The 110,401-nt window shown below is 39.9% G+C and overlaps 11 protein-coding genes and 30 non-coding genes across 48 annotated transcripts; 5 read left to right on the forward strand and 36 right to left on the reverse strand.

Moving 5' to 3' along the window:
* Nucleotides 1-1,833: 1,833 nt before the first annotated feature.
* On the reverse strand, nt 1,834-3,420 carry LOC130140212 (uncharacterized). Its single transcript, XM_056319012.1, has 2 exons — nt 2,503-3,420; nt 1,834-2,217 (listed from the first exon to the last, which is right to left on the reverse strand). Exons 1-2 carry the CDS (start codon nt 3,345-3,347, stop codon nt 2,022-2,024), a joined length of 1,041 nt encoding a protein of 346 aa, XP_056174987.1. The 5' UTR covers nt 3,348-3,420; the 3' UTR covers nt 1,834-2,021.
* Nucleotides 3,421-9,476: 6,056 nt separating this feature from the next.
* Nucleotides 9,477-9,579, reverse strand: LOC130140331 (U6 spliceosomal RNA). Its single transcript, XR_008818351.1, has one exon. It is a non-coding gene; the product is annotated as a U6 spliceosomal RNA (small nuclear RNA).
* Nucleotides 9,580-11,125: 1,546 nt separating this feature from the next.
* On the reverse strand, nt 11,126-11,228 carry LOC115669714 (U6 spliceosomal RNA). Its single transcript, XR_004004421.1, has one exon. It is a non-coding gene; the product is annotated as a U6 spliceosomal RNA (small nuclear RNA).
* Nucleotides 11,229-14,149: 2,921 nt separating this feature from the next.
* Nucleotides 14,150-14,252, reverse strand: LOC130140350 (U6 spliceosomal RNA). The gene has a single exon (XR_008818370.1). It is a non-coding gene; the product is annotated as a U6 spliceosomal RNA (small nuclear RNA).
* A 1,539-nt stretch (nt 14,253-15,791) lies between these two features.
* Nucleotides 15,792-15,894, reverse strand: LOC130140339 (U6 spliceosomal RNA). Its single transcript, XR_008818359.1, has one exon. It is a non-coding gene; the product is annotated as a U6 spliceosomal RNA (small nuclear RNA).
* Nucleotides 15,895-17,455: 1,561 nt separating this feature from the next.
* On the reverse strand, nt 17,456-17,560 carry LOC115669024 (U6 spliceosomal RNA). Its single transcript, XR_004004273.1, has one exon. It is a non-coding gene; the product is annotated as a U6 spliceosomal RNA (small nuclear RNA).
* A 1,600-nt stretch (nt 17,561-19,160) lies between these two features.
* LOC130140356 (U6 spliceosomal RNA) lies at nt 19,161-19,263 on the reverse strand. Its single transcript, XR_008818376.1, has one exon. It is a non-coding gene; the product is annotated as a U6 spliceosomal RNA (small nuclear RNA).
* Nucleotides 19,264-20,828: 1,565 nt separating this feature from the next.
* LOC130140352 (U6 spliceosomal RNA) lies at nt 20,829-20,931 on the reverse strand. The gene has a single exon (XR_008818372.1). It is a non-coding gene; the product is annotated as a U6 spliceosomal RNA (small nuclear RNA).
* A 605-nt stretch (nt 20,932-21,536) lies between these two features.
* Nucleotides 21,537-21,639, reverse strand: LOC130140340 (U6 spliceosomal RNA). The gene has a single exon (XR_008818360.1). It is a non-coding gene; the product is annotated as a U6 spliceosomal RNA (small nuclear RNA).
* Nucleotides 21,640-21,958: 319 nt separating this feature from the next.
* On the reverse strand, nt 21,959-22,059 carry LOC130140347 (U6 spliceosomal RNA). The gene has a single exon (XR_008818367.1). It is a non-coding gene; the product is annotated as a U6 spliceosomal RNA (small nuclear RNA).
* A 1,572-nt stretch (nt 22,060-23,631) lies between these two features.
* LOC130140343 (U6 spliceosomal RNA) lies at nt 23,632-23,734 on the reverse strand. The gene has a single exon (XR_008818363.1). It is a non-coding gene; the product is annotated as a U6 spliceosomal RNA (small nuclear RNA).
* Nucleotides 23,735-27,772: 4,038 nt separating this feature from the next.
* LOC130140353 (U6 spliceosomal RNA) lies at nt 27,773-27,877 on the reverse strand. Its single transcript, XR_008818373.1, has one exon. It is a non-coding gene; the product is annotated as a U6 spliceosomal RNA (small nuclear RNA).
* Nucleotides 27,878-28,267: 390 nt separating this feature from the next.
* On the reverse strand, nt 28,268-28,370 carry LOC130140358 (U6 spliceosomal RNA). The gene has a single exon (XR_008818378.1). It is a non-coding gene; the product is annotated as a U6 spliceosomal RNA (small nuclear RNA).
* A 1,197-nt stretch (nt 28,371-29,567) lies between these two features.
* LOC130140355 (U6 spliceosomal RNA) lies at nt 29,568-29,670 on the reverse strand. The gene has a single exon (XR_008818375.1). It is a non-coding gene; the product is annotated as a U6 spliceosomal RNA (small nuclear RNA).
* A 537-nt stretch (nt 29,671-30,207) lies between these two features.
* LOC130140345 (U6 spliceosomal RNA) lies at nt 30,208-30,310 on the reverse strand. Its single transcript, XR_008818365.1, has one exon. It is a non-coding gene; the product is annotated as a U6 spliceosomal RNA (small nuclear RNA).
* A 320-nt stretch (nt 30,311-30,630) lies between these two features.
* Nucleotides 30,631-30,733, reverse strand: LOC130140332 (U6 spliceosomal RNA). Its single transcript, XR_008818352.1, has one exon. It is a non-coding gene; the product is annotated as a U6 spliceosomal RNA (small nuclear RNA).
* A 1,525-nt stretch (nt 30,734-32,258) lies between these two features.
* On the reverse strand, nt 32,259-32,361 carry LOC130140333 (U6 spliceosomal RNA). The gene has a single exon (XR_008818353.1). It is a non-coding gene; the product is annotated as a U6 spliceosomal RNA (small nuclear RNA).
* Nucleotides 32,362-34,675: 2,314 nt separating this feature from the next.
* On the reverse strand, nt 34,676-34,778 carry LOC130140348 (U6 spliceosomal RNA). The gene has a single exon (XR_008818368.1). It is a non-coding gene; the product is annotated as a U6 spliceosomal RNA (small nuclear RNA).
* A 396-nt stretch (nt 34,779-35,174) lies between these two features.
* LOC130140334 (U6 spliceosomal RNA) lies at nt 35,175-35,277 on the reverse strand. Its single transcript, XR_008818354.1, has one exon. It is a non-coding gene; the product is annotated as a U6 spliceosomal RNA (small nuclear RNA).
* A 1,179-nt stretch (nt 35,278-36,456) lies between these two features.
* Nucleotides 36,457-36,560, reverse strand: LOC130140354 (U6 spliceosomal RNA). The gene has a single exon (XR_008818374.1). It is a non-coding gene; the product is annotated as a U6 spliceosomal RNA (small nuclear RNA).
* A 537-nt stretch (nt 36,561-37,097) lies between these two features.
* LOC130140335 (U6 spliceosomal RNA) lies at nt 37,098-37,200 on the reverse strand. The gene has a single exon (XR_008818355.1). It is a non-coding gene; the product is annotated as a U6 spliceosomal RNA (small nuclear RNA).
* Nucleotides 37,201-37,520: 320 nt separating this feature from the next.
* LOC130140341 (U6 spliceosomal RNA) lies at nt 37,521-37,623 on the reverse strand. The gene has a single exon (XR_008818361.1). It is a non-coding gene; the product is annotated as a U6 spliceosomal RNA (small nuclear RNA).
* Nucleotides 37,624-39,193: 1,570 nt separating this feature from the next.
* Nucleotides 39,194-39,296, reverse strand: LOC130140336 (U6 spliceosomal RNA). The gene has a single exon (XR_008818356.1). It is a non-coding gene; the product is annotated as a U6 spliceosomal RNA (small nuclear RNA).
* Nucleotides 39,297-40,438: 1,142 nt separating this feature from the next.
* LOC130140349 (U6 spliceosomal RNA) lies at nt 40,439-40,541 on the reverse strand. Its single transcript, XR_008818369.1, has one exon. It is a non-coding gene; the product is annotated as a U6 spliceosomal RNA (small nuclear RNA).
* A 391-nt stretch (nt 40,542-40,932) lies between these two features.
* On the reverse strand, nt 40,933-41,035 carry LOC130140337 (U6 spliceosomal RNA). Its single transcript, XR_008818357.1, has one exon. It is a non-coding gene; the product is annotated as a U6 spliceosomal RNA (small nuclear RNA).
* An 865-nt stretch (nt 41,036-41,900) lies between these two features.
* LOC130140351 (U6 spliceosomal RNA) lies at nt 41,901-42,003 on the reverse strand. The gene has a single exon (XR_008818371.1). It is a non-coding gene; the product is annotated as a U6 spliceosomal RNA (small nuclear RNA).
* A 537-nt stretch (nt 42,004-42,540) lies between these two features.
* LOC130140346 (U6 spliceosomal RNA) lies at nt 42,541-42,643 on the reverse strand. Its single transcript, XR_008818366.1, has one exon. It is a non-coding gene; the product is annotated as a U6 spliceosomal RNA (small nuclear RNA).
* A 319-nt stretch (nt 42,644-42,962) lies between these two features.
* On the reverse strand, nt 42,963-43,065 carry LOC130140342 (U6 spliceosomal RNA). The gene has a single exon (XR_008818362.1). It is a non-coding gene; the product is annotated as a U6 spliceosomal RNA (small nuclear RNA).
* A 307-nt stretch (nt 43,066-43,372) lies between these two features.
* LOC130140344 (U6 spliceosomal RNA) lies at nt 43,373-43,475 on the reverse strand. The gene has a single exon (XR_008818364.1). It is a non-coding gene; the product is annotated as a U6 spliceosomal RNA (small nuclear RNA).
* A 379-nt stretch (nt 43,476-43,854) lies between these two features.
* Nucleotides 43,855-43,957, reverse strand: LOC130140338 (U6 spliceosomal RNA). Its single transcript, XR_008818358.1, has one exon. It is a non-coding gene; the product is annotated as a U6 spliceosomal RNA (small nuclear RNA).
* Nucleotides 43,958-44,336: 379 nt separating this feature from the next.
* LOC115691664 (U6 spliceosomal RNA) lies at nt 44,337-44,439 on the reverse strand. The gene has a single exon (XR_004007020.1). It is a non-coding gene; the product is annotated as a U6 spliceosomal RNA (small nuclear RNA).
* A 1,548-nt stretch (nt 44,440-45,987) lies between these two features.
* Nucleotides 45,988-48,973, forward strand: LOC115691654 (exocyst complex component EXO70E2-like). Its single transcript, XM_030618363.2, has one exon. The coding sequence runs from the start codon at nt 46,823-46,825 to the stop codon at nt 48,782-48,784; it is 1,962 nt and encodes a 653-aa protein (XP_030474223.1). The 5' UTR covers nt 45,988-46,822; the 3' UTR covers nt 48,785-48,973.
* Nucleotides 48,974-55,725: 6,752 nt separating this feature from the next.
* Nucleotides 55,726-57,390, reverse strand: LOC115691662 (presenilin-like protein At2g29900). Its single transcript, XM_030618372.2, has one exon. The coding sequence runs from the start codon at nt 57,122-57,124 to the stop codon at nt 55,805-55,807; it is 1,320 nt and encodes a 439-aa protein (XP_030474232.1). The 5' UTR covers nt 57,125-57,390; the 3' UTR covers nt 55,726-55,804.
* A 1,731-nt stretch (nt 57,391-59,121) lies between these two features.
* On the forward strand, nt 59,122-62,359 carry LOC115691661 (glycine-rich RNA-binding protein 2, mitochondrial-like). The gene is made up of 5 exons (XM_030618370.2): nt 59,122-59,248; nt 60,130-60,274; nt 60,359-60,427; nt 60,813-60,919; nt 61,638-62,359. The coding sequence occupies exons 2-5, from the start codon at nt 60,139-60,141 to the stop codon at nt 62,181-62,183; spliced, it is 858 nt and encodes a 285-aa protein (XP_030474230.1). The 5' UTR covers nt 59,122-59,248; nt 60,130-60,138; the 3' UTR covers nt 62,184-62,359.
* A 2,111-nt stretch (nt 62,360-64,470) lies between these two features.
* Nucleotides 64,471-69,263, reverse strand: LOC115691655 (uncharacterized). Its single transcript, XM_030618364.2, has 3 exons — nt 67,571-69,263; nt 66,621-67,045; nt 64,471-65,364 (listed from the first exon to the last, which is right to left on the reverse strand). Exons 1-3 carry the CDS (start codon nt 68,451-68,453, stop codon nt 64,570-64,572), a joined length of 2,103 nt encoding a protein of 700 aa, XP_030474224.1. The 5' UTR covers nt 68,454-69,263; the 3' UTR covers nt 64,471-64,569.
* Nucleotides 69,264-73,607: 4,344 nt separating this feature from the next.
* On the forward strand, nt 73,608-79,743 carry LOC115691663 (respiratory burst oxidase homolog protein A-like). The gene is made up of 15 exons (XM_056319320.1): nt 73,608-73,636; nt 73,694-73,947; nt 75,233-75,389; nt 75,498-75,546; nt 75,620-75,736; nt 75,881-76,294; nt 76,494-76,880; nt 77,160-77,255; nt 77,452-77,567; nt 77,719-77,821; nt 77,896-78,060; nt 78,165-78,296; nt 78,431-78,559; nt 79,007-79,085; nt 79,359-79,743. The coding sequence occupies exons 1-15, from the start codon at nt 73,608-73,610 to the stop codon at nt 79,466-79,468; spliced, it is 2,337 nt and encodes a 778-aa protein (XP_056175295.1). The 3' UTR covers nt 79,469-79,743.
* A 487-nt stretch (nt 79,744-80,230) lies between these two features.
* LOC115691658 (ATP synthase subunit gamma, mitochondrial) lies at nt 80,231-85,440 on the reverse strand. Its single transcript, XM_030618368.2, has 9 exons — nt 85,190-85,440; nt 84,095-84,138; nt 83,807-83,959; nt 82,682-82,795; nt 82,459-82,586; nt 81,886-82,008; nt 81,678-81,800; nt 81,001-81,122; nt 80,231-80,695 (listed from the first exon to the last, which is right to left on the reverse strand). Exons 1-9 carry the CDS (start codon nt 85,303-85,305, stop codon nt 80,626-80,628), a joined length of 993 nt encoding a protein of 330 aa, XP_030474228.1. The 5' UTR covers nt 85,306-85,440; the 3' UTR covers nt 80,231-80,625.
* A 2,449-nt stretch (nt 85,441-87,889) lies between these two features.
* On the forward strand, nt 87,890-91,725 carry LOC115691623 (S-adenosylmethionine carrier 1, chloroplastic/mitochondrial). The gene is made up of 9 exons (XM_030618324.2): nt 87,890-88,104; nt 88,647-88,762; nt 88,961-89,018; nt 89,102-89,251; nt 89,481-89,691; nt 89,997-90,042; nt 90,209-90,329; nt 90,431-90,503; nt 91,113-91,725. Exons 1-9 carry the CDS (start codon nt 88,020-88,022, stop codon nt 91,342-91,344), a joined length of 1,092 nt encoding a protein of 363 aa, XP_030474184.1. The 5' UTR covers nt 87,890-88,019; the 3' UTR covers nt 91,345-91,725.
* Nucleotides 91,726-93,969: 2,244 nt separating this feature from the next.
* Nucleotides 93,970-96,720, forward strand: LOC115691659 (DNAJ protein JJJ1 homolog; the record flags this gene model as incomplete). Its single annotated transcript, XM_030618369.2, has 3 exons — nt 93,970-95,745; nt 96,126-96,184; nt 96,280-96,720. Coding segments are annotated over 3 exons (1,896 nt in total), but the record flags the coding sequence as incomplete, so codon positions are not given.
* Nucleotides 96,721-97,053: 333 nt separating this feature from the next.
* LOC115691625 (putative pentatricopeptide repeat-containing protein At1g17630) lies at nt 97,054-100,528 on the reverse strand. Of its 3 annotated transcripts, none has more exons than XR_008818208.1 (2): nt 98,221-100,528; nt 97,054-97,539 (listed from the first exon to the last, which is right to left on the reverse strand). XR_008818208.1 is itself a non-coding variant. In XM_056318942.1 (2 exons), the coding sequence occupies exons 1-2, from the start codon at nt 100,442-100,444 to the stop codon at nt 97,532-97,534; spliced, it is 2,157 nt and encodes a 718-aa protein (XP_056174917.1). In that variant the 5' UTR covers nt 100,445-100,528; the 3' UTR covers nt 97,054-97,531. The 3 variants fall into 3 exon arrangements, 2 of the variants coding, with proteins under 2 accessions (XP_056174917.1, XP_056174916.1); XM_056318942.1 differs by having other exon boundaries at nt 98,296-100,528; XM_056318941.1 differs by having other exon boundaries at nt 97,054-97,542; nt 98,296-100,528.
* A 523-nt stretch (nt 100,529-101,051) lies between these two features.
* Nucleotides 101,052-108,991, reverse strand: LOC115691638 (uncharacterized). 6 transcript variants are annotated; one of them, XM_056319291.1, is made up of 9 exons: nt 108,860-108,986; nt 107,761-107,843; nt 106,842-107,335; nt 105,884-106,054; nt 104,832-104,955; nt 103,773-104,006; nt 103,534-103,658; nt 102,179-102,471; nt 101,052-102,093 (listed from the first exon to the last, which is right to left on the reverse strand). In XM_056319291.1, exons 1-9 carry the CDS (start codon nt 108,887-108,889, stop codon nt 101,317-101,319), a joined length of 2,331 nt encoding a protein of 776 aa, XP_056175266.1. In that variant the 5' UTR covers nt 108,890-108,986; the 3' UTR covers nt 101,052-101,316. The 6 variants fall into 6 exon arrangements, with proteins under 6 accessions (XP_056175266.1, XP_030474199.1, XP_056175268.1 ...); XM_030618339.2 differs by having other exon boundaries at nt 105,884-106,195; XM_056319293.1 differs by having other exon boundaries at nt 106,842-107,340.
* Between the last annotated feature and the right edge of the window lie 1,410 nt (nt 108,992-110,401).

Genomic DNA, 110,401 nt, shown 5'->3' on the forward strand with positions numbered 1-110,401 from the left:
TCATTGTCTCAAATAAGGCCCTGAAATGGCCAAATTATCTCAAATAAGGACTTTTGACCGACCGGTGACGATTTCGACGTTAGAGAAGGGGTATTTAAAATTTTTTTACTTTCTTTTTCTTTTCTTTTCTTTTCTTTTCCTTTATTTTTTTCATTTTCCTTTTTCTTTTTTCTCTCTTCCCTCCTATGGCTATCGCCGACGGCCTCAAGAGAAGGTCGCCATCACCTGGGCAAGCGATGGCAACCCTTGGTCTCGCCAGCCCAGGCTTTAGGCGAGGGTTGCCCTTATCCTGCAAAGGTCACCAGCAACCGGCGAAGGAAATAGGAAAAAGAAAAAAAAAGAAAAAAAAACAGAAAAAGGAAAAAGGAAAAAAAAAATTTAAAAAAGGTAAATGACGAAAATGCCCTTCAGCTAGCAAGATCATGCCCTTATTTGAGGCTAATAAGCCACTTCAGGTCCTTATTTAAGACTATCCACTTCAGGCCCTCGTTTAAGACAATGTCCACTTCAGGTCCTTATTTGAGAAAACAAAGGCACTTCATACCCTTTGAAAAATGTTAAAATATTATAAAAAGTTGTCCAAGTCATTGCCGGCGGTGCCCGGCCGGCGTTCATGTCAACAATATCCTGTCAAAATTAGTCGGAATGACTGAATTGGCACAAAGACAAAAGGTTTAGGATTGAATAGGAGAATTTGCTCATGGCGCAAGGAAAACCCCAAACCGATACACAGGTATCGCATTCACCTTGGATGAATTTTCCAGTTACACAAAATCTCGAACCACTAAAAACCGTGCTGCATTTATCCCGAACTAATTTCTAGGTCACAAAAAATTATTTATTTTAGAAGATTTTGGAAACTTGAGGGAGCTCTTAAGGCACAATTAGTGGATTTAAGCAGATTTCTCGATCTAAGATTTTGGTGATTTGGGATTTTTTATGACCTAAAAATTAGTTTAAGATAAATGTGGTGTTGGTATACCAGTTTAGGATTTTTAGTAACACCGGAATTAATTTGGAATAAATGTGACATGGTTTACCGTTTTGAGATTTTTTACGACGATAAAATTAATGTGGGATAGACGTGACACAGATAGACCAAATTATTTTTTTTTTATGGTATTAGCCAAAAAAAATAGATGAAATAGATTAATCTCTTTGTATAACTCTTACATTGGAACGAAAGGATTATTAGACATTAACCTAAATGGAGAATATATGATGTTAATGTGAAACTTAAACTCAAGTAAAACTTAGGTGCAGGCGACGAAACCATAGTTCAAAGGAGATCATTCGAGATACGGAACTGGATCGTAAATTCGACAAGGTCCGAACCGGTAGAGTGATTATATACAACCTCCGCCGGATCAATCATCGGATTTGGATACACGACTGTCTCGAGGAGTCGATCCATCTCCAAGTATGGGTGTAAAAAGAAAACCCGAAGAACCGAAATTTCGAATCGAATCGATCCGAATCAATAGTTTCGGGTCTTCTCTAGCCGGGTTTCCTTTCGATTCGGGTAGTAAGTAAAAGGGACGGAATTATGACGGTTCGGTTCGGTTCTGAAGCAGAGAAATATATGTCTGTTAATAGCAGTGCAGGAGCCATGGTTGCTGGAGACGTACCATTTCACAGCAATGGTAAAAGACATTACAAGACATGTAGAAACTATAGCCGCAAATCCATTCTGATATACTGCAAAACAGGAGCATGAGAAAACTGATGCGTTTCGACGTCGAGCCGCATCCGCGGCTCGCAGATCAAGCAGCGGTTTTTGCTACTGAGTACCGGCAAAAAATTCCGTCAACCGACTAAAAGAAAATCGATCTATGAACATCTGAAACAAGGGCCCTATCATACCGATTCTACCGATGGACTGATATTGTGCAAATCACAGTCACAGGTGAATCTGAACTGATCCAAAACTGAAAAGACAAGAACAAAACTCCCGCAGGCCGCGAAGGAGTACCTGCGATCTAGCACCGAGCAGAGGCGCCCGAAAAGACCGCCCCGAGTCGTCAGCCCGAAGAACAGATCGAGCAACAGGGGAAGCAAGAGAACCATCTGGCCTGACCCATGCCGGACGCTGCCACCTTAGGGGGCTGCGGCTTCGGAGTCTGCGGTTCTGACCGCGCTTGCGCGAACGACGACAGTGGCTTCATGCCGTTCGGACCGACCCTCAGCGAGCCGCTCCTGGCCGCATCTCTGGACAATCTTCATGCAGCCAAAACACCGAGTTATCTTCGAGTTTCGCTAAACATGCCAATAGAATGCTTAAAGTTACGTGCTTTGTGGCATTTAGTCTAGATCTAAAGTTCTTGGCTAAGACCTTCATGCTTCGCTCTATGATGGAAGCTACTTCTCTCATTGATATTAGCTCATCCTATCTCATTCCCTGCCTCTATCAGATAGGCTTCTAGGGCGCGTAAATCATCGGGGCGCAAGCAGAATCGACGCATAATTCCACAGCAAAGATTGAGCAGAAGTGACATAGCTTACATTGGAAAGGCGAAGGATTTAATGCTGGCTCCGCTCGCATCGGAATGGTGCGACGGACTGGTAGAATGGAAGGAAGCTACCTCCGGCCAAGGAAAATTTTCTTTACTGTGATCCACGCTTTCCTTTGAATCCTTTTGTGGTTGAGCAGCTGGTGAAGGTGCACATTGATGCTGGCCCGTATTCGCGATTCTGAAGCCGATATTCGGCGATTTATTGACTGGAGTTGGGCTGGCATAATCCATCGTCACCGGAGGAATGGTTGGTGCGCCGGGCATACCGAGCTCCTGAGATTTACCAACCCAGTATATTTGGTCTCTAGTAAAACTCGTATTTCCCATCTGGATACTGAACAACGATTCGTTCGAAGCGACGCTCCATTCCATCGGGGCTGTCGATTTGGTTCTGCCGAACACGGAAGAAGGGATCCTGTACGGAGAAGGACTCCCCACGACGTCGCCCGTTCGTTCCATCACCTGAACCGGAGGAAGCTGCTTTGCCGACCCATCGTTCCACCTCAAGGCCTGCACACGGTCCGACGGACCATTTTCAGACGATTCGATCTTGGGCATCGAGCCGACCGGCACGTCTCCTTCTCCGCGTCTCGGAACCGATTCACGGTCGTCGTCGGCGTCGTGGGTAAGGTGGACATGTGAAAATGCATCAGAAGTGCTGGTCTCTTTCACCTCTAATTCATAGGAGTCTCCGGACGATGGCGACGACGACGAGGATGACAACGACGAATACAGCCTCTTGATTTGAAATGCGTGATCATCTCCACCTGGTACAGACGAAGGATGTTCCCTTAAATCAGCATCACCATGATCCCTCGCAGGCCCAGCTTCCATATCTAACAATTGTACAAGTTTCAGGTGATCAGGCTATGCAAAGCGACTGCAGCTCGAGGCCTGTAACCAGAAATCTTAAAACTCATCCGCAGACCTACCAAATACATACATGCATCCTTTAATTATAATCAACTCAAAATGTGGAGTGGCATTGTTCTTGTGTACATAAGAGCCAAATAGCAAAAGCCGGGCATGTACAACAGCTTCCAGATTATAACTCCAATCATCAATGCATGCGTAAATTATTCAAAAGTAGGGCATTGAAATGCCCTCCGAGCCTTAGGCAGACATCTTACCTCAATCGCTCGAAAAAACCGCCATCATCGATCAATCCCACAACCTATTCGAATCAATTCGTCTAAAACAGGGAATTTCTACAACGTACCAAACAAGAGCCCGCAGCTCTCGGGAAAACCAACCAATTCACATGACATTCGAGCGATGAATGCGGAAAAAACAACCAAACTCACATCAAAAACTCCGCGCGCCACCCTTAAGCCGTCGCGAAGCTGTGACGGAATGATCGGGGTTTCGCAGAAACGGGGGGCGATGGCGACACTTCTCGTTTTGGCGGATTCCGGCGAATCCGTGGACAGTGGAGAAGGAAACCGATGGAAGGCTAGAGAGAACGATGGAACGCGAAGGTCAGATAGAGAGAGAAAGTGACCGTTTGGACAGGAATGGAATATGAGAGAGAGAGAAGGGGGGGGGGGGGGGGCGATGCGTGTGGCTCGGCATGAGTTTCGAGCTTCGGAGCTTAAATTCGGAAGGAGCTCTCCTTCTTCTTGGGGAGTGGCTGCTGGGCGTGGGCGCCATTATCTAAAAACCATGCAACGGGGACGACGGCGTCGTGTCGTGTGGCTTCTTTGTCCAGTTGACTTTCCATCTCCACGTTGTCGCGCTGACTTTTGTTTCCTCTTTTCTGTTTTCTTTTTCCCAATTTTATCTTCTCTTTCTCTCTCTCTCTCTTTGATACTTGTTAGGTGGGATTAATGCGTAGATAGTCTCTGAATTTTGGCCCGACGCGCAATGCCGTCCCTGAACTTTTAATTTGTTTCGATGCGGTCCCTGAACTCTTGGCCCGCTGTACAACGTCGTTCCTGAACTTTTTAATCTGTACAATGTGGCCCCTGACTTTTTTTGTAAATATTTAATCCAGTCCCCGAACTATAGAAATATATCTAATGTTGTCCTTCCGTTAATTCAAGTTCAGAAACTAAGGACCACATTGAACAAATTAAAAGTTCATGAACGACATTGTACATTGGGCTACGATTCGGGGACAATACGTACCATTTTCCCTTGTTCAATTGATATTCATGCATGAGAAAAAGACGGGATGATTAGAGGTGGGCACGGTTCGGTAGTCCAATTTCCAAGAGTGTAACCAAGACCTCCTCGGTCCTACCCGGTTTTAGGAATGCGGAATCAAGAGGCGGCCGGATCGGCCGGTCCAAAGCAGATTTTTAGTTGTACATAGGAACCGATGTCTTTTTTAAAAAAAATTTGATTTATATAGTTTTGATGGATTAAATCATGGCGTAAAACTAATAAAACCGGAGTTAAATGATGAAACTTCTAATTTCTCATTATTGTCAAGTGATTTCAAATTATTCGAATCAAAGTATTATTATTATTAAATAAAGAGTTTTTAGAAAATTTCTAGGACTGATTCTATCCCGGAATCAATGATTTCAAGCTGTAACCAAGTGGTTCAACCTTTGAAGGCGACTCGACTGAGTGGGCCTTTCCTGAGTAGAACTTTTTTTATAATGCCAAAGTCACGAACCGAACCGGTTTTGACCGGTTCGAAATTTTTGAAATCGGAAATCGAATCGATTTTCTTCACGACTAGCCTCAGCCGGAACTGACTGTCCGACTAGGTTGGTTCCTAGTTCGGGAAAATTACTAAAACAGTCCTAAACCTATTGCAATTGTGCCAATTTAGTCTTAAACTTTTTTTGTGTCAATTCAGTTATAAACCTTTTGCATTTGTGCCAATTTAGTCTTAAACATTTGTGTTAATTCAATCCATCTGGCCAATTTTGGCCAGACCGGCAACCGGCTAGAGGTTGAAGATGAAGATGAAGGGGAAAAAAAAAAGAAAGGGAAAAAGAAAAGGAAAGGAAAAAAAATAAAAAAATTTGAAAATATAAAAATAATATTAAAAATTGTCACATCAGCGTTGGGGCCTAATACCCAAAAAAACCTTAAAGTTTAGCTTTTGTCCAATTTCTACCTTTTGTCTCATAAAAAACCTCTAACTTTAGGCCATGTCCCAATTCTACCCTAAACTTTTTTTTATCCCATAAAACACCCTTAACTTTAGGTCTTGTCCCAATTTTACCCTAAGCTTTTTTTTGCCCCATGAAAAGCCTCAAACTTTTGGTCATGTCCCAATTTTACCATCCAGTCTCAATTTTACTGTAAAATTTTTACAGTCTCATAAAAAACCATAAAATTTTACTTGAGTCACAAATTTGACTCCATTAACCCTCCGTCCAAAATTTCTCGTTGACAACCAAGAGATAGAAATCTCTCAAGCAAGAGCTGTTTGAGTGTCCCAAGCACTCTCCGACCGCGAGAGATGGAACATTCCCAAGCATGAGAGATCGATAAGCGCAAAATCCTGAGGGCGATTTTGACGAAGGGTTAATGGAGATCTTCATGAAACAAAAAAATTAGACTGAAATTGAAACTTGACCTAAAGTTGGAATTTTTTATGAGATAAAAAAAGTTTAGGGTAAAATTGGCACTGAACCTAAAGTTGAGGGCCTTTTATGAGACAAAAAAAAAGTTTAGGGTAGAATTGGGATTGGACCTAAAGTTGAGGGTTTTTTATGAGACAAAAAAAAGTTTGGGGTAGAATTGGGACATGACCTAAAGTTGGAGATTTTTTATAAGACAAAAGGTAGAAATAGGACAAAAGCTAAAGTTTGAGGTTTTTTTGGGTATTAGGCCCAGCGTTGGCCGGACGGCCGGCACCGACCGGTGTCCACATCAGCATCAGCCGGCCAAAATTGATCAGATGGACTGAATTGGCACAAATGCAAATGGTTTAAGACTGAATTGGCACAATTACAATAGATTTAGAACTGTTTTTTTCTAATTTTCCCACTTTGGTGTATAGAAAAGAACTGGCTTTACATAGTGGAACGCGAAATTTGTAAATTGAGATTACAACTTCAACCGTGAATGCATGAGTAAATTAATCATAAGTACGACATTGAAATGCCCTCTAAGCCTTGCGAATTCCGACAAGGCCGACATCTCACGGCAATCGCTTGAAACCGTCACCGATTGATCAATCCACAAACTATTTGGAACAGTCCCTCTAAAACAGGAGAATTTCTAGAAACTCCTTCCATTGAATTGACACAAACTTTAGGGTTAATACCACGAAAAACCCTAAACTGGTACACTTATGACACATTTATCCCAAACTATTTTTTTTATCATAAAAAATCCCAAACTGGTACACCTGTGATAATTTTACCCTGAACTATTTTTTTGACCATCAAAAACCCCAAACTGGTACACCCGTGACAATTTTACCCTGAACTTACCACAAAAAACCCCAAACTGGTACATATGTGACAATTTTACCCTGAATTAAAATTTTAATATTATTTTTTATTTTTTTCGAATTTTTATTTATTTTTTATTCTTTTCTTTTCTTTTTTTTTTCATCTTCAAACCCTGGCCGGTCGCCGGTCCGGCGACCGGCCAGAGGCGAAAGCCGGCGAGGGCCGCCCTCGCCGGCGTCGGGCGAGGGCCGCCCTCGCCCGCCCAGGGCAAGGGCGACCCGCCCGACTCAGCGAGGGCGGCCCTCCCCCGACGCAGCGAGGCCGCCCTCGCCGGATCTAGCGAGGGCCGACCTCGACCGACATAGGCGAGGGCCACTGACACCGGCGAGGGCGGCCCTCGCCGGATCCGGGAGGGCGGCCCTCGCCCGACGCTCGGCGAGGGCGGCCTCGCAGCCTCCGCCTCGGCGGTCGCCGGACCGACCGGCCGTAGGTTGAAGGTGAAGGAAAAAAAAGAAAAGAAAAGAAAAAAGAAAAAAGAAAAAATTCAAAAAAATAATATTAAAAATTAGTTCGGGGTAAAATTGTCACATGTGTACCAGTTTAGGGTTTTTTGTGGTATGTTTGGGGTAAAATTGTCACAGGTGTACCAGTTTGAGCTTTTTGGTGGTCAAAAAAATAGTTCGGGGTAAAATTGTCACAGGTATACCAGTTTGGGGTTTTTGGTGGTAAAAAAAATAGTTCAGGATAAAATTGTCACAGGTGTACCAGTTTGGGGTTTTTTATGGTCAAAAAAATAGTTTGGAGTAAATGTGTCACAAGTGTACCAGTTTAGGGTTTTTCGTGGTATTAACCCCAAACTTTAAATGCTAGTAGCGAAAATACCTAACAAAAGCCACAATTTTGGAGACAAATCAATCAATTCACATGCTATTTGATCGGTGAACAGAAAAATCAACAGCAGTACTCACATCAAAACTCTGCGCATTGACGCCTTGTGGAATTTCCGGAAGACATTCTCTACATCGTTCCAATTTTATCGAATGTCTCGGACGAGACAACCTCTTTTCTCTCGCTGAGAATAAATAAACTGAGATATATGTGCATTCCTTCTGAAGACTCGTCCTAGCTTCTACTTATTAAATGACTAGCCCTGAACCTTTCATTGCTAAACTTTGTATTCATACAAGGCCAACGTTAATACATTCAAAGTTAGGACATTTGGCCAAGCAATTTTGGCATTTATAAAAAGAAACTTTTGTAGTTGGTTGCTGAGTGCTTTACAGTAAGTTAAGAATAATGCTAAATAATGACATTGGATTGGGCTTAGCCCAACGAATAATCCACTTGAAAAAGGAGGATTTACTATTTTCCCCTCACAAAAGTGTTGGTGAGATATTTGTGCTCACAATTACAAGACATGGATTATATACAAGCCACGAAACAATTATCTTCATCGAAAGGCCGGAATTTATGCAAAATAATTTAAATAACTTAAGGTTTCTATCAATGATAAATAAAAGAAGAGTTATACAAGTTGTATTATTTGGAAAAATACAGAACCTCAAAATAAGGGTCCATTAACAAATTCATTTTTTTTTTCATAAATAACAGCGTAGAGAGAGATTAACAATCCCTCTGAATGTTATTATATAGTTCCCACGAACATTGGATACTTTTCACCACCTGCTATTCGAATATCCAAGATTTGTCACCATATGTTGACCAAGATGCTAGCAGCCATGAAGTAACACACGAGTTCTATCAAAGCTACGCAATGTAGTAAGAGCTGTTCAAAGATTTGCTCGTGGAAAGAACATTAAACATTAGCCAGAGACATTGGGGAAAAAGTTATTATGTTTGAAAATGAGGCACTGTTCAAGAAAGGGAAAACTAATGCCCATGGTTGGTATAGTTGATTGGGGGCTTCGGAGGATTTCCACTTTTGGAACTAGAGGTCAATTGTTCAAATCTCGTGAATTGTATGCAAACTCCTCTGGATCAAGGTCACCTCAATAGGAGGCCAAAGGTTCAAATTAATCAGTTTGTGGAGCTTGTAAAGTGTTCCATAAACCTCCAGGTATTGAAGTTAAAAAAGAAAGAGAGTAAATACTCATAAATAGTGATAAAATGTCCCACAATCTTTGTTTTGTTTATGGTTATTGGTGATTGCAAGCATATGTAAAATATCATAAAGATTTTAAAAATTTTGAGCCAACCATTATATGAATAGATATAAAATTATTTGAGATGAGTGGTAATATTTGTGAAAAATACCATGTAAATTGAAATGCAATGTAACCCTCCCCCAATCTTTGATTAATTTTATGGTGATTGCAAGCATACATCCAACATGGTAAAGCTTTAAATATTTTCAAGCCAACCATAATATCAGTAAATATTAAAGTACTTGAGATGAGGAGTGACATTCGTGGGAAATATAATAGATGGGCTTAATTTGTGAATCTCTTATGGAAAAATTAGATTATTTCGATTTTGTGAGATTAGGTATTATGTATTAATAAATATATAAATTGAAAAGGAAAGCTAACAAGGAGATATAAATATTTTATACTTTTTCAATACTTGGATAAAAAAAGTGCAAAAAAATTTGGACCATTTCTCGATTTGTGCGTGTCATCCTTGCGCAGGGGCCATGCTAATCTTCTCTGTATCGTTCCAATTTTATCGGATGTCTCCGAAGAGACAACATGTTCTTGCTCACTTGTGCAATATAAGGCGAGGTGGATGTAAACTTTTGTTCGATGTGGGACTCCTCTATCCTCAAAGAAAGGCAATAATGATATTTTATTTCCGGGATGGGCCCAACCACACCCTTCCAAAGTTATGTAGGTCCACGCAAGCAAGCTTTTTGTCTCTTTGCTTTACTTTATTTAGATTTAATAATCAACGGCATTCTTTTGACATTATATTATGTAAAAGGTAGGTGACTTTATTCTTGGCGAAGTGATTATATTTTCAATGAATTTTCAAGAGGAGAAACGTTAGATGATTGTAATAGGATTGTAAGTGGTGAAGAATATCATGTGACATGTACTTCAACCATTTATATATAGGGTTAATATCACAAAAAATGTCAATTTAGTACATCCGTATCATATTTACCCCAAATTAATTTTTGTGTCATAAAAATTTCCGAATCCGTACACTTGTACCACATTTATCCTAAACTAATTTTTCTATTACAAAAATCCCAAACCGTTACACTCTTGCCACATTTTCCCCAAATTGATGTAGCCGTGCCACATTTACCCCAAAAAATCCCAGATTTAACACGATTTGGCATAAATGTAGCACGAGTGTATCGGTTTGGGATTTTTAGTGAGTTTGAAGCGAAAGTGGCACGGGTATACCGGTTCGAGAGTTTTTATGATGTAAAAATTAATTTGGGGTAATTGTGTCATGAATGTACCTATTTTGGGTATTTTGGTGGTTTTAGCTCTAGATTATATTCGAATTTTGAGTGGGTGAATGAGACCTAAATATAGAATCAAAAGCATATATTAAGTCATCATTCATCGTTGGAGAAATAAATATATTGTTGAAATAAGAAAACCTATTTAAACTCTTGGTAAATATATAGAAAATTGTTAAATATATTTGTTTCTTTTTTTTTTCCTCAGCTCGCCTGTACCCCCACTTAATATTGTACTGTTCCTACCAATAATTTATTTGGAATTTTCTCTGAGGCCGGAAAATTTTTGGAAGTTAATTGGCACGAATTAACTCATCGAGAGTGAGAAGGCTAAATTCGGAATCGCAAAACTGTAGATATGTGAAGCTAACAGTGATAATACTTTATAGATACGAAATATAAAAAAATGAGGAGCAAATAAAATATATTTGGCGAACTAAATTAATGAAGCTAACATAGAGCCGTGACTGGAAAATGAAATTTTTGTGATATCGTGCAACGAGGTAAAATATATTATAGAGAAATTTCTCCTTACATATGCATAAGGTGAAAGGGATGGCAAAGGGGTAAACGTTGTAAAATTTGGAATATATAAAATTAAGAAGCAAATAAAATATATTTGGTGAACTTTATTTGTAAATCTGAAATAGAGCTGCGAATAGAAAATGAAAGTGTTGTGATATTGTATAACAAGGGAAAATATATAAGTTATGGAGAAAACATATAGATAAGGTAAAAGTGACGGCAAAGAGGTAAATGTTATAAAATTTATAAAAATTCCGAACACATGAAAATGAAATATACTAAAAAAAGTACAAAAAAATTTGGACCATTTCTCGATTTGTGCGTGTCATCCTTGCGCAGGGGCCATGCTAATCTTCTCTGTATCGTTCCAATTTTATCGGATGTCTCCGAAGAGACAATCTCTTCTGTCTCGCTTGGACAATATAAATTGATGTGCATTTGTGTTCATGATCGATGTGGGACTCCTCCTAACTTTGTGCTATTTAAAAGCTTCATGGGCCAATGGTTTATTCATGTAGGGCACGCATTAATACATCCAAAGTTAGGACATGTGGCCCAAGCAAATTTGGCAGTTTGGTCCTTGGGCTTTTATTATATGCCGAGTGCTTTACTATATAAGTCAAGAGTACTGCCAAAAAATGGCATTGGGTTGGGCTTAGCCCAACAAATAAACCACTTGAAAAGGGAGGATTTACTTTTTTTAAATGGATTATATACAAACCACGAAACAATTATTATTATCGAAAGGCTGAAATTTACATGTTTGAGTATTGCTTGAACTACGTTTTATCGCAAAATAATTTAAAAAATTTAACAAAGGGTTTCTATCAATGATAAAGAAAAGAAAAGTCATACAAGCCGTATTATATGGAAAAAACAAAACCTAAAAATAATGGTCGATTAACAAATCATTTTTTTCATAAATAAAAAGGTAGGGAGAGATGACCACTACCAGTGCTAACAAAACCATCTGAATGTTATTGTAAGGGTCCTACACTCTTTATGGAACATTTGATATTAGTTATAAATATTTCGCAACACCCATGATTCTAATATCCAAGATTTGCGAGCCAGTCACCATATGTTGACCAAGATGCTTGCCACCATGAAGTCACCAGAGTTATATCAAACCCAGGGAATGTAGTAAGAGCCGTTAACATTTAACTCTAGCGTAAGACATTGGGGAAGAAGTTATTAAACTTGAAAATGAGGCACCGTTCAAAAAAGGAAAAACTAATGCCCATGGTTGGTATAGTTGATTGGTTGCCTTGGAGGATTTTCAATTTTTCACTTCAGAACCCGAGGTCAATTGTTCAAATCTCATGGATTGTATACAAACTCCTCTAGGTCAAGATCACCTACACGGGAGGTCAAACGTCCGGAGTTAATCAATTGTTCGAGCTTGTAGAGTGTTTCGTAAACCTCAAAGTACTGGATTTAAAAGACAGAGAATAAAACTCATTAATTGAGATGCGGTTTAATTGTCCCGCAATCTTTGTTTTTGTTTACGGTGACTGCAAGCATGCCTCCAATATCGTAAAGTTTTAGAAATTTTCGATCGAATCATTATATCAATAGATATAAAAGGTACTTGAGATGAGGAGTAATATTCGTGAGAAATACCATCTAAACCGAAATGCAATTTAATTGTACTCTAATCTTTGATTTATATATGGTGATTGCAAGCATACGTCCCATATCGTAAAGCTTTGAATATTTTCCGGAAGACATTCTCTACATCGTTCCAATTTTATCGAATGTCTCGGACGAGACAACCTCTTTTATCTCGCTAAGAATATATAAACTGAGATATATGTGCATTCCTTCTGAAGACTCGTCCTAGCTTCTACTTATTAAATGACTAGCCCTGAAGCTTTCATTACTAAACTTTGTATTCATACAAGGCCAACGTTAATACATTCAAAGTTAGGACATTTGGCCAAGCAATTTTGGCATTTATAAAAAGAAACTTTCGTAGTTGGTTGCTGAGTGCTTTCCAGTAAGTTAAGAATAATGCTAAATAATGACATTGGATTGGGCTTAGCCCAACGAATAATCCACTTGAAAAAGGAGGATTTACTATTTTCCCCTCACAAAAGTGTTGGTGAGATATTTGTGCTCACAATTACAAGACATGGATTATATACAAGCCACGAAACAATTATCTTCATCGAAAGGCCGGAATTTATGCAAAATAATTTAAATAACTTAAGGTTTCTATCAATGATAAATAAAAGAAGAGTTATACAAGTTGTATTATTTGGAAAAATACAGAACCTCAAAATAAGGGTCCATTAACAAATTCATTTTTTTTTCATAAATAATAGGGTAGAGAGAGATTAACAATCCCTCTGAATGTTATTATATAGTTCCCACGAACATTTGGTACATTTCACCACCTGCGATTCGAATATCCAAGATTTGTCACCATATGTTGACCAAGATGCTAGCAGCCATGAAGTAACACACGAGTTCTATCAAAGCTACGCAATGTAGTAAGAGCTGTTCAAAGATTTGCTCGTGGAAAGAACATTAAACATTAGCCAGAGACATTGGGGAAAAAGTTATTATGTTTGAAAATGAGGCACTGTTCAAGAAAGGGAAAACTAATGCCCATGGTTGGTATAGTTGATTGGGGGCTTTGGAGGATTTCCACTTTTGGAACTAGAGGTCAATTGTTCGAATCTCGTGAATTGTATGCAAACTCCTCTGGATCAAGGTCACCTCAATAGGAGGCCAAAGGTTAAAATTAATCAGTTTGTGGAGCTTGTAAAGTGTTCCATAAACCTCCAGGTATTGAATTTAAAAAAGAAAGAGAGTAAATACTCATAAATAGTGATAAAATGTCCCACAATCTTTGTTTTGTTTATGGTTATTGGTGATTGCAAGCATATGTAAAATATCGTAAAGATTTAAAAAATTTTGAGCCAACCATTATATGAATAGATATAAAATTATTTGAGATGAGTGGTAATATTTGTGAAAAATACCATCTAAATTGAAATGCAATGTAACCCTCCCCCAATCTTTGATTATTTTATGGTGATTGCAAGCATACATCCAATATGGTAAAGCTTTAAATATTTTCAAGCCAACCATATTATCAGTAAATATTAAAGTACTTGAGATGAGGAGTGACATTCGTGGGAAATATAATAGATGAGCTTAATTTGCGAATCTCTTATGGAAAAAATAGATTATTTCGATTTTGGGAGATTAGGTATTATGTATTAATAAATATATAAATCGAAAAGGAAAGCTAATAAGGAGATATAAATATTTTATACTTTTTCAATACTTGGATAAAAAAAGTGCAAAAAAATTTGGACCATTTCTCGATTTGTGCGTGTCATCCTTGCGCAGGGGCCATGCTAATCTTCTCTGTATCGTTCCAATTTTATCGGATGTCTCCGAAGAGACAACATGTTCTTGCTCGCTTGTGCAATATAAGGCGAGGTCGATGTAAACTTTTGTTTGATGTGGGACTCCTCTATCCTCAAAGAAAGGCAATAATGATATTTTATTTCTGGGATGGGCCCAACCACACCCTTCCAAAGTTATGTAGGTCCGCGCAAACAAGCTTTTTGTCTCTTTGCTTTACTTTATTTAGATTTAATAATCAACGGCATTCTTTTGACATTATATTCTGTAAAAGGTAGGTGACTTTATTCTTGGCGAAGTGATTATATTTTCAATGAATTTTCAAGAGGAGAAACGTTAGATGATTGTAATAGGATTGTAAGTGGTGAAGAATATCATGCGATCTGTACTTCAATCATTTATATATAAGGTTAATATCACAAAAAATGCCAACTTAGTACATCCGTATCATATTTACCCCAAATTAATTTTTGTCATAAAAATTTCCGAATCCGTACACTTGTACCACATTTATCCTAAACTAATTTTTCTATTACAAAAATCCCAAACCGTTACACTCTTGCCACATTTTCCCTAAATTGATGTAGCCGTGCCACATTTACCCCCAAAAATCCCAGATTTAACACGATTTGGCATAAATGTGGCATGAGTGTATCGGTTTGGGATTTTTAGTGAGTTTGAAGCGAAAGTGGCACAGGTATACCAGTTCGAGAGTTTTTATGATGTAAAAATTAATTTGGGGTAATTGTGTCATGAATGTACCTATTTTGGGTATTTTGGTGGTTTTAGCTTTAGATTATATTTGAATTTTGAGTGGGTGAATGAGACCTAAATATAGAATCAAAAGCATATATTAAGTCATCATTCATCGTTAGAGAAATAAATATATTGTTGAAATAAGAAAACCTATTTAAACTCTTCGTAAATATATAGAACATTGTTAAATATATTTGTTTCTTTTTTTTTCCTCAGCTCGCCTGTACCCCCACTTAATATTGTACTGTTCCTACCAATAATTTATTTGGAATTTTCTTTGAGGCCGGAAAATTTTTGGAAGTTAATTGGCATGAATAAACTCATCGAGAGTGAGAAGGCTAAATTCGGAATCGCAAAACTGTAGATATGTGAAGCTAATAGTGATAATACTTTATAGATACGAAATATAAAAAAATGAGGAGCAAATAAAATATATTTGGCGAACTAAATTAATGAAGCTAACATAGAGCCGTGACTGGAAAATGAAATTTTTGTGATATCGTGCAACGAGGTAAAATATATTATAGAGAAATTTCTCCTTACATATGCATAAGGTGAAAGGGATGGCAAAGGGGTAAACGTTGTAAAATTTGGAATATATAAAATTAAGAAGTAAATAAAACATATTTGGTGAACTTTATTTGTAAAGCTGAAATAGAGCTGCGAATAGAAAATGAAATTGTTGTGATATTGTATAATAAGGGAAAATAGGTTACGGAGAAAACATATAGATAAGGTAAAAGTGACGGCAAAGAGGTAAATGTTATAAAATTTATAAAAATTCTGAACATATGAAAATGAAATATACTAAAAAAAGAACAAAAAAATTTGGACCATTTCTCGATTTGTGCGTGTCATCCTTGCGCAGGGGCCATGCTAATCTTCTCTGTATCGTTCCAATTTTATCGGATGTCTCCAAAGAGACAACCTCTTCTGTCTCGCTTGGACAATATAAACCGACGTGCATTTGTGTTCATGATCGATGTGGGACTCCTCCTAACTTGTGCTATTTAAAAGCTTCATGGGCCAATGGTTTATTCATGTAGGGCACGCATTAATATATCCAAAGTTAGGACATGTGGCCCAAGCAAATTTGGCAGTTTGGTCCTTGGGCTTTTATTATATGCCGAGTGCTTTACTATATAAGTCAAGAGTACTGCCAAAAAATGGCATTGGGTTGGGCTTAGCCCAACAAATAAACCACTTGAAAAGGGAGGATTTACTTTTTTTAAATGGATTATATACAAACCACGAAACAATTATTATTATCGAAAGACTGAAATTTACACGTTTGAGTATTGCTTGAACTACGTTTTATCGCAAAATAATTTAAAAAATTTAACAAGGGGTTTCTATCAATGATAAAGAAAAGAAAAGTCATACAAGCCGTATTATATGGAAAAAACAAAACCTAAAAATAAGGGTCGATTAACAAATCATTTTTTTTCATAAATAAAAAGGTAGGGAGAGATGACCACTACCAGTGCTAACAATCCCCTCTGAATGTCATTATAAGGGTCCTACACTCTCTACGGAACATTCGATTTTAGTTATAAATATTTCGCACCACCCATGATTCTAATATCCAAGATTTGCGAGCCAGTCACCATATGTTGACCAAGATGCTTGCCGTCATGAAGTCTCCACACGAGTATTATCAAACCCAGGCAATGTGGTAAGAGCCGTTAACATTTAACTCTAGCGCAAGACATTGGGGAAGAAGTTACTAAACTTGAAAATGAGGCACCGTTCGTAAAAGGGAAAACTAATGCTTATGGTTGGTATAGTTGATTGGGGGCTTGGAGGATTTTCACTTCAGAACTCAAGGTCAATTGTTCAAATCTCATGGATTGTATACGAACTCCTCTAGGTCAAGATCACCTACACGGGAGGTCAAACGTCTGGAATTAATCAATTCTTGGAGCTTGTAGAGTATTCCATAAACCTCAAGGTACTGTATTTAAAAGAAAGAGAACAAAACTCATTAATTGGGATGCAGTTTAATTGTCCCACAATCTTTGTTTTTGTTCACGGTGACTGCAAGCATGCCTCCAATATCGTAAAGTTTTAGAAATTTTCGATCCAATCATTATATCAATAGATATAAAAAGTACTTGAGATGAGGAGTAATATTCGTGAGAAATACCATCTAAACCGAAATGCAATTTAATTGTACTCCGATCTTTGATTTATATATGGTGATTGCAAGCATACGTCCCATATCGTAAAGCTTTGAATATTTTCAGCCAACCATAATATCAATATATATTAAAGTACTTGAGATGAGGATCGACATTCGTGAGAAATATAATAGATGAGCTTGATTTGCGACTCTCGGTTGAAAAAGTATATTGTTTCGATTTTGTCGGGTCAGGTAAATAGTGACATATAATATTTATCGGTTAATGAATATATAGATTGAAGACGAAAGCTAATGAGGATATAATATTTTTTACTTTTCAAAAATTTGGATAAAAAAATGAAAAAAAACTTTGGACCATTTCTCGATTTGTGAGTGTCATCCTTGCGCAGGGACCATGTTAATCTTCTCTGTATCGTTTTAATTTTATCAGATGTCTCCAAAGAGAGAACTCTTTCTACCTCGCTTGTGCAATATAAGGCGAGATGGATGGAAACTTTTGTTTGACGTGGGAGTCCTCTATTCTCCAACAACAGCCTAAACAATGATGTTTTATTTCCTCAAAATGCCCAACCGCATCCTTCCAAAGTTATGTGGGTCCACGCAACCAAGCTTTTTGTCTCTTTGCATTACATTATTTAGATTACATATTTAATAATCAACGGCATTCTTTTGACATTATATTGTGTAAAAGGTAAGTGACTTTATTCTTGGCGAAGTGATTTATTTTCAATAAATTTTCAAGAGGAGAAACGTTAGATGATTGTAATAGGATTGTAAGTGGTGAAAAATATAATGCGATATGTACTTCAACCATTTATTTATAGGGTTAATACCATAAAAAATCACAACTTAGTACATCCATATCATATTTACCCCAAATTAATTTTTGTATCATAAAAATTTCCGAATCCGTACACTTGTGCCACATTTATCCTAAACTAGTTTTTCTAAAAGAAAACCCAAATCGTCAGATTCGTGCCACATTTTCCCCAAATTGATGTAGTCGTGCCACATTTACCCCACAAAATCCTAGATTTACCATTTGGGATAATTGTGGCATGAGTGTATCAATTTCGAATTTTTTGTGAGTTTGAAGTAAAAGTGGCACAGGTACACCAATTCGGGAGTTTTTATGACACAAAAATTAACTTGGGGTAATTGTGACACGAATATACCTATTTGGCGTATTTTAGTGGTATTAGCTCTATATTATATTCGAATTTTGAGCGGATCAATGAGGCCTAAATATAGAATCAAAAGCATATTATAAGTCATCATTCATCATTAGAGAAATAAATATATTAAAGGTATATATCCGTTGCCACATATTACATGAACAATATCGTTGAAATAAGAAAACTTATTAAACTCTTGGTAAATACATAGAACATTGTTAAATATATTTGTTTCTTTTCTTTTCCTCAGCTCGCCTGTACCCCCACTTAATATTGTACTGTTCCTACCCATAATTTATTTGGAATTTTCTTTGAGGCCAGAAAATTTTTGGAAGTTAATTGGCATGAATTAACTTATCGAGAGTGGGAAGGCTAAATTCGGAATCGTAAAACTATAAATATGTGAAGCTAATAGTGATAATATTTGGTAGATATAAAATATAAATAATTGAGGAGCAAAGAAAATATATTTGGCAAACTTAATTAGTGAAGCTGACGTGGAGCCGCGAACTGGAAAATGAAATAGTTGTGATATTGTGAAACAAGGTAAAATATATTATAGAGAAATTTCTACTTACATATGCATAAGGTGAAAGGGATGGCAAAGGGGTAAACGTTATAAAATTTGGAATATATAAAATTAAGAAGTAAACAAAATATATTTGGTGAACTTTATTTGTAAAGCTGAAATAGAGCTGTGAATAGAAAATGAAATTGTTGTGATATTGTATAACAAGGGAAAATAAATTATGGAGAAATTTTTTCTTTAAAAATTACATATAGATAAGGTGAAAGTGATGGCAAAGAGGTAAATGCCGTAAAATTTATAAAAATTCCGAACATATGAAAATGAAGTATACTAAAAAAGTAGAAAAAAATTTGGACCATTTCTCGATTTGTGCGTGTCATCCTTGCGCAGGGGCCATGCTAATCTTCTCTGTATCGTTCCAATTTTATCGGATGTCTCCGAAGAGACAACCTCTTCTGTCTCGTTCGGACAATATAAATCGAGGTGCGTTTATGTTCATGATCGATGTGGGACTCCTCCTAGTTCCTACTATTTAAAAGCTTCATGGCCCATTGCTTTATACATGTAGGGCCCACATTAATAACTCCAAAGTTTTGGGACATGTGGCCCAAGCAACTTTGGCATTTAAAAAAAAATCCTTTGCTTTTATTATGTGCCGGGTGCTTTACCATAGGTTAATGGAAATGTTAGATAATGATATTGGGTTGGGCTTAGCCCAATGAACAAATCCACTTGAATTACGTTTTACCACGAAATAGTTTAAGGTACCTAAAAAGGGATTCGTGTAAAGTAACACGAGACGCACCGTTTGGAAAGAGTAAAAAGTAAAAATAAGGGTCGATTAACAATTATATATTCTTTCTTTTATAAATAAAATAAAGGGAAGATGCGATTAGCGCTAATGATATCCTTTAAACGTTATCATAAGAGTCTCACACTCGCTACGAAATAGTGCGATTGAGCCATAACTACTCCTTACCAACCGCAAAGATCCGAGGTGGTCGAGCCCGTAACCACAGGCTTACTAAGATGCTAGTAATTAGGAAGCCCCACACAATATGTGTGGCAGCTACGAAACACAGTAAGAGCCGTTCAAAGGTTTGCTCAGGCAAAAAAATCACAAAAAAAAAGCGTAAAGCATTGGGAAAAAGTCATTAAACCTAAAAATAAGGCACCGCTCTAGAAATCGTAAACTAATCCTCTGGATTGATACAGTTGATTGCGGCATTGGGGGATTTTCAGTTTTGAAACTAGAGGCCATTTGTCCGAATTTGATCTACCGAATGCAAACTCCTGCTGGTCAAGGCCAACTGCATGGGCCAAAAATCTAGACTTAATCGATTTATAAAAGGGAAAATGACACAAATAGTCCATGAACTTTGACCCAATGTACAATTCGGTCCCTGAAATTTTCATTTGTTCAATGTAGTTCCTGAACTTTAACCTAATATTCAATTTGGTCCCTGAACTTTTGATTTGTTCAATGTGGTCCACGAACTTTAAATATGTGTTCAATTTAGTCCTTGAACTATTTGAAAATGTTCAATATAGTCCTTCCATTAATTCAAGCGCAGGGACTATATTGAATATTTTCATATAGTTCAGGGACTAAATTGAACACATATTTAAAGTTCAGGGACCACATTGAACAAATTAAAAGTTCAGGGACCAAATTGAACATTATGTTAAAATTTAGGGACTACATTGAACAAATTAAAAGTTCAGGGATCAAATTGCACATTGGGTCAAAGTTCAGGGACTATTTGTGTCATTATCCCTTTATAAAACTAGTAGAGTGTTTCATCAGCCTCCATGTATAGGATTATAAATAAAAAATAAAAGCTCACAGGTACAGTTTAGGGTTCCCCCACTCCTTGTTTTGTTTATGGTGAATGTAAGCATATGTCAAATATTAAAAATTGCCGATCCAACAACCACAGCAGCAATAGATATAAAAGGACTTAAAATGAGGAGTAACATATATGAGGAATACAATAGATGAGGTTAATTAAAAAAAATCGGACTATTTTTTGATTTGCGCATGTCGTCCTTACGCATGGGTCATGCTAATTTTCTATGTATCGTTTCAATTTTATCGGATGTTCAATGCGAGACTCTTTGCTCTACTTTATCATTTAGATTACATATTTAATAATCAACGGGCTTATATTGACATTATACCGTGTTAAATGTAAGTGATCTTGTTCTAAAGTGATCATATTTTCAATGAATTTTCAAGAGGAGAATGTTAGATTACTGTAATGGGATTATAAGCAATGAAAATCGTCACGTGGTGTGTCCATGGACCTAACAATAAATTTAGATTTTTATTGGAATTTTGAGGGGTCGATGACATCCAAAAATAGATCAAAAGTATATATCAAGACACCATCTATCATTAGGACTTCTCTGAGGTAAAATAGATTAAAGAGAACCAAAGAGATAAATATTAAAATTTATAGAAACTCCAAATATATGAAAATGAAATATACTACCCACCCATCGGTGGCAACGTTGGTTTGCGCTCAGTTCCTTTCACGAGAGGTCCTGGGTTCAAAACTCGCCCATCGGTGATTTAAGTGGGGGGTCGTAGCGGTGGGATGCTGCGCTAGCCCCCCTCGAGGACTAGTCGGGCATCACCGCTGGTTTGAGCCCTAGCTCGCCGGCCACGCGGACACCTCGATTATCAAAAAAAAAAAAATTTAATAAAAAAAGTACAAAAAAATTTGGACCATTTCTCGATTTGTGCGTGTCATCCTTGCGCAGGGGCCATGCTAATCTTCTCTGTATCGTTCCAATTTTATCGGTTGTCTCCGAAGAGACAACCTCTTCTGTCTCGCTTGGACAATATAAATCGAGATGCATGTGTGTTAATGGTCGATGTGGGACTTTCCTAGCTTCTATTTAAAAGCTTCATGACCCAATGTTTTATTCATGCAGGACCCGTTAATAAGACACCATTTGTCATTAGAACAAAAAAGAAATATACAAGTAATACATTCATTGTCGCATATTACATGAACAATTTCATTAAACTAAGAAAATCTAATTAATCTTTCGGTAAATATTCATAATGTTGTTGACTATATTGAATTTGTTGTAAAACAGTCAAATGAACATGAAATATACTAAAAAAAGTAAAAAACATTTGGACCATTTCTCGATTTGTGCGTGTCATCCTTGCGCAGGGGCCATGCTAATCTTCTCTATCGTTCCAATTTTATCAAATGTCTCCGAAGAGACAACACCTCCTAGCTTGCTTGTGCAATATAAGGCGAGGTGGATGTAAACTTTTGTTCGATGTGGGACTCCTCTATCCTCGAGAAACGCCTAAACAATGATATTTTATTTCCTCAAAAAGCCCAACCGCATCCTCCCAAAGTTATGTGGGTCCACGCAACCAAGCTTTTTGTCGTCTCTTTCTTTGCTTTATTTAGATTACATATTTAATAATCAACGGCATTCTTTTGACATTATATTGTGTAAAAGGTAAGTGACTTTATTCTTGACGAAGTGATTATATTTTCAATGTATTTTTAAGAGGAGAAACGTTAGATGATTGTAATAGGATTGTAAGTGGTGAAAAGTATCATGCGATATGTACTTCAACCATTATATATAGGATCAATACCACAAAAAATCCCAATTTAGTACATCCGTATCATATTTACCCCAAATTGATTTTTGTGTCATAAAAATTTCTGAATCCGTACACTTGTGCCACATTTATCATAAACTAATTTTTCTAAAAAAAAATCCAAATCGTTACACTCGTGCCACATTTTTTCCAAATTGATGTAGCCGTGCCACATTTACCCCACAAAATCACAGATTTACCACGATTTGGGATAATTGTGGCACGACTGTATCAATTTGGAATTTTTTGTGAGTTTGAAGTAAAAGTGGTACGAGTACACTAGTTCGGAAGTTTTTATGACACAAAATTAATTTGGGGTAATTGTGGCACAAGTATACCTATTTGGGGTATTTTAGTGGTATTACCTCTATATTATATTCGAATTTTGAGCGGATCAATGACACCTAAATATAGAATCAAAAGCATATTATAAGTCATCATTCATCATTAGAGAAATAAATATATTAAAGGTATACATCCGTTGCCACATACTGCATGAACAATATTGTTGAAATAAGAAAACTTATTAAACTCTTGGTAAATACATAGAACATTGTTAAATATATTTGTTTCTTTTTTTTTTCCTCAGCTCGCCTGTACCCCCACTTAATATTGTACTGTTCCTAGGAGTTTTCTTTGAGGCCAGAAAATTTTGGAAGTTAATTGGCATGAATTTACTTATCGAGAGTGGGAAGGCTAAATTCGGAATCGTAAAACTATAAATATGTGAAGCTAATAGTGATAATATTTGGTAGATATAAAATATAAATAATTGAGGAGCAAAGAAAATATATTTGGCGAACTTAATTAGTGAAACTGGAAAATGAAATAGTTGTGATATTGTGAAACGAGGTAAAATATATTATAGAGAAATTTCTCCTTACGTATGCAAAAGGTGAAAGGGATGAAAAAGGGTTAAACGTTATAAAATTTGGAATATATAAAATTAGGAAGTAAATAAAATATATTTGGTGAATTTTATTTGTAAAGCTGAAATGGAGCTGCGAATAGAAAATGAAATTGTTGTCATATTATATAACAAAGGAAAATAGATTATAGAGAAACTTTTCCTTTCAAAATACATATAGATAAGGTGAAAGTGATGGTAAAGAGGTAAATGTTATAAAATTTATAAAAATTCCAAACATATGAAAATGAGATATACTAAAAAACTACAAAAAAATTTGGACCATTTCTCGATTTGTGCGTGTCATCCTTGCGCAGGGGCCATGCTAATCTTCTCTGTATCGTTCCAATTTTATCGGATGTCTTCGAAGAGACAACCTCTCCTGTCTCGCTCGGACAATATAAATCGAGGTGCATTTGTGTTCATGATCGATGTGGGACTCCTCCTAGCTCCTACTATTTAAAAGCTTCATGGCCCGTTGCTTTATACACGTAGGGCCCACATTAATAACTCCAAAGTTTGGGACACGTGGCCCAAGCAACTTTGGTATTTAAAAAAAAGAAAGAAATACTTTGCTTTTATTATTATATGCGGAGTGCTTTACCATAAGTTAAGAGTAATGTTAGATAATGATATTGGGTTGGGCTTAGCCCAATGAACAAATCCACTTGAATTACGTTTTACCACGAAATAATTTAAGGGACCTAACAAGGGATTCGTGTAGAGTAACACGTGACGTACCGTTTGGAAAAAGTAAAAAATAAAAATAAGGGTCGATTAGCAATTACATATTCTTTCTTTTACAAATAAAATAAAGGGAAGAGGCGATCAATGCTAATAATATCCTTTGGATATTATCATAAAGGTCTCATACTCGTTGCGAAATTGTGCGATGAGCCATAACTACTCCGTATCAGCCGTGATTTGAAGATTCGAGGTGGTCGAGCCCGTAAACATAAGCTCACTAAGATGCTAGTAATCGAGAAGTGCTGTGATATTATGAATTTCGACCTATTTTTCGGGATTTATGAAATGAATATTTCTTCAATGCGCTTTCAGTGAAATCTTGCTCGGAATTGATCATTCTCGAGTAGACTAACCGTTAAGGAATGGCTAGCTAGGAATCAAGTACGTGGACCTAAGAACTTGGCCATGGATTGACACTTCGACCATAAGGATTAGCGAGGGAATATTTTGGGCCGTTAAAGGCCGATCCAAGAATGGTTATGGAACGATTCGCAAATGTCGTGCAATTGGGTCGCTGGTGATTCCGCTTGGCCATTGTATGAATTTCGAATGATCCTAAACCTAATCCGAACGATCGCGTCATTCGGAACTAGTGATTGACCCTCGCAATTACATGACAACCGAGGTCGCCATAGCTCGAGTAAACTTAGATGTGGCTCGATATCGAATCAGCCACGAGTCGATACGCGTAATTCCTAAAAGCCGTCCGTTAGTTCGAGATACGCTAAAGTCGCATTCGATTGAATTTGGCCATTAATTAGAATCCGAATTGGGCGTCGAAGTTTCAAGAATTCCACGACTAATTTTTCGGACGTCGTCTCATTAAACATGGCCAATCGTGGGGTTGATCGGAAAAAGGAAAAAGGAAAATTGGGCAAAAATATTTTGTGGACAAATTATTTTTGTGGAGATAATGTTGAAGACCGCCCCCCCCCTCTCTTCTCTCTCTCTCCTCTCCTTCTTTCCCGCTGGCACCCACGTTGCTGCTGACTTCTGCCCTCTGTAGACCCACGTCCCTGCTGCTGCTGCTTCTGCTTCATTGCTGACATCCCCCATGCTGCTGCCGATGATGGACTTCCCTGCTGTTGACCCTCTTCTCTTCTTTTCTTTTCCTTTCCGCTGCTGCTTCTGCTTTGTTGCTTCTGTTTCTTGCTTCTGCTGCTTCTCGCTCTCCATTCCAGCCAACCAGCGGCTTCACCCGCCTCCCTCAGCCAACGTCCGGCCACCGTGAGTGCCGCCGCTCGCCCGTCCAGCCACTGTGAGCTCAGCTCACCGCCGGAGTTGCTGCTGCCTCTTCTTCTTGGTTTGCTTGCTTAGGATTCCTAGTAAGTACTCCCTAAGCCTTGGTTAGGATAATGAGTTACTAATGGATTAGAGGCCGTGGATAGTTGGTTTAGGGGTTGATTGAAGTTGGCTTGCTTAATGATTCTTGATTGGTTGATTTTCGAATTCGCTACTGCACTGCCTCTGTGTTTTGTTATTTTCGTAGAGACTTGTGTGGGCCGAATTTGAGGAAATGTTCTTCATGAAAGTTGCTCATAACATCTTGAAGTATAACATATATTAAATTTGAAATTTTTGGAGATCATTTGAGGTCATTCGGGAGTCCATTTTCGGACCGTGTTTAGTCTGCTGGATTTACTGTTCATCCGACCTTCTGGTCTTTCCGATTTTCTATAAATTTTTCCAGACCTCTTTTCAACAAACTTCCTTCACAAAAATTGTTAAGAACATCTGTGTCTATGACATATAAAAATTTCAGAGCTTTCCAAAGTGATTTGGATACTGAATGAGTTGTATTTTTATGGTCTGAGGGGCTGTCCGAGCGAACCGGGTTCTTTCTGGCTTTGAGTTACAAAACGAGGCTTTTACAATCAGAACTGGATTTCGTGTCCCCATGAAAAATGTTTATCAAGATGTTTTGTACAACATATCCAAATTTTAGAATTTTTGGAGTTGATTTACTATTTATTTCAAACGGATTTCGGTCACTGCGCAACTGCCCAGTTTGGACCCGGTTTTGTACATTCTCGATTTTTCTCTTTCTCGAGAATTATTCGGTGTTATCGTGGTGTTTTGACGGACTTAGTTGACATTGGGCTAATTTACAAAGATAAGAATTGGTAATGATTGCTGAGGTGTGTGCATGGTCACGACACGTTTCGTCTAGGCGGGAGTTTTAGACGATGCCCGGCGGGAGTTCGGATGCCGTCTGTTACCTGGGGTTGCCGGGGGGTGTTCGATTCCAGACGATGCCGATCGCAGTGGAGGCCGAATCGATGCTCCTAAGTGGAATGCCGTTGGGTACCCAGCTTGCCGGGGTTGTTCGATCCCCAACGTTGCTGTCGCCGACGTAGAGGGACGATGCCTGGTTACGCCAGAAGACCGGCGGGAGTTCGGTGGCCCGATGGGTCGTTAATAATCTGGACTTAATGAGTACGATTTGCATTGGGCAATGGTTTGCCTGAGTTAATTGATGAACACGTCTGGGTTATTAACCGTGTTATGCATGATTATGCTTTGAATTGCATTGTATAAGCTTGATGACCAATTGGCCATGTTATGGCAGGATTCTAACGTGTAGGGCTTGCGTATGTGCCGAGGCGAGATAAGGGCACTTGTGATTGTTATGACATGTTGGATATCGGTATTGCATGATTAGGATTGTTCGGAGGTACGCGTTAACCTAAGCGAGGCTTAGGTAGTTACTTATTGAGATTTATCTCATCCCCCGTTGTTAAACATTTTCGGGCTTGGAGTGACGAATAGTCGTCACGTGCGGCTTAGAGACCGGGGGTGATATTGGGCATTTGATGCTTCATCCCTTTTTGAATGCCCTGGTTGTAGAGGAGTTAAGCTTACCAAACACCCGATCTTTTTTGTTGTGCGTGGTTCATAGTTAGTGGCATCATAGAAGGCTTGCAAATGTATATGTTGCAATCGATGTTATGTTTATAAAAGTGTCTTGTTGATGTGTATTCTTTATCTCTCTACTATCCCGTTGTTTATATGTTGTATGGAGAGTTCGAGGTTGCTTCCGTATGCGTTGCTCGTTAGTGTTTCGATTGGGTCGACGACAAATCCTGGGATGTCACATACTTGACGATCTCGGAGGGACGTTGCGTACTCGTTGGGGTTCGGGACGTGACAAGTGTTGCAGCTACACAACACAATAAGAACTGTTCAAAGGATTGCTCACGAAAAAAATCATAAAAAAAAAGTGTAAAGCATTGGGAAAAAGTCATTAAACCTAAAAATAAGGCACCACTCCAGAAATCGTAAACTAATCCTCTGGATTGATACAGTTGATTGCGGCATTAGGGGATTTTCAGTTTTGAAACTAGAGGCCATTTGTCCGAATTTGATCTACCGAATGCAAACTCCTGCAGGTCAAGGCCAACTGCACAGGCCAAAAATCTAAACTTAATCGATTTATAAAACTCGTAGAGTGTTCCATCAGCCTCCATGTACGGGATTATAAATAAAAATTAAAAGCTCACAGGTGCAGTTTAGGGTTCCCCCACTCCTTGTTTTGTTTATGGTGAATGTAAGCATATGTCAAATATTAAAAATTGCCGATCCAACAACCACAGCAGCAATAGATATTAAAGGACTTAAAATGAGGAGTAACATATATGAGAAATACAATAGATGAGGTTAATTAAAAAAAATCGGATTATTTTTCGATTGGCGCGTGTCGTCCTTACGCATGGGCCATGCTAACTTTCTATGTATCGTTTCAATTTTATCGGATGTTCAATGCGAGACACTTTGCTCTACTTTATCATTTAGATTACATATTTAATAATCAACGGGCTTATATTCACATTATACCGTGTTAAATGTAAGTGATCTTGTTCTAAAGTGATCATTCTTTCAATGAATTTTCAAGAGGAGAATGTTAGATGACTGTAATGGGATTAGAAGCAATGAAAATCGTCACGTGGTGTGTCCATGGACCTAACAATAAATTTAGATTTTCATTCGAATTTTGAGGGGTCGATGACATCCAAAAATAGATCAAAAGTATATATCAAGACACCATCTATCATTAGGACTTGACTGAGGTAAAATAGATTAAAGAGAACCAAAGAGGTAAATGTTAAAATTTATAGAAACTCCAAATATATGAAAATGAAATATACTAAAAAAATTACAAAAAAAATTTGGACCATTTCTCGATTTGTGCGTGTCATCCTTGCGCAGGGGCCATGCTAATCTTCTCTGTATCGTTCCAATTTTATCGGATGTCTCCGAAGAGACAACCAATTTTGGCTCATTTGAACAATATAAACCGAGGTGCATGTGTGTTGAAGGTCGATGTGGGACTCCTCCTAGCTCCTCCTATTTAAAAGCTTCATGGCCCATTGTTTTATTCATGTAGGGCCCACATTAATAGCTCCAAAGTTTGGGACACGTGGCCCAAGCAACTTTGACAATTAAAAAAAAATCCTTTGCTTTTATTATATGTGGAGTGCTTTACCATAGGTTAAGGCCCACATTAACAACTCGAAAGTTTGAGACATGTGGCCCAACTAATGTCATTATGTTACATAATGATATTAGTTGGGCTTAGCCAATCCACTTGAATTACATTTTACTACGATATAATTTAAGGGACCTAACAAGGGATTCGTGTCGACGATAAAGAAAATAAGAGTAATACGAGAGCTATTGTTAGGAAAAAAGTATAAACTAAAAATAAAGGTCGATTAACAATTAAATATTCTTTCTTTCATAAATAAAATAAAGGAGAGAGGCGATTAGCGCTAATGATATCCTTTAAACGTTATCATAAGAGTCTCACACTCGCTACGAAATAGTGCGATTGAGCCATAATTACTCCGTACCAACCGCGATTCGAAGATCCGAGGTGGTCGAGCCCGTAACCACAGGCTTACTAAGATGCTAGTAATCAGGAAGCCCCACACAATATGTGTGGCAGCTACGAAACACCGTAAGAGCCGTTCAAAGGTTTGCTCGGGCAAAGAAAATCACAAAACATTAGCGTAAAGCATTGGGAAAAAGTCTTTAAACCTAAAAATAAGGCACCGCTCCAGAAATCGTAAACTAATCCCCGGATTGATGCGGTTGATTGAGGCATTGGAGGATTTTCAGATTTGAAACCAGAGGCCATTTGTCCGAATTTCACCAACCGAATGCAAACTCCCGGAGATCAAGGTCAACTGCATAGGCCAAAAATCTAGACTCAATCGGTTTACAAAACTCGTAGAGTGTTCCGTTAACCTCCATGTACGGGATTATAAAATGAAAAATAGAAGCTCACAAACGTGAGTTGCAGTTTAAGGGTCCCCCCACTCTTTGTTTTGTTTACGGTGAATGTAAGCATATGTCAAATATTAAAGATTGCCGATCCAACAACCATAGCAGCAATAGATATAAAGGGAATTGAAATGAGGAGTAACATATATGAGAAATACAATAGATGAGGTCAATTAAAAAAAATTGGACTATTTTTCGATTCGCGCATGTCGTCCTTTACGCATGGGCCATGCTAATTTTCTATTATCGTTTCACTTTTATCGGATGTTCAATGTGAGACTCCTTGCTCCTCAAAAAAAGGCCTAAAGAAAGATTTATTATTTGGACTACATATTCAATAATCAACAGGCTCATATTGACATTATACTGTCTAAAATGTAAGTGATCATATTTTCAATGAATTTTCGAGATGAGAATGTTAGATGACCGTAATGGGATTATAATCAATGAAAATCATCGCGTGGTGTGTACAAGGACCTAAGATTCAATTTAGATTTTATTCGAATTTTGAGGGGTCGATGATGCCCAAATATAGATCAAAAGTATATATTAAGACACCATCCATCAACGCTCATTACGACAAAAAAGAAATATACAAGTAATACATTCATCATCACATATTACATGAACAATTTCGTTGAAATAAGAAAACCTAATTAAACTTCTGGTAAATATTCAGAATATTGTTGACTATATTGAATTTGTTGCAATACGGTGAGATGAGGTAAAATAGATTAAAGAGAACCAAAGAGGTAAATGTTATAAAATCTATAAAAACTCCAATCATATGAAAATGAAATATACTAAATAAGTACAAAAAAATTTGGACCATTTCTCGATTTGTGCGTGTCATCCTTGCGCAAGGGCCATGCTAATCTTCTCTGTATCGTTCCAATTTTATCGGTTGTCTCCGAAGAGACAACCTCTTCTGTCTCGCTTGGACAATATAAATCGAGATGCATGTGTGTTAATGGTCGATGTGGGACTTTCCTAGCTTCTATTTAAAAGCTTCATGACCCAATGTTTTATTCATGCAGGACCCATTAATAAGACACCATTTGTCATTAGAACAAAAAAGAAATATACAAGTAATACATTCATTGTCGCATATTACATGAACAATTTCATTAAAATAAGAAAATCTAATTAATCTTTCGGTAAATATTCATAATGTTGTTGACTATATTGAATTTGTTGTAAAACAGTCAAATGAACATGAAATATACTAAAAAAAGTACAAAAAAATTTGGACCATTTCTCGATTTGTGCGTGTCATCCTTGCGCAGGGGCCATGCTAATCTTCTCTGTATCGTTCCAATTTTATCGGATGTCTCCGAAGAGACAACACTTCCTAGCTTGCTTGTGCAATATAAGGCGAGGTGGATGTAAACTTTTGTTCGATGTGGGACTCCTCCATCCTCGAGAAAGGCCTAAACAATGATATTTTATTTCCTCAAAAAGCCCAACCGCATCCTCCCAAAGTTATGTGGGTCCACGCAACCAAGCTTTTTGTCGTCTCTTTCTTTGCTTTATTTAGATTACATATTTAATAATCAACGGCATTCTTTTGACATTATATTGTGTAAAAGGTAAGTGACTTTATTCTTGACGAAGTGATTATATTTTCAATGTATTTTTAAGAGGAGAAACGTTAGATGATTGTAATAGGATTGTAAGTGGCGAAAAGTATCATGCGATATGTACTTCAACCATTTATATATAGGATCAATACCACAAAAAATCCCAATTTAGTACATCCGTATCATATTTACCCCAAATTGATTTTTGTGTCATAAAAATTTCTGAATCCGTACACTTGTGCCACATTTATCACAAACTAATTTTTCTAAAAAAAATCCAAATCGTTACACTCGTGCCACATTTTCCCCAAATTGATGTAGCCGTGCCACATTTACCCCACAAAATCACAGATTTACCACGATTTGGGATAATTGTGGCACGACTGTATCAATTTGAAATTTTTTGTGAGTTTAAAGCAAAAGTGGCACGAGTACACTAGTTCGGAAGTTTTTATGACACAAAAATTAATTTGGGGTAATTGTGGCACGAGTATACCTATTTGGGGTATTTTAGTGGTATTAGCTCTATATTATATTCGAATTTTGAGCGGATCAATGACACCTAAATATAGAATCAAAAGCATATTATAAGTCATCATTCATCATTAGAGAAATAAATATATTAAAAGTATACATCCGTTGCCACATATTGCATGAACAATATTGTTGAAATAAGAAAACTTATTAAACTCTTGGTAAATAGTAAATACATAGAACATTGTTAAATATATTTGTTTCTTTTTTTTTCCTCAGCTCGCCTGTACCCCCACTTAATATTGTACTGTTCCTAGGAGTTTTCTTTGAGGCCAGAAAATTTTGGAAGTTAATTGGCATGAATTTACTTATCGAGAGTGGGAAGGCTAAATTCGGAATCGTAAAACTATAAATATGTGAAGCTAATAGTGATAATATTTGGTAGATATAAAATATAAATAATTAGTGAAGCTGACGTGGAGCCACGAACTGGAAAATGAAATAGTTGTGATATTGTGAAACGAGGTAAAATATATTATAGAGATTTTTCTCCTTACGTATGCATAAGGTGAAAGGGATGAAAAAGGGTTAAACATTATAAAATTTGGTGAACTTTATTTGTAAAGCTGGAATGGAGCTGCGAATAGAAAATGAAATTGTTGTCATATTATATAGCAAAGGAAAATAGATTATAGAGAAACTTTTGCTTTCAAAATACATATAGATAAGGTGAAAGTGATGGTAAAGAGGTAAATGTTATAAAATTTATAAATTTTCCGAACATATGAAAATGAGATATACTAAAAAACTACAAAAAAATTTGGACCATTTCTCGATTTGTGCGTGTCATCCTTGCGCAGGGGCCATGCTAATCTTCTCTGTATCGTTCCAATTTTATCGGATGTCTCCGAAGAGACAATCTCTCCTGTCTCGCTCGGACAATATAAATCGAGGTGCATTTGTGTTCATGGTCGATGTGGGACTCCTCCTAGCTCCTACTATTTAAAAGCCTCATGGCCCATTGCTTTATACACGTAGGGCCCACATTAATAACTCCAAAGTTTGGGACATGTGGCCCAAGCAACTTTGGCATTTAAAAAAAAGAAAGAAATACTTTGCTTTTATTATTATATGCGGAGTGCTTTACCATAAGTTAAGAGTAATGTTAGATAATGATATTGGGTTGGGCTTAGCCCAATGAACAAATCCACTGGAATTACGTTTTACCACGAAATAATTTAAGGGACCTAACATGGGATTTGTGTAGAGTAACACGAGACGTACCGTTTGGAAAAAGTAAAAAATAAAAATAAGGGTTGATTAGCAATTACATATTCTTTCTTTTACAAATAAAATAAGGGTTAATATCACGAAAAACCCTAAACTGGTACACTTGTGACACATTTACCCCAAACTATTTTTTTGACCATAAAAAACCCCAAACTGATACACCTGTGACAATTTTACCCCGAACTATTTTTTTGACCACCAAAACCCCAAACTGGTATACTTGTGACAATTTTACCCTAAACTTACCACAAAAAATCCCAAACTGGTACATATGTGACAATTTTACCCTGAATTAAAATTTTAATATTATTTTTTTATTTTTTTCGAATTTTTATTTTTATTTTTATTCTTTTTTTTTTTTTTCATCTTCAAACTTTGGCCAGTCGCCGGTCCGGCGACCGGCCAGAGGTGGAAGCCGGCGAGGGCTGCCCTCGCCGGCGTCGGACGAGGGCCGCCCTCTGCTCGCGGCGTCGGGCGAGGGGCCGTCATCGCCCGCCAGGGCAAGGGCGACCCTCACCCGACTCGGGGCGAGGCGCCCCTCGCCGAGTGCGGGCGAGGCGGCGGCGGCCTCGCAGACGGGGCGCAGGCGGCCTCGCCGGCAGACGGCGAGGCTGCCTCGCCGGATCGGGTGAGGGCCGCCTTCGTCGGGCGTCGGGCGACCCTCGCCCGACACCGGATTCGGGCGAGGGTCGCCTTTGCCCAGGGCAAGCGAGACGGCCTCACCGGGACGCGGCGAGGTCGCCCTCGCCAGATCCGGCGAGGCGACCCTCGCCAAACGTCGGGCGAGGGGCGGCGGCCCGACGCCGGTGAGGGCGGCCCTCGCCCGACGCAGGCGAGGGTCGCCCTCGCCAGATCCGGCGTCGGGCGAGGGCGGCCCTCGCCAGGTCCGGCCAGGGCAGCTCTCTCTTTATACCGGCGAGGACAGCCCTCGCTCGATACCGGCGAGGGCGGCCCTTGCCGGCTTCTGCCTCTGGCCGGTCGCTGGACCGGCGACTGGCCAGAGGTTGAAGGTGAAGGAAAAAAAAAGAAAATAAAAGAAAAAATTCAAAAAAATTCAAAAAATAATAATATTAAAAATTAGTTCGGGGTAAAATTGTCACATGTGGACCAGTTTGGGATTTTTTGTGGTATGTTCGGGGTAAAATTGTCACAGGTGTACCAGTTTGGGGTTTTTATGGTCAAAAAAATAGTTTGGGGTAAATGTGTCACAAATGTACCAGTTTAGGATTTTTCGTGGTATTAACCCATAAAATAAAGGGAAGAGGCGATCAATGCTAATAATATCCTCTGGATGTTATCATAAAGGTCTCATACTCGCTGCGAAATTGTGCGATGAGCCATAACTACTCCGTATCAGCCGTGATTTGAAGATTCGAGGTGGTCGAGCCCGTAAACATAAGCTCACTAAGATGCTAGTAATCGAGAAGTGTTGCAGCTACGCAACACAGTAAGAGCTGTTCAAAGGATTGCTCATGAAAAAAAATCACAAAAAAAAAAGCGCAAAGCATTGGGAAAAAGTCATTAAACCTAAAAATAAGGCACCGCTCCTGAAATCGTAAACTAATCCTCTGGATTGATACAGTTGATCGAGGCATTGGGGGATTTTCAGTTTTAAAACTAGAGGCCATTTGTCCGAATTTGATCTACCGAATGCAAACTCCTGCAGGTCAAGGCCAACTGCATGGGCCAAAAATCTAGACTTAATCGATTTATAAAACTAGTAGAGTGTTTCATCAGCCCCATGTACAGGATTATAAATAAAAAATAAAAGCTCACAGGTGCAGTTTAGGGGTCACCCACTCTTTGTTTTGTTTACGGTGAATGTAAGCATATGTCAAATATTAAAGATTGCCGATCCAACAACCATAGCAGCAATAGATTTAAAAGGACTTAAAATGAGGAGTAACATATATGAGGAATACAATAGATGAGGTTAATTAAAAAAAATTGGACAATTTTTCGATTCGCGCGTGTCGTCCTTACGCATGGGCCATGCTAATTTTCTATGTATTGTTTCAATTTTATCGGATGTTCGATGCGGGACTCCTTGCTCCTCAAAAAAAGGCCTAAAGAAAAATTTATTATTTGGACTACATATTTAATAATCAACGGGTTTAAATTGACATTATACTGTCTAAAATGTAAGTGATCATATTTTCAATGAATTTTCAAGAGGAGAATGTTAGATGACTGTAATGGGATTATAAGCAATGAAAATCGTCACGTGATGTGTCCATGGACCTAACAATAAATTTAGATTTTTATTGGAATTTTGAGGGGTCGATGACATTCAAAAATAGATCAAAAGTAGATATCAAGACACCATCTATCATTAGGACTTGACTGAGGTAAAATAGATTAAAGAGAACCAAAGAGGTAAATGTTAAAATTTATAGAAACTCCAAATATATGAAAATGAAATATACTAAAAAAAGTACAAAAAAATTTGGACCATTTCTCGATTTGTGCGTGTCATCCTTGCGCAGGGGCCATGCTAATCTTCTCTGTATCGTTCCAATTTTATCGGATGTCTCCGAAGAGACAACCCTTTTTGGTTCGTTGGGACAATATAAACCGAGGTGCATGTGTGTTGAAGGTCGATGTGGGACTCCTCCTAGCTCCTCCTATTTAAAAGCTTCATGGCCCATTGTTTTATTCATGTCGGGCCAACATTAATAGCTCCAAAGTTTGGGACATGTGGCCCAAGCAACTTTGGCATTTAAAAAAAAATCCTTTGCTTTTATTATATGTGGAGTGCTTTACCATAGGTTAAGGCCCACATTAACAACTGCAAAGTTTGAGACATGTGGCCCAACTAGTTGGGCTTAGCCCAACGAACAGATCAACTTGAATTACATTTTACTACGATATAATTTAAGAGACCTAACAAGGGATTCGTGTCGACAATAAAGAAAATAAGAGTAATACGAGAGCTATTGTTAGGAAAAAAGTATAAACTAAAAATAAAGGTCGATTAACAATTACATATTCTTTCTTTTATAAATAAAATAACGGGAAGAGGCGATTAGCGCTAATGATATCCTTTAAACGTTATCATAAGAGTCTTACACTCGCTACGAAATAGTGTGATTGAGCCAAAACTACTGCGTACCAGCCGCGATTCAAAGATCCGAGGTGGTCGAGCCCGTAACCACGGGCTCACTAAGATGCTAGTAATCAGGAAGCCCCACACGATATGTGTGGCAGCTACGAAACACCGTAAGAGCCGTTCAAAGGTTTGCTCAGGCAAAAAAATCACAAAACATTAGCGTAAAGCATTGGGAAAAAGTCTTTAAACCTAAAAATAAGGCACCACTCCAGAAATCGTAAACTAATCCCCTGGATTAATGCGGTTGATTGAGGCATTGGAGGATTTTCAGATTTGAAACCAGAGGCCATTTGTCCGAATTTCACCAACCGAATGCAAACTCCCGGAGATCAAGGTCAACTGCATAGGCCAAAAATCTAGACTCAATCGGTTTACAAAACTCGTAGAGTGTTCCGTTAACCTCCATGTACGGGATTATAAAATGAAAAATAGAAGCTCACAAACGTGAGGTGCAGTTTAAGGGTCCCCCCACTCTTTGTTTTGTTTACGGTGAATGTAAGGATATGTCAAATATTAAAGATTGCCGATCCAACAACCATAGCAGCAATAGATATAAAGGGAATTGAAATGAGGAGTAACATATATGAGAAATACAATAGATGAGGTCAATTAAAAAAAATTGGACTATTTTTCGATTCGCGCGTGTCGTCCTTTACGCATGGGCCATGCTAATTTTCTATGTATCGTTTCACTTTTATCGGATGTTCAATGTGAGACTCCTTGCTCCTCAAAAAAAGGCCTGAAGAAAGATTTATTATTTGGACTACATATTCAATAATCAACAGGCTCATATTGACATTATACTGTCTAAAATGTAAGTGATCATATTTTCAATGAATTTTCCAGATGAGAATGTTAGATGACCGTAATGGGATTATAAGCAATGAAAATCATCGCGTGGTGTGTACAAGGACCTAAGATTCAATTTAGATTTTATTCGAATTTTGAGGGGTCGATGATGCCCAAATATAGATCAAAAGTATATATTAAGACACCATCCATCAACCCTCATTAGGACAAAAAAGAAATATACAAGTAATACATTCATCATCACATATTACATGAACAATTTCGTTGAAATAAGAAAACCTAATTAAACTTCTGGTAAATATTCAGAATATTGTTGACTATATTGAATTTGTTGCAATACGGTGAGATGAGGTAAAATAGATTAAAGAGAACCAAAGAGGTAAATGTTATAAAATCTATAAAAACTCCAATCATATGAAAATGAAATATACTAAATAAGTACAAAAAAATTTGGACCATTTCTCGATTTGTGCGTGTCATCCTTGCGCAGGGGCCATGCTAATCTTCTCTGTATCGTTCCAATTTTATCGGATGTCTCCGAAGAGACAACCTCTTCTGTCTCGCTTGGACAATATAAATCGAGATGCATGTGTGTTAATGGTCGATGTGGGACTTTCCTAGCTTCTATTTAAAAGCTTCATGACCCAATGTTTTATTCATGCAGGACCCGTTAATAAGACACCATTTGTCATTAGAACAAAAAAGAAATATACAAGTAATACATTCATTGTCGCATATTACATGAACAATTTCATTAAAATAAGAAAATCTAATTAATCTTTCGGTAAATATTCATAATGTTGTTGACTATATTGAATTTGTTGTAAAACAGTCAAATGAACATGAAATATACTAAAAAAAGTAAAAAAAAATTTGGACCATTTCTCGATTTGTGCGTGTCATCCTTGCGCAGGGGCCATGCTAATCTTCTCTGTATCGTTCCAATTTTATCGGACGTCTCCGAAGAGACAACACCTCCTAGCTTGCTTGTGCAATATAAGGCGAGGTGGATGTAAACTTTTGTTCGATGTGGGACTCCTCTATCCTCGAGAAAGGCCTAAACAATGATATTTTATTTCCTCAAAAAGCCCAACTGCATCCTCCCAAAGTTATGTGGGTCCACGCAACCAAGCTTTTTGTCGTCTCTTTCTTTGCTTTATTTAGATTACATATTTAATAATCAACGGCATTCTTTTGACATTATATTGTGTAAAAGGTAAGTGATTTTATTCTTGACGAAGTGATTATATTTTTCAATGTATTTTTAAGAGGAGAAACGTTAGATGAATGTAATAGGATTGTAAGTGTTGAAAAGTATCATGCGATATGTACTTCAACCATTTATATATAGGATCAATACCACAAAAAATCTCAATTTAGTACATCCGTATCATATTTACCCCAAATTGATTTTTGTGTCATAAAAATTTCTGAATCCGTACACTTGTGCCACATTTATCATAAACTAATTTTTCTAAAAAAAAATCCAAATCGTTACACTCGTGCCACATTTTTCCCAAATTGATGTAGCCGTGCCACATTTACCCCACAAAATCACAGATTTACCACGATTTGGGATAATTGTGGCACGACTGTATCAATTTGGAATTTTTTGTGAGTTTAAAGCAAAAGTGGCACGAGTACACTAGTTCGGAAGTTTTTATGACACAAAATTAATTTGGGGTAATTGTGGCACGAGTATACCTATTTGAGGTATTTTAGTGGTATTAGCTCTATATTATATTCGAATTTTGAGCGGATCAATGACACCTAAATATAGAATCAAAAGCATATTATAAGTCATCGTTCATCATTAGAAAAATTAATATATTAAAGGTATACATCCGTTGCCACATATTGCATGAACAATATTGTTGAAATAAGAAAACTTATTAAACTCTTGGTAAATACATAGAACATTGTTAAATATATTTGTTTCTTTTTTTTTTTCCTCAGCTCGCCTGTACCCCCACTTAATATTGTACTGTTCCTAGGAATTTTCTTTGAGGTCAGAAAATTTTGGAAGTTAATTGGCATGAATTTACTTATCGAGAGTGGGAAGGCTAAATTCGGAATCGTAAAACTATAAATATGTGAAGCTAACAGTGATAATATTTGGTAGATATAAAATATAAATAATTGAGGAGCAAAGAAAATATATTTGGCGAACTTAATTAGTGAAGCTGGAAAATGAAATAGTTGTGATATTGTGAAACGAGGTAAAATATATTATAGTTTCTCCTTACGTATGCATAAGGTGAAAGGGATGAAAAAGGGTTAAATGTTATAAAATTTGGAATATATAAAATTAGGAAGTAAATAAAATATATTTGGTGATCTTTATTTGTAAAGCTGAAATGGAGCTGCGAATAGAAAATGAAATTGTTGTCATATTATATAACAAAGGAAAATAGATTATAGAGAAACTTTTCCTTTCAAAATACATATAGATAAGGTGAAAGTGATGGTAAAGAGGTAAATGTTATAAAATTTATAAAAATTCCAAACATATGAAAATGAGATATACTCAAAAACTACAAAAAAATTTGGACCATTTCTCGATTTGTGCGTGTCATCCTTGCGCAGGGGCCATGCTAATCTTCTCTGTATCGTTCCAATTTTATCGGATGTCTCCGAAGAGACAACCTCTCCTGTCTTGCTCGAACAATATAAATCGAGGTGCATTTGTGTTCATGGTCGATGTGGGACTCCTCCTAGCTCCTACTATTTAAAAGCTTCATGACCCATTGCTTTATACACGTAGGGCCCACATTAATAACTCCAAAGTTTGGGACACGTGGCCCAAGCAACTTTGGTATTTAAAAAAAAGAAAGAAATACTTTGCTTTTATTATTATATGCGGAGTGCTTTACCATAAGTTAAGAGTAATGTTAGATAATGATATTGGGTTGGGCTTAGCCCAATGAACAAATCCACTTGAATTACGTTTTACCACGAAATAATTTAACGGACCTAACAAGGGATTCGTGTAGAGTAAAACGAGACGTACCGTTTGGAAAAAGTAAAAAATAAAAATAAGGGTCGATTAGCAATTACATATTCTTTCTTTTATAAATAAAATAAAGGGAAGAGGGGATCAATGCTAAGAATATCCTCTGGATGTTATCATAATGGTCTCATACTCGCTGCGAAATTGTGCGATGAGCCATAACTACTCCGTATCAACCGCGATTTGAATATTCGAGATGGTCGAGCCCGTAAACATAAGCTCACTAAGATGCTAGTAATCGAGAAGTCCCACACGATATTTGTTGCAGCTACGCAACACAATAAGAGCTGTTCAAAGGATTGCTCACGAAAAAAAATCACACAAAAAAAAGCGTAAAGCATTGGGAAAAAGTCATTAAACCTAAAAATAAGGCACCGCTCCAGAAATCGTAAACTAATCATCTGGATTGATACAGTTGATTGAGGCATTGGGGGATTTTCAGTTTTGAAACTAGAGGCCATTTGTCCGAATTTGATCTACCGAATGCAAACTCTTGCTGGTCATGGCCAACTGCTTGGGCCAAAAATCTAGACTTAATCGATTTATAAAACCAGTAGAGTGTTTCATCAGCCTCCATGTACGGGATTATAAATAAAAAATAAAAGCTCACAGGTGCAGTTTAGGGTACCCCCCACTCTTTGTTTTGTTTTTGGTGAATGTAAGCATATGTCAAATATTAAAAATTGCCGATCCAACAACCACAGCAGCAATAGATATAAAAGGACTTAAAATGAGGAGTAACATATATGAGGAATACAATAGATGAGGTTAATTAAAAAAATTGGACTATTTTTCGATTTGCGCGTGTCGTCCTTACGCATGGGCCTTGCTAATTTTCTATGTATCGTTTCAATTTTATCGGATGTTCAATGCGAGACTCTTTGCTCTACTTTATCATTTAGATTACATATTTAATAATCAACGGGCTTATATTGACATTATACCGTGTTAAATGTAAGTGATCTTGTTCTAAAGTGATCATTCTTTCAATGAATTTTCAAGAGGAGAATGTTAGATGACTGTAATGGGATTATAAGCAATGAAAATCGTCACGTGGTGTGTCCATGGACCTAACAATAAATTTAGATTTTTATTGGAATTTTGAGGGGTCGATGACATCCAAAAATAGATCAAAAGTATATATCAAGACACCATCTATCATTAGGACTTGACTGAGGTAAAATAGATTAAAGAGAACCAAAGAGGTAAATGTTAAAATTTATAGAAACTCCAAATATATGAAAATGAAATATACTAAAAAAAGTACAAAAAAATTTGGACCATTTCTCGATTTGTGCGTGTCATCCTTGCGCAGGGGCCATGCTAATCTTCTCTGTATCGTTCCAATTTTATCGGATGTCTCCGAAGAGACAACCCTTTCTGGCTCATTTGAACAATATAAACCGAGGTGCATGTGTGTTGAAGGTCGATGTGGGACTCCTCCTAGCTCCTCCTATTTAAAAGCTTCATGGCCCATTGTTTTTTTCATGTAGGGCCCACATTAATAGCTCCAAAGTTTGGGACACGTGGCCCAAGCAACTTTGACATTTAAAAAAAAATCCTTTGCTTTTATTATATGTGGAGTGCTTTACCATAGGTTAAGGCCCACATTAACAACTCGAAAGTTTGAGACATGTGGCCCAACTAATGTCATTATGTTACATAATGATATTAGTTGGGCTTAGCCAATCCACTTGAATTACATTTTACCACGATATAATTTAAGGGACCTAACAAGGGATTCGTGTCGACGATAAAGAAAATAAGAGTAATACGAGAGCTATTGTTAGGAAAAAAGTATAAACTAAAAATAAAGGTCGATTAACAATTACATATTCTTTCTTTCATAAATAAAATAAAGGGGAGAGGCGATTAGCGCTAATGATATCCTTTAAACGTTATCATAAGAGTCTCACACTCGCTACGAAATAGTGCGATTGAGTCATAACTACTCCGTATCAGCCGCAATTCGAAGATCCGAGGTGGTCGAGCCCGTAACCACAGGCTTACTAAGATGCTAGTAATCAGGAAGCCCCACATGATATGTGTGGCAGCTACGAAACATAGTAAGAGCCGTTCAAAGGTTTGCTCAGGCAAAAAAATCACAAAACGTTAGCGTAAAGTATTGGGAAAAAAATCACAAAATTGCCGATCCAACAACCATAGCAGCAATAGATTTAAAAGGACTTAAAATGAGGAGTAACATATATGAGAAATACAATAGATGAGGTTAATTAAAAAAATTGGACTATTTTTCGATTCGCGTGTGTCGTCCTTACGCATGGACCATGCTAATTTTCTATGTATCGTTTCAATTTTATCGGATGTTCAATGCGAGACTCCTTGCTCCTCAAAAAAAGGCCTGGAGAAAGATTTATTATTTGGACTACATATTCAATAATCAACAGGCTCATATTGACATTATACTGTCTAAAATGTAAGTGATCATATTTTCAATGAATTTTCCAGATGAGAATGTTAGATGACCGTAATGGGATTATAAGCAATGAAAATCATCTCGTGGTGTGTACAAGGACCTAAGATTCAATTTAGATTTTATTCGAATTTTGAGGGGTCGATGATGCCCAAATATAGATCAAAAGTATATATTAAGACACCATCCATCAACACTCATTAGGACAAAAAAGAAATATACAAGTAATACATTCATCATCACATATTACATGAACAATTTCGTTGAAATAAGAAAACCTAATTAAACTTCTGGTAAATATTCAGAATATTGTTGACTATATTGAATTTGTTGCAATACGGTGAGATGAGGTAAAATAGATTAAAGAGAACCAAAGAGGTAAATGTTATAAAATCTATAAAAACTCCAATCATATGAAAATGAAATATACTAAAAAAGTACAAGAAAATTTGGACCATTTCTCGATTTGTGCGTGTCATCCTTGCGCAAGGGCCATGCTAATCTTCTCTGTATTATTCCAATTTTATCGGATGTCTCCGAAGGGACAATCTCTTCTGTCTCACTTGGACAATATAAATCGAATGCATGTGTGTTAATGGTCGATGTGGGACTTTCCTAGCTTCTATTTAAAAGCTTCATGACCCAATGTTTTATTCATGCAGGGCCCATTAATAAGACACCATTTGTCATTAGAACAAAAAAGAAATATACAAGTAATACATTCATTGTCGCATATTACATGAACAATTTCATTAAAATAAGAAAATCTAATTAATCTTTCGGTAAATATTCATAATGTTGTTGACTATATTGAATTTGTTGTAAAACAGTCAAATGAACATGAAATATACTAAAAAAACTAAAAAAAAATTTGAACAATTTCTCGATTTGTGCGTGTCATCCTTGCGCAGGGGCCATGCTAATCTTCTCTGTATCGTTCCAAGTTTATCGGATGTCTCCGAAGAGACAACACCTCCTAGCTTGCTTGTGCAATATAAGGCGAGGTGGATGTAAACTTTTGTTCGACGTGGGACTCCTCTATCCTAATTAAACCTAATATTTTCGTTAAAATAAGAAAACCTAATTAAACTTCTGGTAAATATACAGAATATTGTTTTTTTTGGTCGAATATACATAATATTGTTGACTATGTTGAATTTGTTGTAAAACGGTGAGTTGAGGTAAAATAGATTAAAGAGAACCAAAGAGGTAAATGTTATAAAATTTATAAAAACTCCAATCATATGAAAATGAATTATACTAAAAAAAGTGCAAAAAAATTTGGACCATTTCTCGATTTGTGCGTGTCATCCTTACTCAGGGGCCATGCTAATCTTCTCTGTATCGTTCCAATTTTATCGGATGTCTCCGAAGAGACAATCTCTTCCGTCTCACTTGGACAATATAAACCGAGGTGCATGTGTGTTCATGGTCGACGTGGGACTTTCCTAGCTTCTATTTAAAAGTTTCATGGCCCAACGTTTTATTCATGTAGGGCCCATTAATAAGACACCATTTGTCATTAGAACAAAAAAGAAATATACAAGTAATGCATTCATTGTCGCATATTACATGAACAATTTCATTAAAATAAGAAAATCTAATTAAACTTTTGGTAAATATTCATGACCATATTGAACTTGTCGTAAAACGGTGAGATGAGTTAAAATAGATTAAAGAGAACCAAAGAGGTAAGTGTTATAAAATTTATAAAAACTCCAATCATATGAAAATGAATTATACTAAAAAAAGTGCAAAAAAATTTGGACCATTTCTCGATTTGTGCGTGTCATCCTTGCGCAGGGGCCATGCTAATCTTCTCTGTATCGTTCCAATTTTATCGGATGTCTCCGAAGAGACAATCTCTTCCGTCTCGCTTGGACAATATAAATCGAGGTGCATGTGTGTTCATGGTCGACGTGGGACTTTCCTAGCTTCTATTTAAAAGTTTCATGGCCCAACGTTTTATTCATGTAGGGCCCATTAATAAGACACCATTTGTCATTAGAACAAAAAAGAAATATACATATAATGCATTCATTGTCGCATATTACATGAACAATTTCATTAAAATAAGAAAATCTAATTAAAATTTTGGTAAATATTCATGACCATGTTGAACTTGTCGTAAAACGGTGAGATGAGGTAAAATAGATTAAAGAGAACCAAAGAGGTAAGTGTTATAAAATTTATAAAAACTCCAATCATATGAAAATGAAATAAACTAAAAAAAGTGCAAAAAAATTTGGACCATTTCTCGATTTGTGCGTGTCATCCTTACACAGGGGCCATGCTAATCTTCTCTATATCTTTCCAATTTTATCGGATGTCTCCGAAGAGACAACCTCTTCCGTCTCGCTTGGACAGTATAAATCGAGGTGCATGTGCGTTCATGGTCGACGTGGGACTCCTCCTACCTTGTGCTATTTGAAAGCTTGGTGGCCCAATGTTTTATTCATGTAGGGCCCGCATTGATACATCTAAAGTTAGGACATGTGGTCCAAGCAACTGTAGCATTTTGTCCCTTTACTTTTATGAGTACAAGTTTAAGAGTAATGCCAAATTATAGGCATTGGGTTGGATTTAACCCAACGAATATTCCCACTTGTTAAATGAAGATTCAAAATTTTTTTTCCTCCCCCCTCCCAAAAAGTGTTGGTGAGCTTTTTGTGCTCTCAATTAGGAGAGCGTTTATCTTTATCGAAAACCCGAAATTTTTACGCGTTTGAAAATCGCCTAAAATACGCTGTTACCACGAAACGGTTTAAAAAAAACCCATTCAAAACAGGACCGAAAACGCGTCTACCCGCCGCTTAGCTTAGTGATCGTCTCCCGATTATTATATGTAGTCTTTGTTTCTTAACTATTTTTGGTCATTCTCCTCACCGAATCCTAGCCCAGGACCCAAACGAGCCCCCACGAAGTCGTCGCCGCTTTTCTAACTTGAAAGTCATCCGTCCCCGAGGCATCGTGCGCCTACATAAAAAAAAAAAAAACAGCACAGTCATAAGTCGAGATACACGCCGATCAGAACGCGTGTAATCGGTTAAAATTCACGACTCCGAATCGCAATAAAAAATCTGTCCGGCCAAAATTTCCGGCCAAAATTTCCGACGTGCAGTCCAACCTAATCGTATCGAGATATCGCTCGAGTAAATGGCTTTCGCTCTCTCTCTTTTATCTTTTTTGTTACTTCGATAATCAATCGCTCGCTCCAAAAAAAAAATGAAATTTTTAATTAGTCCCAATACGTATCTCGTGTCCTTGATTCCGAGGGTCGATGTGTACGGACATCGACGGCTCCTCCCGCTCCCCCATCCCCCAACGCCGCATTCCAAACAAATATCGCGAAAAAAAAGAAGAAGAGGAAAAATAAAAAAAACGAAAAAAAAAAGAAAAAGAGGGGAAAAAGCTGACGGGCGCAATGATCACACGCGGCGGACTCACGGTAAGCGCGTGGACCGGGGACCGTTGGGATGAGCCCGCGGGGGATCCCGGGGGTCAACGCTCGACAGGCAGCGAGCCGAAGAAGATGAAGAGCATCATCATCATCGCCATCGGCGAGAAAACGACAAGAGCTGTGACCCGCGCGAAAGTGCCGAGAAGAAGTTCGCTCCTTTCTCCATCAAAACCGAAGCCGAGCTCCTACCCTTTGCTTCTTCTCTCGTCCTCCATTGAATCCCACCTTCTTTTCTCTCTCTCTCCCTTGATCCTCCGGAGATTCCTTCCTTCCTTCCTCCCCCTGCTTCCGTACGGTACGGCGGCGCCGTCCTCGGGGAGCGCGTGGGAGGGCTTCGCTGATCGGTCTCTCGTGGGTCGGTCGAGTCCCTGGCCCCCCGTCGGGTACCCTTTTGTTTCCTTTCTTACCCCTCCCCCGCTGCTTCGGCCCGGCGCTGGTTTTCGTCCGAGGCGGAGCTGTCCCCCGGTTCTTGAAAATTTTTACCCCGGGAGGTTCGTGGCTGATCGTGTTTTTTTTTTAATGTGTCGTTTCTTGTTCTGGGGGTAAGGGGAGTTTCGTTCGGTTGAATCCGTTGTTCTGTCTGATTTGGTGCGGTGATCAGATCGTTGGCACGGTAAAAGAGGCGGCGGTCCAAACTCCAAAGGCTAGCTCTTGTCGGGTCTGTTGTGAATCCGTGTGATTTTAGGCTACAGTTCCTGAATCCTCCCTGGATTGCCCATTTCCTCAATCTTGGTTGTCTGTTGAGAATTTGGTACTTCTGCTTTGTTGGGTCGTTTGGGATTTTGGATGTTGATTTGTAGTGCTTAGATTTTTCTTCATAGCCGCCTCTCTGTCCTTCTCAGTTTTGGAAACTTAGCCGAGAGTCCCAGGGAACTTCCCCTTCCTTTCTTGCTCGCCCGCCGGCGACCTTTTTGCTTCGGACTCTTGAACTTTTTTTGACTCCCCTCTCTTCGATTTCAACTCATTGATAGTTGAAGCCGAGCCGTGTGAAGTGCAGTTCTCTTGTCAAGGTGGGAGAAATTCTTAGCAAAGAAGTCTTCTTCTGAGACAAATCCATTTCTTTGCCGGAGTCGCCGTGTAGAAGTTGGTGCGAAATGAAATCAATGGAGATTTCGTGACGCCGGCTTCCGAGGGTAAACTTGGGTTTACCAAATGAGGTGGAAAGGTTCTTGAATTTATCCAGGATTTCTGTGTGAGCCATATCCAGAGTTTCCTAGTCTGTGTTTTCTTGGTACTTCTTGAGCGAATCCATCGTTTCTGTCGAAATGGGGGACTGCGAACCCGCCCTTGTAAACCATGAAATGGAGCATCATCTAGTTGCAGCAGCTCAGCACCTCATGCTGGCACTGAGAGCAAGTACAAACCTGAACATTGATGACATGAGCAGTTTCCTTTCCAATGTTGAAGCTCATCTCTCCACGAGGTCCACGCCTAGTGAGAGCAGGGGCAGGTTGGGCAGGGGCGGCTTGTTGAAGGAAATAGAAGAGCAACTCAGACAGAATGAGATAGTGGTCATGAGTTGGGAGGCTAACCAGTCACTGATATGGGACTCTAGCTCGGAGGAAACCTCAGAGTATCTGAAAGCTGCTGTCGAGATTCAAAAATTAGTGGAGACTTTAGGATGCGTTTCTCCCATAAGGAATGCGAAGCAGAAGGAACTTCTTCTTCGTGCTCAAGGCATCTTGGAGATAGCAATGTCGAGGCTCGCGGAAGAGCTGAGGCACATTCTTGTCCAGTATAAGGAGTTCTATGAGCCTGAATACATGTCGTTCCGCTCTGTTGTGGAGGATGTGGTGTATGATGAGTCGTTTGTTTCCATAGAGGATGAAGCAGCTGAGTTAACATCTCGTGCAGAGGATGGTGGCAGTGGCACCGGCAATGCATCGGCGGAATGTCTGGTAAGCCTGATCCACCCCGATATGGTCCCTGCTCTCAAGTCGATTGCACAGGTGATGTTTTCATCAAAATACGATCAGGAATTTTGCCAAGCTTATGTTAGCATCCGGAAAGAAGCGCTGCATGAGTACTTGCTCATACTCAAAATGGAGCACTTGACAATTGAAGATACTCTGAGAATGGATTGGGATAAGATGAGCTGTGAGATAAAGCAATGGGCTTGGGCTATGAGGATCATTATACGTGTCTATCTTGCTAGCGAAAAACGTCTTTGCAACGAGGTTCTAGGAGAGTTTGGTTCCGTTAACTCGATTACCTTTGTCGATATCACAAAGGCTTCGATGCTGCTTTTCTTGAACTTTGGTGAAGCCATAACAATGTCACCACATCAACCGGAGAAGTTATTTCGCGTGCTCGACATGTATGAGGTCCTCACTGAACTCCTTAACTACATAGATGCTTTATACTCGGAATATGCTGGTGCTTCCGTTAGAATCGAGTTTCATGATCTTTTGGCCAGCTTGGGTGATTATGCAAGAGCAACATTTGCTGAATTTAGGAATCGTATCGCTCTAGACAGGTCTCAGAAACCTTTTGGCGGAGGTGGGATTCATCCTCTCACAAAGTATGCCATGAACTACATCAAGGTCCTTTCTGCATATAGGGGCCCCCTTAATTTGCTTCTTTGTGATCAAGAAGTAAAACATCCGGAGCCTTGTCTTGGAATAGATAACGAGGAGGAATGCTCTTCTGACAGTTCATGTGCATTGGCAGCCCAGGCGAGGTCACTGGTGTCTGTTTTAGAGTCGAACCTTGTCGAGAAGTCCAAGCTATTCAAGGATGGTTCCCTCCAGCATATATTCTTGATGAACAACATCCATTACATGGTTCAAAAGATAAAAGACTCTGACCTCAGGCTTTACTTTGGGGACGAGTGGATCAGGAAGCATATCGGAAAATACCAGCAGCACGCAACAAGTTATCTAAGAGCCACATGGAGTTGTGCTCTTTCTTTGCTCAAGGGTGGTGGGAACCAGGCTTTGGGCTTCTGTAAGCCAACTCTTAGAGAAAGGTGCAAGGCATTCGGTCTTACTTTCGAGGAAGTCTACAAGTGTCAAACGGGGTGGATCATCCGAGATCCTCAGCTTCGGTTGGATGTGCAGATTGCGACTTCACAGAAGGTGATCCATGCTTATCGGACGTTTCTTGGAGTACATTCTGGTTCTATCGGTGAGAAGTACATCAAGTACACTGCTGATGACATGGAGAACTACATTCTGGATCTTTTTGAAGGATCCGCAAAGTCATTGCCCCATCCATGGAAGAAGTGAATTCATTTTACTATCAGCTCTTCCAATTCCTGTCCTTTTGTCTTTGTTTTACCTTATTGTAATCGATGTAGATGCGTTTTAATATTTAACGCGTCCAGGTATAGAGTGTCTAAGAAAACTTCTCATTTACATTGTATCTCGTGTGATGATACCAACTGGGAATTTATATGCATAATTTGGTTGGTGTAACTCTCTCTCTCTCTCTCTCTCTCTCTCTCTCTCTCTCTCTCTCTCTCTCTGTATATATGCAATCTGTATATATGCAATGATCCTCTCCGTGTAAGAGTAAACTACATCGGGCGAAGGCATTATTCGTACACCGGAAGGACTTTTCGCTTGTGTCGAAGACCACCAAACACGCCCTTTGCTTTCTTTAAGTGATTCCCATGTTCTGTATTGATTAACACTCTTCAATTCTTCTTCCCTTGAGCTGAGAGTCTTGAGCTTAGACTCAGAAAAGTTGGACTTCGACATAAAAGAACATGAACTTGAGAGGAACCATCTAAACCTTATCAAATTGTCGACATCCGGAAAAAACACAAGCTGTTAGATAGGGAAGATACAAGCGTGGAATTCAAGCTACAAATCCAAAATCAGTCAATTTTCAGCATCAAATCTTTCTGTAGATCCGGACCCTCAATAGTCCGAATAGTTAGTTACTCCCCTTATCTCTTGATGCTAACCAAGTGGGGCCTTTAACTTCTCTTTTTCCCTTTTTCTACTGAATTTTACCCAAAAAAAAGGGAGAAAAAGAACGAAGGAAGTTAGGAACTTGCGCGTTGAAAAAGAAAATGTCAAAACTTTGTTCAATGGAATTAGCTGGAAAACATAGATTAGAAGTGGACAGCAGCATGCACACAAAGTCGTCGAAAATTACCCGAAAATGACACATCCCACAAAACTGAAGCTCAAGTCAATAACTTGTACATCTCCAGATAGAATACAATAAGGTCGGGTAAAATCCCAGCCAAGCGCGTTGAACTCGAACCCCACATGATCAATGGACTATAGCCTTCGAATGAGCAAGTCTTGATTCATCAATGGACTGACCCCAGTTGTTTCCTACAGTCGTTCCGGTATAAAAGTGAAAAGGTGATGATACTGATGGGCCATTAATACTGTCGTGGTTTAGAACAGGGAAAGCTGTAGAAGTTCAATGGGAGAGTTTTCAAAGTGCACGGCACACAATGCACTGAACCACTTGCACATTGCGGACAGGGTGCAGTGTACCGGACCAGGTCGTGAGCTCTCAGGAAATTCACGTGAAATGAGACATGTCTCCCAACTTCTAGAAAGGGACCCTCGAAATCTTTAACAATAATAATCAGCTCTGCCGGCCATGGTTGGTTTCGTGTGTTCATCTGCATCTGCATTTTTCTCACAGGTGGTGTTGGGGGGAAATCCACATCCTGCGCGTTCTTGCTTTGACGCTTGCGGGGAAAGGTTGGTTGTGATATGAAAAGTCAAGAGTCGCCGGTCAACTGTACCCTTAAGATGGTCACTTTTCTCCATTCACTCTTTTCATGGTTTGACTAATGGGGACAACCTATACAAGTTAAGAGCCGATGGAACTGGGGTCGGTCACTTTACAGAGTCTAACGTTTTATTCTTCTTCGAATTTGATATATGTTCCCGGGTCAAAGAGACTAAGATTGAGGCCATCTATTCTTGTCTTAACGACTTCCACCATTGTCATGGCCCCAACAGCATGAAACCCGCTCAAACTTTTTTTTTTGGGGGTAGAAAAGCCTTCTCAAACTTGATGCGGAAACTTGTAATAAGTAGGATATCATAGAATTGTTCGTATCGGGAAATTTCAAGGCTCTGCTCAAAGTAGGGTTGAGCAGCAACCGAGTCGTTTCAATTCAAGAACCGAACCGAATCGGCCTTACCCAATGGATTCTTGGCCGGTTCCAAAGAACCGGTTCGGTGCTGGGTTCCGGCTGAACCGGCCTTACCTGACCAAGCCTGCTTGGTTGACTCCTGGGTTGAACCGATGGTTTCGGGATTCAAACTGTTAAAAGGCAGGTTCCAGGGTTCGAATTAGGAATTAGACCGATTCTTTAGATTCGGCTTGGAATCGGTCCACTAAAATTAATTCGGCCAGAATTGAGAACCAGACCGGTGTTTCAATATTGGCTTGAAATCGGTTAGGTAAAATAAGTTCGGTCCCGTTTTCTAGTTGAACTGGCTTAGTTGCTCAACTTCTTCTTTTTTTTGGGTCAACTTTACATAGAGCAGAACTTTGAAATTTCCCAATATGGACAATTTTATAATATCCTAGTTAGGATAAGTTTCCGCGTCAAGTTTGAAGAAGGATTTTCTACTGGAAACAAAAAAGGTTTAAGCGAATTTCATGCGGTTATGGACATGAAAATGGTGGAAGTCGTTAAGACAAGAATAGATGCTCTCAATCTTGTCACTTTGGCCGTGCATATGGGGTCGAAAATGGGAAAAACGGTCGATCCCTTCTTCTTGCGCTATAGATCTTCCCATTTTCGAAGGAAAACTTACCAATCGAAGTGATTTTGCCTTTTCCTTGGGGTTCGTTCTTGTCTTTATCATCCCATAGAATTTACAGGCGAAAGATTTACCCGAAGAAAACATTAGATTCTGCAAAGTGACCGACCAATGTTGCACAGTTGTTTATGTCCCCTGGACTTCTAAGTTGTCCCACTAGTCAAATGATAAATGATAAAAAGCACAATTGGAGAAGAAGGACCATACTAAGGGTACAGCGGACCGGTGACTCTTTGATAGTACTTTGTCCAATAATCATCTTCAGCAACAATTTCATTGTTCACATGAAATGATTAATGATTAGACCGGTCTCCCACCGAGGATACACTTGTGACCATATTCAGGCTGGCTGTCCCAGAGAACTCTCCGGTCGTCTTCCTTACTTCTACAAGTTCATCATCATCATCACTCAAGAATCTTGCACCGACTAGTAAGTCAGCGTTTTCGGTTCCTTACTCTAACTTTTACGTTAGATGCCCCTAAAAAATCCAATTTTTCTACTATAATTAACCTGAGCACCCTCTAAGCCAACCTCATCCACTGTCTCCTCATGCTCATCAGCTACATCATCATTATTTAGACTAACCTCATGCTGAACTAATCCCTCATTAGTTGAACCAATATCATCCACCGTCACTCGTCATCAACTAATCCCTCTAGTCTCATCCACAGTCCCCTGGTGCTCAAACTATTCCTTCATCATCAGTCTCAACATCCTCAGCTTGCTCATCCACAGCATCTTCCTTAGCTAAAACACCTTTATGTTCCTCATCCACTAGAAAGTTTTCTCCATGCACCTCAATCAACCCATGGTGCAAATAATGAAAAACAAGATTAATAATACCGCTATTATCAAATATGAATCTCAACCTCCATTTAGAGACATTCTAGGCATCTCAAAATATAGCTTTTGAATTTACGTTTTATCCCATCCTTAATATCTCTCATGAAGCCCCGACACAGAACTGTATTGATATCTAACTTTACTAAATTTATCTTCCCCCCACTTGGTCAAGTGTTGGGTGAAGGACAAAATTTCTACCGTTGGAAATGCAGATCGATGTTGATTTATCGTTCATCTCAAACCTGTACCAAAAGGAAATATAGAATCTTTTCAGTGAGGGACCACCAATGCATTATGCGAAGAAATCAACACAAATAGATTATAAAAATATAACACAATTTTAGAGGGACCACCTTGTGTCGTCGCCTTACATTAGGAAGGTCAGGGATGACCGGATTGTCATGTCAAATAAATCATGCTGAACTTGGTTGAGAGGACTTGATTGCACTTGAGATTTATGATTATACTGGTTTAATTAAAAGGATTAGGATTCGATTGCATTCTACACAATAGATTGAGAACTGATCGTGCAATTTTCCTTTGGGGTGAGTGAGCACTCGAGCCGGTTCTACTCGGGAATTGGACTAAATTGGCCTTGCCTGATATGTTTCAGTCCGATTTCAAGAAGAGCTGCCCCAATTCTCAATTTTATGTCAGAATCGCTGGTTTGACCATAGAACCAACTAAGCAGAATGGTTGATTACACTTGAGGTTCATGACTAAACCGATTCAATTAAAAGGTTTAGAATTCGATTGAATTCTACGTAATAAATTTAGGACTGATTCAATTCGAAAACTAGACTGAACTAGGCATACTTGATCTGTTCCAAGCCAGTTACGGGAAAGTCGGTCCAGTTCTCAGTTCTTATATCAAAACCACCGGTTCGATTATAGAATCAATTTAGCAGGACTGTTTGGGCCATACTTGATCTGTTCCGAGCCGATTATGGTTCTTAGTTCTTATGCTAGAATGCCGATTCGATTACGGAACCAATTAAGCAGGACTGTTCCAAGGTCAAACCGGTCTTATATTCTTATTTCAAATAAAAATGTAGTGAGATTCAACTGGGGACAACGGAACGAACAGCTTCCAGCTTAAAGTAGGCATACAAGACCACCCAACTAACAAGACTTTACTAATAATAAGCTCAAAATAATAGTATCTTATATCAATTTATGTGATTCTTACAAAACAAACCTGATTCCCAAATAGAATCAAGAACCAACCTAGAAACAATCGGTTCCAAGTATAACCCGTTCGGTTCCCAATGCCAATTTTTCGAAACCAAGACCCATGGAGTAGGTTCCGAATTCCAGTTTTAAAACCGACCAACCTTGGAACCAATCGGTCCTAATTTTTCCCAATATGAAGCCAACTAGGCCTGCCCACTGCCGACCATTTGAATATTGTTCTTATATTTGTACCTTCTTATGCTAATATGGTTGGCTCGATTAAAATGTTGGGCCACACAAAAATGCTGAGCTGAGGGCCCGAGGCAGAACATCACCTTCCAGTGAAGCCTTCAATAGTTTTCCAGGTCAGGATTGAACTCGGTGAGCTCCACAAGATGTTTTATTTCATACCGTCCTCCAGCATAGCAGTGCAGTTAACGCAAGATTGTAGATGTAACAAGGAAGTCACTTCAGGCAACACGCCATGCAGCGGCATGATGTTCCACCCAATGACATTCGAAGTTTGGCACGCGTCTCTCATTCATGGAACGTGATAAGTAATCCTAGTATCTGTGTAGGAAACGAAAAGCAATCTCCTTCTGATGCAGAAGGAAAGGGAAAACAAAACAGAATGACCAGAGTGTGCAGAGAATATATTTCTTTTCTGTGGGCTTCAGCCATTCTCTTCCAGTACACAGACTAGTTTCACACTCCAAAGATCCTCAGTACCTGCTAAATCCTATAATGCCTCAATGTTCCGCAAAAATCAGTTATCTGAGAATACTGTGAAGATATGAGCAATATATTACATGGAACAGGGCAGGGGGGTCGATATGCTGCGAGGCAGAGGTCTAGATATTCTTTATCAAAAAAGAGCCATGTGGAAACTCATGCTTTGCTATCTCTGTGAATCATAAACTGCTCTCTTAAGATGCAGATGAAGCCAAAGACAACTCAATGTAAATGCAAAAGTGGCATGCTACGGTACATCAGATGCCACCCACTAGCAACAAAAAAGAGGGCCTCACTACACTCGATTTTTACATGCAACACTTGGTGACTTTGTCGAAGACAAAGCCAATGCTAACAAACATCTCGTCATGCGAAACGACCGACAAAACTTTATTGTCCCTGTGCAATATTATGAATCAATCCAGGTACTTGTCAAAATTCTGAGGTGCTCAACCAAAAGTTTTCCTCCTTTAGGTATAAGCCAACTTCTATGTGCCTTCTGAGTATTTGACAACATTGGTAGAAACATTAACAGTGTCGCTCAAAAGTTCAATTAACTGTCTGTGTCTATCTATCCACATGCATCCACATTAAACGATGTCGCTCAAAAGTTCAAACAACTGTCCGTGTCTATCTATCCACATGCATCCACTGTGTTACCTACACTGCAAATTCTTTTTCTGTGTGAAGACTCTCCTCCAATTGCTAAATCACCTTGGATCCGAAAAGCAGAAGGTCTCTTTTTTCAGTTGTCTCCCTTTTCCTTTTCTACAAGATTTTTTCTGGTCTGCCTAAATTCCTTCTCTGGCCCAATTTATAACTAACCATAACTAGAGTTACAACAACTTATTGACTGAAAAGTGAACATGCCAATTAAACTACTAGCTTTTTCACAAAAAATAAAATAAAATAAACTACTAGCAAGACAGATAACCGCAGTGCCGTACAACCTTCTGGATTCTTAGCATTCTATGAATCTCTTAACTATGTTTTCATGCAAGGAGGTGGTCAGATCACATCAGATTATCACAGTATATAACCTCAACAGTCCACTTACCAGCCTTGCAGGTGATTAGAAGTATAGAATCTATCATAATAAACCCAAGTATATTCCGACCCAAAAAAAAAACCCAAGTATATTAGAGAGTCTCAGAGAAAGGAAAAAAAACAAAAGGTATGTGCCAACGAAGGTTGTAATCATGCCTATATGTACTAATAAACTGATTCAGGAAGGTCCCCACTGTCCACAAGCAAGAGCTGCGGAGCCAACTTATGAGGGAATTTGCTGAGTGTCACTAGACAAGTATGAAAAACAAGATATTTAAGGGAGCTAACCTGCAATCAGGCTGGCTGGATCTTTTGTTCATTCTCATACGCAACAGTTTCTTACTCTTCCCATTTGCTTGAAACTCATCCTTAGTTTCTATTTGTGCATTGCTTATTAGTCACAATGCACGGGCCTTGTCCACTTGAAGGCCCTCTTATCATACAAATAAATTGCTACAGCCTAAAAGTATATGCGCACCTGTACACAGCAACATTAAAAAAAGGTGGAAAAGCCAAGGCCGGTAGAAAAGATCATTTTGTAACTTCAATGTAACATATGTGTTCTCATGTTTCGTTGCAAACTAGACCAGACAAATATAGACAGACAAGTTTGAGAAAATGCATCTAGCACGTAATCACCACAAAGTACATATTATTGCTGAACAAATTGGTACCAATGATAGAAAAATGGGGAAATTTGAATTCTAGAACATCAAGAGGTTTGAGGATAATTGTACAACAAATATTTCAAGTAAGAACCTAGTCAATACATAAAACAACACCCCTAGCAGTATTGACACCGGAAGAGCCGGCAGGGCCTTCTGATAAAATGCCAGCAGCATCAATGTAATACCTAGTCCAGCTATAATGGCAAGGTAACAGGCATACACCGTCATGAAATCATACATGGCTGCTCTACCCACTAAAACACTGTAGAAGATGAAGTCGCCTAGACCAAGCTTTATAGCACCGGAAGAACCGAGGCCAATACCCTCTAGCACCAAATTCTCACTCGGTATAGCATCTTCATTGCCCCGAGGACTGACGTTTATTCTGTGGTCGATCAATGGTGCAGAAAGTTCACTTTCTCCTTCACGGTCTGGTGACGGTCTCTCTGGGGCTGCAACTGAATTTGTGACATTATGGACACTATTAACAGACAAACTACCAGGGCTGGTGTTTTGGTTTGCAATGGGCACGGCATTGGCATTGGAGGAATTTAAATTAGGAGGCTCAACTGGATCATGAGCAGAACTTTGCCTCTCTCTCCACACTCTTCTTTGAACTACACCGCTCTCATGACCTGAATCGCTATGAGTCACCGGCCTCGCCTCGTAAACCAGTGCAGGAATATCTTCATCCCTGGAAATCGCGAGCTCCACCAAGAGCCTCAATGGCCCCACGGGCAACAGAACAGCAGCAAGATCATACAGTGCCATAGCAACCAATAGAACCCAAGTAGTCCATTCGGGCAGCATAGTAAACCAATAAGCAACCAACATGCCAATAACCACCAAATACCCTTGCGTCACGAGAATGGCCATCTTCGACACGAACACGGCCAAGACACCCACAACAGCGAAATTAAACAAAACCAGGAAAAACGTGATACAATCAACTGGGATACTGAAATCTTGGATGAGGAACAAAGCGATTTCACCTCCCAGGAAGCCTAAGACGATAAAAGCCGAGAAACCCATGTAGAACTTCAAGAACCGAGTGCATCTCAGGTAAAACAAGAGCACCAACACGAAAGTGACCACGGTGACGACGGCCACAAATGCGAGGGAGTTCCAAAGCGCACCTATGAACTTGTCCCAGGACGAGTCCGAGTCCGAGTCGGACTCGGAGTACGCGATCGTGGCCATGGAGGAGCCCGACATGGACGACGAGGAAGACGAGGAGCCCAGCACGGAGACCAAGATCACCACCAAGAACATGCAAATCGAGACGGGCGTGACGATCCGGACGATTTCCTCGCCCAGGGAATCGAGGACGCTTCTGGGTCTGGAGTTCTGGGCCATTGGGTGCCCGAAACCGGGATCAATTTCGCTCCTTGACGCCGCTTTGATCGGCAATTTTGGGAAGAACGAGGAAATGGGTGGGGGGTCTCTCGGGTTCTTTGACTATCGGGCGAGGACGAAGGAGGGCCTCGGAGCCATCGCTCGTCGCTCTTGCTGTGTGATAGGGAAGCCGCGGGGGTCGTCGCAGTCGTCGCTAAGCTCCAATCAACCGAAGTTGCGGGGCCTCAGCGGCCATTTGTAGGTCCTTGGTTCATCCTCGTCGGTTTCAAAGCCGTCGTCTTCATGTGCTCCGACGAGGCCACCTTTAGTTAATATCCTGAAAGTTCAAATTAATACGCCCGTGATAAATTTAACTTCTATTTCTGTTAAATTATACCGTCAAATTACTGAATTGAATGACACGTGACAATTAACGGATGTACCGATTTAGGATTTTAACCCTCCGTTTATCACTGGTGTACCAATTCGTGATTTTTCGTGGTATTAATCCAATTTAATAAATGATAAATTTGCCACAAATGTACCGGTTTAAGGCTTTTTGTGATCAAAAAATTAATTTGGGATAAATTTGTCATAAGTGTACCAGTTTGGAGTTTTTCGTGATCAAAAATTAGTTTTGGGTAAATTTACTACAGATATATCATTTTGGGATTTTTTTGCGATATTAGCCCATTAGCTTTTAGGTGCTCAATTTGAAAGTTAACCAAGTAACCAAATAATTCGGGACATCTCATTATTAACGAATACAAAATAAAAGTAGTTCTTAATTTCCGATGATAAGGGGTGAGTCATTCAACATTTATATCGCGGAAATTTGGATCATTATGTAATACGAGAGAGTATCGATCGATGAGATCCGATCTAAGGTTTTGGTCGAGGTAATCGAACATGAATCACACGCCACCAACCTAATGAGTTCGTATGATAGTATTTGGCAAAGCTTCGATTCTCCTTTTAAAAAAAAAACCCCTTGGGTTGCCCAAAATTTGCGCCAGATGAACCAAATTCTCATTTGGAAAAAAAAACGACCACGCTATTTGCTAAATTTTCAACCCAAATTGCGAAAGAAACGATATTGTTTTCTATTCATGCAACAAGGGCGTTTGGGAAAAAGAAAAATTCTTGACTTTGCTGACAATTCATGTTGGATTACACATAGGATTACTTTTCCACGTCGGATAACACATAGGATTTTTAATGGCCAATTTGGACAGAAGTGTGAATGTGTCCAGGTCGTGCCCTCTTAGGGATTTTTATGGGTCGAGAGATAATTCGGTGTGTATCTATTTACGTGGAATCAGTTTGAAGTTTTTAGTGGTATTTGCTCTCTTCAAAAGCTTCTAAGCATATACACAATGATCATTTGACGAACGATCTAAAACTTTTTTGTTTATGTGAAAACATTTAAATAGGCTTTTGGGAGATGGCCTCTTTGAACTCTTAACCGAGGGCTTTCTATAGATTTTTGGTGTTCGATTAAGAATTAACCTCACCAAAGAAAAGGAGCTGAAGTTCTTACGAGAGTCTCCACGGCTTGTCCTAATCTTGCCGGGTGGGTTTCATGGAAGCATTCCTTATTTTCACATGCAGGTACTCGCTCGCTCTGCACCTCCAATTTCTCTTATATCTTTGTCTTCCTCAAAGAGAAATAATATTCTTTAAAAATTTGACATCGTGATGATTCGGGAAGTCCGGATAATAACTAAGACGAAACCTTTTAAGGACATGCCTAAGACCGAAGCATTTCGAAACGAGAGGTGTGAAAAAAATTCTTGAAAGGTCAACCGAAGATACAAAGGGGCAAGAGAGTCATTTCGAGTCGACAGATATTTGGCCAGTCTACACCGCCGGTCACGGAAGCGAAAGGAACAGTCCAACCAGAACCCAACACGTAAGCCTAGCACCCACGCAGCACATCACCGCCCTTCCCTCAGCGCCAATCCCTCATCCGACGCCTCTCGCGAGTCCGCGCGCCCATCCAACGGCGAGGAATCCGCCTGCCTCCCCAATATAAAGCACCCCCGGAGAAATCAGCCGGGGCTTAAACCCTTCCCCCAAAAAATCGAAGCCTGAAATTAGGGTTTTAGGCTCTTCGCGAGAAGCAGTGAGAAGCTGTTTCGCAAGGTTCGTCGTCTCCTTCGTCGCCGTCGATCGCTTCCGATCGTTAGGGTTTTCAGCTTGTTCGTCGACGCCTGCGCTTGATCTGATACGTCGGTGGCTGTTTTTTTTCGCTTGTTTGCTTCTGGCGTGCTGCCGTTGGCGTGATGGTTTTGCGTTCTGGCTCTGTGAATGTCGGCGGCCGTCGTTTTCTGAGCTCGATCTGTCGTTGCGGGCGTTCTTTTGGTTGTGATTTGAGTGTTTTGTCGATTGATTCCCTTGGAAATGATCGGTGCGCGAACGGCTTGGAAGGACCGCCGGTTTCTTTTTAGTGGGAGAAACGGTAGGACGGACGGGGTTTTGAATGTCGGAACATTTTTACTGTCGGGCAGTGCTTGCCTTCGTGTATTGCGTCTCTTGAGCTGCTGTGCGGAACATGGTCGATTACGGGTTCGGAGTCTCCGGATTGCGACAAGTAGCCTTTTGATTTCTGCTGTCTGTGGTTTGATGGGTTTTTTTCTTTTCTTTTTTCGCATTGGATGGTGGGATTTCCTGATGGGTTTGAATTGTTGAAATGAGTCCTTTTCTTGGATATGTTAGTCTTTGTCGGTTTACCTCGTTTCCTTTCCTTTACCTTCTTGTTCTTCGTCTTTCCTTGTTATGAGAGTTCTCGAAGCGAATATTCTGCGGAACCGAGCTGTTTGTTATGTGTTGCTGCTTGCTGGTTTGCATTTGCATACGCGACATGTGCCAAGCTGATGTTGGAGTTGATTATTTGTGTGTTATCCCTCGGATAATCATGTTTGTTTTTTGTAGCTTGCAATAGATTCTCAATTATCTTGATGCTTGGATCTGCATGTAAACCCTTTTACATATGACAGTAACTTTCCTTTTTGTCTTACCCGCAGGTCATCATCATGGCCTTCTTGAGTAAAGTCGGCAATATCCTTAGGCAGTCTGCAAGCAAGCAAGCAAACACAGAATTTTCTGCAACAAAATCATTTATATACCAGACGATAAGATGCATGTCGTCTTCTAAGATTTTTATTGGAGGTGGATCCTGTCTTCTTTCCCGTGTTAACAATATCAGAATTGATTTTGCCCTTCAATATTGAGTTTTTGGATGTTCATGTGCAGGACTCTCATATGGAACTGATCAGCAAGGTTTGACAGAAGCTTTTGCCAAGTATGGGGAAGTTATTGAAGGTAGTTCATTTCAATAATTTCGTTAAGTTACATAGAACCACAGGTTTGGAAATTGTGTTTCTAAACTCACTATCTGTGCTTTCTGGTGCGAGTATGCTGAGCTTGGTTAAACTCTCTGTATGCTTCATGAAGTAAACACTGCATTAGAAGCCATATGAAATGGAACTGTCTCAGGTGCCTAGGATGTAATATCGATAGTGGCATTAATACAGAGTGAAACCAGATCATCTTCTCTGGCCCGGAAAAAAAAAGGGCAGATCATCTTCCTGATAACGGAATTGCAGTAGAAGTTGGTATATCATGCATAAGCTTTGGGTACATATGAATATTTGTGCCTAAGGATGGAAAATATAGTTTGTACTGATTAAGACGGTCATCATTGCAGCAAGAGTGATTATGGATCGTGAAACTGGTAGATCAAGAGGATTTGGCTTTGTCACTTTCACCTCATCTGAAGAGGCCTCTAGTGCCATCCAGGCCTTGGATGGGCAGGTATCATAGCTGATTTGTTGCTCTTTATTATGTCTTCTTGTGTCACGAAAACTGGATCTTATAGGTTTCACATGCTTATAAAGGTCAATTTTGATGTTTGTGGAAGAGTTAGATTATTGCATCGCGCTGAGAGTACAATAATGCTATATAGAGATACTCTCTTCAGTGGATAATCTATGTTTTCTCTCTGGCTTCATGATAAGAAAACATCATCTTTGGTCCCGCTTTGTCAAAAGTCCTGCTGCCCCTCAATTTCTCATCTGCATGATTGTGCCATGTTCGAGGGATATCGTTAGGGTATCAAGATGAAATACTCTTGAAATTCGGAAGTCACAACTGGAAGTAGTTTTGTATATGATCATTTTCGCATGCTTGAAAGTAGCAATATTTTAACTGAATTGAATCAAGTGATTTTAGCTGTTATTTTCAGGTTGAAATTTGAGTATTGGAGATTAAGAATTATGCTGTAAACTAATTTATATGGTGGCTAGGCTATCTTTCCTTCTGACAATAGACATACCCTAACCTTTTGACTGCTATTGAGATCGTATTTACCTTTTCCCTGCCAAAGTTTAAATCGCATCTTCCCTTTTTAATCTGAAGTTTTGTATCGTACATAGTTGATTTATCCTCCCCAAAGCAAAAACCATATAGTTCATTTATCAAAATCCTTCTGTTGCAGACTTCCTTTGATATTTATCTTGTACCTTTTCCCCAGGATCTCCATGGTCGAAGGATAAGGGTGAATTATGCAGCTGATAGGCAGCCACCAAGGTATAGCTCTGGCTACGGAGGAGGTCCTGGCTATGGCGGTGGCAACTATGGCTATGGTGGTGGAGGAAATGAGGGTGGCGGCTACAGTGGGGGCGGTTATGGAGGAGGCAATTATGGTGGTGGTAGCTATGGGAGTGGAGGAAATTACCCAAGTGGAGGTGGCGGTGGCGGTGGCTATGGCAGTGGTACAGGCTATGCAAATGATGGTGCTGGCGGTGGAGCATATGGAAGTGGTGGTAATTACTCCGTCGCAGGCGGCGGCGGTGGCAGCAATGACAGCTTTTTTGGCGCAGGTGGTGAAAGCGGCTTTTCTAGCGCTGGATATGGGGCTGGCGCAGGAGGATTTGGTGGCAGTGGCGATCAAGTCGATAGTAGCCAAGGTGATGCAATGGGGAGCGCAACCGGAGGTTTTGGCGATAACGATCCTTTGGAAGGTAATTCCCGGGATGAAGACGATGAGCCGGACAACGACTACGCCAAAAGAGCCTGAGTATGCCCGTGTTGGAGTGACCTGACCGTGCTTTCTTTTATAATTTAGCTCTTTGTTGCTGTGTAGTTTCAAGAACCTCCATTCTACCCCTTTTTATCTCTGGATTTTTACATCATTGTTGTTGAGTAAAAACATATTGAACTCTGCCCTAACTTCCAATATTTTTCGAGTCCAAAGCCTATGCGCTCGTGAGATATCTCCATCGTAGAAAATGGGGTCGCTGGGGAGCTCTAGGTGAGCTGGTGGGGCTCTTCTCCCATCGACCGCAACAACCTTCAATTGTTTCACTTTCTGTATATATTATGATTTTTGAGCAATTTTTTCTTTAATCAAGAGGTAGCTTATCTCTGATAGATAAGTTTCTGGGTTCATGGAATACTTCTGTAAAATCATAGATAAGTTGTAAAGCATCGTACGAATCGGGGTAAGTGTTCCTTTGCATAAAGGAAAACTGTTTTCGAAAAATTATTTTTTGATTTTTTAGTATTTGGATAATGGAAAATTAATTATACTACGAAGAACATTTCTCATGGACCTAAGACATTAAGCTTATATTGAGGAAAACAATTTTCCTTTCTAGTAAGAAGGAGATCATTTTTCATATATATTTTTGTTAAAAATGATTTTTACGAAAAATGTTTTTCTATAGGGTTAATACCACGAAAAATTCTGAACTGGTACACTTGTGACAGATTTACCCCAAACTATTTTTTTGACCATAAAAAACTCCAAACTGGTACATCTGTGACAATTTTACCTCGAACTATTTTTTTGACCACTAAAAACCCCAAACTGGTACATCTGTGATAATTTTACCCCGAACTATTTTTTTGACCACCAAAAACCCCAAACTGGTACACCTGTGACAATTTTACCCCGAACTAATTTTTTAATATTATTTTTTTTATTTTTCGAATTTTTTTAGTTTTTCTTTTCTTTTCTTTTTCCTTTCCTTTTCTTTTTTTCTTTCCTTCATCTTCATTGGACCAACAATGGATTGTTATATTGTAATTGATGCCACAATAACGTGACACGTGACATAAATGCTACATTTTGACCCAAAAAAAAAACATAAACGCTAAATGAAAGACTTTCTTTTATATGCATGAATTTTCATGACAACCACTTTTTTCTACATTTAAATGTCTCACGTTTTATTTATTATATATTTCAAGTGATCATATTGATTTATGAATCGCCATGCACATATAATATCTCTCATCTTATATATAAAATATACTAATTTTGTAAATTAATCTGTTAAATTAAATTGGCAAGCAAGACGTATAGAAATTGTTGATTAGCTGTACTCCAAGCTTAGGTAACAAGCCTACGTTGGACCCCATCAGTTTGCCTATCCACTTGCACCCAAAAATAAGAAAGACACGACAACAATATAATACCTTTTTCGCGAGACATTTAAATGTAGAAAAAAGTGGTTGGCATGAAAATTCATGCATATAAAAGAAAGTCTTTCATTTAGCGTTTATGTTTTTTTTTTGGGTCAAAATGTAGCATTTATGTTACGTGTCATGTTATTGTGGTATCAATTACAATATAACAATCCATTGTTGGTCCAATGAAGATGAAGGAAAAAAAAAGAGAAAAGGAAAGGAAAAAGAAAAGAAAAGAAAAACTAAAAAAAATTCGAAAAATAAAAAAAAAAAAATATTAAAAAATTAGTTCGGGGTAAAATTGTCACATGTGTACCAGTTTGGGGTTTTTGGTGGTCAAAAAAATAATTCGGGATAAAATTGTCACAGATGTACCAGTTTGGGGTTTTTTATGGTCAAAAAAATAGTTTGGGGTAAATCTGTCAACAAGTGTACCAGTTTAGGGTTTTTCGTGGTATTAACCCTTTTCTATATCGTAAAGTTCTTAGTAAAACAAAAGCTGCTTAGATATCAATAGAAATTTGGCCGTGACAAATAAGATGTCTCGAGTCCAAGAAAATCGGCGTCTGCTTAGACTTGCACCTTCTGTTTGTATACGTATCATTTTACGTTCAGATTGCTGCGGCCCTTCACCATCACATTCGAAATTTCTAGGTCTCTGATCCTTTAACAATGCAACTATCGGAATCCATGGATTGAATGGGAAATTTTTTATGGGAGTTCCAACATTGCCTAGGCGCCACGCTGCCGAATTCATTATTGTAGCACATCGAGGCATCCAAGTAACGTCGCGAAGCTGCATTTGCTTTAGCTTTCGAATCACAGCAGCTCGCATTTCTGCCGGAGAAAAGTCACCGGTCGAGAGGTGGGGCGGTCGTAAGAAAGACTCAAAATGGCAGGATGAATTAAACTTAAAAAGAGCTACCGCATGAAAATGTGCTATCCCTACATATGATCGATTGCTATGCACTGAAGAAATGAACTCTGCTTCATTAGTCATCGTTGTCATCCGAAAACAACAGCGTTTGCGCCTTCAATACGACGGGGGAGCCTTTCTTCGTCCTTTCCACTATCTGTCTTATTAATAGCTTCTCTTTCTCGTCATCGGCATCGCTGCTCTCATCTCCCACCATCCCAAAACTGTCGATTTCCTGGTACCTTGAAAAATGTCCATTCGTTGCCTTCACTTCGCGAGAGAAAAGTTCCCCAGATTCGTCCTGTCCATTTAGCATAAGCTTATGAATGAATCCATTCTCCTCAGTGTCCTGACCCAGGAGCTCGTCCTGGTTTATAATCTTAGAGAGCTCTCGATGCTTGATCTCATAGAGGACCGTCGGCGAATCCTCTTCAGATGAATCAAACTTCATTAATTCTTCATAAGCCTCGTCATAAGCACTGAGAGCTTCCCCCGCTAGGTTCATGATAAGAGGCTGGGGCAGCGCCACGGCATTGCACTCTCCATGTACAGGAGTACCATGGAAAGAGCAAGCTAGTTTGTCATTGATGAACTTCTGGCTTCTGTAACTTTTGTGCGCCGATTCCATGACTCGTACCTTCCTCTGGCTGTTCTCTAGGGCTAACTCAAGCTCCTGAATGCGCTTTTCAAGTCTCGACTGGATAACTTCATGCAAGCGAAGCGTCAGCTCTGTTGGTGAAACTGCATAGTTTGCAGTGTGAGTTGTAGAGGTGCCGCTTGATTTATTTGCGTCCTCTTTTGCAACAAGTTGTCCACAATCAACACCGGTTCTCAACTCACCTTGGGCAAAATTCGCCCCCAAGTCCTCAATCTGCATTAGTTACAAACATCCATAAAAAAATAAGTATCTGATCAAAAGTTTCGATAAGATCAATTGAACGCCATTCTATCACCAGACAAGGGATTTGCAAACAGGACTAAAAAGGTGCCTTGGCAGTGATAATATGGGAGCCAAAATGCTGAAATTTTTCAATAGTGCAATGGACACCCTGAAGTTGCAAACAATCAAAAGACTCATAGAACTGATACAAAATTGCACTTACCGGCCTATCTAACACACAAACAAAGACATTGCCGCATGACAGTATCAAAAGGGGTCTCCAAATTAAACCAACCCAAGCCACAACCAAGTACCAGAAGATTTTCTTATCAGCTCCGCAAAACACATTTAGAAGTAAGATGAGGGCATCTATGTTCACCAGACCTCCCCGTAAGCTACGTGACAGAAACAAATGAAATGAATTCCAATTGTGTTATACCTTGGGCATCCTTTAATTTGCTTGTGCTCTCGAAAGCTAGAGGAGTAATAAATAGGAAACCAACATGGGTCAAAAACGAATGCCCTTTCTCGACATGTTGTTGAGATTGTTATATATGAAAAGTTATGAGGAAGTAATAGGACTTTATGAACACTATGATCATATGAATTGCATCCCAAAGGTTGCACATGCAGATTTATGTGACAACAGTGAAGCTTAAGTCCTGCAAATCTGTTGCCTCAGTCAGTAAAAGGTCATGAACTAAAGATCTCTGCCACGATTGAACATGAAATTTCGATATCTCACTTACTGGTTTGTCTACAAGGTTGACGTTCACTTCAATCAGGATCGGGAAGCATTTTCATCCTAGATAAAGGTTCAAATGATTTTCAAAGATAGGCTTTTTTATAGTAAAATTAGCAAGGTACCTTCTCCAAAAGAGAAAGAGTAGAATATGCGCCCTCTCTCTCTCTAATGAATTTCCCTACTTACAAGGAGAAGAAATGATCCAAACATTAGTAAAGAAAAGTTGTACCAATTAATTCATGCTAATAAAAAAAACTTAGATCTTGCCCAAGATCAATTAACTAAATTGTTCTTCCGACACAGAAAATTCCATATTTATTGAGAACTCAGTCAGGATCCAATACAGGTGTTTGTACATAGCTGTTAGACTGTGAGATAACAGCAAAACTATCAGAAAAACAGAGAAGAAAGTGTTTAGCATTGCTACATTAAACATCAGGTCAAGTAGGAAAAATCAAAAGAAATACAAATGTACAGGAGTATGCTAGTAAAATATCATTACCTCAGCAGACGGCAATCTCCTTTCCAATCTAGATGCGCTCATGTTCAGCCCCAGCCTCTCAAGTTCAGCTTCAAGCTCAGCTTCAATCTTACTCATACTATCTGGAGTCTCTCCTACCTTAGGACTATATGATTCTTTAGTAAAAACTCTTCGATCGATCACAGAGTGTTCAAGGGAAAATGGGGTTGGAGCAGTGTCCCGTAAGGAGTCATTATGTGTATCCTGAGATTCACAATTCTCACTAGCTAGTTCCTTCACAGTAAGCGAATCTTTCATCTCGAGTTCCTCGTGTAGGTCTTGAACCAAGTTCTCTGTTTGCTTCAACAACTCCTTCAATTTGTCTACTTCCTTTCGATTTGCTATAATGGAAGACATCATTCCAATAGAAATTCCAAGACAGAAGAGAATGGTCCCATGCAATGACCCTAGAAATAGGAAAATAGTTTCAATCCATGTTGCAAGTTTGGACAAGAAATCATTATTTTAGCTCATAAATTGCAGAATACCATCTTTCTACAAGGTATGGATCACAGAACTTCCATGTCTGCTGGATATATCGCAAACTCGAAAAATGAACTCAGATAAAAAGGGAAAGGACTGGGGTCTTTAATGTATTAACAGTTAAGTTACAACAGATTCTCAATGGCAATTCGTTCATGCACCATTCTTAGCTAGACAAACTCAACATACCAAGTTGATATAGGTCATGAGTGAATCCAGAAACTTTATTAAGAGGTAACAAACATCAACTACTTCTCATTCTAGGTACCAATCCCGCACACTTAATTTATTCTATCCCTCTCAGACAAGAAAAGGAAGAAAACAATATCAACTAACATTACACAAAATGTAGTACAGACAATGCCCAAGAATATGTAACAAATCCAATCATCAGTATTATGAGAAAGAAGATGCACTTTCTAAGATTGTTTAGTGAATTAAACACGTACCATGTTCAGTAGAAAGTCTTTTCCTGGTAAACATTCTGATAGAGCCTCCCAACCTCTTGTCTTTCCCCGATTTACTTTGCATTTGCTTCCTGAAATGCAAAGAGGCGAGTGTTGGCAGCGGGGGGACACCAATCACGCTTCTGTTTTTTTCTGAGTTGGCTTTCTTCTGTAATTTATCTACCTCCGTTACAGACTGCACTCCAGAAAACCCATCACTGAGTTGGCTGATGATGTGGCTCCCATCAGTGACCAGCAATGGCCTTACAGTGGGACAGGTTGGTGACTGACGGGAACTATGCCAATAATCTTCCATTTCAGCGTGATGGTTGTATAACTGAGCCATGAGGCAACTTTCCAAGGAACTCAATGGCTTAACAAGCCGCCCGCACGTATAGCTACTTCTATGAAGGTTTTTATTCTTAGGAAAGCCACGATATGTAACGATATCTCCTTCAAATGGTCCAGCCAACATATCATTTGAGCCACTACAGGCACTACAACCAGCATCACTCTCATTCTCATTCCCTGTATAGGTCCTACTACTTGACATCTCAGTAGGCAAAGTTGATATAGAGAGCACATTGCACTCCTCCGAATTTCCCTCACCTTTTGGATCATATACCCTCGATCTGGAAGCCTCTTCTGCAGCAGAAGAAGTATCTAAACTTTCTCTGCCCACAAATTCTAACCTTTCCATAGAATTAGAAGCATCCCTAGTAAATTTCTTTCTCCGCGCCAATCTGGGAAAGGGAAACTTCTCAGATTCGGGGTCCTGGTAGCCGGAACAAAGGTCTGACGGCATTTCCCTATCATTCGTAGGGTTCTTCAAATACTTTGTCAAGCATCCGGCCCCAGCCGCGGCAACAAATACCCAGAAGTCCATTTCAGGGTTTCCCTTCCACGGAGGACGAAGCTACCCAAATTCAACCAGACTGATTTTCCTTTTCGCCTCAGTCCTCACCAATAAGTTACTAGACTCAAATATTTCCATGAACCTGAAGGAAAAAAAAAAAAAGAGAGAGCTTTTCCACCCTCAGGGCCAAAACCTTCTCTCTCTGGAGGCATAGATACGTAAATCACCCATTAAAGAGAGGGACTTGCTTCTCATTACCCTCACAACGAAATAACACAATGCAATACTTCACTATCGAGATACCCCCAACATGAAAAAAAGCCCTGGAGATTGAGGAGAAGCCTCCCTATATCAATGCCCACTATCAAATTAGGGATAACCAACCAGCCGCGGCGATGATCACGCAATCCTGAAGCAGCACGAAAAATTCAAACAAATGCACCGATCGAAACCACCAGCATAGAACATATATAGCTCCTCGAGATGATCCCCTTCACGTCCTCATCCGGTGAGAAACCAAACGCAAGCGCCAATCACTCGGCGGCAGCTCATCTTTTCAAGATACCCAGTAAGGAAAAATCGAAACTTTACCGATTGGACGTCCCAAATCGATCGAAAAAAGAGTAGGAGGCGACAAACCGACCCGGCGAAACCACCGCAGACAACCGCAATGGGAAGAGAAAAAGGTCGTCGCTTTCTACCGGAGTCGCCCTCGCGAGAGGCCCACTTCGGGGAAGCCGTGCACGGCGGAGCGAATCCGGCGAGAACGGAGGCGGCGCGATCGCAATGCTGGGCGGCGTTTCTTGCAGGAGGAAGAAGAAGAAGAAGAGTGAATGCTTCGTTATCTGCAGAGAGAGAGAGAGAGAGAGAGAGGCAGGTGGTCGTACGGAGAAGTCGAAGGCCCTCTCTTACACGACAGGACGAGGGGTAATAAATGAGAATTTCAAAAACAATAGGGGAGGAAAATTCAAATTTTTTGTTTCTTGGAAATTACCCTTTCGCTGTAATAATATCCAGATAACAATAAAATTAAAATTGATTCAGACATGTTGGAGTTGCATGCTCAATTGTAAGATCATACGGTGAAAATACGATGTTTTTCGTCCTTTTTCTTTAAGATAACGCACCTCCTAATGTAGCTGTACATTATCGTGCCGATCTTTTATTTTAAGAGTTACCATTTTAGGTTCGAAACCGATTATCTTGTCTACAAACATCTGAGTGAACTTGACATGTAGTCTTCCATTAACTTGCCGATCATGTCGTGGAAAACGAAATTCGTCGGTCGTTGATGAATGGCTCCGACATTATTTAGCCTAGATGGTGTCACCACCGGCTCGAACGTACTGACGGCTCCTAGACGTTTGGAAGCTATTTTGGGCACATCTTCTTTAGTTATGAAGATCTGATTTTACCTTGAATGCCCACCTACCTTATCTGAAAAATCTTCGCCATCCTTGGGCAATCTCTAGACAATGTAAAGCATACTTAATTAGGAAAAAAATCGGGGAATTAACCCACAAAAATCTGAGTACAGTACATGGGGAGGAGAAAATAGTAGCTCTTTTATATAATGGATAAGTGAATTGAAAGTCTTAAAACTTGTCACGAAAATGTAAGTGAGTCCTAAAACTTTCAAAAAGTGCAATCAAATCCTAAAAATTGTCATGAAAATGTAATCAAGTCCTAAAATTTTCAAAAAGTACAATCGAATGAAGGACTTAATCGGATCAATTCAACAAGTTTTAGGACTTGATTATATTTTTTTTAAAATTTTAAGATTCAATTGCATTTTCGCGATAAATTTTATAACTTCTAATGTACTTATCCCTTTAGATAATTATGGTGATTTTGTTGGCTCTCTTGCTGGTTCTTTCTGGACCTCTTTGGTCACGTAGGAAGATGGCATCAAATCAATCATACCCAAAAAGAAAAAAAAAATCACCCTTTGACACTGTAATTGAGCATGGATGTAATCGCCCATGACAAGAACAAGACAACAACATTGGGTGGTCTTCATGGGACCTAGGTGCTTCAACTGTCCATCCATCATCAACAACCAGTTTCATTTTAATTTTATTTCTTCACCCAAAAGAATTATTTTATGGGAAGAAAAAGGACAATTAGTTTTCCCTTTTTACACCCACCTTTTCTCATTGCATGTGCAGTTTGGTCTCAATTGTGACTTTTTTGGCTTGGGTGGGGGCCAAATTGAACTCCCTTGTTGTTGACTATTGAGTTTGGTGCTTAGGTAATTACTTTTTCTTGAAGGAAGTGCTAACATCATCACTAATGGTGAAAAAATTCAAAAAAGGAGGATACCTAATTTTAATGTGATTAAGGCCATTAGGTCATCAGTTGAAAAGGCAGGGCCAAGCAGACAAAACTGACCTTTTGATGTTAATTCCAATGGGTGGTCCATTGTAATTTTTGGCGGCAAGAATATGTTAATGCTTTTCAATCTCCATTGATGCTTCGTTTGTTTAGCGAAAATGAACGATTTGTAAAATATTTTCCTAAAAATGATCGGTTACAAAAATGAATGAACGAAAAATATTTTTATCGTCGCCGAAAATATTTAGATATAAATTGTCGTCAATAATGAAAATTATTTTCACTGATTAATTATTTCAAGTGGTATAAGTGATATTTTTTTAGGGAAAATATTGTCCAAATCATTCATTTTCGCAAAACAAATGGAGCCTTGAATTCTATGCAAATTTTAATTTTGCTTGATTCAAGTTAGGGTTCACTAAAATAAATTGTCGAAAGGTGAACCAGTCCTCTTCTTTTGGTTTTGGGACCTGTTTGTTTGGGAGTTAAATTTGTTTTTCAGTCGAAATTTAAATGATTATTCGACTTTCATACTATCACGAAAAAAATCACATGCTAATCTAAATGTCGACGCTAGAGCACCGTGCAAGTTTTGGGATTCTCGGATTTCAAAAAATCAAAGTATATTTAAGAACAATTTCCTAAAAAAGGCCGCTTGCATTGTTTACAAAAAGGAATAAACGAAAATTTTTTTTCATCGTCCATGAAAATGTTTAGACATAATTTGTTGTTGGCAATGAAAACATTTTTCATTGATTAATTATTTCAAGCAATACAAGCAATCACTTTCAGAAAAATATTTTCCGAATCATTTATTTTCCACAAAACAAACAGAGCCCTAAATTAAGTAAACAATGAAAAGTAAAAGTAAATCCAGATAGGCCAATTTTTCGCGAACCAAACTTTTTGGTAACCTTTCCGACCAAAAAATAAAATAAAATTTTTTGGTAATATCTTTTTACCTCTTCCTTGCTCACAAGACCTCTGCAGCATCCTAAAAAAGGCCGCTTGTATTGTTTACAAAAAGGGGTAAACGAAATTTTTTTTTCATCGTCCACGAAAACATTTAGACATAATTTGTTGTCGGTAATAAAAACATTTTTCATCGACTAATTATTTCAAGCAATCATTTTCAGAAAAATATTTTCCGAATCGTTTATTTTTCGCAAAACAAACAGAGCCCTAGATTAAGTAAACAATGAAAAGTAAAAGTAAATCCAGATAGGCCAATTTTTCGCGAACCAAACTTTTTGGTAACCTTTCCGACCAAAAAATAAAATAAAATTTTTTGGTAATATCTTTTTACCTCTTCCTTGCTCACAAGACCTCTGCAGCATCCTAAAAAACACCGGCTTCATTGGCCCATGAAGTGGGCTCAGGCCCAGAAGCAGAGCACGCCCTCCGCCGTGCACAGCCGTGAGTGGCAGCCCATGTTTGGATTCGGTGGGCTGAGTAAGAAGAAACAGGGATGAAGATGTTTCTTCTTGCAGCTTCCAATGGCTGTCTGGCTCCCACTACTACTTCTTTTGAGCAAGAAGAAACAGAGGTGTTAACAGTGATTGGAAGGAGTTAAGCTGTGCAGGAACAGAGGAGATGGGTTTAATGGCGGACAGCTAGAGGTTGCCCGAGCTGACAAGGCACGGTTTTTGTGCTTTGCTTGCGAAGAGGCAAGAGGAAGCAATAATGCACATGGTTTGGTTTGGTTGTTCACTCGTTTTGGACGAACTCTGTGACTCGCTAACAGCATAGATCCTTCTCCTTTAAGATGTAGCAGACCTGCTTTTCCCACGTAATCATTCATTCAATCTTCTCACACAGAGAGAAAGAGAGAGAGAAGAGAGAGGGAAGATTGGTTTGTGCAAAAGGGACGATGACACAAATGATTTATGAACTTTGATCCAATGTATAATGTGGTCTATAAACTTTTAATTTGTTCAGTGCGGTTCCTGAACTTTGGTTTAATGTGCAATATGACCCCTGAACTTTTTATTCGTTCAATGCGATCCTTAGACTTTCAATACATGTTCAACTTAATCCTTGAATTATATAAAAATGATCAATATTATCCTTCCATTAATTTAAGTTCATGGACAACATCGAACATTTTTATATAGTTTAGGGACTAAATTGAACATTTACCAAAAATCCAGAGACCGCGTTGAACAAATTGAAAGTTCAGAGACCACGTTGCACATTGGGCTATATAGTTCATGGATCACATTGAACGAATTAAAAGTTCAAGAGTCATATTGCACGTCGGAAAAAAGTTCAGGGACCATCCGTGTCATTTTCTCCGTGCAAAAACACCATTATGTTCCTTTCCTTGCGATGGTGAATTGATGAGCTGTTTTGGTTTAGCTGATAACCCAATTCCTAATTTATGCTTATTCTCTCTCTCTCTCTCTCTCTCTCTCTCTCTAACCCATCAAAATCATGCAGTTTCTCTCCACTCCCTACCTGCTCTCACACTTCACCACCTTCTCTCCTTTGAGCTAATGCATTACCCCCCCATCATTAATTATTAATGAACTCTCTCTCTCTCTCTCTCCATATCTTGTTTCTCCAACCAAATCTTTATCACAATTCCACCAATTTTCATATCACCCACCTTCTCAAAAAGCACATGATCTTCCCTCACTTTCTTGCTCATTGCACACTTTCAAAATCCCAGAAACCACAGGGAAAGAGAAAGAAAGAACTTCCTCACCACCCCCATCTTGTGTTGCAGAACTTTCTCTCACTAGAACAAAAGCTTCAGCGTTTAGTCAAATTCATCAAAGATTGAGCTAGCAGGGTGGGAGGAAGAGAGATAGATAGAGAGAGAGAGAGAGAGAGTTGAGCCCCAGCAACATGGATTCTCCTGAGGCTCATTATTCACTGTCCTCCTCCTCATCATCCTCATCCTCATCCTCATCCTCGTCCTCGTCTTCCTACAGTGCCAGCGTGGTCCCGGTCCAGTACTCTCCCGTCCCGGCCGGCTCGCTGAACCCCGCGAGCCGGGATCACCCGGTCGATGATTGGGACAACGGAGGCACGGCGGCAAGTCCGGTGATCCAGCGGCTGAGATTCCTGGACGCAAGCGCCAGGCGCTGGAAGCAGGTGGAGGAGCGGTTCGACCGGATCACCCTGAACCGCCCCCGGGACGGCATCGAACCGGCGGCGAAGTGGTCGGATTTCGGCTTCTGTCTCGGTGAGTGCCCGGGAACAAGGCAAAACGATTGACGATTTTCTTTTTTTTGGGCGAATTAATTAGAAAAAACTACATCAAAATATCTTCTTTCTATTTTTATTTTTTTAATTTTTCGAGAGAGAATTTTTCGATGCAATGTCAATTTGTCATTAAGCAATAGCAAGACGCCATTGAGCGCTCAAACGTGCGCGGTTTTACGCGTCCATGCAAGGCGTGCTCTCCGCTAACATGCGCTCCCGCCCGCTTCCCCGGCACGTATCGTACGGGACTCGATAGCCGCCACGTAAGCGTGCGCACGTTAGCACGGAAAAAATGCTTTTAAGAGCTTTTATATTTTTAGTGTTCATCAAATAAAAGAAAAGAGATTAGAGAAAAAAATGCAAGGAATAAATTACAGTTTCGAACTGTTGATACTTTTATTTTGAAGCCCCCCAAAGATAACAAATTATTTCGATAATTCTTTTCATAACTTTTTTATATGGATTTTCCAAATTATTGCGATGGTCTGTCATTTAGAACTTTTCGTTAAGAAAAATTATGCACGCGATTCATTTTTTTTTTTTCGAGTGCGATTCATTTCGATAATCATAACATCCAGCGAGTATGTAAATAACAAATTATCCCGGATTTTCAAAAGAGAAAAAATGACATTTCTGAAATATAGTCTCGTCCATATAAAAATAGAGTCTTTGAGAACATGTGATGTGATAAAAGCGTAAATAACGAATGTTAATTAGGATTTTCTTTTTAAAACAAAAGAGGCCTAGAAATGATATTAATGTTGTATTATACATATACATGGCTAAAAACCACCAAATATCCTAAACTATGCTTACTGTAACATATTTGTCATAATATTTTTTTCTGCGACACCCAAAATCCCAAATCTGTACCCGTGTGACACATTAACCCTCCGTTAAAATTCTGTTAATTAAAATCGTTAAAAGTCTGCCTACATGAACGCCATAAAAGAAAATAATGTCGACATGGAATGACGTTGTTTATCTAACTGAATCGCGACAGATACTAAATGTGTCACATATGTACAAGTTTAGGGGTTTTCTAGTGTCTCAAGAAAAAGTTTAGCGTAAATGTATCACGGTGAATATAATTTGGTGTTTTTCGATATCACAAAAAGAAAAGGTTCAGGGTAAATATGTCACAGTGAGTATAACTCGGGGATTTCTTTGTTTTTTTTTTTTCCTTTCTTTGATTCATATGTTGAGATTTATATTGAATTGGATGAATGAAAATGTGAAGAAAGCTTGGTTTGACAAATTGGTAGGGATTCAACGGTCAACGGAGTATGCCCACGAGCTGTTGAGGGCGTTGAGAGGAAGAGATGGTCTCAAGGCCAACATCACCAGGAGCGAACTTCACTACTACTGGCGTCGCATCACTGACCCTTGCCCCGATTCCAAAATCCAGATCTTCTTCGACTTGTAATTAATTTAATCAATTGTTCTACGTATTTCGATTATGGAAAATACCCGATTTTGCGGAGCGTCTTGAATTCCCCATTTTTTCTTTTCCTGAATTATATCGTGCAGGTGCGATAGAAATATGGACGGGGTGATTAGCCGGTGCGACATTAAGCAGGTGCGTTTGTTTCGCGGAAATTAAAGGATTGCGTGCTTGATCTTTCTCAGATTTCAAACTTTAACTTGGGCAGGTGATCTTGTTGAGCGCTTCCGCGAACAAGTTGTGCTTGACCGGCGAGGAAGCGGACGAGTACGCTGCTCTGATCATGGACGCCGTCGACTCTGGAAATCGAGGTCGTTTCATAGAGGTGAATACCCTTCTTCCCCATCTCATCCATCTCCATGTTTAAGCTTAGACATCAAGAAAGAGTGAAATAGTAACAAGCTCACCAGCAATGCTCTACCAGTTACTTTACATGCCTAACTACTGTCATGTCATATTCACTGTACAGATATCTCAAGTGGAAACGCTACTCAAGTTTGGCTTGTCGAAGGACTCCTTCGCCACCGCCCTGTCGCCGAGGCTGTGCCATCGCGGGGGCTGCGATTCGAATGGGGCGGTCCGACAGCCCATGTCGAGGCCCGAGGTCTTGTTCCGGACGTACTGGCGGCGGGCGTGGATCGTGGCCCTCTGGTTGGCGATTTGCATGGCATTGTTCACGTGGAAGTTCATTCAGTACAGGCATAGGATGGCGTTCGAGGTCATGGGTTACTGCCTCTGCACCGCGAAAGGGGCCGCCGAGACCCTCAAGTTCAACATGGCCGTGATTCTCCTCCCCGTCTGCCGGAACACCGTCACGTGGCTCCGCGCCAGCCATCGGGTCAGCTCGATTGTCCCCTTCAATGATAACATCAACTTTCACAAGGTAGATGAGAGTGCATGGTGATTCTTGAACTATTATTAACTTTCTAGCATCATATACTAGTGGCATGTATGATGCCTTCAAACGTAAACCAAATTTCGGCTGGGAATTTCGAAAATGGGTTAATTTTCATAGTGTCAAGCAACGGACATTTCCTGCCTAATGCAACTGTAAACACCCTGGATTCATTTCTCCGTGACAGTTGATCGCAGCCGGGATCGTGATCGGGGTGATCCTCCATGGCGGCACCCACCTTGCATGCGACTTCCCTCGGATCAGCAGCTCGGATCACTCGATCTTCCGCCAGACAATTGCCGCGAGGTTCGGCTACCATCAGCCGTCATACATCCAGATCCTGGCCACGACGGAGGGGGCAACGGGAATTGCAATGGTGGTCCTTATGGCAATCGCCTTCTCCCTCGCAACGAGGTGGCCGCGGCGCCAGGCCCCGCCGCTGCCCCGGTCGGTCCGGCAGGTCACGGGGTACAATGCGTTTTGGTACTCGCACCACCTCTTCATCTTCGTGTATGCGTTGCTGATTGTGCACTCCATGTTCCTCTTCCTTACCAGCAACCTAATAGAAAAGACGGTAAGTCGCCAGAACTTTTGGTTTGTACGGAATAGCGCCGATCCGATATCATTGTCTCGACAAATGTATGGATTTTTCACAACTTCATTGGGGTTCTTGTTTGGAAATCAGAAGCAGTTCTTAACCATGCATCACAATTCCCATAATAACTACATGAAATTGGGAGAACTGCAATTTTCTCGCTATATAATTCGTAATGCTGAGATTCAATTCGATGAGAATGTATTCCTTCTCTAATATTGTCCCTGATTTGTGCATAACACCGTTCCGGTTGTGTAGACATGGATGTATATCGCCTTTCCCGTGCTGCTGTACATGGGAGAGAGGATCTTCCGGGCTGTTAGATCGGCATTTTACGAGGTGGAGATTCTGAAGGTATGCCGAGTCGTTTACTATGCTCCGAAAATGGTTTTCCAGACTTGTGTAAATCAGATGGAAATCATGTTCGGCCGGTCACCAGAAAGCTATGAATCTGGAATATCCGGTGGCCAGCCGACTCTCATCGAATATGTTTTCCCGTGAAATCTGTTCTGACCATGTAAACACTAACCTGCCGTATTTTCTCACGTAGGCAAATGTATATCCGGGAAAGGTTTTGTCCCTGACATTTCGCAAGCCTGAAGGTTTCGAGTACAGGAGCGGAATGTATATATACATTCAATGCCCGCGAATATCACCCTTTGAATGGTATACGGCAGCATATCCTGATCGATGTCTTCTTTCTTTTCAACCGGTCGTCATCCCTTTCGAACCGTGACTGCTATAAAATGGCCGCAAGCTCTCATTGTTCTTTTGCCTGTTTAGACCGACTGTGCTTTCGTTCTATGTTGATTTCCAGGCACCCGTTTTCATTAACTTCTGGACCAGATGATGCTCACTTGAGTGTGCATGTTAGGACACTTGGAGACTGGAGTTATCAATTGTACAGTCTCTTCCAAGAGGTAAGGTACAAAAGGGACATGAATCGATCTCCCTCTCAAAACGGGAATCTGAATCTCCGTCGTTTTTTATGCAGGCAATTGCGGCAAGATTAGATAGCTATCCCAAGATATACATCGATGGGCCTTACGGTGCAGCCTGTCAGGACTATGCCAAGTACGACGTCGTGGTCCTAATAGGCATTGGAATAGGAGCCACGCCGTTTATCAGCATTCTTAAGGATGTCATCGGTTGCGATCATGTAAGTTTCTCGGCTGCACTTCGCTTGCCATGTTGAGTAAGCTATACAATTTGCTATTTATTTTTCATCTCGTGCTGACACGAGGTAAATGATCAATTTACTAGGTCGATAGCGGAATAGTTAGCATTCCGAAGGGTCCGTCGAAAGCCTATCTCTACTGGGTTACGAGGGATCAGAGCTCCTTTACTTGGTTCAGGGACTTTATCAAGCAGATACCAAAGACCAACCGGAAAGAGGTACTGATTGATTCTTCTGTCAGAAAGCAAAACCTGTACCTGTATGTCTTCAAGAAAATGAAGTTGACACGAGTCTTTATAGGCATTGATTTGATCCTGCGTGTTGTTAAACCAAATTGGTTCTTCCTTCTCAGTCAATTATGGAGATGCACAACTTCCTGACCTCGATGTACAAGGAGGAAGACGCGCGGTCGGTGTTACTAAGCGCCATTCAAGCTCTGTCTCATGCCAAGAGTGGTGTCGACTTCATCTCTCAGACCCCGGTTAGTTGTTCGATCATACTCCACATCTCCGCATCGAATTTCTGCGTAGCAATAGCTTCCATTGCCGGTGACGCTAGCTTGTCCATAAAACTCTACGATAGTCTTTTTCATGATAAAAAAGATACGAAGTCCGGCAGCTAGAAGCCCGAGTGACGATTATTGTCATGAACTTTTTAGCTGTCTCCTCCGGTGCTTCGTCTTTGGTCTTCATCATGCTACATGATTGTGTTTGCATCTGTCTTAAAGTACAGTCTTCCCATTAAAAATGCACTCGGCACGCAGTCATGACGCAAATCTTCTTGCTGTCCCTGCAAATTTCTTCCCGTAGATGATTATGACGAAATCATTTAGATTCAGTCCAACGACTCGTGTGGATTCATGGAAAACCTGTCTTGCCACGGGATCGGCAGAGAGGGACTCGATCTAACTTACTAATGGCATTTGCAGGTGCATACCCATTTCGCCAGACCAAATTGGTCCAGCATTTTCTCGAAGTTGTCCCGAAGGCACGGCGGTTCACAGATTGGTGAGACTTCGGCAAAACCCATAACTTCAGTTCATCTTATCATTTACCTTTGGCATGCTGCTGTGATCTTTCTACTCGACCGCAATCAACAGCATACAATTTATGCGGTCCTAATCAAACTCTAGTGCCATTTGTTGATATAAACCATTCGCAATTAATTTGCGACGTGACCGGGGTGAAACGAATTAGTTAAATCTCAGAAAGCGCGCTCTTGCCGATATATTGGTTTCTCCTCGATCGCGTTATCTGAATCTCTTGGCTTGCGTTTGGCAGGGGTGTTCTACTGTGGTCCTTCAGGATTAGCAAGAGAGTTGGAGGAGCTGTGCACCAAATTCTCCACCAAAACCATCACAAGATTTGTGTTCCATAAGGAGCATTATTAACTAGGCTTACTCTCTCTCTCTTTTGTCACGAGTTAAGGAATCTTGGGGGTTTGGTTATTCCTACTTCACAAGAAGAAGAAGGGGGAATAGCTAAGAATAAGGTTTTGGTTTGTTGGCCAGAACTGATGAGAAGTGGGTTTACCTGTGCATTACAGGAGAGAAATTCAATTCCTGACAATACCTTATTGCTTTTGACTTAAAATAGTGCTGTTGAGAAAGCATGTACAGAAGACCACAGCTTGAATGGAAATACCTCTGTTTAATCTTTCTCCAAAGGTCAAGGCGGACCAACATATGGCCGGTGGACGTGCTCAAATTCGGTGCCGTGCCGATCCTGCCGCTATTGAGACCATGTATGCGAAGCTTTGTGCTAGGACATCACAAGCACGACAATTTCACGGCTTGATGACCGCAATCAAAATAAACATGAAGAGCTCCTCCAGTTATTGATCCAGTTCTTCATTTACTAGGCCGTCCGGGTGAAAACCCATCAATTTGCTAGTTTCAGCTGAAATGTGAGATTTGATCATTTGCCTGAGAAACTAAAGGCGAAAATGAAAACCATTCTGTTTCAGAAATCGATTTCTGACTAAAAATAGATATTTCTATTTCTATTCTAGGGATGAATTGCTTTACCAAACGAATTTTTATTTCAAACCTATTCCCAGGAATAGAAAAATAGAGATACTGAATGATTGCAGCCTAACATTTCAAGGAGCAAGAGGATTTAGTCGAGCACTCTCCGTTCAAGGGTCCGCAGTCTAAAGCAGAAATTTGGGAGACAATTTTATTCAAAAGAACCACACAATGGAGAAGCTCGCCTTAAATCGAGCACGGGTCGATGCTAAATTAAGCACCATTTACACTCTGACGAAGAACAAGCAATCGGTACCAAGCGGTTTCTGTTGCAAAACATCCACCAGTAAATTAACAGCCAACGGTCAACATCCAAACTAGGAATGAAGAAGAAATTCCAGGAGTAGGTAAAACCAGGGAAGAAAATTGCTTTGTGCTCCACAGAATTTAACTTCTGGCACTGGGAATTATTGCGGTCCTTCTCAGAAATCCTCAACAAGGAACAGTAACACAAGTTTAAACAAAGCCAGCCTTAATCTTATTTCGTCGCCGTCAAACAAGCTGGAAATACTTTTCCGCAATTAGCCCTCCAGTGCCGATGCTCCAGATATAATCTCAATCAACTCTGTGGTGATAGAAGCTTGACGGGTTCTGACAATCAAGGAAACATTACAAACAATCAGTCACCACAACGAAATAGTTGATGATTATTCAGTTTTACATCCTTCTCTTTCTATCTTCCTTTTTTGGATAGAAAATAGAGGGATATTTAAGTTATTTTCTAAATATTTTTCAGTCTTCCCACCCATTAGCTGCAAAGACAACAGGAAGATGACAAAAGGTTCTAACACTAATGGTCTCCCATATACAAGCATCCATGGAAGATCGCTTCTGATAAATGGCCTCATATTCACCATCATGTGCATACAGAGAGAGAGAGAGAGAGAGAGAGAGACCTGTTATAAGTGAGAGTGAGGCGGTCAAGCACATCACCAGCATTTCTGCTTGAGCTGTCCATGGCAGACATCCTAGCACCCATCTCACTGCAAGCGTTCTCCAATACGGCATTAAACAAGACCTGTGGGAAGAGTGCATCTTGTTAATAACAGAAATGGAAGGGAAGAAACTTATAATGCATAACCCTGGAATCGACCAGCAACAATCATCAGAACTCAAGTAGAAAATGCCAAAGGCAGGACTAGGGAGAAGGCCTGTAGTCACTCCATCAACTCCCACATCCTGCTTAGCTACATTATTCTTACAAAATAAACCTTGCCAATGATATATTCCCCTGTAGTCGTGATCGTACTTCTCGGCTTGTCGCTACTTTGATTCAAAAGTTTTTCTTGCAGGAAACTCAGGAAAGGATAAAATTACTTCAGAAAGTCTTTGTAAATACATAAAACTTATTGGTCCAATCACAAATAACTCACAAGCAAGTAATATGTTAAATCTGTTTCTACAAACAGATGAGAAAAAGTTATGAATAGTGCAAAGTGCAAACAGGTAGAATCAACATAACTTTAAAGGTTTATCTTTGCATTGCCTAATAACAACCATCCACCTAGTAGAGCCAAAAACAACAAGACCTAGTTGCAAATACTAACTATAATCTAAAAATTGTGGTACTTACACAAGAAAACTGGAATTCTGCCAGATTCTGAAGTGTTTCTCCCCTCGTTGAACTACCTTCAATCTCATAGGAGTCTAGTTCTCCAAGCTTACCCGAACCAGATTCCACCTCCCTTTCAACAACCTATGCAACCACTCATCAAGTATGATATCCAGGAGCAACAAAAGATAAAAACCAGACTTGAGCGAAGGTAAAGAATTGTTGTCACCTCAGGTGATAGCACAGTCGACACTGTTGGTAAAAATGAGACAACGGAATGAAACTTGTTGAAGACAATTTTTAAAGCATCGAACTCAACGTTCTTTATGATGTCATCAGCCAGCACAGAAACCTGACAGGGAAAACCAATGCGAAGCATGAGGAAGGGCCCCGAAGGGATCTGATAAATGACTTTTGGACAAAAATTTACTCCTTGAGTAGACTGTCGCAATCAAAAACAAAAAGAATTTACCATCTGATTTAATGGATCCTCTGATCAACCAGAATATCAATTGACTTTGCAAGACCTAAAATTAGATGGACATGCAATTTTTTTCCAATCAAAAAAGAGTATCCAGCAACTCAGTGGTGCGACAAAAAGAAAAAGTACCATCTGATGTTATACTTCTTTCAGTGTGTTTTTTTTCCTTTTGTTTGCCGGTGGGGTGGGGGGGGGGGGGGGGGTGAAGAGCAGAAATACAAAATCTAAAACTCAAAAGCCTGATATCATGAATGCATACAACTAAGTAAACTCAACTGGTACAAGCTATCTATAGAAATTCCTAAAAACACAGTAAACAACCTGAGTATAGTTCAGAGGAATTTTTGGTAGCTCCGATATGGTCAAGTGTATGTCCTTTCGCGAGTCACGAATCAATTGAACCTTTGCTTTTTCCCCCAGGACTACATACTTTGGTTCTTTTTCAGGCCCTGCAGCATTTTAAATTATGTAACTGGTAAAAAGCATTCTCGCTAATCTTTTAGACCAATATAAGACATCACCATCAACTACTTACAAACTGTACCTGAGTTCAACTTGTGTAAACCCTTGCTTACCCTTACTGAAGTGGAATTAATCCCACCGCACAGCCCTTTGTCTGAAGAAACAGTGACTATAACATTCTTCTTGACATCAATGCCTGTAATTCCATACCGAATAATTATACATCAGGGAGAGAGAGAGATGAATGAATTATCAAACATACTCCAGGCCCCAAAAAGGCTCCTCTTTTCAAGGTGATAGCCATATCCTGCTATTTTAACTTCATGAAAACATGAAATTCTTTCGTTTCATCTCTAAGCAATTCTAAATGTCACTACCAGTCTTTGCATTCAAATATATTCTTCTTTTTAGCTCAAATGTTTCATTGCTTTAGTTTTTGACTTTTCTGTGTTTGCACAAGCTCTATGTATTTTTATTTTTTTTTGTTCTTGATTTGATTGCTTTAGGAGGGTGGTTATTAATCTTTAGGCATATAAACGTAGTAAAACTCTCAGCTGCATCGAATTATTGTTTGTCCTGAAACAAAATCGCTTTTACCAACAACTGACTTCAGCGCAACAATTTCTTACTCTACAATCACTGGTTTATGAAGCTTCCTAGTTCCACCATCTTTCATATAACAGACAGGATGAGGAAGTTAAAGCAAAAGGAGACAGGCCAGCAGAAAAAAAATTACAAAAATACTTGGGATAAGAAAAACTTTGAACTTTATACACCAACATTCCTCCCTCTTACTTTTATTTTTGCGAAAATCTTGGTCCAAAATAATCTCAATAACCTACAGCTTTTCTTTCTATCATGCACTCTGAGTTTTGCCACTCTTCTCTTTTATGTAGAGTCATATTGCTCAACGTCAATTTAGAGAGATCCCTGTTCGAAGTAATAATATAAGCCAAGAACCAACAACATCAGAAAAAAATGACACGTTCCAAGGTACCTCAGCAAAAAAAAAATGATGAACTTTCCAATTTTCAGTTGAAAAGGTTGTCTAAACTCGCATTTCTCGAGCCACTCATTCAGGTTGATGTCATCGGCAAGCATCAATTTCAAACCATGCACTTCCAGCAGGGTATCACATTCAGTAGCCACCCCAATATACTTATACCAAAGGCAGATGTAAGAAGTAATTGTTTGTAAATGAACATACTGGGCGTGTCACCAAGAAGAGCAATGAATGGCTGCCACAGGCCACGGGAATTTTCAGCTCTAGTTTGAATTGCTCGTAGCTTTGAGGCTGCAACCATCTTCATAGCCTTGGTGATCTTCTGAATATTCTTCACACTCTTCATCCTGTTCCTTACTGCATAGAGAAAAAACACAGGATCAGGTATTTCGACATATAGAACTGATCGATTTTCAGCTCACTGAAATGAAACCTTAACAAGAAAGCATCAAAAGATGAATTCATGAGAAATCAAGAGAAGATGACTCTTACCCACTTGAGTTGAAATAGAACGAACCCCAAAAGGAACCTCTTCCCTGCCAACCCAATACAGTTCAATAAGCTACGCAACTTAAGAAAAAGCTCTATGTAATTATCGGCCACGCAAAAACCGTAATCAAGAGACCACATTATACAGTCTTTCCTTTGCAAAGACAGATGCAGGAAGAACCAATGTAGTTTCCAATTCAGGTATACTTAACATAGCTGCAAGTCAATAGGGAAAACTAGTCCTTTGGATTATGATGCGTGGTTTTGCCCTACATATCAGACACTATTTAACTGAAGTTGGATAATGCACTATGATCAAAGGAATTTTCCTAGCATGGTCATCTGCTACTACTAAACAAATCCAATAAAATGGGGGAGCATCAATCAGTAAACTTGGTTGAGCAGAAGAAAAATAGTGATGATGTAACTGCGCAAATAAATGCTCTGAGAGCGAAAAGAGCTAAAAAAAACAAATGAGAAAACAAACTTCATCGGACTGTACAGTTCACGCTCAATGTACGTGATGACGGCTCGTCCACGAAGCTCGTACTTTAACTGCTGATCGAAAATTTGCTTGCTTGGTTGCCACATTCTTCAGACAACAAACTAAATTCGCACAATCTTTCTCGAAATGGTCGATGCTCGGCATCATAAAGCAATCGACAAGAAACTCTGGGTAACAATAACAAACTCGACCATTTCATGTTTAACCAGGAAGAAACCGACACGCAGTATGCACCGCAAAACAAATGAAAATCAAAAGTTCCTCAAATCTTTCGGCACCCAAAATCTCCACCGTTTCTGGTAAAAGCAACTCGCTAAACGAGGACCAGGAGAGGAACATTCGGAGCTAACATCACGAATCAAGGCTCGGCAAAGGACTCGAGACAAGAACCCATTTTCTCACGCCGGTCGCATGTTGAAATCGGGGAATCCCGGCAGCTACCCTCTACCCTAACCTCATCGCAAAACGCAACCGCGAATCGAATCGCTATCGAACGCACGCCGGACAGAACTACGCACGCACACGGAAACACCGAACAGCTCGCTAATGCGGGGAATTAGAAATGGAGGAGGGAGGAAAGCGCGCTTCTTTACTCGGGCAAGAGGGAGGGCCGGCGGGGGGCGGCGGCGGCGGCGGCGGCGATGGGGCGGGGGGAGAGGAGAGGGGCGGCGAATCGCCTCCCTTCGCGGCGGAGAGCGGCCATCGCCATCGTCGATCTTTGGATTCAGGAAGTGGTGGGGGGGCGAGATTTCGAAAACCCTAGGAAGCTCGCGTCCTTCTGCAGCCTGCGGGTAAGATCCGAGTGACACAAGCCTGAAATGTTCTCTCCTCTTTCGTTGCTTCTCGTCTGTAGAGCGAGCTTCGGTTTGTGCTTCGTGCTCGGCTCGGCTCGGCTCGGCTCGGCTCGGCCGAGTCGAGGAGGGAATGCGACGCCGTTTCGGCTTCGCACGAGTGAGTCTGTGCGGATCAAGTGCGAGTCCGAGTCATGAAAAAGCACGGAATTGGTAATACTTAAGTATTAATTTTTAATTAAGGGAAAATTTCAAGTAATGACCCGAAGTGCCTCCATTTTCTCGAATAAGGGCATGAAGTAGATCTTGTCTCAAATTAGGGCCTGAAGTGTACTCATTTTCTCAAATAAAGGCCTGAAATAGATCTTGTTTTAAATAAGGACATGAAGTGGCTATATCAGTTTCAAATAAGGATTTAACTTCCACCGGCCATCACCAGAGCCGGCAAAGGCCACCCCTCGTCGACGTCGGGCGAGGGCCACCCTTGCCTGAGGCCGGTGGAGGTCGCCGGCCAAGCGCAATGATGGCTGGGGAGGGAAGAAGAAAAAAGGAAAAAGGAAAAAGAAAAAGAAAGTAACAAATAAAAATATATACACTTATAATTTTTTTACTAAAATACCCCTTCTCCGACGACGCAATAATCACCGATCGCCCAAAGGTCCTTATTTGAGATGATTTGGTTACTTCAAGTCATTATTTGAGACACTATTCACTTCATGCTCTTATTTGAAAAAATAATGGCACTTCAGACCTTTATTTGAAATTTTTCCTTTAATTAATTATAGTCTCCGAACTTTTTTATTTATTTATTTTGATTTGTCCCATATCTAACTCTCCTCACTATCTGACTTTTTATTTTATCTCTTGCAAAGCGCGGGAGTCGAACCTCACACTCGTGATATTAGTGTCCCCATTGGCGTCTCTGAACTTTGGCCTAATGTACGATGTGGTTCATAAACTTTTGATTTGTTTAATGTGGTTCTTGAACTTTACCCAAACGTATAATGTGATCCATAAATTTTTAATTTATTTAATATGGTCCCTGAACTTTTTGTAGCTCAGGGAGTACATTGCATATAAGGCCAAACTTCAGGGATCATTTATGTCAGTATTCCATTTTTAATTGGCGATAATCTTAAGTGCGAAAATAGAATTAAAAAGTTATTTGATAATTAAAAATCGATAGCTGATATATTATTAATCTATTTTGATGTATATTGTGTAATATTTTAATTATTATAAATCATACACGTGTTGAACGAATTAGAGGGCCTGTTCAATAACTCAATCAATTGCTTAAAAATTTAGTGTCAGTAAGATTAAACTTGTTTGATAATTTTAAATTGAACCGACTTAAATTATTCAATCAAGTCAATCCTTAATATGGTAAGTGAATGAGAGGTTACTTAATTTGTTCGATAGAAAATTAATTTATGTAATTAGAATTTTGCTAAATTGATAAAACCTACCAATATTGATCTTTATTCTCTTTATTGTAATAGATTAATATTAATCAGTATCAATTTTTATTATCGTCGAATAACTTTTTTAACTCTATTTTCAGCACTAAAGATTATCAACACTTAAAATTCTGTATTTGAATTTTCAACACTTAATTTTCAGTGTTGCCAGGCAGCCCTATGTAACCCCTCTCTCTGTTTACCAAATGAAATGGACTTTTGAATTAATTGAATAATTTAAGTAAATTCTATTTAGAATCATCAAATAAGTTCAATCTCACTAAGTGCTGAATTTTTTGTTCTCAGCACTCAATTAGGTTATCAAAAAGGCCTCGGTCATTTTAGATCGGTTCGAGATTTGATTGATAAATAGCCGATTCTTTTCTGGTTCTTCGAAAAAGAGCACTATTTTAGGTCTCGTTTGTTTCGCGAAAAACTTACCGTGAGTATATTATTTTCTTATTTTATGGCTATTGAATCGCTGTGCAGAAAATTTATTGCCGAGAATTTTTTTTTCTTGTTTTCTCATTGACGTACCTCTAATTCAATCTTATTAAAATAAAGCCACAGCAGTGTGCTCTTTGCAGTCCTCAAATCCCGAAGAGATTTTTGCAGCGTCGTTATGGACAGTGTAAAAGACAAAAAAAAAAGTATTTTCACATCGATTTCTTAATTAGTCGACACGCTTTAATTTGCCTCGATTAATTGCGTTATATTCTATTTCACTATCCGAATTCGACTCATGCCTTACGTAATCCCACAAGGTTAAATAAAGTAATTGCTAATTCCCTAGTCTATCTACTTAAGCCAAACTTCCATATTCGAGACTCTTTCAATTTTAAAAAAAAAAATTTGCACCAATCTATTTAAAATGGGCTTTAGCAATGGGCTTTGGAGAGGAGGCTTTATAGTCTAGCTATTCCAGCCCAGCCCACATCAGCCGTCGTTTTCGATCCCCGAAGACGCGAAAAAAAAAACGACGGTGCGCTCCTTGCGTTTTACCAACCCCGGGGGTCAACGGCACGTCGTTTTCGCCCGCAAACTGGGAAGACGGCCCTCAGCTCGCGCCGCAGCGTTAAAACCTTAAAACCCCCGAAGACCAAAAGTGGCGGAAAGCAAAGGCTTAAACCCTCAGGAACCCTAGGAGTTGCAGAGAAGCTCCCGCGACGTCAATGGCGGATCGCCGCTCGAGTCCCGACGGAATGCCGCGCGCGGCTCCGCGTTCGGCCGCCGCGAATCATCACCACCAGTTCTTCGGTGAGCCCGTTATTCCGATCGTCAACTCCCTGCGTGCTTGCTTGTTCATCACCGTTAGATGTTTCGTGCCTCGTGATTTGGTCTAGATGAACTGAGGCTTCGATGTCGTGGAATTCCTCCTCGCGGCGGCGGCGGCTCGCGAGTTCGATGGGAATGTTGTTCTGTTTGGAGTCGTTGATCGGCACGAGCTGGGCTGAAACTGTTCGTTATTGCTTTTTCTTACTGAGTGGAGCGAGACGGGGTTTAGGTTTGTTTAATTCGGGATGTAGCATATGTCGGTTTCCCGCTCCGTCTTAATCAGGTGTTGTCGCGACCGAGTTCATCCGTGTGTGTGGATCGTAGTTTATCTACACTTGGAAGCATGAAAATTTGATTAGTTTCATAGGTAAATTAATTTGGCAGGCCCCCGTATCTGGATAATTGATCATCAATTTTCGTTGTCTCTGTTGGGGAAAAGTTATTGAGGCCTCTGTTAGTTCTCCGCATGCTTCTTCTGTGAACTTATGAATTTTATGGAGGTTGATCTTCATTTTTGGGTGCAGTATGGAGGGAGTTCTTGTGGGGTGCTGTTGCTGGGGCTTTTGGCGAAGGAATGATGCACCCTGTTGATACGGTCAAGACACGGATTCAAAGTCAGGCGATTCTCAGTGGGAGTCAGGTACAAACACAAATTATCGTGTCGGCATTTTGTTGTGTGTATTACTTAATGCTGCGGCGTCGCCTAAACCCAGTGTGACATGGTTGAAAAAAGAAGCGTACCTGAGTTGTTCTTGAGTGTCTCACTTGGCTCTCCCTGCTTTGCTTGCCAATGAATTATTTGTACTACATGGATACATGTGGATGCAATTTTTATCAGAATCAAAAGAGTGTACTACAGATGGTCCGTACAGTGTGGTCTGCAGACGGATTAAGGGGTACAACTTTCTTGTTGTGTTTTTTAGTACCTTTCATCATTACTCTTGCTGCATTGCTCATGGTGTGTACTTATTCACTGTAGGGTTTTATAGAGGTATAGCACCTGGAGTTACTGGATCAATTGCAACTGGAGCAACGTATTTTGGTTTCATAGAATCCACCAAGAAGTGGATTGAAGAATCAAATCCTGATCTTGGGGGGCACTGGTCTCATTTTTTTGCTGGGGCATTTGGTATACTATGCTGGACTCCTATAACCTTTCTGCTTAACCAAGCAATGTGCATCTCTCATTTGATTTCTCCCCTTTGGATGTAAATGTCTTATACGTATGATTTCCAATTTATGCAACCAATGCATGATGCATGAAAAATAGGGGAAACCCTCTGGATTTCAATTGGTTTGATCAATGACTGTCATACCTCTGAGGGCTCAATACTCCAATCAAACTCTTTGAATTTCAGGAGATACCCTGGGTTCTTTTGTATACGTTCCTTGTGAAGTGATGAAGCAGCGTATGCAGGTCCAAGGCACCAAATCGTCATGGAGATCAGTGGTCCAGAAAGATAGAGTTACCTTGAAATCTAATGCCCCTATGTATGGCTATTATAATGGAATGTTTCAGGCTGCCTTTTCAATATGGAAGGAGCAGGGATTGAGGGGACTTTATGCGGGGTAACTATTACAGTCAAACTTCCTACGTTCTTATGGACTGTATACATTTGTTAGATTTCGTCTGTAGACAATTAAAGTAGAGAGAGAGAGAGAGAGAGAGAGAGAGAGAGAGAGAGAGAGAGAGAGAGAGAGAGAGAGAGAGAGAGAGAGCTCACCCCTCTTTTCTTGGTAGAAACATTTCAATGCCGAGAATCGCTTATAAGTGAAATGTTCACAATTATCAGGTCTTTTTTCTGTATATCCTTGTCATTTCTAGCCATTGCAATACTGAGAATCACTCCCTTTTCTTTTCTTTTCTTTCGCAGATACTGGTCCACACTTGCTAGGGATGTTCCACTTGCCGGTCTTCTGGTAAGTTAATAAAATAAATGATGTCTCTTTTCAATTGCCCTATCTACTTTGTCCATGCTATCTTGCCGTCGTATCTGCTTTAGTGCTCCCTCTACTGCACATGAAGATAATTAAGCACCCTGAATTGTTTGGTGTGTCATCCAGTTACTAATTTACATCTTTGCAGGTCATGTTTTATGAAGCACTTAAAGAGATGACGGAGTATGGCAAGCAGATGTGGGTATCAGAATCAAATCTCCATCTTAGCAGTTCAGTGGAAGGATTTATATTAGGTGGATTAGCTGGTGGTATGTCCATGCTCATGCATTATTGTGTTTTATTAGATTTTTATTATTACTGTGATCTTTGTGCATCATAAGATCAATTTAAGGCTCTTTAATACATTCAGGTTTTAGTGCTTATCTTACTACTCCTTTGGATGTCGTCAAGACGAGGTTGCAAGTGCAAGGATCAGCGACGAGGTAACCTGATGCTATTTAGTTTAGAGAAGCATGGCTTCGTATTGGTGCAAAGACCGTACTGTAGATGTTTCATCACTCTTTCAAAGCTTTTAAGAGAATTTGCCTCTTCCCCATCCTGTCTCTCTTACCCACTGGCTAGCACTATTATTGGGGCCTCTGAATTAGTTGAATGTTCTTGCTTGAGTGCACAGATCAACGACTTCTGATCTGTGCCCCATAGCTAGTTGTGTTATATCTTTGGAGTTTCCATTACGTGACATCTGTTGATCTCCATAGTCTGAAGTGTTATTCAATGATGTTACTAGTTAATATTGTTCAGTGTCGATTGCCATGTGGTTACAAGAGGGGTGGCAATTTCATGCAATGTGCTGGGGAGAACGATGAGGCATATTGCCAGAAAAATAGAGCTTGCCAATGTTTCATTGTAATTGTGACAAAAAAAGTCGTTCCAGTAATTCCATTGCATGGTTAAGAGCTTCATCTTTTTCGTTCTGTACCCTAGGTCATACATATGTTCTGGAAGGATAAATCGTCCTCCATGGTTTTCCTTAAATCAAGTGAACTGAGAATCACAATGGAAAGAGAAGTTCTAATAGCTTCTTGTCTCAGGTACAATGGTTGGTTTGATGCAATTCATACCATATGGCGGGTAGAAGGTGCAAAGGGAATGTTCCGAGGGAGCGTGCCAAGGATTACATGGTACATTCCAGCCGCCGCACTCATGTTTATGGCTGTTGAATTTCTGAGAGACAATTTTAATGAAGAGCTGGACAACAATAACGCCCAAGAAGTTTCCACTCTGTCGATAGACAAAACTGGGTCTTTACCAGAAGTGGCTTAGTGACCATGAATCTTCAATCTCCCATACTGATTTTCATGGTGGAGATGGGGCATTGTGTTTTACCATATCCTTCCATTTTTAAAGATCCACGAAGTGTGGAGATAGAGCTAGAAAAACTGAAAGACCGACGCCCTCGCTGTCACCTTTGGTGGAAGGTCGAATTTCTCGAGTGTCGCGCGAGACCTCGTAGAGGCAAAGAACAGTGAGGGAGAAATTTTTTCGACCGAAGGGCTTGCCCGAGCTGAATACTCTCATAGGGATGTCGCAAAACCATTAGAATCTCTTTAGCGAAAGATTCATTTGTAAAAGTGTCTCCTCTGTAAGAAAATTATCCAGAGTTGATGAGCCGATTGGACCTATATACTAGAACTAGTATGATGTGCAGGGGTTCCATTGTGGATGGCTTGCTTTGGGCCAGAACTCTGCTTAATTTTGGCGCGCCGTCAAGTCAAGAAGGCGATCTACCATTTGGATAAAAAGATGCAAAGCAAAACGGAGGCAATGAAACATCCCTTTTTAGACAAGATCTTACTACATTTTGCCACAAATCTTGTACACTGAAATCCTTAAAGCCTCTCCTTTTGCTTTTGAAAAAACAGGATTTAGGAGAAAATTATAGCTCGGTTTGTTTTGCAAAAAATATTTTTCATCGTCCACAAATATGTTTAGACATTAAATGTTGTTGATAATGAAAATATTTTTCATTAACTAATTATTTCAAGCGATATAAGCTATTATTTTTAAAAAAATATTTTTCAAATTATTTATTTCCGCACAACAAATGGAGTCTAAGAATTGAAAATGACCCCTTCGGTGTCCGGTGGTTAGTGCATAGTTTTTCAATGAGAAGAAAGAAAAGAAAAAGAGAGAAAAGAAGCACCAAGTCATGATGAATCCTTGTAATTTGGGTAATGATATTAATAGACTCTAAATTTTCGCTATAACTTTTAATTTGTTTAATTTGGTTCTTGAACTGTTCTTAAATGTTCAATATTGATCCTAAACTTTCAATTTGTTCGATTTTGGTCCCTCAAATTTCCAACAAAGTCAAATAAGTCTTTCAACACTATTCAAAAGTTTTCATAATTATACCAATGCCATAACTAAGAATATTTTTTCTTTTCAATCATTTTCCTAAATTAACAAAACTACGCTATCTTTTTATTAACTTTTTTACCTTTTTGATCTTACGACGATAGTTTTATTTAAGTTTATTTTAGCTTATAACTTCCGTAATAGTAAAACTAGATCATTTAAAGTTGTGTCGCGTTGATATTCATGCTATTTTATGCCTAAAAATTTCATGAGTATATCTAGAAATGATATTGATTTATTTATACATATCCATATTTATATTAATCTAAATCTTGTTCCTCATTATTTATAAGACACAAAGCCGAAAAAGATTGAAAATTTTATCAATCTAAAATCCTAGGAACAAGAGCTAGGTTATTGAAAATTTTATCTATCTGAGATTTAGATTAAAATAGGTACGAGTATATAAAGATAAATTAATATCATTTGTAGATATATTTATGAAAATATTTAGACTAAAACTAATAGGAAAATCAATCCAATACAATTTTAAATGATTTATTGTTATACTATTATACTGATCATAAGTTAAAATTTACTTAAATATAACTAGTGTAATATATAGATAGACCACAATGCTAAAAATGTAATAAAAAGATGGCATATTTTTTTTTATTGATTTAGGAAAACGATCGAAATGAAAAAATATTGTAAAATTCGAAAAAATAGTGCGATCATAAAAACTCGTGAATAGTGCAAAATAGGGGTGAGCGGTTCCAAGTTTCGTATAGGTTTCACATAGAATTTGGAACCTACTAGTTGGTACGAGTTCTCCATTTTTTGGAACTTGAAACTTACCCTGCATACTTTGAAAATTAAAACCTACCCTGTCATGAGTTCCGAGATTGGTTCCAGGGTGTATCCAGGTTCCACTTTAATTATTTATTGAACGATTGTAGTGAATCATCACTTTTAATGATTAACATTTAATAATATAATCCACTGAACACAACATATATTTAAGCATAAAAAAATATGAAATATTAACAAAGTAAAAGTCTCAGTTATAAAATGAAAGTTCGGACTAGTGGTTTCAAATTATACACTCATTATTGGACGCCATTGAATACCGCAAGATCATGCAAATACATAGACCAAGAAAAACACAAAAACTTGTTCCCGATTCCAGATTCCACTTACCTAGAATCTGAAATGCTGGAACTTACCCGTTAAAATAAGTTTCCCAATTTTGGAACTTGGAACTTACCCTGTATATCTTAGAATTCGAAACCGGACAGGTTTCTATCGGTCCGGTTCTCAGGTTCCGCTCTATTCTGGAATCATGCTCACCCCTAGTACAAAAGGACTAATTTGACACTGTCATGGAAAGTCGAAGGACTAAATTGAATAAACCGAAAGTTAGGGGACTATATTGAAAAATTAAGGAGAAAAATTGGGACTTTTTCCTCCTGCAATTCGAAGCTGCAAAATATTAGATAGAAGCTTCTTCCTTCCGGTGAGCAAATTCCCGTTGAATCCTCTACAAAGCTTTGCTGAATCCCCATAAACCCTAGTCCAAGAAATCGATAAGCAAAGCACCGTCGCCGGAGAATTCCTCTCGCGAATTTCCGACGAGCGAGGCCACCGGCGGCGGCGGCGATGGCATCGGAGAAGCGGTGCCACTACGAGGTGCTCGGCCTGTCGCGCGACTGCACCGCCGACGAAATCCGCGCCGCCTACAGGAAGCTCGCCCTCCAGCGCCACCCGGACAAGCTCGTCCAGTCCGGCGGCCTGTCTCCGGAGGACGCCACCGCTCAGTTCCAGGAGCTCGCCCACGCCTACGAGGTCCTCTCCGATCCCAAGGAGCGCGCCTGGTACGACTCCCACCGCTCCCAAATCCTGTTCTCCGATCGCGGCGGCGGCTCGGCGGCGAGCTCGCCGGTGCCGGACCTGTTCGCGTATTTCTCGAACACCGTGTTCTCGGGATATTCCGATTCGGGGAAGGGGTTTTACAAGGTGTACGCGGATGTGCTCGATAGGATTTACGCGAACGAGATCGGTTTCGCGAGGAAGATGGGGTTGGGGCTCGATTCGGTGAGGGAGGCGCCGCTCATGGGCAATCTGGAGAGTCCCTACGCGCAGGTGACGGCGTTTTACAATTACTGGCTGGGTTTCTGCACGGTGATGGATTTCATGTGGGCGGACATGTACGATGCCGCGGCGGGCGTGAACCGGAAGTCGAGGAGGGTGATGGAGGAGGAGAACAAGAAGCTCAGGAAGAAGGCGAGGAGGGAGTTTAACGAGACGGTGAGGGGGTTGGCGGAGTTTGTGAAGAAGAGGGACAAGAGGGTGGTTGATATGATGGTGAAGAGGAATGTGGAGAATGAGAAGAGGAGGGAGGAGGAGAGGGCGAGGAAGAAGCGGCTGGAGAGGGAGAGGATGGAGAGGGCGAAGGCGTACGAGGAGCCGGAGTGGGCGAGGGCCGAGGAGGAGGAAGCGGACGAGGAAGGAGGGTCTTCGGGGGAAGAGGAAGATGAGGAGAGGAAGGAGGAGAAAGAGCTCTATTGCGTCGCATGCGGAAAGAAGTTTAAGAGCGAGAAGCAGTGGGAGAATCACGAGAAGTCGAAAAAGCATAAGGAGAAGGTCGCCGCATTGAAGGAGTCATTTGTCGAGGAGGAGGATGAGGAGGAGGAGGAGGAGGAGAACGAGGATGCTGAGGCGACGGGAGTTGAGGAAGACAGGGCAGAGGAGATAGGAGAGAGGATGAGGGATGATTTGGAAATCAAGGAGGACGAGAAGGAACAGATTGAGGACGGGGGCGAGATGAGCGAGGAAGAAAGGTTCTTCGATGTTGATGAAAGCAACAAGGAAGTAGGGACTAAGGAGATGGAAGGACCTTCTCACAATGACGATGAAGATGACAAACTCAATGAAATGAGTGTTCTTGAGGCAATGTTGTCCGGGCGCAAGAACAGAAGGAAAATGGCTGCAATGCAGGAGCTTAGAGCATCTTCCAAAGTCGATGCACAAAACGGCGAAGAAGAATTCATGGAGTATGATAGCAGGAAAAGCACCAGAAAGAATCGAGGGGCTAAGAAAGAGAGGTCCAGAAAGAACAACGGAGAAGATGCAGACACTGGCAATAGCAAAGCTAATGATCAGAGTGGTGATAGAACAAACGGAGACGATGATGCAGTCGTGGATGGCTCGGCTTGCAAGTTCCCTCAAAAAGACGAAAGCGAAGCTATAGGAGGCAATGAAGTGGCGAAAAATCAAGCTCTAAACCAGTCTTCCGACAGAAAGAGGACGGGAAAGAAAGATCCGATCACTAAATCAAATAATGCACCTAAAGGGAGGAAATCCAAGGTAAGCGAACATGTTGTCGTTTCGCTTGATGCTCTTTCATTGAAGTTACGTGCCATTTCATATCTGCATATCTTTTCCCACCCCAATGGCATTTGAATGTTACCATTGTTCATCGCTGTCGAGGTTACTCACTTTCAAAGAGTCATGGATATTTACTTTTGCTCTTTCCTACGTAAAGGACTGTGTGTCGCAAATTTTATTGGTCGAGAAGCAATTGGAATTTTTTCGAGTTATAGACCAGTGGTGTTCCGCTTCCTTGACCCTCAGTCTTGCCTTTCCTGTCTCTATATCGTTGCATTACTCCAGGAGTTAGATGTCCATTATCTTGTTTCGGATCTTGCTGTAATTTTGCCTAATGTTGGATACACATCTTGATGCAGGCATCAGCGAAGAATTCTGACAATCTTTGTGAGACCTGTGGACAGGAATTTGATTCCAGGTAATAAAATTGTATGGTCATTTGATCAGAGCACGGTTCCTAGTCCTTGCTGTTCTTCCTTTCATTGATTTTTTCCGTCGTGTTACGATAACCAGGAACAAATTGCATAAGCATTTGGGAGAGACGGGCCACGCTTCGCTGAAATACCGAAGATGAAATACCCGATTCAGTTTTGCTTCATCGAACCATCCCTAAGTTAGGGACAATGCATTTACAGGGCTGTATTTCGGTGCCCATTATTTTGTTCTTTTCATTGTTTCAATTGAAGAGGGCAATAAGCATTTGAAGGCAGCATGGGATCCTATTTTTATGCTGATTCAAGGCTGGACATCATCTCATATGCATGCGGGACTAGTTGATTGAAGTCCACGGCCTAAATGATCAAATGCTCCGAAGGAGCAAATGTATTTCATCTTGTTGGTGTCTGAAAACTTTTTTGGTCGGTGTCTTAGTCTTTTTGACTGTAACTGTGACAATACTATGAGCCTTTCTGTATGGTTAAAGGAGAGCTATATACATCACGTTAACTGTGACAATACTTTTTTGAGTTATCATAAATATAGTTCGCCCGTTGCTATGTTCTCGCCACCTCCATGCGTTGTAGCGCATTCAATCCAGGGTGGCAGAGGCTAAGTGTCTCGACCGGATGATTGACGAGGAAACATAGCAACTATAATTCAGTTGCCGACATGGCACAAGATCTGAACGATGTAGGATTGGTTTTGGACAACAATTTCATAACTTTCACTGCCGCACAATTTTTGAACAACTGAAACCAGCTATCCAATACCTGGAGTAATACAAAAGCTGAGAGATATTCGCATATTTCCAAAGGGTAGAGAAGTCAGGGAGGTGTCGGTTGTTAATACTTTCCTTTTGTGCTCTTCAACCGAAGTAACCTGGGGCCAAACAATCAACTTGGCGGGGAGATTACAATCGTCCTAGTTCTTCAAACTAGGAGCTAATTCCTGAGGTGAGTCGTCTAATTCAGTTAGCCCCCAAGAATTAACTTCTGGAAGGTTCGCCAACCAAGTGGCGACAGCTTTCTTTTCTTGGCTTATGTGACTCACCGCGCAATCTTAATCGCGTGACATGAGGTTTCAGCAACCTTCGATAAGATGGCCATTAGGATCCGCTCACCCGCGGAAGCCGTCTTCAGACCCTTCAATGCCGTGTAAGAATCCGACGCCACCAGAACCTGCCTGTGGCCTCTGTCCCAAACCAACTTTGAACCTCGAAGAATAGCCCACAAGTCTGCGGCCAAACTACTCCACTTAAAGGCACGTACTTGTTGAACTTCTGAGCTGCTCAATCCACAATTTTCCTCCTTCAGGTATAAACCAACTTCTATGTGCCTGCTGAGTATAAACAACATTGGTCGAAACATTAACAATATCGCTCATAACTCGAATAACTGTTTGTGTCGATCTATTCACATGCACCAAGAACGTCTCTTTTTTCTATTGTCTCCCTTTTCCTTTTCTAGTAGATTCCTTCTGGTGCATCCTAATTCCTTCTCTGACCCAATTTATAACTAACCATAACTAGTGTTCCCACAACTCATTCACTAAAAAGTGAACATGGCAATCAGACTAGTTGCAGACAGATGACCACATTACCCTCCAACTTTCTGGATTCTTGGCACTCTTGAATGTCTCAACTATTTTTCATGCAAGATGGTGATCTGATCACATTACATAAGCTCAACAGTCCTTTCATCAGCGTTGCAGGTGATTAGAAATATAGAATCTATCATGATAAACATAAGTATATTAAAGAGCCTCTGAGAAAGGAAAAAATGAAAAGTAAGAAGAAATAAGGCTGAAACTTTCAATTAGATTTGCAGGGTCAATGGCAGTGACATCGCACGTGACCAAAACAGCATGCACATTTAGCCTGGTACAGAGAAACCTATCCACAAACTAATCACCGCAACTCATGAGAAGCATCTAAACGATGAGTAGAATTTTGAGTTTAGTTATTGAAACCTTTTTTGTCATCTTCCAGCTAAATCTGTAAAGACTCCAGAGAATTACCAATAATCTATTGGCCATATGGGTGAAGAAATTAGCAATTCCACGAACAGAGACTAATTAATCATCCTCAGCTACCTGTCTTTAATAATATCGCAGGTATTACGTCTTCAGTTTCCATTTGAAGTGTCAATTCTTCAAGAACACCATGAACATCCTCCATACCCAACTGCAAGGCCCTCCCGGACGAAAACATATAGAACTTATTACTCAACTCAATCCAACTCTGGCCTGGGACTTTCTTCAAACCCTTCTCCTTGGCAGAAATCCGCAGTCTTGCAGAATCATCCCACTGGCCATTTGCAGCATAAATGTTAGAGAGAAGCATATAGCTTCCCGTAGTTTCCCAATTCTGATTGAAAACGTGTGAGGCTGTTGCCTCCGCAAAATCTGTATCTCTATACATCCTGCAAGCATTAAGAAGAGCTCCCCAAACACAAACATTAGGTGTCATTGGCATGGCTTTTACTATCTCTCCAGCTTCCTGCAAGGAACCAGATCGGCTCAACAGATCAACTAGACATGCATAGTGTTCCATCTGTGGCTCAATTCCAAACTCTTCAGTCATTCGATCATAAAGTTTACGACCCTCAACAACAAGCCCGGCATGACTACAAGCAGAGAGAACAGCAACAAAAGTGACCTCATCTGGCTTAATTCCAGTTTCCACCATTCCATCGAAATATCTCACTGCATCTTTTCCTAAACCGTGCATTCCACACCCCGCGATCATTGAGTTCCAAGAGATCAAGTCCTTCGCAACAAGTTTCTTGAACACCAGGCTCCCCTCATTAAGGCATCCACATCTCATGTACATTGTGATCAAGCTGTTTGCCACCAGGAGGTTATGATTCAACAAAGCCCGAGCCACATGGCCGTGGACTTCCCGACCAAGGTTGAGTGCCGCCAACTCTGCACAAACTGATAAGACACTGGAGATGGTTACAGCATTCCCCACGATGTTGGCAAGCTGCATTTGTCTGTAGAGTTCCAAAGACTCTCTCCCTCTCCCTGCAGAAGCAAATGCATCGATGATGACACTCCAACTTATCACATTGGGCCTCACCAATGAGCAACCATTGGATTTCTTGAGCTGGGAGAATATTTCAAAAGCCTCGTCACATAATCCAGACTCTGCATATGATGTAATTAGAGCATTCCAACTGACTATGTTCTTGGATTCCATTTCTAAGAACAATTGGCTAGCATCTTTTAATTGTCTTTGCTTCCCATATGCACATACTAATGAATTCTTCACAATCAAATAAGCTTCGCAACCAACTTTTATAACAAGTCCATGTATTGCTTTAATCATGTGGAGTGCAATCATGTTAGAACAAACAGATAAAACCACAGCTAGTACTTCAGCACTGGGACCAATTCCTCTCATTCTCATCAAACCAAATAACTCCACAGTTTCGGCATCGCGGCCACTTCTGGCATGACTCGACAATAACGATGTCCATGTGACCACATTTGGCTCCACTCCTTCAGACTCCATGCGCCGAAACATCTCAAGCGCCCCATCACAGTCGAATTTCAATGCAAAGCCCGAGATCATCGTGTTCCACGAAATACAGCTCCTAGCACTCATTCTATCAAACAGCTGAAGCGCGCTGCCCATTTGCCCAAGCTTCGCATACATACCCATCAATCCATTCACCACATGCAAATTATGGTGCAAGCCCATTTGCAAAGCGTGACAATGAACACTCCTGCACCAGATTGAGCGACCCATTTCGGCACAATCTCTCATCACCAAAGGAAAAGTGAACCCATCACCCAAAACCCCGACTTTTCTCATCCCAACATATAGCTCCAAAGCTTCTTCATGACACCCATTAGAGGTATAAGCTCTCAAGATCGAGTTCCACAGAAGCAAATTTGACTTGCACTCCGCCGGCGTTTCATCAAACACTATGCGGGCATTGCCGAGAAGCCCGAACCGGGCGTAGACCGACACCAGCCGAGCCGCCAAGAACGCGGAGTCGGAAGCGCCGGCGACGACAATGCGCGCGTGGACGCGTCCTGGTTGCTCGGCCGAGCAGCATCGCCGGAGGAGGTGATCGAAGAGATCGAGGAGTTCATTGCGGGCGGGAGAGGATGAGGGCGAGCTGGGTTGAGATCGTTCGTGGGAGAGCGAAGAGAAGAGGCGGCGATCGGTGAAGTTCAATGCGAACGCGAGACGAGCTCTGGGGATGAGTTTCGGGCGGGGAGAGTGAAGCATGAAGCACGATAGTGGTGCTTGCTCCACGGACGCGCGTAATCCAAGCGACTCAACTCATTGAACAACAGATATAACGGTCCCACAACTTTGCAACTTCATCCTTGAACTTTTAATTTATTGAATATAGCCCTTCAAGTTTAGCTTAATATTTAATGTGATCCAAAAACTTTTAAATTTATTCAGTGTGATCTCTGGACTTTTGGTACATATTCAATATAGTCCCTGAACTTGAATTAATGGAATAACTATATTAAACATTTTCATATAATTCATCGCCTAAATTAAATATGTACCCAAAGTTCAGATATGACAGTGAATAAATTAAAAATTCAGGGACCACATTACATATTGTGTTAAAATTTAGGGACCGCATTAAACAAATTAAAATTTCAGAGATCACGTTGCACATTAAAGTTCATGGACTGTATCATTTCCCTTGATAATACAATACAAAAGGCCGCGAATCCAAGTTAACATTTGCATTTTGCTTTCACCTTTATATATCACCTCGAACTGAGTGCGAACAGAAATGAGACATAGAACGTTCTGCAGTGGTATGGAGTTAACGGCAACGACTATATTTCAGTCCCGGACAGAACATTGCATATACAGCCCATGAAAGATGCGGAATTGGTTTTGGACAGCAACTTCACAGTTTGCCACTTCCAAAGCCTACACTGAATCAGGGGATGATCAGTATCTTTACAATTGGTAATTTCATAGTATCTGAAACCAGCTATACAATACCTAGGGGCTATACAAGAAGCCGTGAGATGTTTTAGAATTTCCTAAGCCTAGAGGAGTCAGGGAGGTTGTTGGTTAATAGCTTCCTTTTCGTGCTCTTCGGCCGAAGCAATCCCGGGGCCAAACAATCAACTTGGCGGGGAGATCCCGTTGTCCTGGTTCTTCAAAATATGAGCTAATTCCTGAGGTGGGTCATCTAATTCAGTTAGCCCCCAAGGATAGAGTTCTGAATGGTCCGCCAACCAAGCGGCGGCGGCATTCTTTTCTCGGCTTATGTGACCCACATTGCAATCCCAATCGCGTGACATGAGGTCTCTGCAACTTTGGATAAGATCGCTGTTCGGATCGCTTGTCTGCGGAGCCGTCTTCAAACACTCCAATGCCGTGCAAGAGTCCGACACCACCAGAACCTGCCTGTACCCTCTGTCCCAAACCAATTTCAAACCTTGAAAGATAGCCCACAAGTCTGCTACCAAACTACTCCACTTACCCAGATTAAGGCTATAACCCAAAACCCAATTCCCAGATGAGGTGTGCACTGTTCCACCAGCTCCAGCAGAACCTGTGTTTCCCCTGGAGAATCCACTGGTATTCAGCTTGACCCAATTCCTATACGAACAGCCAAGTTCCAGCAAACCGACCTTTTTATTGGGTTTCTCTATCTTAGGCAGTAGTTTCGGACTCCTTTCAACGAAGTCGTGCTTATCTAATGCAATCTCTTCAACTTCAACTTTCACTTGCTGATTTGATTGTTTCGGGGTTTCCACTCCACTGGATGAATATACCCGTTCAGAACATGTATCTTCTCTTTTCACGATAAATGTGGGGCAGCATGTGATTTTAACAAGTGGCGAACTGGTACAATTAGCTGTTACAGGATCCACGACCACATCTCGGGCATGTTCCTACCAGAAGAGTATCCCTGTAGTTAAGCATTATGATTCTGAGAGCAATCACTAATTGAATTTTGTTTCAGCAAAGTACTTTCACCTGAAAGCTCTCCGGAAAGTCTGTCCCAGGCAAAGCAATCTCATCTATAGTTCCTTCTTCATGGCTTGTACCGCCCCCCTTGAAAAAATTCGTTGAGAGGTCATCAATTCCAGTGATACTGACAATTGTGCCGCTCTTGTTGCTATTGGGATAACCATTATTTGAGTGGTCTTCAACAGAAAGAGGTGGATGAACATTGAGCTCCTCATGCAAACTTTCACAATCAAGAGTACTCTTAGCACTGCGGAAGATTCCCCACAGGAAGTATTCGCTTTGCAACCCCACAATAAACACTACAAAAGCAAAAAACATGAAGTCGCATCAGAGAAAATTCGAAGCATCACATACTGTGAGCGACCGCATTCAAGTCTATCAAAACAAAGGATGATCTATGACAAAGAAAACGAGGTTGCCACTGTGTAGGGTCTGTATGGCGGAATACCTAACTCGCTTCCAATAGGATCTCAAATCTGCTGGCACGTTTATCATTTTAATGATCATGCAGTGGCCATTTGGCCATTGGGAAGTTGTATGATTGCAATATGCTAGAATGAATGACGTAACTGTTGATTAGGCAGAACTTCAGCTCTCATCCATGATGGAACTTGTCGATCAGGCAGACTTCTTGGAATTCATGTCAAACACATACTACGATAGCATCGTGAATGGCTACAAGCGAATGGAAGAGGTTTACCGCATACTATATCAACAACACCATTCATTCTGACAAATTATTCCTCACGTTTAAGACCCGTGCATCTAGCCAACCCTTCAAATTGTACCAGCATGAAGCATCGGGTAAATGTTCTCTCTCTCCATTCTTAAGGGCTAGAATGTTGCAGGAGCAGACATGTAAGAGTTTTTATTCCTTTCTATGGACGGGGTGGGGTAAAAGAAAAACCATACTAGGTGAAACATGCACAATGAAAAATCAATGACAGGAAAGAGTTGCCAAAACCTACAATTAACCTACGACTAAACTAGAGTAGCTTCACTGATCTCAAAGCCTTGTAAAGATTATTGAGGTGAAGTAACCAGTGAGCTGCATGTACCTTCTAATAGAAAGGTATATATCCTCTGAACTCCAACTTCACACTAATCTAGTTGGAAGTCTCGGGAACTAAAGCCTGTGTATAAACCTTCCATCAATGTCAAGCACTGATTATCCAAAACTACAGCTTCAGTTTGTCTAAAAATTATCCATTCTCAAGAATGTCAAAGTAAAAACTCTTCTTGCATTACTGTCAATAGTAGAGCACCCAAAAAGAATGCCCGAAAAGAAAAAATAGAGGAAATTCCCAATTAAAATAACAACCAGCACATTTGCAGAAGGATCTAAGGAAACCGGAACTCACAATGTGAATCCACGTGTAATTCTTTTGATGTGAATAGCAGCAACTCCGCACCATTGATAACACCTCTCATTGCATACTCCTGGCTAACCATGAGTTGAACAAGGGCAGAATATTTTGCAATGTACCTATAAGTTATGATAAATATTTACGGCATCAACCGCCGATCATGTCCAATTAAAAAATACCAAGCACTAATTCATTAAGTGGTTTTTTTTAATAAACAAAGAGGTTGAACTAACCTATCAACAGTATTTGCAGGATAAAAGTACAAACCAATGTCACCGATACCAGGACCTTCATTTTGAAATATGTCTGTCAAAATATGGGTCAGAGGGATCGGCTCCATACAAATCTCCAAAGGCATATGCAGTGAAAGCACATATGCTTTCCTATGAACACTGCATGGAGGATGCGCACGGAACAAATAGCTGCTATCATCGGGGATAGCATCACCCAGAAATTTCAACCTTCCGCTGGTGGAGAACAGAGAACGCCCAAGTTACATAATATGAGATAATTCAAACTTTAAAAATGCTCAATGTTAGGATTCACCTAATTCAATACATAATCCTTGAAAAAATTCACTTGCTTTCATCAGGATCCAAGACTATAAATTCACTAGCAACATTCAGCCAAGAAATATCCTATCTATCCACAGGATGATCTTTCGCTAAGCTCAAAGAATAAGTTTCAAGCACAGCCCAAAATATTTCCTCACACCTATATGAGTATTCATGTGACATTGTATGCAGGGGGAGACTAGTAGCAGTAGATAATATATCTGCAAGGCACAAAAAGTTTCAATGGCAAAAGGAGAATCAGAAAAAGCAATGACGTGCAGAAAACAAGTGCAAACTGAGTTTGCCATGTTGGTGAAGGACTATTAGCACCACCTGCATGGAGCCCCTGAGTTGCTTGCCATATTGGTGAAAAGAGTACAAGAGGTAGAAATCCTACTTTGTTATTCAAAGATAATAGCATAGAAATGTCGACACTAAAAGATGCAACCGACCATTCCATAAACTTGAGCTATTGCTTCATATCCACTTGAGTTTGGCATGTTTTTCTCACACTGCTTTCTGCTGAGAATTACATGCATGATCTTTATCAAACCTTACAAACCCCTCTATTCAAAAGGCATGACTCTTCTGTCTCGCCTCATTTGTCCCTAGTAGATGTGCCTTTCTCAATACAACAATTAAAGTCCTACGATCAAATTCATCGACAACAGTTTCTCCAAATTGTACGCCTCAAACATAAACAGATTTTAAACAAATCAAGTAAAATTGATTGCTCACCTCCATGTTGCAGATAGAGCAGGAAGATAAGGCCGACATACTTCGAGTTTAGGTAGAATATAGTGCAGGAATCTAGTCTCCTCAAAAGTATAACCATATTCTGCTGCAGCATCATTGTTGCCTCCTATACAACACGAATGAAAAGTTGGTATAGATGGTCTGCAAAATGATCTAATGCAAGGACCCTGGAGAAAAGAAATATTTCCACATAACACACTACTAGGCATAGCCCAGTTAAAATAGCAAGATTATGATAATTAGAAAAGCATTTGCATGATGAACGTAAACCCCAACTGGACATCTACTAACTGTTGTTTATAGAGAGAAGATAAATCCTCCAAAAGTTCAAACAGAAAAGCAATGTCTGGCTGGATGGTAACGAGTTATCACACATGAGATAAATCAAAGACACGGTAATCGCTGGTCATGTTTGGAGAAAAACAATCATTACATGAAAAAAGGAGGAAAAAAGAAGAATTCCTGTCTTGAGAGAAATGAACAACAAATCTAGGACATAAACTTGATCGAGTAAATAAAAGATGAAGAGCAAAACAAGTCATCCCTCTACTTCATATAAAAAAGTACTTGTTGAATCAATTGGACAGTATCATTGAAGATCAAATTTATGCTTTGAATCTACCACAAATATCATAGCCTTAACCATAAAACTAACAAGTGAAAAGAACAAAGGACAAGAAACAACAGAAACTCTCAATTTTTACCATAAAAAGGAATGAAAATAAACAAACTCGACTGTCCACCTAAAAAATTCCCACCATCAACATCTAGGTTATGACCACCACAATATCTCAAGAAAACATATCCTTAAAGTTTTCGTCCCTGTGATATCATGAAATCCGGTTGCAAGCACAAAAATTGTCTAAACCAGACATAGTCACCTCTGTATAAAAGAAGGAGATAACCCGACAGATTATAGAAGTTTATAATAAGAAACACATAATAATTAATGTTGAAAAAATAGACTTGAGAATTATCAGGATCTTATCTGGCAAGGTAATTGAAGAAAAAAAAGATCACTGTTGCTTCCTTGCCTGATTTATCAATGGGTTGAGAAGATCTGGATGGTGAAATGGGTGACAAGGACTCTATAGATTCTTCCTTTGCCCGAATGGATTCTTCCCTTTCAAAGGAAAGTCCATCAATATCCATCGACTGCTCCTCACCGACATGCTTCTCTGGCTGCTGAACAAGATCCTTCTTGTCTGAAATAGATTCTTCCTTTGCCCGAATGGATTCTTCTTCTTCAAAGGAAAGTCCATCAATATCCATCGACTGCTCCTCACCTACATCCTTCTCTGGCTGCTGAACAAGATCCTTCTTCCCTGAAATAGAGTTCATCCCATCTATCAAGTGCAAAAGTAATTTTTGAGAAAAGAGACGAAGCTGCCAAAGAAACATCTGAACTCAACAGCAACAAAAGAAGATGTTGATTCAGCCAGCTTATCATCATGAATTATGGAACTTGGCATATATGATTTATTTAATACTTATCCAAAACGAGATGTGCTAATATCTGCTCGACTGCCTTGATGCCATGCATGTAAATCATTCCATATGCAAGACAACAAACACCAACTGGCTATCGATAATGCATATGATGGCAACATTACCCATAAATGGAAATGTCAAGTTACAATATATAACCTGTATCGTCTCTAATAACTCAAGCTTTTAAGAAAAAGGCTGTGCATTCGACTTTATATCAATCTGCTACAGTCTTGACAGTCGGTTGAAATATTACACAACAATAATTTAAAATTGTTATCATATAAGTCACAGATGCACTTACAAAAATATTACAGATTGCAATTACTTATTCGTGAAAGCCAAGCAAAACTTAAGATGCCTCACTCTCCTTTCGGACTGCTCCCTAAGTATTTAAGCTAAAGATACCATTTCCTCAAGCGGGGAATATTCTAACCAACATTGAATTTGGTGAACAATTTACCATATATTATTGGCATAGTAATTTGAAAATAAGGCCGTCACCTTTCAGTTCTTTTGCTACTGAGATGTCATGCTGCCGATTAATTGATGAACCTATATTCAAGCTTTGACTTTTTAATGGATGTTGGCAACCTGAAGATATTAAATGTTGATTGCCTTTTGCCCTCACAGGGGACTTTGAAGCAAAGACCTTGGACTTCAATGGATTCCGCCGTGTACTAGATGCCGCAGGTTTTAGGCACATATGACTACAAGAAGATGTCGTTCTCTCTCTTGCTGATAATTTGATGACTTCTTCAGTAGGAAGATACATCACTTTGCGGGGTTTGGCAGTTCTTTGCCATTTTGGATAAGCTTGCCTCTTAATTATCGATGGAGAAGCGGTATCTGGAGCTTCTCTACTGCTCGGTGATGAGACCATTGCAATGGATTCTTCTTGCAAATGGGAAATTGTCAGATTCGCGTGGTCAGTAGATTGACAATCTTCACAATACCAATCTTCAGGGACTTCATGAAAAATTTGTGCCGCGCAGTAACTGGACTTGATTAATATGAGAACAAACAAAATGAATAGATTAACATTTCTCATTGGCAAGAATGTCCAAGCTAGATGTGATTGGGAGAATATGTGGAAAGAAGAAGCAAATAAATTTGATAAGAGTACATCATCAACAATTCTGTGCCTTTAGAAAATAAAAATGGGATAACATTATAACAAGTAACAAGAGGACAGGAAACCATTCCAGATGAGGGATGTTTAAGTCTTTATATAATTAAATGTCTGAATTGGGTTCTCCCGACTTAACTGAAAATTAAAGAATCTGTCTTCAGTAGTAAGTCCGAATATGATTAAGACATATCAACAACTTGATTTCCAATTATTATATTTTTCAGAGATGTCACTTTACAATAGACCAGGTTTTCCGGCAAAACGCAATTGAATTAGGGAGAGAGATCGTACATATGTTGCCGAGCAGGACAACTTGAGCATGTTACCATCAACTCAGCATAACCAACATCACCACATATATCACAAGGATCATCCTGCAATAAGAGAGATTTAATCACAAGGGAAAAAGAGGAAATTGCAAAAACACGAAATTCAAGAAGACAACAGCGCAATCAACAATTCACTGAACATATAGCCCCGCCATTTTACAAGTAGACTCGTGCATAGGACACCAATTACAAAGCAACCTAGCTTCGGCAACATGAGAGTCCATCGAATCATACCGCGAGAATAGAAAATGGCAAGAAAACACGAGTGTCCGAGTACAACTGAAAGATGCAAGCCAGTCAAAACGATGCACTCGGCTGGGGCGGTCGAATTCTTACATTATCGAATCTTTACACCATTGGTGTACAGAGTATGGCTCAAACAAGCATACGTCAAACCCACCAGAAAACAAAAACAAAAACAAAAAAAAATGAAGACGAAAAACACCTGAAACTGAAAATGGGAATCAGCGAGAGCTCAAGCAAATACTAATGCAAGATCGACCCATCATTTAATCCCGCTCGCGACAGTGTTTCTCATCAGCAACTGTGTCCAGAAAGAAAAGGGCGCATAAAAAAACTGGCACGGGGTCAAAGAATTGTCACTGTTCGATCGCTTTCTTCATCTCTACTCGACCAAACAGCCAAAACACACAGCCCCACAACTCCATCCACAGCAAGAAAAGACACGCCTCCCGCATCACGCTACACGAAGCGGACACCACCGATCTTGCCTCAGCTGCTCCGGAGCCAAGAACGAAAAAAATGGGACCAGGCAAAAAGCTCGCCACCAGAACAAGCAATGGCGGCGCGACACGCACGACACGTCAAAACGGACACCGGCGAGAGCCGCTCGCGGTGCCATTGGAAGAAGCGCAAACAACGTTCGACCAAAACAAGAACAGAGAGAAGCGAATCGCGAACAAAACAACGTAGTTGCTTCTTTCTCGCGACATTGCCGATCGAAAATGCCCAAAGGCATGCCAAGAAAAGCAAGAAAGCGGAAAGGGCGGATGGGAGGAAGGCGTCGTGTGAAATTAGGGTTTCCGGAAGAGGGTTCTCACCAGGGACTCCATCTCCATTCTTCTCTGCATCTTCTTCGCGAGCAAAGCTAGCTAGAGAGAGAGAGAGAGAGAGAGAGAAAGTAGTAGAGAGAGAATGGTGCATGCGCTGCTTTCCGCGAAGGAGGAAGAAAAGACGGTGCGGGAATATCCGCCTGCCGTCGCGCCCGCGGTTAGGTGATGATGGTCCGACGCGATCGCGCCACGTGGGACTGTGGGGATCGATCGATGGATCGATTCTCTGGGTTCTTTTCGACGCGCCGCAGAGGATTCTCACTCCGCAATGTCATGGTCAGCAAGCGACGAAACCATATGGTGGTCGTCCATTTCTATTCTTCCATGCAGAGATTAATGTCCATCGACGCCAATCATGCAAGAAGCATAAGGAGATATAGTAGCTAAAAGAAATCATTTAAAAAAAAAGGACTATACATTATTTAAGGGTTAATTACAAAAAAAAGCATCAATTTTTGGTCGAGGGACAATTTTGGCCCAAACTTTTTTTTGTTCAATAAAAAAACACCAACTTTAGGTCGAGGGACAATTCTGGCCCGAACTTTTTTTTGTCCCATAAAAAAGCATCAACTTTAGGTCGATGGACAATTCTGGCCCGAATTTTTTTTTGTCTCGTAAAAAAGCACAAACTTTCATTTAAATCCCAAATTTGGCCCCCCATTGACTTCTGTCTGAAAGTTACCCTTGTTTGAGAAAAAAAGTTATGGTGGTGAGCCTGACGAATCTCTTCCATAGCGTCTGTCGACGGACGGTGGTCTACAACTTTAGATTACGACAAAACGACGAAGTTTGGCTAGAAAGATTCAATTTGGAGATATTTTTGACTTGCCGGTGAAGTGAAGGAGACGAACAGTTTCACCGTTATTCTTCAAGCTGTGGTTCAAAGAATAAGACAATGAATAATGCTTTAAATCCAGTCAGCAAGTCACGTGGATTTATTGCTAAGGTGGAATAGTCAAATTGGAAAATTAATTATTTTAAGTCAATAAGGGCTAGATTTGGGATTTAAGTGAAAGTTGGTGCTTTTTTACGGGACAAAAAAAAGTTTGGGCCAGAATTGTTCTTCGACCTAAAGTTGGTGCTTTTTTACAGGACAACAAAAAGTTTAAGCCATAATTGTCCCTCGACCTAAAGTTGATACTTTTTTATGGAACAAAAAACATTCGGGCCAAAATTGTCCCTTGACCTAAAGTTGGTGTTTTTTTTTGGAATTAACCCATTATTTTAAGATACTAATAAAAATGACACGTGGATTATAAAATGAAGGCGAGTTAGGCTACTCGCGGGTTATTGAAACTCGACTCGTTTTCCTTTTAGACTCCGTTTGTTTCACGGAAAATATTTTTTAGGAAAATAACAATATTTTTCCATTGTTTGGCTCAAATTTGAAACAGAATCGGAAAATACTTTCCGTCGTTTGAAAAGGTAAATCTGATTTGATTTTCCTAAATACATATACGTTATTTGGATGCTGGCAACTTGCCTATAAACAGTCGGCGAACCAGGCATGGGCATTAGGATCCCGGGTCC

This window comes from Syzygium oleosum, unplaced genomic scaffold (genome assembly GCF_021117445.2).
Source record: "Syzygium oleosum isolate NSW1041296 unplaced genomic scaffold, Sole_v2.1 Sole_v2.17, whole genome shotgun sequence".
Classification (NCBI taxonomy): Eukaryota; Viridiplantae; Streptophyta; class Magnoliopsida; order Myrtales; family Myrtaceae; genus Syzygium; species Syzygium oleosum.

Bases quoted from the DNA above. Each gene is read 5' to 3' on its own strand.
- LOC115691663 (XM_056319320.1), top strand. From the start codon at position 73,608: ATGGATTCTCCTGAGGCTCATTATTCACT. The intron at 73,637-73,693 runs GTCCTCCTCCTC...GTCTTCCTACAG, and splicing joins CCTGAGGCTCATTATTCACT to TGCCAGCGTGGTCCCGGTCC. The intron at 75,547-75,619 runs GTGCGTTTGTTT...TAACTTGGGCAG, and splicing joins GCCGGTGCGACATTAAGCAG to GTGATCTTGTTGAGCGCTTC.
- LOC130140212 (XM_056319012.1), bottom strand. From the start codon at position 3,347: ATGGAAGCTGGGCCTGCGAGGGATCATGGTGATGCTGATTTAAGGGAA. The intron at 2,218-2,502 runs GTAAGCTATGTC...GGCTGCATGAAG, and splicing joins AAATCCTTCGCCTTTCCAAT to ATTGTCCAGAGATGCGGCCA.
- LOC115691638 (XM_030618339.2), bottom strand. From the start codon at position 108,889: ATGCAGAGAAGAATGGAGATGGAGTCCCTG. The intron at 107,336-107,760 runs GTACGATCTCTC...AATCAAGTCCAG, and splicing joins TGTCCTGCTCGGCAACATAT to TTACTGCGCGGCACAAATTT. The intron at 102,094-102,178 runs GTGAAAGTACTT...CTCTTCTGGTAG, and splicing joins ACTTTCCGGAGAGCTTTCAG to GAACATGCCCGAGATGTGGT.
- LOC115691658 (XM_030618368.2), bottom strand. From the start codon at position 85,305: ATGGCGATGGCCGCTCTCCGCCGCGAAGGGAGGCGATTCGCCGCCCCT. The intron at 83,960-84,094 runs GTAAGAGTCATC...TTCTCTATGCAG, and splicing joins TTCTATTTCAACTCAAGTGG to TAAGGAACAGGATGAAGAGT. The intron at 81,801-81,885 runs GTGACAACAATT...GTGGTTGCATAG, and splicing joins CGACTGTGCTATCACCTGAG to GTTGTTGAAAGGGAGGTGGA.
- LOC115691625 (XM_056318941.1), bottom strand. From the start codon at position 100,444: ATGCTTCACTCTCCCCGCCCGAAACTCATCCCCAGAGCTCGTCTCGCG.
- LOC115691654 (XM_030618363.2), top strand. From the start codon at position 46,823: ATGGGGGACTGCGAACCCGCCCTTGTAAACCATGAAATGGAGCATCAT.
- LOC115691661 (XM_030618370.2), top strand. From the start codon at position 60,139: ATGGCCTTCTTGAGTAAAGTCGGCAATATCCTTAGGCAGTCTGCAAGC. The intron at 60,428-60,812 runs GTAGTTCATTTC...TCATCATTGCAG, and splicing joins GTATGGGGAAGTTATTGAAG to CAAGAGTGATTATGGATCGT. The intron at 60,920-61,637 runs GTATCATAGCTG...CCTTTTCCCCAG, and splicing joins TCCAGGCCTTGGATGGGCAG to GATCTCCATGGTCGAAGGAT.
- LOC115691662 (XM_030618372.2), bottom strand. From the start codon at position 57,124: ATGGCCCAGAACTCCAGACCCAGAAGCGTCCTCGATTCCCTGGGCGAG.
- LOC115691623 (XM_030618324.2), top strand. From the start codon at position 88,020: ATGGCGGATCGCCGCTCGAGTCCCGACGGAATGCCGCGCGCGGCTCCG. The intron at 89,019-89,101 runs GTACAACTTTCT...TATTCACTGTAG, and splicing joins GTCTGCAGACGGATTAAGGG to GGTTTTATAGAGGTATAGCA. The intron at 90,043-90,208 runs GTAAGTTAATAA...ACATCTTTGCAG, and splicing joins TTCCACTTGCCGGTCTTCTG to GTCATGTTTTATGAAGCACT.
- LOC115691655 (XM_030618364.2), bottom strand. From the start codon at position 68,453: ATGGACTTCTGGGTATTTGTTGCCGCGGCTGGGGCCGGATGCTTGACA. The intron at 67,046-67,570 runs GTACGTGTTTAA...TCCTATTTCTAG, and splicing joins AAGACTTTCTACTGAACATG to GGTCATTGCATGGGACCATT. The intron at 65,365-66,620 runs GTAATGATATTT...TAACTAATGCAG, and splicing joins GGAGATTGCCGTCTGCTGAG to ATTGAGGACTTGGGGGCGAA.